Raw genomic sequence first — 144,179 nt, forward strand, 5'->3', positions numbered from 1 at the left:
CCCACCTTAAAGTTCCTCCCCTTATTTTACCCCTTTTTCTCACAATTTCTGTTTTCGCTTCCCTTTAGCTTACTCCTTCCCCTTCACCATAAATCGAATATGTCTATTGATACACACTATGTTCATCTTCCTCCTTTCTTTCTCTCAGATATAATAGGTTACCTTTGCCTCTTCATGAGATGTAGTACCACCACTTTACACTTTTTTATGATATAATTTCCTTTACACCTCTAGTTTCTAGGACAAATTATACATGTGTTCTTTAATATCTTTATGGCAGAAATATAGTTCTCAAGATTTCTTTTTACCTTTTTAGAAATTTCTTGAGTTCTTTATTTGAAGATCAAACCTTTTGTGTAGGTCTGGTTTTTTCATCAAGAATAGATGGAATCCATTTATTTCATTAAATGTCCCTCTTCTTCCCTGGAAAACAATGCTCATTTTTGCTGGGTAAGTTATTCTTGGCTGCATACTAAGTTCCTTAGCCTTTCGGAATATCATGTTCCAGGCCCTTTGTTCTTTTAATGTGGACGCTGCTAAATCCTGGGTTATCCTTATTGTGGCTCCTCCATATCTGATTTGCTTTTTTCTAGCAGCTTCCAGTATATTTTCCTTTGTCTGATGGATCTTGAATTTGGCCACTATATTTCTTGGCGTTTTGATTTTAGGGTCCCTTTCAGTAGGTGATCGATGAATTTTTTCAATATCTATTTTACCCTCTGTTTCCAGAATGTCTGGGCAGTTCTCTTTGATAATTTCCTCAAATATAGTGTCCAAGCTCTTTTTTTCCTCCCATTTTTCAGGGAGTCCGATTATTCTCAAATTGTCTCTCCTGGATCTGTTGTCCAGGTCTGTTGTCTTTCTCATAAGGTACTTGATATTCTTTTCAATTGTTTCATTTTTCTGGTTTTGCTTGACTATGTCTTCGTTTCTCCTTGAGTCACTGATTTCTACTTGTTCCAGTCTAATTTTCAATGATGTATTTTCTTCACTCACTTTTTTATATCTTTTTGTAATTGTCCAATTGTGCTTTTAAGTGAGTTTTTTTCTTCTATGGAATTTTTTTTCCTTTTCATCCATTTTATTTTTAGAGAGCTGTTTTCTTTTTCTAGCTCACTAATTTTGTTTCTCAATGATTTGTTTTTTTAATCCACTCTGTCTTTGAATGCATGGAATGACTTCTCCAGGCTATTTTGCCAACCTTCCCTTTCCTTTTCCCGTTTCTCTTCTAGCTCTCTTGTGAGAGCCTTTTTGATTTCCTTTATGAGATTTTTTTGTATTGATGAGCAGCTCATATCCCCCTTAGGGGATTCCTCTGGAGACAATCTGTTTTTAGTCTGCTCAGTGTTTGAAGTCTGCCCTCTCTCCATACAGAAGCTGTCAATGGTAAGAGCCCTTTTAAATTTTTTGTTCATTTTGTCAGAGCAGGACTCAAAGAAAACAAATTGACAAGAAAAACAATTGGTCTGTTTTTTGGGGGGATGGGGCTTGATGGTGTTAATGGGCTTCCTCTACAGAATTGGGGGGGGGCAGCAGGGAGCCACTAACAGGACAGAGATGGCTGCACTGAGTCTTGGCTCTGAGGTTCTGAGAACGCACTGAGTCACTCTGGGTGGGAGTGGGGGTGGCCAGGTTCCAAAAGACACTGGCTTTCTGGGGTTTTATTGTGCACCTCAGGTGTTTACACCCTCTCTGCTGCTCCTGGATTGCAGTCAAGACAGAGTATCCAAACCGGGGTAAAAGTCTTTTTTGCAGAAATGGCAGAGATTGTACCCCTCCCCGCTCCAGTCCGGGTTGTGTGAGCTGCCTGTCTCATTCTGGCTGCCTGCCCTCAGTCTGAGCCCAGTCTGTTCGTCCCCTCCCCAGAGCAAACACAGACCTTCTCTGGCGAATTTCAAGGATGTCTTCTGTTGGTGAGTATTTGTGGGTTTCTTTTCTGGTCAAGCATTAACTCTGAGGCTTGCCATGAAGTAAGTCCTGAGAGAAAACATGGAGCTCAAGCAGCTGTCTGCCTCCATGCTGCCATCGTGTCCAGAAGTCCATATGATGATTAATTTTGATGGAATTTTACTTGTCAAAAGTGAGATAATTGAGACCAATTCCAATGATCTTATGATGAAAAGAGACATCTATACCAAGAGAGAGGAGTGTGGGAACAGAATGTGGAACCCAACATAGAATTTTCAGCCTTGTTGTTGTTTGTTTGCATTTTGTTTTCTTCCTCATTCTTTTCCTTTTTGAACTGAATTTTCTTGTGCAACAAAATAATTGTATAAATATGTATACATATGTTGGATTTAACATATATTTTAATATATTTAGCATATGTTGGATTACTTGCCATCTTAGGGAGAGGATGGGAGGAAGTGGAGAGAAATTTGGAACACAAGGTTTGGCAAATTCAATGTTGAAAAAGTATCCATGCATATGTTTTGAAAATAGAAAAACTTTAATAAAAAAGAAATGATTTAGGATTGACCAGGATACAGAAAGCATTAAAAATATAAAATGGATAATTTTAATTACATTAAATTAAAAATGATTTGTATAAGCAAATCTAATACAACCATAATTAGAAGGAAAAATGAAAATTGGGAGAAAAAATGTTGCAAGAAGTATTTCTAATAAAGACTCATTTCTCAAATATATAGGACTTGTCAAATGTATAAGAATATAAAGTATTTCCCAACTGATAAATGATCAGAGAATATGAGCAGACAGTTTTCAGAGGAAGAAATCAAAGTTATATATTGTTCTATGAAAAAAAAATCCTCTAAATTGCTATTGATTACAGAACCCAAATTAAAACATTCTAATGTTCCACCTCATGCCTATCAGATTACATGAAGGAAAAAGAAAATGATAAATGTTTTTTTTAATAGTTTTTTATTGACAGAGCATATGCATGGGTAATTTTTTTTTATTCATTTTTCCAAATTATCCCCTCCCTCCCTCCACTCCCTCCCCCCGATGGCAGGTAATCCCATACATTTTACATGTGTTACAATATAACCTAGATACAATATATGTGTGTAAATACCTTTTTCTTGTTGCACATTAATTATTAGCTTCCGAAGGTATAAGTAACCTGGGTAGATAGACAGTAGTGCTAACAATTTACATTCGCTTCCCAGTGTCCCTTCTCTGGGTATAGTTATTTCTGTCCTTCATTGATCAACTGGAAGTGAGTTGGATCTTCTTTATGTTGAAGATTTCCACTTCCATCAGAATACATCCTCATACAGTATTGTTGTAGAAGTGTATGGTGATCTTCTGGTTCTGCTCATTTCACTCAGCAACAGTTGATTTAAGTCTCTCCAAGCCTCTCTGTATTCCTCCTGCTGGTCATTTCTTACAGAGCAATAATATTCCATAACCTTCATATACCACAATTTACCCAACCATTCCCCAATTGATGGACATCCATTCATCTTCCAGTTTCTAGCTACAACAAAAAAAGCTGCCACAAACATTTTGGCACATACAGGTCCCTTTCCACTCTTTAGTATTTCTTTGGGATATAATCCCAATAACAGCAATGCTGGATCAAAGGGTATGCACAGTTTGACCACTTTTTGGGCATAGTTCCAAATTGCTCTCCAGAATGGCTGGATTCTTTCACAACTCCACCAACAATGTATCAGTGTCCCAGTTTTCCAACATCCCCTCCAAAATTCATCATTATTTATTCCTGTCATTTTAGGCAATCTGACAGGTGTGTAGTGGTATCTCAGAGTTGTCTTAATTTGCATTTCTCTGATCAGTAGTAATTTGGAACACTTTTTCATATGAGTGGAAATAGTTTCAATTTCATCATCTGAGAATTGTCTGTTCATATCCCTTGACCATTTATCAATTGGAGAATGGTTTGGTTTCCTATAAATCAGGGTCAGTTCTCTATATAATTTGGAAATGAGACCTTTGTCAGAACCTTTACTTTTAAAAATATTTTCCCAATTTGTTACTTCCCTTCTAATCTTGTTTGCATTAGTATTGTTTGTACAGAAACTTTTTAGTTTGATGTAATCAAACTCTTCTATTTTGTGATCAATAATGATCTCTAATTCTCCTCTGGTCATAAATTCCTTCCTCCTCCACAGGTCTGAGAGGTAGACTATTCTTTGTTCCTCTAATCTATTTATGATCTCATTCTTTATGCCTAAACCATGGACCCATTTTGATCTTATCTTGGTATATGGTGTTAAGTGTGGGTCCATATCTAATTTCTGCCATACTAATTTCCAGTTTTCCCAACAGTTTCTTCCGAATAATGAATTTTTTTCCCTAATGTTGGTATCTTTGGGATTGTCAAAGATTAGATTGTTATGGATGTACCCTTTTTTGTCCTTTGTATCTAATCTGTTCCACTGATCTACCGTTCTATTTCTTAGCCAGTACCAAATGGTTTTGGTGACTGCTGCTATATAATATAGCTTTAGATCAGGTACACTTAGACCACCTTCCTCTGACTTTTTTTTCATTAGTTCCCTTGCAATTCTCGACCTTATATTCTTCCATATGAATTTTGTTGTTATTTTTTCTAGGTCATTAAAATAGTTTCTTGGGAGTCTGATTGGTATAGCACTAAATAAATAGATTAGTTTGGGGAGTATTGTCATCTTTATTATATTACGCTCGGCCTATCCAAGAGCACTGAATGTCTTTCCAATTATTTAAATCTGACTTTATTTTTGTGGCAAGTGTTTTGTAATTTTTCTCATATAATTCCTGACTATTCTTTGGTAGATGGATTCCCAAAAACTTTATACTCTCAACATTTGTTTGGAATGGAATTTCTCTTTGTATCTCTTGCTGTTGCATTTTGTTGGTGATATATAAGAATGCTGAGGATTTATGTGGATTTATTTTGTATCCTGCCACTTTGCTAAAATTCTGAATTATTTCTAATAGCTTTTTAGCAGAGTCTTTGGGGTTCTCTAAGTATACCATCATGTCATCTGCAAAGAGTGATAGTTTGATTTCCTCATTTCGTACTCTAATTCCTTGAATCTCTTTCTCGGCTCTTATTGCCGAGGCTAGCGTTTCTAGTACTATATTGAATAGTAATGGTGATAGTGGGCAACCTTGTTTCACTCCTGATCTTACTGGGAAACGTTGCAGTTTATTTCTATTGCATATTATGCTTACTGAAGGTCTTAAATATATGCTCCTGATTATTCTAAGGAATAATCCATTTATTCCTATACTCTCAAGAGTTTTTAGTAGGAATGGATGTTGGATTTTGTCAAATGCTTTTTCTGCATCTATTGAGATGATCATATGGTTTTTATTAATTTGATTATTAATATGGTCAATTATACTAATAGTCTTCCTAATATTAAACCAGCCCTGCATTCCTGGAATAAATCGTACTTGATCTTAGTGTATTATTCTGGGGATGATTTTCTGAAGTCTTTTTGCTAATATCTTATTTAAGATTTTAGCATCAATATTCATTAAGGAAATTGGTCTATAATTTTCTTTCTCAGTTTTCGATCGATCTGGTTTAGGTATCAGTATCATGTCTGTGTCATAAAAGGAGTTTGGTAGGACTCCTTCATCCCCTATTTTTTCAAATAGTTTATATAGCATTGGGGCTAATTGTTCTTTAAATGTTTGGTAGAATTCACATGTAAATCCATCTGGTCCAGGGGATTTTTTCCTGGGGAGTTGATTAATAGCTTGTTCTATTTCTTTTTCTGAAATGGGACTATTTAAGCAATTTATTTCCTCCTCTGTTAATCTAGGAAGCCTATATTTTTGGAGGAAGTCATCCACTTCACTTAAGTTATCAAATTTATTGGCATAAAGTTGGGCAAAGTAACTCCTTATTATTTTTCTAATTTCCTCTTCATTGGTGGAAAGATCCCCCTTTTCATTTGTAAGACTAACAATTTGATTTTCTTCTTTCTTTTTTCTGATCAGATTTACCAAAGGTTTATCTATTTTATTGGCTTTTTCATAAAACCAGCTCTTGGTTTTATTTATTAATTCAATAGTTTTTTTTTTTACTTTCAATATTATTGATTTCTCCTTTTAATTTTTGTATTTCAAGTTTAATTTTTGGTTGGGGGTTTTTAATTTGGTCTTTTTCTAGCCTTTTAAGTTGCAAGCCCAATTCGTTAATCTTCTCTTTCTCTATTTTCTTCAAATAAGCCTCTAAAGATATAAAATTTCCCCTTATTACTGCTTTAGCTACATCCCACAGATTTTGGTATGATGTCTCATCATTGTCATTATCTTGGGTGAAATTATTAATTGTTTCTATAATTTGCTCTTTCACCCAGTCATTCTTTAAGATGAGATTATTCAGTTTCCAATTACTTTTTGGTCTATTTATCCCTAACTTTTTACTGAATGTAACTTTTATTGCATTGTAGTCTGAGAAGAAGGCATTTATTATTTCTGCCTTCCTACATTTAATTTTGAGATCTTTATGTCCTAATATATGGTCTATTTTTGTATAGGATCCATGAACTGCTGAGAAGAAAGTATATTCCTTTCTATTGCCATTCAGTTTTCTCCAAGGGTCTATCATACCTAGTTTTTCTAATGTTCTATTTACTTTTTTAATTTCTTTCTTGTTTGTTTTGTGGTTTGTTTTGTCTAAATCTGAGAGTGCAAGGTTGAGATCTCCCACTATTATAGTTTTACTGTCTATTTCTTCTTGCAACTCTCTTAACTTTTCCTTTAGAAAGTTAGATGCTATACCACTTGGTGCATATATGTTTAGTATCGATATGGCTTCATTATTTATGCTACCTTTCAGCAGGATATAGTTTCCTTCCTTATCTCTTTTAATTAGATCAACTTCTGCTTTTGCTTGATCTGAGATAAGGATAGCTACCCCTGCTTTTTTGGCTTTACCTGAAGCATAATAGATTCTGCTCCAACCTTTTACCTTTACTCTATATGTATCTCCCTGCTTTAAGTGTGTTTCCTGTAAACAACATATTGTAGGGTTCTGATTTTTGATCCAGTCTGCTGTCCGTCTACGTTTGATGGGAGCGTTCATCCCATTCACATTTACAGTTAAAATTACTAATTCTGTATTTCCTGCCATCATATTATCCTCAGATTATGCTTTTTCCCTTGACCCCCCTGAACCCCTTCCCCAATATTTAATTTATATACCCCCCTTGTGACACACAGCCCTCCCTTTTTTTTAGTATCCCTCCCCCCTCCCTCCACGTCCCTTCCCTTATTCTCCTTTTCCTTTTCCCTTTTCCTTTCCCCCCTTTTAATGAGGTGAGAGAAAATTATCTGAAAATCAAATATGACAATTATTTACTCTTTGAGCCTCTTCTGATGAGAGTAAGATTTACACAATGATTCTCCCCCTCTCTAAATTCCCTCAGATATGGTGTATTTTCTATGCCCTTTACTGGGATGTAGTTTCTCTCTTTTTATCACACCCTCCCCTTTTTCTGATACTACCCCCTTCCCTTTACTACACCCCCTCCTTTTTTTTCTTTTATATCAGTAAAATCAAATTATCCATGCGTACTTTCTATATACCCACAACAGAGTTACAGTTCTCAAGGGTTCTGTGTACCTTTTTCTGTTTCTCTTCAGTCTTGTGGATGTAGATCAAACTTTTTGTTTAAGTCTGGTTTTTTTTTCTTAGAAACATATGGAATTCCTCTATTTCATTGAATGGCCATCTTCTTCCATGGAAAAAGATGATAAACTTAGCTGGGTAGTTTATTCTTGGTTGCAATCCTTGATCTTTTGCCTTTCGGAATATCAGGTTCCAGGCCCTTCTATCTTTTAATGTGGAGGCAGCCAGATCTTGTGTGACCCTTATTGTGGCACCTTGGTATTTAAATTGTTTTTTTTCTAGCTGCTTGCAGGATTTTTCTCCTTTGTGTGGTAATTCTGCAGCTTAGCCACAATATTCCATGGTGTTCTTTTTTTAGGGTCTATTTCAGAAGGAGTTCGATGAATTCTTTCAACATCTACTTTCCCCTCTGTTTCTATTATCTCTGGACAGTTCTCTTTAATGATTTCCTGTAAAATAGAATCTAGGCTCTTTTTTTGGTCATAGTTTTTGGGAAGTCCAATGATCCGCAGATTATCTCTCCTAGATCTATTTTCCAGGTCTATAGATTTTCCCAGTAAGTATTTGACATTGTTCTCCAACTTCTCATTTTTTTTTTTTTTGTTTTGTTTGACTGATTCTTGGGTTCTCTGTGAATCATTCATTTCTATTTGTTCCATCCTGACTTTTAAGAAGTTATTTTCTTCTTTCACAGTTTTTAGTTCTTTTTGTAAATGCCCAATTTTGTTTTTTAATTAATTATTTTGCTCTATTGAATTTTTTTCCATTTCCCTAATTTTTTTTGAGAATTATTTTCTTTTTCCAATTCAGAAATCTTATTTTCTTGGGACTTTTTTTATCTTCTCCAATTCAGAAATCCTATTTTTCTGTGATTTTTTAACCTTTTCTAATTCACTAATTTTGTTTCCCTGCATCTCCTGTGAATTATTTATTTTTTTCCAACTCCAATTTCAGGACGTTGTTATTCTCTATCATAGCTTCCCTTTCCTTTCCCCATTTTTCTTCAAACTCTCTTAACTTTTTAATAGTCTCTTCATGGAGAGAGTTATGTGATGGGGGGCAGGAATCGTTCCCCTTTAGGTTGTTATCTACTGACTCTCTGCTGTTAACTTCCTCGGGGTTGGATACCCGCCCTTTCTCTGTGTAGAGGGAACCTATGGTTTTTTTGGGCTTCTTGCTCATACTTAAAAAATCTTTTGGGGTCTGTCCCTGGGGTAGGACATTATTTATTTATTTCTTTACCAGCTTCCTCCCAGACCAGATGGATGCAGTGGCCCCTGGGCCTGAGCTAAGAGAGAGCTCTGGGAGAGAGTTCCCCACCCCCTCCCTGGAATTGCCTCAGAGGTGACCAGCACTGCTGTGCTTTGAGGGCTCTGTGTTTTAGTGGCTTCCCTGAGGTTGAGACTGAACAGCAAAGGCGACTCAAAGCCTAGCCTATGCGTCCTGGTGGGGCGTGGATGTCTGTAGCAGGTGACGTGAAAAGCCCCTGCACTCAAACTGGGAAGTGTCTGCCAGAAACCGCGGTCCCTAGTTCAAAGGTTCTGCTTCTCTGGGACTTCAGTTCCACAGCCTCCAGCCAGCCGAGCCAGGCACTATGAGTTACCACCCCGCCCACTCTTCAATCTCTTAACTACCGGGAGGCAAAAGCCTGGATTGCCTATGTCGGCCACACCCCTGGTGCCGAGATCTGCTGAGTCACCCTGGGATCAGGGAAGATCCAATCTACTTTTAAATTTTAAAGTGGCTTATATTTCTCCTTTGATCTGCTGGTTTATAAGCAGAGAAGAGCTAACAGCCTGTGCCAGATTCTTTTATGTCAGTGAATTCTCTGATCCCAGAGCCCTCCCCAGCGTGACCGGCGCAGTGTGCCACTACCCCACCGTCTGTGCTGGCCTCTCTTCTTCCTCCCCTGGGAGCTGACCTTTCCTGCTGAAACTCCAGATTCTCTTCATCTGGTAAGTCGTGCTTCCAGTCCTTGTGGATTCTATCAGTCCAACGCTATTTCTGAGGCTGATTAAATCTAGTTGGTTGTGAGGGAAGAAAGGAGCTTACACAGTGGCGTGTATCTTCTCCGCCATCTTGGCTCCGCCCCCGAAAATGATAAATGTTGAAAAAGATATGGAAAAACTGGGTCACTACTGCATTGTTGATGGAGTTGTAAACTGATTCAATCATTCTGGAGAGCAATTTGTAAACATGCCCAAATGTATATACCCTTTCATGTAATAATACCATTGCTAGGTCTATATCCCAAAGAGATATAAAAGGGTAAGGGGGAAAAACCCTATATATACAAAAATATTTATTGCAGCTCTTTTTTGTGATAAACAAGAATTGGACATTGAGGGGATATGTATCAATTAGAGAATGATTAAACAAGTTGTGGTTTGTGATTGCAATGTAATATTATTGTGCTATAAGAAATGGCAAGCAGAATCATTTCAAAACATCTGGAAAGATATACAGTAAATGATACAAAGTGAAGTGGGCAAAACTAGGATTGTACATAGTAAGAACAATATTTCATGATTCACTATGAATGACTTAGCTATACTAAGCAATGATTCAAGCCAATCCCAAATGACTACTGATGAAAAATGCTATCTGCCTTCAGAAAAAGAATTGATGTTGTCTGAAAATAGATTGAAACAGTATTACTTCAAATAAGTTTTAAAAGATATGATGTCCCCTTGAAATCTTTAACTGATCTTCAAATGGCATATTAGTTTTAGACCCATTATCCTTTTGGTTGTTCACTTCTAAATGCCATCAAATTCAAACACTTCCTTTTATAAGTAAGAAACTAAAGCCTAGAGAACCTAAATTTTATCTAAGTAGTCATTACAAGTATTTGAGTAGATAAGTGATATAAGAGGCCTTTTTCTACTCTTACAGTAATCTAGGAATGAGTTCAGACAAGGTCAGTAACATGTAATAATAAATCTCTATCTTAGCTTGGAACACCTTACTCCAGTCAATCTCTAAAGACTCCAATTTCCAAATCCCAGAAGTTCTGTCTTCTCTTGGTTTGTCCTACTCAGACTGTATTTTCCTATATTTTATTAATCATTCTAAATGTAATAAATGGCCATCTGTCCCAGAGCCAGGCAGTTACATATGCCTCTCAAGATTGCAGGGGGTAAACCTAAGAGTTGGGAAGGCTGTGGGCATCAAGGAATGTATTCTCTTTTTCCTTTGGTTGAAAACCCCACTGGCTATGTTCCCCACATTATAAGGGGGGTGTGACTACCCTCTTTTCCAGTTCCATTTAACCACTTAAAACTGGTTAGTATTTACAATGTAATGCTTATTTCAAATATATAGAAAAACAAAACAATATACAAACATTTTCTCTTACCCCTACCATTTTGTCCTTTATATCACTTGGGTTCTGAAAGAATAAGTTCAAAACTTATCTCAGGTCACACATAGCATTTGGTCCCATCAACTTCATGCCTCGATGCAATATGAATGACACCAGAGTTATTTCTTTGACCAAGGATCCCAAAAGTTACTCTCAACCTTTATGCTACACTCCTGTCCAATGACTAAGGCCTGTTTCTCAGTGTGAAATGGCCATAGAAGGGAGAAAATCCTAAATCTATTCCCTTTACAGCATGGTCTTTACAGAAAAAGAGGTGGCTAATGATAAAAAGTCTTTTAAAAATATTTCCAAAGCTAATCAGAGCTTTCCCTTCACCATGTACCAAAATATATGGAATGAGTTACAGAATGCCTACAGATAATCCACAGTATCTCCAAGACCCACTTCTTTTACATATTGTCATGATTCAATCAGATACAAGTTCCCTAACATCCTCCCTGTTGAAAGTTTGTATGAATCAAGAGGGCTAATGGGATCTATGCATACACTGTACCTCTATACATAAATAGCAAATACATTTGTTTTTGTAATTATTAGAATAAACTGGAAAGTTATCTCTGGAAATAATTCCAGGTTGTTTTTCAGTCCTGTTTTATCACTTCTGTCTCTTCCCCCAAATATCATCTCTAACTTTGAGGAGAACTAATACTAGGAACTGAGAACAAACTAGCATTGTGGAAAGAGAAAAGGAGATGTAGTCCAAAAAGCTGGGTTCTTACTCTGGCTAAATAAACTACTATCTTAGGAAAATCATTTAGCCTCTCTGGTCCTCAGTTTCCTTAACTGAAAAATAAAGGTATTAGATCATATAATTTTCAGGTCTCCTCAGATCCTAAAAGTTGGCCTTTTGGGAAAAGTCATCCTGGTAGCTGTGTAGAAAATAAACTAGTCTGGGAAGGTATCAGAGGCAGAAAAATTGGCAAGGGGATTATTACAGTAATCTAGGAATGAGTTCAGACAAGGTCAGTAACAATAGAAAGGAGGAGGAACACTTGGATCAAAGAGTCATTATGCAGAAGTGACAGGGAACAATCCTGTGATATAGGGACAAAGGAAAGGAATCAAATGAAAATAACTTTTAAAGAATAAGACTGCAAAATGGTTGGCATCTTGTGTTATGATCAGCAGTACTAGGAGGAAAGAAGGGCATGTCTTCCTTTACAATGTATATGAAGGGAAGGAATAATACATTGCTTTTTTGAGTTCCTATTATGCCAAGGAGGAGCCAATGAATCTTACATGTTTCCAACATCCACCTTCAAGCTATAAGTAAAAAGCTATGAGTAAAATTGCAGAAGTAAATGTGAGAAATTTATCTCCCTCCCTTTACTATTTAATATAAGCAAAAAGCCACAGTGATTGATGCCTGAGAAAAGCTTATAATAATGTGTATTTACAAGCTATTGAGTATGTAAAGCTAGGAAATTAAATAAGTAAAATTAATTTGGTCCATACATCCCTTAAGTTTCATGCCATCATAAATCACGGATTAGTTCACTATTATCTTTCTAGTTAGCCTACCCCTGAATTAATGGCCTCCAGTTGTGGATGTGTAAACAAGCATCTCAAGCCAAATTGTCCAAATGACCTACCAAATAAAAAATGGGGCAGAGGCTTATGCAAACATCTGGAAATAATTTGAGCAAAAGCAACTACCCTGCTGAAACATGGTTAAGTAAATACCTTGACTAATGGGAATTGCTACTGAATATTCTTGAGGGCCCTGTGTCCAGGGAATGAGCCCAGAAAAGAGTGTCCCTCTTTCTCTTACATTTTTGGAGCCAATCTTCTCTTCCTCTCCAGAAAAAGAACTATTCTTTCCATACCTGATAATTCACAAGAAGTACCATTCTGACTTTCATCCTCCTGTCAAATGTTTCTGTGTCCCTCTGAGAGCTGGTTCAATGACTATAACTGAAGTTTCTGTGGGCCTGTCAATATAGGGAAGAGTTATGTACTGTTAACTAAATATCAAGTCTGAATTTAGCCATCATCTAGTGCAACTCTCACATTTCATAAATAATAAAATTGATGCAAAAAAAATGTTTAAGGGATCGGCTAACATACATATAGCTAGTAAACATCAGAGGTGGAATTAGAATCCAGGATTTTCCTAAAATGAAGTTGAATGTGCTTTTCATTTCATCTTTTCTGTGACTGAAGGGCTATAGTGAAGAACTCACAATATCCTGATAGAGACCTTCTATATAGCTGTAATTGCATGGAACTTTCTCCTAACATTGATCTGAAATCTAACTTCCTATCATTTCCACTCAGTGATCTTCTTTTTTGTCCACTAATAACTTATATGTATATATAGTGTCACAAAAGTCAAGCATTTTAAGCTATTACAGCATAAAATTGCACTAAAATTTCTGGTCAAACTCTGTATACATACATGTGCATATTTGTGTATATACAGACACATTTTCCTTCTTTGCAATCCTTAAATTCCCCCTGACACAAGTTATTTTTATTTGTTTCTTATATTTAGGCAGTTTTTATTTGGGATAATCTTTAAGTTTTTGGAATTTTTTTTGCCAATTTCAACCAATCAATTAAAAAATGTTTATTAAGTATCTACTATGTATCAGGATATAAAAAAAAAAAGCAAAAAAACCCCAAAAAGGTGTTATGATCAAATAGGAGAGATAACATGCTAGTAAATATTTACAAAGGAAAAAATAAATAGGAAAATATTTGCAGAGTCTAGGTAACAAATAGGTGTAGAAACCTATCCAAAAGTGCATATGACTACCATATCCCTCTTCAGTATTCTTTTTTCTAAGATAAACATTATCAATTCTTTCTTTTAAATTTTTTATTAAAGTTTTTTTTTATTTTCAAAACAAATGCACGGGTAATTTTTCAACATTGACCCTTGCAAAACCTTGTGTTCCAAATTTTCTCCTTCTTTCCCCCACCCCCTTCCCTAGATGATTATAACATCATCAATTCTTATAACTAATACTCTTATAACATGGACTCCAATTCCTTCATCATCTTGGTTGATTTTTCTGGTCACTCTTGAGCTTATCACTGCCCTTCTCAAACTATGAAACTTGAGTGAATTTTTGGATAAAATATCTCCTTCTGAATAAGTAGCTCCATTGCTAGCTGCCATAGCTGATAAGCGTAGGAGATAAGGAAAAAAGAGAAATAATACCTTTTTGGGGGGTGAAGGGGATGGTTGCAGAGAGACAAGGAAGTGACCTTTTTTAAGTTACCTGTAAAATAAAACAAATTGGGGCATACATATATATTTGTTTTTTTACATATTCCAATATGAATCATGGTGGGAGAGAAAAATAAGAACAAAAGGGAAAAAACATGAGAAAAAAATAGAACCAAAAAAAGTGAATATTGCACGTGTTTATCTCTCTCTGAATGTGGACAGTGTTTTTCATCCAAAGTTTATTGGGATTCCTTTGGATCACTGAATTGCTGAGAACTAAATCTATCATAGTTGATCATCACACAATCCTGCTGTTGCTGCATGTTTTCCTGGTTCTGCTTATTTCACTCAGCATCCTTCCAACACTTCCCCAGTTGTTGCTTCCACAAAAAGAGTTGCTACAAAAAATGCTTATATGTGGGTCCTTTCCCTCTTTTATTATTTCTTTGGGATATAGACCCAGTGGAGGCACTGCTAGATCAAAGGATTTGCCCAGTTTTATAGACCATTAAGCATAGTTCCAAATTGCTTTCCAAAATGACTGAATAACAATTCCACCAACAATGCATTAAGTGTCCCAGTTTTCCCACATCTCCTTCAACACATCTTTTCTTGTCACTTTGGCCAGTCTGATAAGTGTGAGATAATACCTTGGTGTTATTTTAATTTGAATAGGAAATAATTTTTGCATTTATAGTGATAATAAAAATGGATAATAGCTACTCTGGCTTCTTAAAAAAAAGCTCTGGAAGTAATACTTGAGGAAGAGCATCATGAAGAATTAAAAGGAGTGGAGTGACAATAGTGATGATAGTTTCCTCTACCTTTTTCCTAACCTTTTTAGCTTATCTAAATTAGAGGCTTTTCTGAAATGAATTGGGTGAATTAAATAGTTATGTACATTTCATGTCTTACCCTTCAAGTAATTGATTTTGCGAAACCAAAAGATGATGGAGTAAAATGAAAAGCCTTTTTGAAGACCCCGAGAATAATACAATAATAGTATGGAAATATTTCCATTTTTGAAAAAACAAGGAAAATAGCTATAATCAGTAACAGACACCAATTTACTTCTAATTAAGAAAAAAAAAATAAGCCGTGTAACAAACCAACAGTTCTGACCTCTTTTGAATCATGTGCTATTAAAAATTATATTTAAAAAACTATATAACAATATCAAGAAAAATCATCTTGCCCATGTGGGAAAAAAAGTTTAGAATACATGATTTAAACTTCCAAATTTTATACTTTGTAATATACTCTGAAGAAAAAAATAGTTCAATGTAATCTTATAAAGTCAAAATTCTCCCTATATCTGTGTCACCATTTGTAAAATAAAAATTAGTTTCTGACAGGCTGCTGTACAGAAGCACCCTGAATAATAGCTGCCTTGGCCAAATTCATTTTGCAATAGCATCATTAACGGATAATTGTCAAAAGATCTACAATTCTTCTAGAATACTGCTCATCATTCTGCTTATTGCCCAAGACCAGCTTAGCCCTTTCAGGGGTCCTCACTCCAAACAACCCCACTATTAGAGATATCATGGTAAGATCTTAGAGATAGCCTGATATAGGAAATAGAATTCTAGAGAATGACTCAAACCTGGTTTGAATCATGTATCAACATTGTCTAGCTGTGACCATGGTCAAGTAACTTAACGTCTTTAAGTCATAGTTTTCTCATATGTTAAATGGAGAAAAGAATATCTACAGTATTTATATCATGGAATCATTGTAAGGATCAAATAAGATACTACATGTTTGAGGAGATTTAGCAAGATCTGAAGATTTATCCCTGGTGGGCACCCTAAACAAAAACAAATACTTTTATTGCTGCTGCACAAATGTATAATAAAGGCAGAATTTAGAAGGGGAAAAATGTATATAAATGAATTCCTGAATTTACTTGGATGGGGCTGAAGGGAGCCTTGTAACAGAAGTTCAATATAGTTTTTTGTGATTTTTTGGATTATTATTCTCAAAATAGTTTGATGGGACAGTCACTTAACTTTTTTCTCCTTCAGTTTCCTCAGCCATAAAACAGGAATAATAATGGCAGTGTTGTAGTGAGGATCCAATAAGATAATATTTAAAAAGTGCTTAACAGTATTTGGAAAATAGTAAGCACTATATAGATGCTTATATCCTTCTCTTTCCCTTCTCCCTACACAGGCTATAAGAGCTTCATTCTTCTCTTAGAGGGTATGTCTGCCCCCTAGCAAATGGCAATAAAGAGGTCAGTTAACATTAAAACTATTTCTATGTCTAGCAGGTATTAGGGAGATTTTTTTTTTTGACAGCATCAGGAATCTATACTTTATTTGATATTTGGTGGAAACTGATTTTTTTTTCAGTATTGAATAATTTTTTTTAATTTTTTATTATATATATATTTTTTATAATATTATCCCTTGTATTCATTTTTCCAAATTACCCCCCCTCCCTCTATTCCCTCCCCCCGATGACAGGCAATCCCATACATTTTACATGTGTTACAATATAGTCTAGGTACAATACATGTGTGTGAATATCATTTTCTTGTTGCACAATAAACATTAGATTCCAAAGGTACATGCAACCTGGGCAGACAGATATTAGTGCTAACAATTTACATTCACTTCCCAGTGTTTCTTCTCTGGGTGTAGCTACCTCTGTCCATCATTGATCAACTGGAAGTGAGTTGCATCTTCTTTATGTTGAAGATTTCCACTTCCATCAGAATACATCCTCATACAGTATTGTTGTTGAAGTGTACAGTGATCTTCTGGTTCTGCTCATTTCACTCAACATGAGTTGATTTAAGTCTCTCCAGGCCTCTCTGTATTCCTCCTGCTGGTCATTTCTTACAGAGCAATAATATTCCATAACCTTCATATACCACAATTTACCCAACCATTCTCCAACTGATGGACATCCATTCATCTTCCAGTTTCTAGCCACAACAAAAAGAGCTGCCACAAACATTTTGGCACATATATGTCTCTTTCCGCTCTTTAGTATTTCTTTGGGATATAATCCCAGTAGTAGCGCTGCTGGGTCAAAGGGTATGCACAGTTTGATAACTTTTTGGGCATAATTCCAGATTGCTCTCCAGAATGGCTGGATTCTTTCGCAACTCCACCAGCAATGTATTAGTGTCCCAATTTCCCCACATCCCCTCCAACATTTATCATTATTTGTTCCTGTCATCTTAGCCAATCTGACAGGTGTGTAGTGGTATCTCAGAGTGGTCTTAATTTGCATTTCTCTGATCAGTAGTGATTTGGAACACTCTTTCATGTGAGTGGATATAGTTTCAATTTCTTCCTCTGAGAATTGTCTGTTCATATCCCTTGACCATTTATCAATTGGAGAATGGTTCGGTTTCTTATAAATCATGGTCAGTTCTCTATATATTTTGGAAATGAGACCTTTGTCAGAACCTTTGTTTTTAAAAATATTTTCCCAATTTGTTACTTCCCTTCTAATCTTGTTTGCATTAGTAATATTTGTACAGAAACTTTTTAGTTTGATGTAATCAAAATCTTCTATTTTGTGATCAATAATGATCTCTAGTTCTCCTCTAGTAGGGAGATTTAAATTTCAGCAGAAATTACATAATATAGTAGCTGGCAAAAACACATTGCTTCACAAAGTGAACTATGATGACATCAATAGAGTATATTTACAGTTGGGGGAGATCAGGATAAGTTTCATGTACTAAATACTGCTTGAACTGAGTCTTGAAGGAAGAGAAGAATTCTATAAATCAGAAGTAAAAAAAGACTATATTCTCTGTTTGAGTGACAGTGAAAAGGCATGGTGATGGGAGATGGAGTATAAAATGTGAGCAATAAGTCAAGTCAATAAGAATTTCTTAAATACTCACTATATACTGATAATTGGATCAAGTGAGGACAGAGGTAGAAGGATCTTCCAGGATGAGAAGGTAGCTGAGGTGCAGTGATTAAGTCTGGAGAGTTAGTTCTGCAGCTAGAAAAACAAAGAAGAGAGAAAAGAATAGTTTGGCTTACAGAAGGGGAGTAATGTTCAAGTCTGTACCTATATGGGGGAGTATGTACAAATCTGAATTTATATATGGGGGAATAATGTACAAATCTGAATATTCATATATGTATATTGTGCCCAGATTGGAAAAAAATTTTAAATAATAAACAAGAAAGTTTGTATTTGATCTTAAAGACTAAAAGGAGATTGTGTAGTTTATTGAATTAGAAAATAATATGGTCAGAATATGGTAGCTCTATAGAAAATGGATTGGAGTGGGATTCAAGTTAGTAAAGAAGAGCATTGCAATGGAGACCTAGAACTAAGGTTATACCTATTTGAATATAGAGAAGGGGTGAAATATTAGAGATGTTATGGAAGTAAAAATTAGATTTAATGGATTGTGGGATGAGGGAAAGTAAGAAATCCAAGAAAACATAAAGGTTATGAACTTGAGAAACTTTATGAATATTAGAACCTTTGAGAGAAATAGGAGGCTCAGGAGGAAGTAGCATAAGTAGTATGACTAGATGATTAGTGTTATGGAGTAATAAGAGAAAAACTGGAGAATTGTGTTAACATATGAAAGAAGAATCACTCAAGGGAACTCAGAACATGAAATGTTAAGCCGTTTCAGAATTTTAAAATATATAATGGTGGTTGGAAATATACCTACAGAAACTTTCCTCAAGGTATTGAGTATTTCCTAATTATATCACTGTTCCTAAAGCACTAATTGTCTCTCATTAATTATTTTGCCTGGCATTGTGTTTCTCTATAACAAGCAAATAATATTTGATGCATTATAGTTTGTAAAGATTCTATATTCTATATTCTATTCAATAAGCATTTACATAACTACATTGTGGAAGGAACTATATTAGGTAATAAAGATATGTGTCCCTTCCTTCAAGGAGCATACATTCTATTGTACTGTACCAAATAGTGAGATAATGCCTTTAAAAATGTATGCTAATCATCTATAAATTTAAAGCTATTTGATTGTCTTGCAAAGTCTCCAATGCACAAATATGGTTCTTTTTATTCTGGCCATTGCTAAATAAATTATTACTTTCTTCTACAGGAGAGAGGAGTTAAAATGATTTGAAAATCACTTAAAACTTTATTTAGGATACTACCTTAACTTCAACAAGCTGTAAACAATAGTATACTGATGACAGAATACATTATTATCAATAAAAGTGTCACCACATTTTTCAAGTTTGAAATGCTCAGTACTGAGTTTAGATCATGGACAGATATCATGTCCTATAGTCTGGTTGCCCCAAAATCATTTTGTATTTGTTTTTGTTTTCTTTGGTTGCTAATTTCTAGGTAGAAGAAGTAACTTAATATCTAAATTCCAACTAAGTGACTACATAACTATACAGATCCTTATTATCTAGCCAGTTATTCATTTGATACACACACATACATATCTATAGCTATCCATCAATCCATCCATCCATCTATCTCTCTATCTATCTGTCTATCTCTCTACCTAAAACCATCTATAATAGATAGGCATTTGAGCAATATGAAGATAACTAAGATATAATCCCTTCTCTGAAGAACTTATTAATTATTGAGGACCGTGAATGTAATGGAAAGAAAATTTAGAGCAGGTCTCCTTATATTGTAATCACTTAAGATTATTATTTCCCTGACCTCCTCTGACGTGGAGAACAAAATTTGGTAGATCAGGTTTAAGGAAACTTTAGAGTATAAGGAGTGTCAGTCAAAGGTGTAAACTATAAATTATTAATATATGTAAATATGTAAGTGGAGGCTTATATACATTTTAGGAGTTCAGTTCTATAATACATCTTGAACCTGAGGTAGCTGTCCCAAGGAAGGCAGCAATGAAAGCTGAGGCTTTCCACCCAGGGAATTATACTACTATGATCCTTCGTTTATAAATTTCAGGCCCTGATTAATAATTTTTCCAGACCATAAAAAGGCAATATTTTTTTTTTATTTTCAACCTAGGTTCATCATTCTAATAGCTATGGACTCCAACAATAAGGTCTTTATAAACAGAAGTAAGGATATACAATATTGATATACTCATTCTCTCGTTCAACAATTTAAAAGTATTTATCAAGTAATAATAATATGTTAAATACGGGGGATTCAAGGGAAGAAGGGATAATTAAGCAATGATAGTACCAGCCCCAAAGGTCATTATTACAGAGGAGAGAGAAGGTTCACTACAAATATACAAATAAATTATAACTTTTTATTCCAAATAATCCTTAGCAAGGTAACAGTAGAAGTTCAACAAACACTTTTTCAGTAAATGAATATATGAACAAATGAAAGAAAGGAATATATAGAATATATCAAATAATGGTGATCTCTTTGTGTAGCTAATGGAAAGTCAGGACAAAGAATCCTTTGTGATTCATATAATCTTGGCAAAATTGCAGAGAAAGAAAATGAGCTGGGGTCAAACAAAGGCACAGCCCACTTCAGCAGCTAATACAACAGAATTGATAGTCTTCTAATAGTAAACTGAAACATATTTCTCTTCAATGGAGAACAATTCAAATTTACAAAATGGCTACTTTCCTCAAAGAAAGAATGTCTCACTACCCACTGCTACTACTGAAAGGTGAGAAATCAGCCTCAGATAATTGGTGGTAGCCTTACCTTTTTTCCTGCCTAATTTTATCTGGAGGTCATAGATTCGGAGCTGAGATAGAGCCAGAATTCTTTTTGAGTGAACTAAAAAACAGAGAGAAAAATCAAGGTTTTCTCTCTTTCTCTAGATTTGTTATTCCCCTTTAGAGTAGGTAGAGTTCTGTGTATTCAGTGTAGGAGCCATTGTAGGGACAGCACCACCTTTAATGAGTCATATTATGTAAATTCTGAAAAGGATATTTTTTAAAATCCAAATAATTTTAAATGGTTCTATCTGTTCTGAGCTAAAGATATTCCTCTGCCATTTCTAGGACCCATCTCAAACACTCACCAATTGTGTGACCTTGGAGAAGTCACAATCTCTCTGGGCTTCTTTTTTTTTTTCATCTGCATAATGAAGAGGTTGCATTAAATAGGTTTTTAGGCCTTTCTGGCTCTGAATAGATGACCTACAATCTGACTTCCATAGCACCTTCATATTATATGTAGCTTCAGGATACCAGAAAAAAAGGCTGGAGTTTATGCACAGTGGAATCTCTTTCTTATGGGCATAAGCTTTTATTTTTAAACCAATTCTATAAGAAGTTACCATTTTTTTTAAGGGTTACTTTGGATGAATTTAGAAAGCTTATGCTTCCCCCTGCTGGCATATAGCAGATATTTTGTCTTTCCTTCTGGAATCCAGATGCCTGCCATTATTAAGATTTGTTCTCATTTGTATTGTATAAGTGATTTCTTTCACTTTCAAAACTAGATTAAAATTGAATTTAATAGTTTGAGGATCATCACTTTGACCCTCACTTAACAAATCACAGGATATGAACAAATAATTCTCAAAAGAATAATGGCCAACTATGAACAACCATATTAAAAAATGCTCCAACATTAATATTAAGAAAAGTGCAAATCAAAATAATTTCACATTAAGAAAATTGGCATCTATGACAAAAAATTGCAATATTTAATGTTGGAGAGATTATGTAAATAAAGACCTAGTAAAGCTTTGCTGATGAACCTAAGAATTAGTTTAATCATTTTGGAAAGCAATTTGGAATTATTCAATAGGGAATAAACTATTCACACTCTTTGTCCCAGATATTACAGTGATAGACACATACCCCAAAGGACAAAATAAAACTTCCCATATATGTTAAGGTAGTTATAGTGACCATTTTTGTTATAGAAAAAAATTGGGAATTAAAGAAAAAAAGTAGGATCCCATCAATTGGAGTATGGCTAAACAAACCATAGTATATAAATTGTGATGACAAACACATTATAAACATATAGAAGATTGAAAAATACAAATGAATGCAAAATAAATTAAGTAGAGCCAGAAAATCATATACTGAACTGAATCAATGTAAATCAAAAGAACAATCATTTCAAAACAAAAATTATAGTTAAATGGTAAAGAACAAGAGAAATTAAAAGAGATCTCCCCTTGTTTCTTTGAATAGGTATGTTGGTGTTGAGGTTCAGAAGGAGAAGGGACTTCAAATGGTTGGGGTCATAAACAAGTGTTGCAAGATATCTCAAAAGAATTTTCAGGCTTGAACCCATTTCCAAATCAAGGGGCAAGGTTTAACTAAGATTATAACACCAATTGAGGTAGACTAAATTCCAAAATAATTTAGCAAAGAACCAAGAGAAAGAAGACAAATTTATTCAATCCATGTCAATGATAATTTTATGGCTTACAGCTAGATTTGAACGATGGTCTATTCATTGTCTCAGGAACTTGTTTTTCACCAAACAACAGATTAACTATCTGACAGTAATGTTTGTAGGACTTTTCTAAGGCTAAAAAGACTTTAGAATCATTGACAGACAGATTGTTTGATTAATAGCACTCTAAGGTCAGAGGATCTCAGGATCCCTAATAATTCTTCTCTAAAGTCTAAGGGAAGAAATATAATTATATTCTTAGGCTAGAAGATTTTTATAATCATTGAGGGACAGATTGTTAGAACAATAGCATTCTATGGTTGGGGGGACTTCGAGATCAATCTCTAAAGTCAGAAGACTTCAGAATCATTGACAAATTGTTAAAACAGAGGCACTCTAAGATCAGAGGACCTTAAAATAATTTCTATATTTCCCCATGGCCTGTCATTTTTCCCCTCTCAAGAAGTTTGAACACCAAATTCATTTGAGACAAAGGGATGGAGACCTCATCTTCTGGAGTGCTTCATGCTGATAAGGGGTATAGAGCTATCCCTGCTTAGTAGGGTCCAAACTGAGGAGAGACACATGTTTTTAAATGGTGGTAGCAGCATCCAGGAGGTGCTGAATGTAAGAATCAGGTATCAAATGATATTCAGTTGATGAAGTAGTTGGAATTCTATGTCTTGAAGTCAGGATGAAACAAATCTCACAAGTAGGTTAAAAATGCAGGTCCCAAACATAAGCAAATTTTTTTTTTTTTATTTATTTACTAGGGACAGTAACCAGGAACTCCACCCAGAGGAAGTCTTGGGGGAGTAGGTGAGGCTTTCATGTCTCACATCCAGATAGCTTTTCCTAGGGTAAATACCAAAGAACATTTTCAGGTGGTTCTGTTTAAAAGGCATTAAGCATTGAGTAGAGGATGACATGCAGAGTGGAGATAATTAATTTTAAATGGGTTTGTTCTTCTTTAGCAAAAACCTCTGAGCCTTTTCAGTCTTACAAGGAAAGGTTTTTACCCAATTAGTAAAGATGTCAACAAAAATCAAGAGCGGTTTGAAGTTCCTGAAAGGGGGCATGTGTAAAATCTATCTGCCAGTCCTACCCTGGGTGTGTAGGTCTCATCTGGATGGACTTCAGGATTGCGGGTGGGGGGGAGGGATAGAGAGTTTAAAAGCCCTTTCAAGATTTAGGATTCACAAGGGATTGGAAAATATCTTTTCCTCAAGTAAGTAGCTTGGTGTAGGCAAAAAGAAGCTTCCACTGGCCTCTGGGATTAAAAATTAAACTAAAGGTGTTTGAAATCACCCAGAGGGAAAAAGAATGTACCCCCTTTCTTTAGCAAGGGCTTGTTCTTGGGAGCTATGAAAGATTGTAGGAGTTGGGGAGGTGGGGAATTAAAGGTAACATGGTCAGGGCAAACAGGTAGCAGCACAGGCAACCGAATCTGTAAGCCTGTTTGCCTCAGCCTGGAGTGAATCTCTCTTCCCGTGCCCTTTACAAAACATAACAGAAACCTCTTTAGATGCATGGATGGCAAAAATTGTAGAATTTCCCCTGAATACTGAATGGGAAATCTATTTATTTATTTATTTCAAAAATGCCCTTGCTTTCCATATAGCCCCATGAGATGTAAAACATGAAAGGCATATTTGGAGTCAGTATAGATGTTCACTTTTGTTCCTTTCATCAATTCTAAAACTCAGTAAGGGCAAACATGCTCTGAACCCTGTGTGGGGGTTAGAACCTCCATAGGATGGCCTAGAGCGAGCTTAGAGGCTTCCTTAGAGGGGCTGTGGCAGCAAGTCTGAGGCAGGAGAGTCACCCCAAAGACATCAGGGGTCAAGTCTAAGGTCTCAAGGACTGAGTCAATACTCCTAGGACCTGGCCCCACTATTCATTGGCATACAGCATAAAAGCTTTAAGTAGGGCTGAGACTGGGGCAAGACATTGGTTTAGCTTTCAGGATCTTAAAAGCCTTGGCCTGATCAGGTCCTTATTCAATCATGTCAGAGCCTTGAACAGAATCAGAGGGACTTGGCAATAACTAAGGTTAGGTATTCAGATTCTATAAAAATCCAGCCATGCCTAGGAAAGTATGCAGCTGTTTCTTTGAGGAAGGTTCAGTCAGCAGTTAAGATTGCTTCCTCTCTGCTGTGAAAGAATAGGAAGTGGGAGTTAATTCGTGGCCCAAATACGTAACAGATTGATAGGCAAGGTGGGCAAAAGACAAAAGAAACTTCATAGCCCTTGGGGATCTAGAACTTTAAAGTTTTTATGGCTGAAGCCAGAGCAGCCACTGAGGTTACATACTGGATAGCCAGTGCCTGTCCAAATATGTGGGGACTGTCACAGAAACCTTGAGCTGCTTCCATGTTATGGACATGACTGTCTATATTAATTGATGGGGTTATATTCCCCTGGATTTGCCCCCTTCATAAGTAAAAAGCAATTGTGCGTCTTTATGCAATGATATACAAAAGAAAGCATCTTTAAGATCTAAGGTAGAAAACCATTGTGTCCTCCAGGATACTTGTACTAGGCTCACAGCTTCTACTGACCATTTGCTCCAATTATAGAAATTTGCTGTAAGAGAAAAAAACAGGGACATGATTATAATAGCATCAAAACAAATTCCTTCAGGCTTCAGCCTGAGAGCAAATGCATGACAGAATATAGCATCCTTAGATCTGTTTGACACACAATCATACGGTAACAATTCTACATCATAGCCAGACTCAGGAATAATCAAGTGGGAAACAAAGAAACAGAACTGGGAAACTGTTCAATCAGAAGGATTTGACCTTGAGCAGAGGTTAAAGTTGTCCTCCCAGCTTTTGCCCAGATAAGACTCCACCTATGACAGTTCATGTCAGAGCAACCCTGTGAGTAATTTATGGGATTTCTCTCCAGTGGTGGCCTACTGACTTAATAATCAGACAATCAAATTTAAAACTTAAAAGAATATCACTTACAGTCCCAAGAGATTTTATCTCTAATAGCAAATTCTACTATTTGCAGCTTAGGGATAGATACATTATTTTTAAATGTTTACCAGGACTTACACACATAGGAGATTTTGTTTAACATGTTTTATATATTTAAACTTATCCTAGTGCAAAGGATCATTCATTAAACAAGCTTATAGATTTTTAGTAAACACATTCATTGTTTAGGAATTATACAGCCTAAACAGGCTCATTTATCAGGCTGAAGACCTTGCTTACCACAATGGTTTCAAGAAAACTGGCAAGCTTTCAAATTAGGGCTAAGCTTGCTATTGCCCACCCCAACTATTCTTAGTGTTTTCTTGGGCTGTGCTGTTTGATACCTCCCCCTACTCTGTGAAAGGGGAAAAACAGTGCTGCATATTTCATACTTAGAGGTGAACTGATAAGGCTTTCATCACATTTCTCTTGTTTCACATACAGTAATTACCAATTTTAGGTTTAACATAATGAAAATAAATCCAAATAACTTAGTTAACAATTTTAGAATTTTCCTGAGTAATAGGCAAATAGTCTTAACTGTAATTTCTATTCCCTTAAATAAGTTTTCCTTTTGTTTTAGGAAGAAAACAAGAAAATGCTTAAAATTGAAATAGAACAGATTTTAAAATTGTGTTAACTTTAGTTAATGAGATTCCCTAAATTTTAATTAAATGTTCTAGAAAAACTGAATTGTCATTTTGTTATTTTCCAATTCACACAAAACATTTCTCTTTCCTGAGTCAGAAAAGGGTTAAAATACTTTGCTGAAGTTCCAAACATGCCAGCTATTCCATGCTTGGCATCCCAAGGAGCCTTTGCCCACTGGAATTCTGTTCCGGTGCCCTCTTCTCTTTAATTAATACCTTTTACTAACTAGACTTTAACCTTACTTCCAAGCCTCATAATAAACCTTTTATCAATCTAGGTTTTCAGGTCTATAAATTCCTATACAGAGAACTGCTTGCACCACCAGAAGGGAATTCCAGAACTCCCTACCCTTGTGCTGCCACTAGACCTCATTCAGACTTTATTTAACTCTCTGACTACCAAAAACCCTAATTTCATTTGGGTACCCCAAATCTAAACCTCATCATTTATGGTTCCCTGACTGGGAACCCTGAAAACTAGACATAATTTGGCAACCAAATGGAACCTCAACTTTTTGAGCTGTTGGTGCAGTATTCTTCCAGGAAGAATATCTATGCTCCTTTTTGTTTTTTTAATTTTATAATTATAACCTTTTTTTTTTTTTGACAGTACATATGCATGGGTAATTTTTTACAACATTATCCCTTGCATTCCCTTCTGTTCCGATTTTTCCCTTCCTTCCCTCCACCCCTCCCCTAGGTGGCAAACAGTCCCATATACATTAAATATGTTATAGTATATCCTAGATACAATATATGTGTGCAGAACCAAATTTCTTGTTGCTCAGGAAGAATTGGATTCGGAAGGTAAAGATAACCTGGGACGAAAAATAAAAATGCAAACAGTTTATACTGTTTACTATATACAGGATAAACAAAAGTCCTTGCAGCCAAAATGTAAATGTTCTGTTGTTTCTCAATTGTAATCCTTCTCTGGGAGGAGTTTTCTTTTCTGTAAATCCTTTTCTGTGAGCAGGTTTCTTGGGAGGCTTCTGGAGCCTCCAGCCAGAGCTAAGGTATTCCAAAGGTGTAAACTCCTTTTAAAGGTGTAACTCCTTTTAAAGGTGTGAACTAAAGGTGTGAATTCTGAGCTAGAGAATTGTTAAGTACCAGGCTAAATTAGACAACTGAGTTAGCACCTAGTAATCCTTACAATCAAGGAAAGATTAGCAAAAAGTTGATATTTACTTAGTTTTAGTTTTAGTTTTTTTGTTTTGTTTTGTTTTGTTTTGTTTTTCCTTTCAAAATGAGGTAAATTCCTGGAATTATCCCTAATGTTTCAGGAATTTTTCTTGCAATCTTAAAATAACATTGCCAAATTTCTTAATCATTGCTCTCAAAACTTTGAAAATCTGCTAAAACGTTACTTTAATTTTAATTAGCTAACCTTATTTCTGTAGTTCTCAGCTTAGGTAGAGCTGAGATTCACAGGAAAAAGTTAGGATTTTTTCCTTTTTAAGGTGGGAGTCAAGGATGTTAAGAGATCTTTCTCAGCATTCTAACTACAGCATAATTTTTTCTTGCCAGCTGCATTTTAAATCTTTCCAGGTAACAGAATCTAACAAACATGATACAACCATCCTGCACAGAGATGCAGATACAGACAAAAATGACATGGAAGAGGAATTCCTGGTCTTTGCCAAAAGCCATCTATAGCACTTCATCTCTTCTGGTCTCCCAGAGAGGGTGAAAAAGTGGCAAAGATTCCATAGGAACTTTGCCAAAAATTGCAAGAATTTCCAAGTCTGGGCATCCCCAGTCAAGGAAAATTTACTGAGATGGAGCTCACAGCAATCCAGTCAAGCCTTTTCCCACTGGCTTGGCGTGTCCTAGCTATAGATTTGAAGGAGAAACTAAAGGGGGGGCTTATCTTGACAAGGAGGGAATCAAGCCAGGGAAGGCCAGAATTTCCCCGTACAAAGTCACCAGATGTTGAGGTTCACAAAGGGAAGGGACCCCAAAAGATTGGGGTTATAGACCAGTGTCACAAGGTGTCTCAAAAGAATTTGCAGGCTTGAACCCATTTCAAAATGAAGGGGCAAAGTTTACTAAGATTGTAATACCAATAGAAGCAGACTAAGTTCCAAAAGAAATTAGCAAAAAAACAAGAGAAAGAAGACAAATTTTTCCAGTTCATGTCACTGATATGCTAATTTTATGGTTTACAGGTAGATTTGAGTGGTAGTCTATTCACTATTGTCTCAGGAACTTGGTTACCACTGACCAAACAGATTATCTATTTGACAGTCAGTAATGTTTGTAGGGTCTTTTCTAAGGCCAGAAGACTTTAGAATCATTGACAGATTGTTAGTATTCTAAGGTAAGAGGACCTTAGGATCCCTAATATATCTTATATAAAGTCTAAGAGAAAAAATTATTTTTACAATCATTGAGGGACAGATTGTTAGAACAATAGCACTAAGATCTGGGAGACCCTCCAGAATCTCAGTGGCCCTCAAAATTTTAAATAGGGGGCCAGTTCACTGTCCCTCAGACTGTTGGAGGGCCGGACTATAGTAAAAACAAAAGTAGCCCATTTGCCATAACCTCAAGGGCCTCATAAACATCCTCAGTGGGCCACATCTGGCCTTTGGGCAGGAGTTTGAGAACTCCTGCTCCAGATCATTGATTCTGAACTTTAGAATCATTGATAGATTATTAGAACAGAGGCACTCTAAGGAAGGCTAAGAGACCTTAAAACTATTGCCATATTTTCCTTAGAACCTGTACTCTATCATCAGCAGATATAAAATATTGCATGTACTATCATATTTCATAATGTATTGATCTGTTTTGCTGGGATTTTTTCTTTTCCTCCTCATTTTTCTTTCTTCCCCCTCCCTTATCCAGCTCTAATTCTTTGTTGGAGGGAATGGCTCTCCATAGGGAAGGGGAAGAGGGAAAAATCTAGGAAATGTAAAAACAAAAGATATCAATAATCTCCCTCTGGAAATTCTGTGGTTGTGGGTATTTAATAACTAGCAATGCTGGTATTGCTATATTATATGTTATAATTACATATTTATAAATGTTTTATTTTATAAATATAATCATAGTCACAAGTACTTCAGGCAATGACAATAGGTTTACTTTTTACTGTGACAATAGAATTACCCAATATTACTGTATTCCATAATACTTAAAGAGAGAATGTTTAAGTTTAAATTTAAATCCAAATATAAATGTCATTAATGAAAAGCAATACTATTAATTCTTTGCTAGTCTAGAATTTGTTGTGGATTTTGCCAAATATTTTAAGTTATGTAGGGAAAATTTTTCTCAAATCATTAATACTTCATTAACAAAAGAACCTGTTTTGTCCTAAAAGAGCATTTTAAATGTTCCTTTTCTTCTTTTAGTTTCCACTTTTAAATCTCGTTTTTACTTTGTCTTGTTCTCTCTATTGTTGTCCTCTATTTTCCTTTTCCTTCAGATTCAATGGGATAGGGAAAATTGAGAAAACTAGGAGTTCCTCCTCTGATAATCCTGTAAGTTAGTCAAACTTATTTAAGGGAGCAGACATATGATTCTAGCCCAGTATATTGCTTCTAAGAACATTACCAGTCTCTGGTCTCATCTTCCCTTCCTATTGGGGGGGGGAGAAGAAAAAAATGATGCTTATTTTTATCCTCTATGAGATAAATTTGGGCAGACACTCTAATAAAACAACATTCCCTCTCTACACACATACACATAAACACATATATGCATCTTTCTATACAAGGTGAAGGGAAATACTATATAAATAAATATCATTTCTTTACAACTTTGGTTTTTGTGAAGGAAAATGAATTTTTCACTGCTTCAAATGAATCCTAGAATTATTTTCACAAAATTAGCAGAGCTACTGTCCTCCTTGAGGGAACATAAAATATCTTGGCTTAAAAATAATGATAGTAATGTGCAAAATTAAGGGACTATGTGACCTGCCTGAGGTTAAACTAGTATATGAATTTGTTGTTGTTGAGTGTATTCAGTTGTGCTTAACTCTTTGTGACCCCATTTGAGGTTTTCTTAGGAAAGGTACTCAAATAGTTTGCTATTGCCTTTTCCAGCTCATTTTACAGATAAGGAACTGAAGCAAACATGTTAAGTTATTTGTCCTTAATTATACAGTGAATAAGAATCTGAGACCATATCTGACCTCAGAAAATGTCTTACTAATTCCAAGCTAAATTCTCTATCCACTATGTCAAGTAGGTATCTCCTAAGGGATCATGAATATAGAGATATGTAGAGGGTCACAGATAGTGGGGGAGCTCTGGGCGAGGTATAACAACCTCCAGCCCAGCCAGGGAACCTGCTGACATGTCTGGTTTGGCTCTCCACCTCCCCCAGGAAAGTCTGGGCCTTCCTGAGAAGTCTGGATGTGTGACAACCTGTGATGTAATTAAAGCAATTATACTAAGTATTAGAGACATCAGCACACAATAGCAAGTTGTTTATGTGTTCCTGCATGCACAATATATAGTTAGTACATGTGCACTGTGCTATAATTATATAAGGGTATCAGGGCATATAAGGCTAAGGGAATTTTGAATAAATGAACTCCTGTTTTGACCATCTTTGTGAGTTCCACCCCTTCATTACTCACCCATGAAGAGGATTCGGTCTGGCACTGAAATCTTCCAGTGAGCAGGAGTCGACAGAAGTGGAACATGACTGCAACACTATGGAAAGGACCATCCTTGTTTGTGACCCAGGTGAATTGTAGAGTGGGGCATGGCAATGAGGAACTGAGCAGTAATGGCATTTGAGGGAAACTCTCTCTATGTATGCTAAATTTCCCTAGTATGAAGACAGGAATAAATAGCAGAAAATGTGAATTGGCAACTAAACTCATAGAAGAGGGAAGAAGAATGTCAAGGAAATAGAAGTTGGTAGATAATGGCCACTACTCATATTAGTATTAAGTAATAAATTTAGACAGTGTGAACCTCAAAAAAGGAAAGAGGTTGTTAAAGGAAAATGGTAGAGATAGTCTGTAAGTGGCAATAAGAAGGAAAGATATTGACTCTCCAACAAAGACCAGTGAGTTAAAAGAGTTATCAAAGAAAGCACAGTCAGTACTGAACAGGGTGATTAGGAGTGCCATGTTTATCCAGAAGAAGCAAGATCTCGGTGAATTTCAGAATATGGAAGAAATGAGAGAAATGGTTTAAAATAAGGGAAAATTTGTTAATTTTTATAAATGTTTTATCCTAGATCCCTCTCCTTTTTAAAAGGTTAATTTTAAAAGTGTTAAACTACACATACTTCCATTTTATTAGAAGACTATGCATCACAGTTAATTGATGGAAATAGTTAGAAAAACAATTTAAATCTTGTTTCTGATATATATATATATATATATAATATATTGTTTATCTCAGTCTCAGGTCTCTGAGAATAATCATAGATTATAGTGAATATAAATGAAATGTTATAAAGCATGCATATACATAAAAGAATATCATTTTATTGAGTATTTTTTGCTAGCTTTACTAGCTTCTTACTAACATTGGCATTTTTCTCTTTCTTATAGCCCATATCCAAGACCTCCAATTATTTACACGGATTATTATCTGGGAACAGTAATTATAGAGAAAAAATTTTAATACATAGATAAGTGGTAATGAAAGTGGTACAACTTCTAAGGGAAATATAGGAGTAACCCTAAAGTCCCCTGACTTTTGAATGCTATTGTTCTAACAAAGTCTATCAGATAGTTCTACAAACATTGCTGACTGTCAGATAAATAATCTGCTGGTCAATAATAACCAAGTTTCAGAGACAATAGTGAATAGGTAACCCCTCAAACCTACCTGTAAGTCATAAAATAAGCAAATAAGTAACATGAAGCTCTGGTCTAATTTTGTCCTATAAATTTATCTTCTTTATCTTTGTTTTTTGCTAAATCTTTTTGGAACTTAGCCTGTTTCAATTAGCTTTACAATAAACTTTACTCTTGAGTTGGAGATGAGTTAAAGCCTGTAAATTCTTTTGAGATACTTCATGATACTGGTTTTCAACTCCAACCTTTTGTAGTCTCCTTTTGAACCTCGATATTAGCATAGGATTCTAACTTCTTCCCTCCTCATCAGCAATTATACAGTAAACTGTCAACATCCCTTCCTCAACTTGGTATTCTGAAATCAAACCTTTTTCAATGGTCTCTTCTCATTATTTCTCAGGTAAAACTCCCTTGTGTATCTGGCTTGCTTCAATGGATATTTTAGTTAATTATTATTTTTTTTAAATCTAGTCTTTGGCTTTTGTATTTGTAAAATATATGATTCTGTCAATGTGGTCCCTTCTTGATACAGGCAACTTTTCTATTATGTACCCAACCCTTCCAATGCTACCATCATGCAAACTCTTTTCTCATCTTATCTCATTCTTATCTACTGGCTCCTTCCTAGATGCTTAAAAATATTATCCTTTTTTTAATCCTTAAAATCTCCTTCCTTTTTGGGACTATCTCCACAAACTACTGTCCTCTCTTCCCATTTATAAATGATCTGTGAGATTTAACATGTAGGGGACTGCCTGCCATCTAGAAGAGGGGATGGAGGGAAGGAGAGGAAAATTCAGAACAGAAGTGAGTACAAGGGATAATGTTGTAAAAAATTACCTATCATATGTACTGTCAAAATATTATAATTATAAAATTAACTTTAAAAATGATATAAAAAAGAACTAAAAAAAATGATCTGTGAGAAAGCTGTCTATACTGACTGCATCCATTTTCTCTGCTATTACTCTCTTCTAAATCCTCTGAAATTTGGCTTCCAGGATCATCATCCAAATGAAACTATTTTCTTTAAACTTATCAGTGATCTATACACTTCAACAAAGATACTGTATGAAGATATTCTGATTGAAGTGGATATCTTCAACATAAAGAAGATCTAATTCAGTTCTAGTTGATCAATGATGGACAGAAACAGCTACACCCAAAGAAGGAACACTGAGAATTGAGTGTAAAATATTTGCACTATTGTCTTTCTACCCAGGCTACTTTTACCTTCAGAATCCAATTCTTACCGTGCAACAAGAAATTTGGTTTTACACACATATATTGTATCTAGGATATACCTGTCATCTAGGGGAGGGAGTAGAAGGAGGGAGGGGAAAATTTGGAAAAGTGAATACAAGGGATAATGTTGTAAAAAAAAATTACCCATGCATATGTACTGTCAAAAAATTATAATTACAAAATTAATAAAAAAATAAAAAGTAAAATTATCAGTGATCTTTTAAGTGAAAAAAATCTAATAACTTTTCCTCAATATTATTTTTTCTTGATCTCTCTATACTATCTGACGCTGTTGTTAACAGAAATCCAGTTTTTATCAGGTTCATGGAACTTTTCTAGCATGAGAGAAAACAATAGATCTTGCATTTCGCTAGCTTAGCCTTCAAGAACCTCAATCACAATAGCAGGGAAAATAATCAACATAATCATGCAAAAAACAAATACATTAAAAGTTATACAGTTATGTCAGTAGCTGCAGAAAAAGACCTCTACAAAATAAAATATTAATATTAAAATGTTTAATGAAAGGATAGATTTTAGAAGGTCCTTTATTATATGATCAAAAAGCATTTATCAAGAACTTGCTAGTGTATTTGTAGTTAAGGAAACACTGGTTCTTATAGCATTATTAGTCTTATGGATTTGGCATAGAAGAGAGAAAAAATGTAGTGGTATTAGAGTACATGGACACTAGACTATATGAAGATTTTGAAGGGATAAGAGAGGGGAAAATGGTTGGTCATATTGACTTCCATGTTACCAGGCTGTAGGTTGTTAGATCTAAGCATCACTATTACCCATCAAACATGGGGTTTATAGGACAATAAATTACTTGAGGCAAAATCATTCTTTTGTGAAGGAAATCTAGGCCATTTTTTTTTATTCAATTATAGCCTTTTATCTTTGATTGTGTTTTGCCCCAGACAAACTGAGACCTGGGAAAGACCTTTGGATCATTTCCAAGTCATCTTGACCTAGGTCTTACTACGGAATGAGTCTGGAGGAGACAGTGAGGCTGATGACTTTGCATAGCCCTACCTCACTTGAATCCAATTTACTTGTAAGTCAAGATGAACAACAAAAACAATGATATTTGGATAACTTTTTAAGGATAAAAGTTTCCTCTAATAGATATGTGGTGAGATATAAAGTTTTCTAAATTAAAATGCAAAAGGTACAAATAATGCTTCAAAACATTAAATTAGAGGAAACTCAAATATAATATTGAGGAACCACTTCACAGCCCTTAAACAATCAAAAAGAAGATGGAAATAGTCAATGTCATAGTAACTGTAGGAAAAGTTATTCTACTGTTAGTATTGTGAATTGAGCCAATTGCTCTGGAAAAAATAATTTGTAGTTCTAGTTACATGAGAAAATTCACTAATTTTTCATATCCCCTGATTCTGAGACCTGATGATTGCATTTGTACCTTTCCCCTCTCTCCCTCAGTTAATCGATCAACAATTATTTGCTATGATCCAAGCTTTATCTTCTGGGGTAGGGATGCAAATAAACCAGTATTTTGACCTTAAAAGTGGTAAGAGTTCAATAACTCTCAGGAATTAAGTGTTCACGCCTGGTGCTCCATTATGGGCCAGAACAAGGACACTTAAAAGGTGTTAAGTCAGTGGAATTGATAAGAGACAATGGTTGTTTAGCAGGGTGCCTATCAGTTCTCTAGTTCCGGACATGGACTTAGAACTTAATATAGCTCCACAAGATTCACACCTACGATGATGTAATTAGCTGATTTTTTTTTTTTCCTTTTCAGGTTAAGTTTTGGGCTGGGTACTCACTTTCCATAGGATCAGTGAGTGAAAAAAAGCCCTCCTCACAGGGCCATCTTAATGTAGAAAAGAATAGTCCAGAACTTATTTGTACTCACAAGTTGGAGGGAATTTAGCTCCTGATTTTCCCTTGTTAATTTTCCCTTTCCTAAAAACCCCATGTGCATTTAGCCTTGCTGTGGGCAGAATAATAAAACCTTTGCCTCTAAGTCTGGAAAAGATCTAAACCAACACATTTTCTGGAGACATCTAGAAACACAGGAGCAATCCCAACATACTTTTGGGGTCCAATTATCCAAAATCCCAAAAGTAAATCTGTTTTGTATATAGGAGTTGGAATGACTAAAGGTACTGAGCAGGTTCTTTAGATTTGATTGCTTTAATATTTGCATAGCATTTTACTTGGTTTAATTCATTTGATTCTTCATTTAACTGATAAGCGAGAAAGAGAGAGATTAAGTGATTTTTTCAGTCACAAAGCTAGAACTGAGATCTTTTCTATTCCTGCGTCACATTACTTTTGCCTGAAACATAAAAGTGCCTCACAGTTTCAGAGACTAAGAGCTGGAAGGGACTTAAGCAACCATCAAGTTTCTCATTTTACAGAGGATTAAAAACTAACGCAGGGAGGTTAGTTCACACGACTAAGGTCTGAGGCAGGATTTAAACTCTTTCTTCCAGACCCAATTCCATGTCTGGCACGTCATCTAATAGACTTAGTTTTCCGGACGTGAAAAACAAAAACCGCAGACTCCAAATCTTTAAATAACCTTGAAGACTCATTCACAGCAGAGTATTCGAAGTACTTCCGGGACAGGAGTAACAAATGATAGCGCATGCGTAAAAATAGCCAGTCCCGCCCTCGGGAAATAGGGATTTAATCAAGCCACTTCACCTTCCACTTCTTAAAAAAAGCAGAACACTTTTTTCCCCCTTCCCCCAGAGGGCGTATTCATAAAGACAAATCTAGCAGAGGTCAGGCTGGCGATTCGGCTAGACTCTTAAAGTGGCTTTCTGGCCACTTCACGGTCACAACCAAAACCAGAAAGGCAAACAAGGAACCTCTTATCGCACACGCGCAGGGTGCTAGTCCGCGAGTATCTCGTAAGGAGACGCTTCAGTTCTCGCGGGGTCTTCCTTGGGACTGCACTTCCGGTCGTCGTCCGGGAACCGCCCTCGGTCCCTGTCCTCTCCGATTTCTGTCACCGCCGCCTTGGCGGCGCCTTGGGAAGAAATGGCCGCGCCGGAGCAGATCCCGTTGTCACGGGGTTGTCAGGGTTCCTCTACGCCGCCTCTGCCGCGGGCCAACCGAACCCTCCTGGTGCGGCACTTGCCGGCCGAGCTGACTGCAGAGGAGAAGGAGCATCTCCTGAAGCATTTCGGTGCCCAGGCCGTGCGGGTCCTGTCTGACAAGGGCCGCTTGGTAAGTAAGGATTAGCACGGGTCGGCCCAGGGATCCCGCAGGGCCGATCCCAGTCTGGGGGCAGCACGATGGGAACAAGGACTTGGTTTGGGCAGGCTGAGACAAGCCGGGCGGCCCGCTGCCCTTGCCTTGTACTAAGATCTGGGGTTGGCAAGAAGCTTTGCGATCCTCGGGACTGATCTGAGGGTGGGGATAGGGCGACAAACAAAATGATCCTTGACTGGTCTCAATTTCCTCCTCTTTAAAAAGAGGTCCCACTCCACCTGCTTAAGTCCCTAGCCCCTGAGTTCTTTGTGAAGGCTCTAAAGAAAATATGCATTAATTAGCAAGTTAAGTAGGAGAGCCATTTGCCTCCCACATCCCAAAATTTAACCACTTTTTATTATTCTACACCTTCATCCTCCCCTTGTTAATCCTTGACTTTACTGTATTGAAATTTTTGAGGCCGATAACATTGATGAATGAAGTACAAATTGCATCGGTTTTGAGGGTCAGAGCTGTACATTTCACATATATTTTCTCGTGAATTTCACAACATTATTGGGAAGTAAATGAAATCCAGGTCTTACATCCAAGACCAGCTATGCTTGAACCTAAGTCTAGCTACCTGTATTGGAAGTCATAAGAATCTTGGCTTTGCCACATAGTGAACCTTAGGCAAGCCACTGTTTCCACCTGAGTTTTCTCAACAAATGAAGAGTTCTTGTAGATTTCATAAAATAATGAACTGTTCCTCATCGTTGCCTTTCTAAGAAAAGGTCCAAGGTATAATCAGGAGACTGTTAGCTGTTGATTTCATTTCTAACCTATTACATTCTTTTGGCAGAATTGAAAAACCTTTTTTTTTTTTTAATTAACTAATAGCTATTGGATAAATATATGGATGAGTTTGTAGAAATTCATTTGAAATTCATTAAAAGTAATTTTCTGCTACCTTAATGTAGATTACTAACATTTTCAGTAGATTAATGAGAAAACAAAGTTTCAGGAAGATGTGTATCATCTAGGTTTAAAAAAATTTTCTGTCAATAAATTTGTCTAAAAATGGTTTGGCGTGAGTCAGGTGGTCATTAGTTACCTGGTTACTGGAGGTTATGTGGCAGTTTTAGTTCTTAATTCAATTCCTGTTTTTCAGTTGAGAAAAAAATAGAGTTCACTAAAGTTAATTGGCTTGGCTAAAGTTAAATACATAGTAATAGCAGAGCTGGATTTTTATCCCATATCTTTTCTCATTTTACCTCCAAAGCTTTCTCTATTAGAAGATAATCCTTATGTGATTCTGTGACTTACATTCCAGGGCTGTTTTTCATAAAAGTAAGAAAAGAAATACAAATAGATTTAAAAATTCAACTGAAATACTTCAGTTGAAACTCATTAAAACCAATTAATTAATTAATTAAAATTAATATTAGTCTGATCCATGCTGTCTAAAAACACAAAACTTCATTTTGAGATAACCAAAACCAAAATCTCCGTTCATCTGGCTTAATAATTCAGTAACTTTTGATATTTGCTGCTTTTTACATTTTACTCTTTTAAACTATAATTTTTAGAATAGAATCTTCCACATGAAGAAAGGGCAAAGGGAAATATATTTAACAACATAAGGAATGATTTTCCTTACTAATGCAAACTGTTAATGCTTTATATTGGAAATTATAAAAGCTAAGAGGAACATTAAAATACTATGACTTTTTATTTCTTTTATATAGTTTAATGTGTGGTCTCAGATTTCCCAGCATTTGATTATTTTGTGACTTTTAACCTTAGTATGATTCTTGTTTTTGAGTATACTTTGGTGCTTATTCAGAGTTGTGCATATTATGATTATCTTACAGAAACACACTGCTTTTGCAACTTTCCCTAATGAAAAAGCCGCCATAAAGGTATGTGATATTCTTGGTAGTAAACATTTTATTTATAGTTATCGAATTTGAACTATTGGGCTAGGATCTGTTGACATATACTCTTGACCTTTCATTCAAATCTCTTTCATTCTTTCCTTGTTCCAACCTCTCTTAAGGCCATAGATGTGCTTGGAGGGCTTACCTTATGGTAAACATTTTCAAGTTGTTACTGCATTTGAAGAACAGATATTAAATTTTCAACAAATATTTAAATTTAAATATTTAAAAAGTTATTAGTCATTGCTTCTGGGCACTGAAGTTCCTGAACAAGAAAAAAAAAAAAACAAAACAAAACAAAATAAAAAAACCAAGTTGGGATATCCTTCAATGATTTTTCTTTATTTCAGAAGCCAAAGTGATCCCAATATAGTGTAGTAGGTAGTTATGCATGTGGTAGTTCATGTTGTCAAAAGTAGGTGGAATAGATTGAATGTAAGCCATAATTTGAATTAAAGTTGAGCCTAGTACTTGTAAAGTATGTGATACTTACTGTTGTGATATATGCCACTATTAACAGTAAATTATGTCCTAAGTATTTCACTAAGCATTATAAAAAGAAAAAATAGCAATAATCTACTTGTAGGGAGTTAGCAGTTTAGTTGAAAAGACACACTAAGGACATAGATAAGTTTAAGTAAAATGTATAAGGTGGTTTGAGCGGAAGATATTAACAACTGACAGCATTGGAAAGTACCTCATGTAGGAGGTACTTGAACTGAGCTTTGGGAATAAATTAGAGATTTTGAGAGACCAAGAGGAGGTAATAGTATTAATAGTAGTTATTGTATAAAGATTATGCTTCAAGTACTGCAATTTGAGGGTGAAAATACTAGGCAACTCACAAAGTTGCCCATAAAATATGTAAGTAATTCTGTCAAAGACATGTTAGTAAGACAAACTATTATAAAACTAGATTTAAATAACTGGTATTTTCAGTAATGATGAAAGAAATGTATATTTTTTTAGTTGTTGTAAGTTAAAATCTCTAATATGAATCAGATTTTTTTCCCCTCATCCCTCTTACTATTTTAAAGACTTTATTTATTTATTTATTTTTAAAGAATGACCACATACTTAGAATTTTGGTCTGTTTCAAAAATTGTGACTTGTGAACTTGAATGACAAAGTATTTGGATTTGAAAGCATTAATTAAAAATGTGTTGATAATAAGTGGATTTTAAATGTTTGCTGCATTTATCAAATTTAACTTTTTTGTTTTGTGTCATATGAAGGCTTTATCAAGACTTCATCAGCTAAAAGTTTTAGGTCACACTTTAGTTGTTGAATTTGCAAAAGAACAAGACCAAGCTTCTTCCTTCTGTCAAACTTCACATTCAGAGAAAAAGAAAAGGTATGTCATTATTAGATTTGTTATATTTTCTTTTCCCCTCACATTTTTAGAATTATTTTAGAACAGAAAATTAAGTTTTGGAGGAGAGGGAAATTGCTTAATAAAGCTTATAGATATTAAAACCAATAAGTAAAAAGAACTCATTTTTATGTAATATTACTTAAGTTCAAACATTTATTTGACAATACAGCACTGAAGAAGAGAATTTTCTCTCAATAACCTCTTTTTGGGGGTAGAGGAACCTTTTCTTAATGAAGGTTGGGGAGTATGTGTGTAAATGGTTTGAGGAAAGAAAAGTGGGTTTGGAATAGCTTCTGTGGAGGGTGCTATTATTGGGAATCATGAAGGAAGAATAAAAGGATTTGTCTATAGCAGGGAGGGTCTAGTTCAGAGTGAATACATATTTGGAGTAGACTGAGTAGTCCAAGCTATTGTGATTTCCTTCAATATTGGACTACCTGAAGAGAGAAAGACTTCTCCATTCTTATTTCTTAAAGGCATGTGTTTGTGGGGTAAGGGAATTGGGGGAAAAAAAAGACATAATGATTCTAGCATCCCAAATTGAAACTCTGAATGAATTTTTCCTATAAAAATATTCATTACAAATTATGATTATGGTCTTGAGTTGTCATTGAATTCTGATTTATTTTTATATATTGGCTTGGAAATCTAACAATGCTGACAGAAATTGCTTATTATAGGAAGTGCAACAGAACTCAAACAATGAAGATATAAACAATCTTTGTTTTTAAGTAGAGGGAACCATAAATAGGATAAAGTCTAACTTATTTTCCTAGAAATGAGGAAGGTGAAGACTGCTGCCTCCCTTAAAAATCCAGGTCTTCTCTACTACATTGAAAATAACAAAAGTATCTTTTGCACAGTACACTTTTGTTTGTTAGATTAATTAGCTTCACATGTCATGATTTAATATTGCAGATATTTTCTTGATAAGATGTTAAAAGTAAGACTAATTTTAATCTTTTATTTTCCAGGTCTGATGAACCTGTGGAAGAAGATAAAGAAAAAAAAGAGACAAGTTGTTTGACAATAGAAAATGGAATTGCACCAAATCATGGGTTAGTATTCTTTTTCACTTTTTTTTTCCCCCCTTCTCTTTTTTTATTGCTGGCAATTTTGTTCTTTTTATGTGATTTCATGAAAGTGAAGTAGTTTTGAAGTTAGAAATTGTTTTTCATTGCTTGTAAACATATAATGGGTATATCTGTAATAAATATCTTATTAAAAACACATTGATTTCCCTAATAATTGGAAAAATGTTAATTAAAAGATTTCTGTGGGGGCAGCTAGGTGGCCCACTGGATAGAGCACCAGCTCTGAAGTCAGGAGTACCTGAGTTCAAATCTGGCCTCAGACACTTAACACTTCCTAGCTGTGTGACCCTGGGCAAGTCACTTAACCCCAATTGCCTGGGGGGGGGGGAATTGTGTGATACCACCTCACATCTATCAAATTGGCAGAGTTGATATAAAATAAATATGACAAATGGTGGAGAGGATATAATGTGGAAAAATAGGTACATTAATAACTTCAGGTAAAGCTTTGACCTGGTCAGCTATTCAGTAAAACAATTTCCAATCACATCCCAAAAGCTATTAAATTGTCCATATACTTTGTCTCAGTGATATTGCTATTAGATCTATACTCCAGAGACTAAAAAAAAGAGGAAAAGGATTCGTGTACAAGGTTTTTTTAAATGGTTCTTTTTTTTTTTTTTTCTTTTTCTTTTTTCTTTCTTTCTTTGGACAAAGAATTGGAATCTGTGCAGTTGCCCATCAGTTGGGAATTAACTGAACAAGTTATGGTTTGTGCGAGTGATAAAATATTATTGTGCAGGGCAAAAAAATGAATTGCCTATGGTGGCTACAAACTACAGCTGTTCTCTTTGCCCTAGAACTGAAACCAGGAACTCTGCTTTCCAGCAAGTGTCCAAAGCCAACAAGACTCTGCCCCTCACTATTGTACTTATCAGTTGTATGTTAGTTCCTTCTCCCCATAACCACGGCCTGGGCCACTTCTGGTCAGTACAGCAGTGGTTGGTATCCCTCCATAGTGAAATTTCAGTATTCTCTTACTCAGCAGACAGACACCCCCCCCATTGTTTTCAAAATGAAAGTTTCTAAGACTAAGGCTGTCTTTCAGCCCAGTTGCTGGCAGAACATGTTTGTTGATTCTGCAGAGATGGCCTGGAGGTGTTCACTCAAGCCAAACCTCTGCCCCTGGGGTCCTGGGGTCTTTTCAGATTGTCTTAGGAGGACAACTGTTTTACCCCATGTTTATTTTTGCAACTCTGAGGTGATGTGCTCTATTTTTTTATTTTTTTTTTATTTTTTTTTTTTTTTTTGGTGTGTGTGAAGGAAATTTAATGAGTTGAAAGTTTTCTGAACACCATCTTGCCTGAGAAATATCTTTTTGGAGTAGCCTACATTATTGGCTTAAAAATAAGCTAAGCCTGTAAGATAATTTTATATAATATAACTTCATCATATTTTAATTTTTTGTAATAATAACTATGTAGTATTTTAATTTTCAAAGTCTTTAACAGCCTTGTAAAGTGGGTAATATTAATATCCTTAGCCACATGTTTTAACATTATATTCTAAAATGATGAGAACAAATCTCAAGTTTATCCCAAGTTAAGCATGCCTGCTTTCTTCGCTCTTCTGACATTGATTTATTTTTCTTTTCTTGTTATCAGTTTGATAGAGGCAATATCAGAAGAGTTGTTTTAATGGGTTTTTGTCTGATTATTAGTGATTTTGAACATTTTCAAATGGATGTTTAATTTTGAAAAATTGTTTTACCCTTTATTGAGGGAAAGTAAAATGTGATGAAAATTAATTTTTTTTTTCTTGTAGGTTAACTTTTCCTCTAAATTCGTGCCTCAAATATTTGTATCCGCCACCTTCAAGTACAATACTAGCCAACATAGCAAGTGCCTTGGCAAGTGTGCCTAAATTCTATGTACAGGTAAGTAGTAGAAATTTATACTTTTGAAAATTAATGCTAATTTTGCATGCTACATCCAGCCTTTTATGACATTGTGTAACTTAAATCTTTTAAAAACCCAAGGATCAAAGGACTCCAAGAATAGTGAGTTAGTAGTATCATATGGCATCCCAGAAAGCTTAATTCAATCTATGATGCATTGAAATACAGGTGTACTTGATTAGGGAAGTGGTATTCCTGCTGTACTTTGCCTTCATCAGACCATATCTGGAGATTTGATTCTAGCCACCACATTTTAAGAAGTCCATTGATAGCCTTAAGATCAGAGGGCAATCTTAAGATGGAAAATTTCAAGAGCATACCATAGTTTAATAAGTTGAGAACTAAGCAGCTTAGAAAAGCCTTAAAATTGTAGATACAGTGGCTATTTCCAGTTATGTAAAAGGGTTGTTGAGTGGTATAGACTTCTAAAAATGGCTTCAGAGGTAGAACTGAAAATAATGAGTAGAAGTTGTAAATAAGTCAATTTAGTTTTGAAATAAGGGAAAATAATTCTATACCTATTGGCACTGTCTAAAGATAAGATATACTGCCTTAGAGTTACTGAGTAGTCTTTCAGAAAGAATTTTTTTTTCCATCTTGTATTTATTCATATTCATTATTATATTTGAATTGCCATACATTTAGAATTAATTTAACTTTAATGTACCTCTTATTCCTTTATACTAGAAATAATTATTAAATAACCATTTATTAGTATTGGAGAAATCCAGGAATTTTTCTCTTTCTATTTCCTCTTCTAGATTAGGTCAACACTTAGTTTTCTGAGTGGAAGTGGACCCCTTTGTCTAGATTAGTCTAGGTGGAGGGGTAAATAGAATAAGTCTTTTTTCTAAGACATGATCAGTCATATTTCTCAGCCCCTCAAAGTCTTCCAAGGTCTTTTTTACTCACTGAAAAGAATAACTGACCTTATTTTATTATCTGCTAATCACAATTAAATAAAATCAATTTACCTAGAAATTCTCTTAGAAATTGTCACTTCCCACATTTAGAATAGCAGTAATGAAAACATTCCTTTTTGGCATAAATTCAAAAAGTAATGTCATCTACTGATTTTAATGTGCCTATTATTTTAATAATATTTAAAGCACTTTAGAAAACACTGAAAAGTACTTTTCATTCAGCAAATACTAAAAAGACATAGTCACATCTGCAGTTGAGTAATTTATATATTCTTAAAGTTAAGGCAAATTACTAAACATTCAATGAATATGTATAATTTTAGAAATACATAGAAAAAAATATTTTTAATATTGTCTATTTTCTGTCTATTTCAATGTAATTTTAGATACGTTTTAATTCCTGATCATTTAGGAAAGTGTTTTATGGGTTATTTTTGTTTTGTTTGTTTTCTAAGGTGCTTCATCTTATGAATAAAATGAATTTACCAACACCTTTTGGACCAATTGCTGCCCGACCTCCCATGGTGAGAATATATTTCTAGTTATAGTCTTAAATATGTTTATATTTACTATTGCAATTAGAGAAGGATCAATAGCTTCTTTTCTTCTGAGTGTTTCTTTTAAAATTAGATGATATTAATAGATGCCACTAAAAGAAAGACAGAAAAAGTGTGAGAAGAACAAAAGTAAATGAAGGGTAATTGCTAAATAGTGTGAAATAAAGAGGATAAAAAATAATACTAGTAGATTTAATTCAGCTATTGGTCACATCCCTCTTGCCCCAAGCACTCTTCATATTTAGTAAATGCTGTTGTATTTTATGTGAATTAAATGAGTTCATTATTCTCATTTTGAGATTGCTTTGTTATAGTTTTATTTTTAGAAAGTGTTAATGAGGACAATTGTTAAAATTCCATATTTCAGAGGTAAGGAAGTGAATGATTATATATCAAGTAAATTTGAAGTTAGGAGGAAGATACTTTAAATGTTATCTAATTTAATAGATAAGAAAACCTAGGCTTAGAGTAGTTAAATGGACTTGTTAATTCAGATAAAAAGGCTTAGGTCTAAGACTTTTAAGAATTTTGGAATTTTTTTTTCCTTAAAGTAATTCTTCTATAGACAAGTCTTGGCAACTTTTGTTTATTAAGCTATAAATAAAAGCAAATATTCCTAAAGAAAATATATACATTTATTCAGTAGAGAACACACTTCTAAGTTCCAAAGATTATGCTTACAGAACACAAACTGCCATTTTCTAATAATTCAGAAAATTGGGTTCAGTGGTAGATAAAGAATCATTCTGACTTTATTTAGAAAAATTTGTCATCTTAACTTGCATTGTGCTTCATTTTTTGACCCTGGCAACTTTCTTTTTATTTATTTATTTATTTGTTTATTTATTTTTTATTTTTATTTTTTTTTATTCATTTTTCCAAATTATCCCCTCCCTCCCTCCATTCCTTCCCCCCGATGACAGGTAATCCCATACATTTTATATGTGTTACAATATAACCTAGATACAATATATGTGTGTAAATACCATTTTTTGTTGCACATTAATTATTAGCTTCTGAAGGTATAAGTAACCTGGGTAGATAGACAGTAATGCTAACAATTTACATTCACTTCCCAGTGTTCCTTCTCTGGGTGTAGTTATTTCTGTCCATCATTGATCAACTGGAAGTGAGTTGGATCTTCTTTATGTTGAAGATTTCCACTTCCATCAGAATACATCCTCATACAGTATTGTTGTTGAAGTGTATAGTGATCTTCTCGTTCTGCTCATTTCACTCAGCATCAGTTCATGTAAGTCTCTCCAAGCCTCTCTGTATTCCTCCTGCTGACCCTGGCAACTTTCAAAGTCCTAATGAATTTTAGAATTAATGCAATCCTTAGTGATGAAAGAATAAGTACTGATACTGGTGCAAGTTTAAGTTAATGAAGATCACAGTATCTGGGAATTTAAAACCGGAGATGGCCAAAAAAAAAAAAAAAAAAAAATTCACAAACAAGGATATGTACCTCACAAAACATAAAAAAGTAACAGGAAATGAGCCTGTAAAAATCTTGTTATGAGATCTGATTTATATAAAAGTTGTTGGATATGAAATTGAAAAGAGCAATGATGGGGAAAATGGATTAGATTTAGAATGAGAGGATCTGCATTTGAATTAAAGCTCTGATAGCTCCCACATTATGTCATAATCTCCTTGGACCTTAGTTTCAAAACACTGATAGAATATCAAATAAAAGGTATTTAAGATACTACCCTCCACTCATTTTTTAAAGTATTTTTTAAGGATACTGAGGAGATATCAGCTAGCAATGTACAGGCTTACTTTATCTCTAAAACAATATGAGAATAATCTACACATATATAACCGCTCAATAAAAACAAGTTTGTGTAGTCAGTTTTACAGAGTGTATTTTTAGACAACCAATTCAAAGATTCCATGTCTTGTAATGTTTTGCATATTAATCTAAATTGGTTAGGCTTTTGGCTGCCATATATCTGTTAAGAATAGAGATTAAAAGTTTACTGGCTTATTATTTCCATTCTCCTTTACCCTTATAATTTTGATGATTATTCTGGAACAATTTGCTTCTCCTAAGAAATAATAATGATCAGAGTCAGTGTCTTTATATTTAATCATTTCCCATTTTTTCAAAATTTAACTACTTTGATTATGATCAATCTTTTATAATTTACACAGTAAACTATACACAGTATTATTTTTTCATCTTTATCCTTCTAATTGTGCATTGATTTTGCTCTTTTTGTTGGATTACTGCACACACTTCATTTAGAAACAACTCTTCAGTTAGTACTAATCAATTTTCTATCATAATATAAGCACTTTAACTTTTTGCATTTCAGTGGTTATCTCTAGGACTCTTAGATTAATTTTGATGGGAATAATAATAATTATAGGATCATATATTTAGAATAGGAAGGAATCTAAATGAGGTCAAGAAAGTTTATTTGCCGAAGATTGTACAAATAGTATGCCATATTTGGAACCCAGTTTTTCTTATTCTAAATCTAGCATTCTTTGCACATCATTGATGAGTAATCTAGAAACTTTTGATCTCTTTCACTGTGTCAGTAATCGATATTTCTTGTCATCTTTTGACACAATGAAATCTAACTTTGCCCAGTCCCTAAGCAGAACTTTTTACATATACTTTTCTTGAGCTTGCAATTTACCTGTGTCTCTGGTTTCATTTATAGTCAGAATGTCAGTATTGATGTACATCCTGTTTAGTGTAAATAATAGATCCCCTGAGATGGTTGCATGTTTTTGAATTCATGCTTTGAAGGTATCATTATATAAAATGTGGAAATTGTTTCTGCCATATGTAATGAATTCAAATAATGAGGCCATTATGAGGGATTCATTATTCAAATTAATTCAGGACTTAGTTGCTGTTTGTCTAGTAATATATTTACTGCTTGGTTGTTGAACAAAGTTTTCAGTTAGAAATCCAACAATTAATTGATCTTTATATATCACCTATATGCTCCTTTATGCATTTTGCTCCCTTTTCCACTACTTTGTTACTTTATTAATGAAGTAATTTGAATATTGACTTCCATAATCCTAAATAATTTCTTAGGGGCTGTTCTGATCAGAAAGAGGGCAAACGATTAGTGATTAGTGTCTTTGCACTTATCTAGTGATCCTTGTTAGAAGTAGGTCCTAGAGAAATTTATGTCTTTTTTAGTTAAATTTATAACTCATGTGTTACTACAGTAACATGTTTTGGATCTTTTGATTAGTATGAAGAATATATGCCAGTGCATGTGCCTCTTCCCCCTGTACCTCCTTTGCCACCGGAGGAGCCTCCTGTACCAGAAGAAGGTGAAGGATCTAATGGAGAAGAATCAGAATATGAAAGTGGTGATGATGAAGCCCGTGAGAGGTTTGTAATAAAAAATTTTAGGCGTGAGAAATTTGAAATAGTACTACCAGGAGCAGCTAAAGCTGGTATATTGCTTGAATCAAGGAGTTTTAAGCTGCAGTGGAGTGGCCATATTCAATCTGTCATCAATATAGTGATCCCTGGTAATGGAGATTTTTTTTGGCCTAAGGAGCTACAAACTAGTTTAAATTAGAAACAGAGCAAATCAAAACTCACGTGTCCCTCATTTAGGTTGGTCCTTTGAGTGTCTACTAGACTTGCAGCCTCAGTGAGAAATGGAAACTCAAGTTTCAAAAAAAAAAAAAAAAAAAAAAAAAAAAAAAAAATTGTAAAGGATAAACTTCTGGCAAAGCCTCGTTTTTCCTGTTAAAATAAATAGTGAAGTTGAGAGGGAGTAGTGTGTATTATAAATGGCTTAAGAACAGAATGTTTGGAACTTAAAACTCGGGTGCATGATTTGGAACCTGAGATTAGCATTCATTTCTAGCAGATAAAGTATCACACCTCCAGTTATCTGACTTCCTCCATTATTTTTGGAAATTTTTAAGTAGGAATGGAAAAAGCAAATGTGGAAGTAATCCAGGGTTGGGACTTAACAAAAGAATGGAACAAGAAGTTCAAGAATAAAAGACCCTAAGGATCAGCTAGTTAATGAAAATACACTTAAATCTTGGTCATTTAGATTTTGACATTTAAAAATATCAGAATTAAAAGTTGGGTTGTAATAAGATGAGGCAAACTTAGAAAAGCAACATCAAGAAATAGGAAAAGATATGCGAGTACTGAGCATTCTAGGCAAGTAAAAGATTTCAGGATTAGAGAGTAGCATAAAATTAGTGTTTGCTTGAATGATGTCCATTGTCGACTATATTTAGACAGTATTGAAGTAGGGTCAGAATAGATAAGGATCTGGGTGCTAGAAGTGGGACTAGGTTTGTAGTGACTGGATAGAAAAAATTAAAATAAAGTTTTATGGAGAGACTAATAATTATGAGAGCTTCAGACTTTAGTTATTAGGAAGCAGCAACAAAAGAATTGTTGACTTATTTCCTGAGTGAGTTTAATATTTGGCTTATGGTCTTTCTCTTTTCTCTAGCATCTGACCTTATAGAAGGGAATTTAAACATATAATCTCTAATGCCTTAATTTTGATTTGTTTTATTTTTACCTGGGCTACTTCAACTCTATACTCTTCTCTCTAGTATAGGCTTCATCCTTTGTGACTTGTCAACCTCGAGCCTTGGAAGGATTGATTATTCTCACCATCCTTTGTCTTCATTCCTATTCAAGTGCTATAGAACAAAGCTAAAGAAAATTATCAAGTTATGCTAACTGAATTGGCTATGAATTTATGTTACATCATCTCAGCAGTAAAAACTGTTCCTTTATGCCTTTATACCTCCCTAATTGATTCATTATCCCACTTTCCACAGAAGCTTTTCCAAACCTTTACATCCTTCAAAGCTTCCTCTACTCCCACTTATCTTAGCTTTGAGATTTGCCTCATTTTTCACTGGAAAAATTGAGACTATTCAGTTTTTCCCTGAGAGCTGTCATCTCATTTATTGTCTCAACTCTCTCCTCCATTTTGTGATTAAATTTGAGAAGGCCATCTATAACCAATGTTTCTACTTGGCTTTATTCTCATTCTTTTAGCTTTCTACCAATTGATTTTCAGCTTTACTTAATCCAAACTGCTCTTTCCAAAGTGATCATTAATAAATTATTCCCAAATCAAGCGGGATCTTCTCAGTTTTCATTCTTGACCTCTTTGCAGCTATTGACACTTTCAGTCACCTTCTTGACATTCTTTTCTCTCTTAAGTTTCTCTGACTATATCCTGATTTTCCTGCTTGTCCTTTGCTGAATGTCTATCCAGGTCAGATCTGTCAACAATGGTAGTTCCCAAGGGCCATGGCCCCTATTCTTTTTATCAGTACTGTTTTACTGGTTCATTATATTTGTCATTCATTAGCTTCCATGGATTCCAGTACCATGTGTTTTTTATTTTGTTCGTTTTTTGCTGATGATACTTAGACCCATTTGTTCTACTTTAATCTCTTCTAACATTTTAGATTGATATCTATTCTATATCTCAAACTATACATTTCATACACATCTTAAAATCAGAATGTTCAAAACTGAACTTCTCTTTCCCATTCTAAGCCATCTTGTCCCTGTGGAGACCCAATGTCTTCCCTATCACCTAGACTTATATCCTAGGTGTTACTCTTGCCTCATTTTTCATATTCAATCTGTTGCCAAATCCATTGATTTTACCTACGCTAGATTTCTCACATATATATCCCTTTCTCTGACATTGTTAAGACCTTGGTGTGGGTCTTCATTACCTTATTCCTAGATTACTGCAATAGTCTGCTGGTTGATCTCCCTATTCCAGTCTGTCTTCCATTTAGTTGTCAAATTGTTCTTCCGAAAATATAGTATCAACAATATTCTAATCAAAAAATTCCACTTCCTGCTTATCTCACCGCAAGGATCAAATATCAGTCTGTTTGCTGTGCAGAGCTCTTCAATAACAATTTCTTCTTAACCTTCTAGTCTTCTAACATTTTACTTACTTGCAAATACATTACAATTCAATGATAGTGGACTTTTTGCTTTTTGTTGAACATAATACTCCATCTTCTGACTTTGAACATTTTCATTGCTTTTTCCCCTTTATCTGAAATGTTCTCCTTCCTCATCTCCATCTCTTAGTTTCCCTGGCTTCCTTCAAGTTCCAATAAAAAACAAACAAACAAACAAACAAAAAAAAACAACACCTTTTCTACAAAGAGATTTTCCTGATCCCAACTAAAGCTTGTCTTCCCTCAGTTGATTATTTCCAGTTTTTGTGTGTGTGTGTGTGTGTGTGTGTGTGTGTGTGTGTGTATTTGTATTTGTATATAGTTGTTTTCAAGTTGTTTGTGGGCTCCTGGAGATCAGGAAATGCCTTTTACCTTTCTTCAGAACCTCTAGCATTTAATGCTGTGCCTAGCACATAAGGACTTAAATGGCTTTAGACTGATAGAAGTATTTGAGTGAAGTGTGCATTTTTTAATTGTGATTTTCTTAAAAAAAATTTTTCTTGAATGACCTTAGTAGATAAATCTTAGATAAGGAAGATATAACGTTTTCTAATTCAGGATGACAAAACTGATGGAATTAGCTAATTTTCAACACAAAAGACCAACAACTGCAAAGCAATTTATTTGAAGTGTGCATAATTTTTAATTGTGATTTTTCTTAAAAAATTTTTCTTGAATGATCTTCAGTGTTTTATGAATGATGACATGTAGATAAATCTTAGATAAGGAAGATATAATATTTTCTAATTTAGGATGACAAAACTGATGGAACTAGCTAATTTTCAACCCAAAAGACCAACAACTACAAAGCAACGGCGTGTAAGGAAAAGGCAAAAGATAAAGGACATGTTGAATATACCTGCATCTACTTCCCATAGGTAATTTAAAAGTTACTCACTTTTTTTTTAAGTAAGACTTGTGATTTCATTAGTTTTTAGATTACAAAATAACATTATGAAACACGAGTTATATATCCTAAGCTTGAAATTAATAGCCATGGTCTTCTTTAGGAAGATTGCATTAAAGATGGTTAAAATAAGTTGTGATGTGATACTCCAAACATTTTCATTGTGTTGTTAATAGAATTTGATTTAGAAATATGTGGGTTTCAAAAGTTGTATTTAATTTTTTTTTTTAATTCTTGAGGGTTTTTTTAAAGACATTAAAAGTAATATTTTCTTTTTTTCCTCCATACCTCCATTATTCTATCTTGATGTTGCATCATCACCTAAGACTTCTCATTTTGTTTACCTCTTAAGTAAACTCACCCCAAAAATATATTTAAATGTTTGGATTTTCCTTTAATTAAATTTTGCTCTGAATGATTAAGTAATAAAAAGATTTGGGATATACTTACTGATCAAAAAAAGTTTTGATATTGATATTCAAGAATATAACTTTATTTTACTTGATACTTAAATTTATCCTCTTGTATTTTATATTGCTGTCTTTGAAATTCTGCCACCATTTTTTATTCCCATTAAGTATGAATAATATAAGTGAAATTATTTCACCTTTGTGGTTGTCATTTCAAAATACCCAAAATAAGTTATTGTGCTCTTAATTAAAATAATACCAGAAATCCATCTGTAGAGAAACTTGGATTACATAATGTTACTTCACTAACTGGAAGAGTTGTTTTTCTCCACTTAGTGAGACTAATCTAGTGTTATTTTTTTATTAAACAGTAATTTACACCCTGCACTATTACCTTCAGATGTGTTTGAACAGCCACAGCCTGTAGAGCATAAAAAAATAGAATTCAACATATCTTCTGGGATACCTTCTGCATTTGTAAAAGATTTAGAGGGAGGACAAAATAATGGTAAGGAGATTTTACAGTTATTTTAAGTTAGTTATGAAAAATCAGGTTACATTTCTTTTTAACGTGTTTTATTTAGTAAAAGATAAAATATTGTATGTATGTGTATATGCATGCATATACATGTGTTTATAGATGTTTCTTAATGATTTATTGTACTTAAGTTGTATTTTATATATGTCTAAATTGTATTTTTTATTAAAATCACTGAATGATGGATGTGAAGGGTGTGTGTGTGTGTGTGTGTGTGTGTGTGTGTGTGTGTGTGTGTGTGTGTGTGTAGTAACTTTCTGCCACACCTGGAGATTGATTTGAATGCCAATATACTCAGGCTACTTAAAGGAAACATTTAGTCCTGGGCATATAGGTCACAGGTTCAAAATATTGTAGAATTAGAAGAAGTATTAGATATATTCTCATTCTATTTATAAAAAGCATAGAAGTTTAGAAATATAAAATGATTTATCAGGTTTATGTAAATTATTAGTACAGATCTAAAATTATAATTTAGCTTGATAACTGTAGGTACAATTTGCATATACTTTTCCTCTTAAAGCTTAGAATTTTTCTAAATTATTAATTTATATGAATAATGTTAATACTAAATACTTTAGATTTGTCTGCTCCTGGAGAGGCAACTAATGAAGGATTTGGAAAGATCTTTCCAACTCCGATTCTGAATGACAAAGAAGAGATTCAAGAAGACTCAGATGAGATACCAGCAGAATTTGTCTCTCGAAAAGAGTTGGAAAAAGGCAGAATTTCTAAAGAAGGTAATCATTTGGTCCACATAATTTTTTTTTATTTCAATGCTGAAAAAGCTATGCTGATGAAAGTGAACAATTGAACTCTTTGGTCTGAATCCCTGATGTTCTTATATTTGAATGGGGTATGTGTAATTATACTAGGAATACACTTTAAATAAAATTAACAAGTCATTGTGAAGACTCTACAATGTTGGTCTAAGCAAGGAGCTCTAGTAGTTGAACTGCTGAATCATTCCCTTAAAGCCATTTAAAATTTTTCATTTCTTGATCATTAAGTTTCTTTGAAAGAAATCAGAATTGTTAAGCAGTGTTTAGGACATAATAAACAGTTATTAAACTAATAAAAGAAATCATAATGGAAATGTCTACAATATTTGAGTAAACTTTCAAATACTTTTTGAAAAGTAGTTGACTTTCTAGTTATTTTAACTTTCATAAAACATTCCATTTAGTAGCATCCATTAATCCCTATTGGTTGAATTTGTCATAATTCTAGACAAATTAATAAACAGAAATTTAAGTGTTCCTTAATTAAAAATAAAACTTCACAATGTTTTCTGTCACTTACCCATTGTTAATATTTGCATAGCAATTACTATGTGCCAGATACTTTGCTTTTACAGTTATCTCATTTGATTTTCACCACAGCCATGAAAAAGTAGCTGCTAATTTATCCTCATTGTACATATGAGGAAACTGATTCAGAGAGTGTAAATGGTTTGTCCAGGAGGTAATAAGTGTCTGAGACTAGATTTGAGTTTAGGTTTTCCCGATTTCAGACCTGGCAACTCTATCCACATATACTTAATAGTTTCTGTGTATGCTGCAATCCCCAATTGAATATTGAAAGCTTAGTGTTATTTGGAATTAGTTGCTTAAGACTTGTGGAAATTGATTGAAACATTATACTTTTCTCTTTCTTTTTTATTCATTATTTCAAGAAATGGAAACACTTTCAGTTTTCAAAAGTTATGAACCCGGGGATCCAAATTGTAGGATTTATGTAAAGAACTTAGCAAAGCAAGTTGAAGAAAATGTAAGTAGAATTCCATAAATTGGTCTTCTAAAAAAATCTATTTTTGCCTACCTTGTGACTTTTCTTTTTTCCCCTTTTTTGATGAAATTCTAGGATCTTAAGTTTATTTTTGGAAGATATGTTGACTTTTCATCACAAACAGAACGAATCATGTAAGTTCTCTCAGTAAAGTTTTGCATCTCATTTATCCTCATTTCTTCCTTAATACTTTCCCTCTAAAACAAAATGAGTTAGTGAGGTCATGATTCCTTACCATCATAAGCATCATTAAATTTAAGATCTTTGATCCCAGCAACTTTCAAAATTAGTGGGATGGCTAATTAGAATCTAGCAGAACATTGTTTTTTAAATATAATTATTTTTGTTAGGAAATGTGATTCGTTAATTTTTGCAGCATGGCACATGGGGGATTTCCTTTAAAGTTTCAGATTTCAGACCTAAGCTTTTTGGTCTAGGGAAAATGACCTTTGGGTGAACAGTAGCCCCCTAATCCCCAATTAGTAAAAAGGCAGAAATAAGAAAGGAAGTAATGAGATACTTTTAGGGAGAAATTGTTAAGATTGAAGAATATTTGCTCTATTTTTCTAACTTAATCTATTTATATCATTTGCCCTGAAGCACACAAAGTATATCTTGTTTTAAGAGATCTATTCTAAAATCTGTTTTCATAATAGTTAATTCTTTTTCAAAAAAGAAAGATTATATTACTTGAGAAAAACATAATCCTTTCTAATAAAAAAAGAGAAAAATTAAAAGGAAAAAATTCACAAGTAAATATTATGCATAAAGTATGACAGTGTTAAAATTTAGTTTTATAGTTTCATTAGTTTCAAAAGACATTTTCTACCAGTAAAGGTTAGTTTTAAATGTTCCTTTGCTATCAAGGTATACATTGTGCCATCATTACTGTCCTTGAAACAATATTGAAAGCCAACTATCTTTATAGTGCTGTAAGCTTATGTATTACTTTCATTTGCCATGAATTTCACTTTTCAGGAAGAGTAAGAGATTCTAAATGTAGAATTTTATAATAAATATCTGTAGTGCTAAGTTTTTATGTCTTTGTACCAAGAATTGTAGCAGTTTAATTTGTTATATTTTCTGTATCTTATGCTAAAATTTAATATTATCATTTTGAACACTCAATTTCAAAAACAAAATTTGGGCATTGGTTCTGTAAGAGAACCAGCTTGTGATAGGAAGATTGCTTAACTAATGGACCTGTTTCTTCACTTGTTTTCATAAGACTAGTTGTCTCTAAAGTTTCGCTATTATTTTCTCTTAGAAAATTTAATATTCCTTCTTGCCTTGGGTGTCTTGCCTTGGGTGTTGGTTTTTTTTCCTGTCTTTGTTAGAGTATTTTAACCCCATGTACTTCAATAATGGGAAACTGCTAACATGAAACAAAAAATTTACCACATATGAATACCATTTTTAGTTACTATTTTTATAGCTTCTAAAGTTTCAAACATGCCTAATTAAAAAAAAAATCCAATAAAACTAGGTTAGCTATCTTTAAGGACCTTTTTTAGAACAGAGTGTAAATATGTGGTATTAAAAAATGAACTAATGGGGAGGCTGGATCATACAGCCACTGTTCCATGTATTTTAGTCGAACAATTTCAGTTGATGTTAATTTGAAACAAAACTATATTTTTCATATATTTTTCTAGGTTTGACATACGCTTGATGAAAGAAGGTCGCATGAAAGGCCAAGCTTTTATTGGCTTTCCAGATGAAAAGGCTGCAGCTAAAGCTTTAAAAGAAGCTAATGGATATGTGCTTTTTGGAAAACCCATGGTGGTCGTATCCTTTTTAAAAGTTGTCTTTTGATGTTTAGGCTATGTAGTTATATTTCTGGTAACTATAAAGATGAAAAAAGTAGTATGGCTGTTTTTTGTTTTTGTTTTTGTTTTTTTAAGTGATATCTGACTTATATAGGAAGGATAATGTCAGATCAATCATTTATTAGAAAATGGTTAGATTTATGGATGACCAGGCTATTAATGTAAGGAAATATAACCAGTAGATATCTTTTATTCCCTGAATGTGCTTGGTTATAGGACTAGTGTTGACTTCCACCATACAGCAGGATTCACTGGGAAGTAAAACAATATTTATTAGGGTCTTAATATGTGCCAGGTATTCTGCAAAGTGCTGGTAATACACGGAAAGATGTATTAGTCCCTGCTAGTACAGGATGTTTTAAAACTTCAAAGTTCTTTCCATTATGTTGTTCCTCATGACAGGATAAACTTGAAAGAATTTCAGGCCTTACTTCATTGAATTAGCATAATGTTTTCTTAGAGCAGGCCTAAATGTTGACCATATTTAAATATTGACCTTGAATTATTGTGTATAGCTCTTACATTTTCCTTCCCTTCCTTACTCTTTACATTTATGAAAGAAGACTTAAGTGAATACATATTCCTTAAAACTTTTGAGGAGAATTCTGCAGAAAGTGTTATGTGTATAGCTAGTTTAACTATTAAAACATCTACATATTAGACTAGGAAAGATTATAAATAGAAAATAAGGAACTATCATAATTTTACAAACTATTGTTTGTTAAGGCAATGCTTCCTAAGATTATGGGATTTAGAGTTAGGAGGGACCTTAGGTGTCTGTCATTTAGTCTAGGGATTAACATTTTTTGTGTGTCATGGACCTCTTTTCTGAATAATGTTTTTAAACACACATTATGTTAAAATCGACATATTAGACCAAATTGATAGACCTCAGATTAAGAATACCTAATCTAACCCATCATTTTATATTTCTTAATATGAGAAAATAGGTCCATGGAGGCCAAGTAACATTCAAGATTTGAACCCAGATTATCCTACTCTTCTTCAAACTAAATATCCCCACTCCCTTCAATTGATCCTCTTATAGCAAATGATACAAGGGATTTAAAAAAAAAAAAAGTGGAATGAGAGAGAATCACAACTAGAATGTGAAATAGATAAGATTTATAAGGAATAGTAGTAAGAAGCAATCTTACTCTAATACAGCATTGTTGTTGCTTCGATTTTATAAGAATTGGATGAAAGCCATTAATGGATATTCCAAGGAATTTAGAACTTAATATCAATATCATTGACCCTTCTAATAAAATGTAAGTCATTGTTCTCCAAAGTAATCCTTAATATATCATTAGCAATTTGCTCGATCTGCTAGACCAAAACAAGATCCTAAAGATGGAAAAAGGAAAAGATAGATAATTGCTGAAGGTAAGTATGAACTTTTATGTAATAAAAGGAAATTGTCATTCTTTAAAGGGGAAATAAGGAGAATATGCTTATTAGATTGGTAATTAAAATATCTCAAGTGTTTTAAGACCTTTTTTTTTGTTTGTTTGTTTTGTGGGGCGGGGAGCTAGAGGAACCATAGCTATTGATTTTGAAATAATAATTGTAGAATCATGTATGAAAACTTATGTTTGCAAGAGAAGGGATTACAAAACAAGTTTTCCAATGAACTCTTCCAAATTGTTTCTCTACATACTGACAACTTAAGATCTTGTATAGCAGCTGAAGAGAAAGCTAAGTTCACTGAGTTTAGTAATTAAAAACTTTGTGAAAAATAAAGTTATGTAAGTTATGTATGGAAAATAATTATGAACATTTCACAAAATGAAAGTTAGATATAATTTAGGGAGTTACATATCTTGCATATGTCAAACTTATACTGTATTTATAAATATTAGTGTTAGGCTGTATTTATAAAATGGTTTATAAAAGCCATATAAAAATTACCTGCTTGGTAATAGCATTGAGCATTTTTATTTAGGAAGTTTTTTTGAGTGGTTTTCTGCTTCGTCTTTCTGTGGGAAAATGTCAGGAGTAAAGACACTGAATTGAAATGTAGTCCTTTTATTTGTTTTTTAAAAACAAAGCAAAATATCAACCATACCTTTATGGATTAAAGAACGGACTAAATGATGGATCAAGATGACCAAAGCTTTCATCTGAAATGAAAAGTTGTAGTACTGTGTCATAGTCACTCAGTAAAATGTCATAGATATTTGTATTTCTTTACTTTCCCAATTTTGTTGTAATCAGAAGTTTTTCGAATATTCTAGAGTGACAGGCTTAATATTTTAATGCACAGAACATATTCATTTATGATAGAATATCAATTCTTTATAAATCTAATGCTGGAAAATAAGGAAAATTAAACTACATTCTGCTGTTCTTCTTTAGAAGCATTCCTGCGTAAATACTGCAGTAATACTGTCATGCAAAGTGTATCCTTTCTTGTTGTATCCTTTTTTGGGGCAGTACTTTTTTGTAGAAATTTTTATTTCTTTTTCTTTTTCTTTTTTTTTTTTTTCCCGTAATGTAGATTGGAGATTAACTTTGCATTCTAGAAATAATATGTTTGATGTAGGTTGAAGAAAATTTGATATTCCTTTTAGATACTAATGTTTAAATTTTTCTATAATTTAGATTTGTCTATAATATGCTTCATTTTAAGAAAATTCATTCCAGGGAAAGTTAGTGAATCAGGTCATCAAATTTACTACAGGGTAATGGTTGCTTTTTAACTCAGAATTTGATATCTTGGTTATATTTGTCTTCCTGAAAATTAATTTTTGCAATTTATGGACTTGGTTTTAAAAATACTTGGTTTGATTCATTTTATATTTTTATGTAGTGTAGTATAGGAAATATAGCAGTACTGCTTGAAAGGGAAAATTAAAATTTTAGACTTTAAAAGATGTAGGAGACTCAACAAGAATTTTATTTCTAAAGATTGTCTATTTCTTGTCTTTCTAAATGATGCAAATACCAAATGACAGTCTTGCTATTCACCACCTCACATCCAGGATATATATATATATTTTTTTTTAATTCCTTATTGAAGGTAGTAGCAAATAGTTCATTCCTTAATAGGACAGTAGACAATTGGAAACATCTTTTATGATGGATACATAGTTGAAAAAGAATATATTTAATTTCTTTATGTCGATTAATGGTGGTAGTAGCACAGTATGTCTGCTAAAGCATAGTGAGTAATAGCCTATTGGCTTCCTTACCACCTCAACATTTTAAAAGCTGCTTATATCGAAGGTGTGTATAATCTTTCTTGCACCTATAGTCTGGTGCAAAGTATACATTTTATTAAAATGCATATTAATTTGATTGGCACAGTGTATTGTACACAGTGCTTAATACATATTTACTGAGTAAAAACCAACTTTTCCCCATCCTCCACCTTTTGAAAGCATTCTAAATTTTTAACTGATAAACTTCCTAAATTCTAGAAACAATCTATATGTTAATTAATTAGTTGTCATTAACATTTGTGTACGTATAGGAAAAAAAGGCCAATAAAGTAAAGTGTGAATTCATGATAATTATATTGCTTCATGGGGACCTTAAAATATATTTAATTTTGGTTCTTTGATTCACAATTTTAGTTCACATAAGCTGTGATTACCTATACAAATCAAATTATACTGTCAAACTGACATGATTCACTAATTTTCTAAATACTGAAATTGTAGATTTCTAATGCATTTATATTATATAAAACTATGTTTCTATTAAAATAATTTTCATTTTTGATGGGCTTTTATGATGTTTTAGGTTCCTTTTGAATTCCATATCTTTCAAGCATTCTCCAGCTTTGAGAAGAAGAAACTTGACCATCTGGACTCTTGAATTGTGCGTAATAGCTTTTAGAATATATTTAAAAACTAAATGAAATGCATTTAAATCTTACTGGAAGATATACAGCAAATGTGTTTTAGTCAACTTTCAGTACTCCAATAAATTATTATTTTCTTTCCATTAATATGTCTTGATTTTTTGTGTTCAGAGAAAGGGATTAAGTGTATTTTATTGGAGTGAACTAGTCATGTATGGTCTGAATTTCAGATTAATTATGTGATGTACAGTTAAAAATCACTTTGAAATTCCAAACGTTTAAGTTTCAGTTTTTTTAAACTGAACTTGTTAATATTTATTATTATAGGGAAATTGCATTATATAAACTCTCTACCAATGCAGATTAGCCCCTCCTTTATAACATATAGCCATAGCGATTCCCTTGGGGTCCTAAGAAGCAGAATAATAAATGGTTTGTCCAATGTCACATGGCCATTTTGTGTCAGAATTAAGACCTGAATCTAGATCTTTCTGATTGTCAAGTCAGATCTCTTTTATTATAAATTTTGCCATTTTGTCATTTTTGTATGATAACTAAATGTTTAGGTACATATTTAAAGAAAAAAATAAACTCTTAGAGCTTTTCACAAACTCATTTCAGCTTGGGAATTTGAACACTTTCCCTAATAGAATGTTGAATTGCCCATCTGTGTTATTTAATTTTAACCAGATTTTACTACTATCTAAAATTTTCACACGTCAGTTTACCAGTTATCTTTTGAAAGTTGGAGGTGAAAGGTTAAAGAAAAAGCAAAAGGATAATTGTTGATATTTTACTGATTCCCAATCATGTATCAACTCTACCCCAATCTAACTTTTCATCTACCCTCAAGATGTTGAAGATATCATTGGAGGTATGCATACCACCAGATTGAATGGATCCATTCTATTTTTTTATGTTTATTTCCAGCTGCTAAATTACAACAGTTTATAAAAACTTACATTCTTCCTTAAACAATTTTTCTCTTTGCCTCAATTTTAGCATATATCCTTATTTCTTCTGATCCACCATGGGTTTCTTCTCTGCTACAAAATTACTTGATATATTTCTTTGGGATCCACAAGTTAAGAATGATTATTATATTTTAAGATAAAGTTTTATTGTTTTTAAGCATATATTCAATAAAAAGCAAAACAATCTTTGCTTGCAAGATATACAAAAAACAGGTAATGGTCTGAATTTGCCAGTCCTTGATTTTAGAAGAGTACTGTGTGAGGAACACCAAGGAGGCCAAATTGCTTAGATTATAGAGCTTCTAAAGATCAAACTAATGTATAATAACACTCTAAAGATAAATTTGAGCCAAGCCATGAACAGCTTTATATGTCAAACTTAAGATTTTTGATTCTAGAGGTCACTAGACTTTTTTGAGGAGTTGAGTAAAACTGTCAGATTTGTGTTTTTAGGATTATCTATCCTTTGGTAAATGGATTGAAAATGAATTACAAAGAAAAGACACTTGAGATAAGAAAACTAATTACTTAATAATTGCCTTAATTGAGATAAGTGATAAAAATGTGAACTTGAGAATTTGTACTATGTGTAGAGAGAAGGGGATCCATGTAAGAAATGTAGATAATGAAATGACAATATTTAACAATTCTGGAAATGAGATTTAAGTGATAAGTGACCCATTTTCAACCCTAGTGACTAGGATAATGGTTCCATTTACAGAAATAGGGAAGTTTAGAATAATGACAGATTTGGAGGAAAAGGTAAAGCATTCTGTTTTGTACATAATTGAGCTTGATTTATGTAGAGAAGAAATGAGTCAATCAGGAATGAAACTTAAGAGATTGAGCTTGGCTTTATAGATTTGAATCCATAGACTAAAAAGATCACCAAGTTAGGGAGGATAGAGAGAAAGAGCACCTAAGACAATCATGGGGGCACAGTGGTTAGAATGCTGTAAAGATGCAGATCCTCAAAGACTCAATCTCTGCCATATCATTCATACTTTTTCGTGGAAGTCCATATTATACAAAATGGGTGGACAAGTTCATAGATTCACCAATAGTGAAACAGTGTGCCCACATTCCCAGTGGTCCCACACACACAACCCTGCCTATCCTCACTATTGACCATTTTCATTTTTTTCACATGGCTATGATAGATTTGAATTTCTTTGAAAATCTTTCCTATCCTCAAATGTCTTCTCAGCTGTGGCCTTTTTTATTTGTTTGTTTGTTTATGGTGATCAATATATGATAAGTGAAAGCTACCAAATAAAAATAAAATTTCTGTATATAAAGGATTCATAACTTTTTTGAGTGTTATGGACAGCTTAGGAAGCCTTTCTCCAAATATTTTTAAATGAGTAAAATCCATAATATTACAAAGGAAACCAACTACATTGAACTACAATTATAAAAATAATATATGCTTCCTCCCCTAAAAAAATCAGGGATCCCAAGATAAAAAACCTGTGTATAGATTTCTACACAAAGGTTTTGCATAAGCAAGTCAGTGTAACAGTAAATAGGAAAAGTGTCAAGTGGGAAAATAATCACACAACACAATAAGTTCAGTTTTGAAGAGTTGGAGTAAAATAGTCTGAACCAGTGCACTGGAATCAGACAACTAAGCACTTAAGGCTAATTAGATATGGGACAATACTCTATTAGCATATGCTTGGAAAAATGACCCTTCTCTCTATTCTGTGCTGGCTCTATCTTTTGGTATATACAGGTAAACATGGGAGGGATTCGGGAGTGGAGTAAAACAAGACTGAGTCACTTTGGAGGAAAAGGGAGGGGGAGGGGGGAGCTTGTGGCAGTTTCATCCCATCTCCTTTACTACTGGTAAAAAAATAAAAGGTATAATTAAAATTGAGAAACTTTGTGGAATGGAACTATTCAACAAATATTAAAAACCTAGTAGATGCAGACCATTGTATTGCATATTAAACATGGATCATACCTTCCTCAACATTACATTCCAATAGGGGTCATAAAGTATATTCAGTTACCTATATGATTGTAAGATGAATACATCAGAAAGGTCCAAAATAAACCATACTAAGGTATTTTGGGAGTGGGGATAGATTTTTTTAAGAGATGTGTATACTGTTTAATTTCCAATGTAGTCAATCTTAGTTGTCCTATTGGGAAACTGAATTAATAGTACCTTTTATATATATATATATATATATATATGAAACTTTATAGACAGAACATATGCATGGGTAATTTTTCAACATTGACTCTTACAAAAACTTCTGTTCCAACTTTCCCCTTCCTTCCCTCCCTAGATGGCAGGTAGTCCCGTACATGTTAAACATGTTAAAGTATATGTTAAATACAATATATTTGTACATATTTATACAGTTCTCTTACTACTCAAGAAAAATCGGATTTAGAAAGAAAGTAAAAATAAACTAGGAAGAAAAACAAAAATGCAAGCAAACAATAACAGAAAGAGTGTAAATGCTATGTTGTGGTCCACACTCATTTCCCAGTGTTCTTTTACTGCGTGTTAGCTGGAGTTCCTGATCCTAGGAACAGAATATTATGAAGGGTGTAAGGTGTGTGGGGGGGGGCGGGGAATCGGTCTTTTTCCTGCAATAACCTATAAAGGTGCTGGATAAACTTGTGCCTAGTACACTTAATTTAACAAAACCTAATTTGTCATTATCGCTCTTCACAAAATAATTTTAAAGGTATGTTTGCTCTTTAGGAGTTTTGGTAGTACTAATCTTTATGAATGTAAATGAATTGCCATTGCTCATTAGAAAATATATGTGTGTCTTGGGAACTATGTCTAGTTAGAATAATGAATGAAGCATTTATTAAACTATTTATTAATTGTGCAAAGTACTGAATATATAAATAGAAAAAGGAGAAGTCACTACTGTTAAGGAAGCTCACATCCTAATTAGGGAGATCAACATGGAAGACTTCAGTTTCAAGTCAAATGTAAAAGTCTCATGATTTATAGAGTACTGTAGTAAAACAGGTGGTATTGTCTCGATGTTCATTTCCACTGATCAGTTCATGTCAGTTTTTGATGTTTGACCATTTGGTAATAAGATATAAAAATAATATATATATATGTATGTGTGTGTGTGTATATATATATATATATATATATATATATATATATAATTCTATTATATATATATATATAATAAATTCTTTGGTGATAAGAACTTGTATTTATTTTTGAGAAGTTGTAGCTACAGCACTTGGAGAAAACTGTTGCCATCTTTGAAAGAGCTGTTTTCCATAATGATAACTAATGATGGATTGGAAGCATTGCTATTACCAAGACTCTTGGCTCCAGAGTTCTGGGCTATCCTTATCAGAATCTGAGAAATATGTATGTGTATGTACCACTACATATATACACAGTAGCTATTACCTAGTGGCCCATAATTTAGATTCAGAATATCCCAGCATGTCAAATATTGAGCAAAATTCCTTCAGTGAAGGTTAACTTATTGCGTATGTAATATGTTTTAAAATTTGGAGGCTGACTCAGGTCAAGTAAGATAAAATTTCAGGTGAACAAAAGCAATAAAAGCTGCACTTCATTTTTCCCCCTTAGAAGCTTATGGCCAAATATTTAAGGGATGAGGTCTTTGAGTCTGAGAAAATTATTTTGAAAATAGTCAAGACATAAGAACAAGTTACTTCCATGAACCAGGACCAAAGCTGGTCATGCAAATCAACTTCTCTCCCATCTTTCCCTCACCTACCTTCCATTTCTTCCTTACTCCATTAACTATGAGGCCAAGAGATCACAAGTTATCTCCATTAACTATGAGGCCAAGAGATCTGAGAGCAGAGATAATAGATAATATATTCCGCCTGTCACTCTCTTCAAACTCTTGGAACCAAAAGAAATGAAAAGTGGTCAGAGTATGGAACCTGTCCAATAAAACAAAAAAGGAAAGTTGGAAAGAAAGGTTGTTATCTTGCTACCCTATCCACAAGAACTAGTCTAATTTGTGTTACTTAGATAGCTAATAGGCTTACTATAAGCCACCCAGTTCTCATGAGACCCCTGTCAGCTATAAAGAATATCATTCAGTAAATCCCATTTGCTTTTCTTTCCTTCTATTACCATAGAACCCAAATACCACAATGATGATGATTAGGAAAATTATTTGTTGCCAAATAGAGGAAATAAAAATATAATTTATTCAGCTGATATAAGGAAAATGTTATGAACCCAGAGAATTCAGTCTCAGTAAAATATGAAATAACCATTACTTTGAATCCTCTAATCTCTCTTTCCATACCCCTCTTTCACTATAGTTTTATTCTTCCCAGGTTGACATTGTCCTTGCAACTTCAAGATTTCTAATATACCTCATAGAGGCTTGTCCTAACTCTCAATATGCACAAAGCGTATCCCATCTAAAGAAGATTAAAAAAACAAAAATTATTCTTTAAAAAATGCCTTCAGATGGTCATTAGGAGAAATTAGCAACCAAATTGAACTCATTCACACTAAAGTAGTAATGTGATAAATAACTCCTTAAACCTTCCAGAATTCTTTGAATGTTTGAAAGGACTTGGTTCATGTGAATCTGCAATTAATGCAATTTTAAATATTACAACAATATGGGGTAGCTTCTGTTGTAAATTACTTTGTAGCAGGTTCTATTTGGTTTTCACTGATAAATTTTTCAGCAAAAATGCAGTGTCTATATGTTTTAGTTCTTTCTGTCTTTGCTTTGGACTAATCATGATTGTAATCCCCCTTTTTCTTTTACCTTTTTGGAAGCATAAAAGATTTTGCTCTACTCTAGTTTTTTAATTCTCTCTCTCTCTCTCTCTCTCTCTCTCTCTCTCTCTCTCTCTCTCTCTCTCTCTCTCTCTTTCTCATATATATATATATATATATATATATATATATATATATATATATATATATATATATATTCCTATTTCAAGTATGTTTAAAGCAAGTGACATACTGTTGAATTCTTTTTAATTTATTGCACTGTCTTCCATTTTATAAGTTTATCATTTTTACATTCATATAACTGTTCTGTATGTGTTTTCCACCTAATTATTCTCTTTTATTTTCTTAACTTTATCTGCTTTTGGTTCATTTTGCTTAAGTAAGTCTCTCTATTAACATTAACTTGCCCTCCTTCTCCCCCTTATGTTTTTTCCATAAATATCAAGCCTCAATAAAAACCAGTTAAGAACTCAGGAAAATGTTTTGTAGTTCTTAAAAAGGCTAGAGATGTTGCTTTTTATGGTATTCCACTGACATGAAGTTGAAAATAAGCAGAAAACACACATAGAGTCAAAAGTTAAAGATCAACATTTCCAAGATGCAAGACAGGAGCATATCGGAAAGAAGTGGACACAATCTAATCAGTCATCCTTATTTGTTACCATGTTATAAGTATGTATTTGTGGTTCCATCTACTGATTAAAAATGAGTTATTCTTTCACATAAATAATAATTTTATATCTATAATTTGTTTTATTGTCTTTGCAAATCTATAAGTGGCATTCCTTAGTTATAGAAGCAAAATAAATTTTAAAATGGGCAGTTTTGATCTGATACGATGTAATACTTTTAACTTTGCTAGCAGATCTAAATGTTACCTTATTTGAATACTTCCCAATAATATTTGCTAGTGTTTTCCAGTGTTTGAATATTCACTTTAAGCTACAGTTCTTTGTATATGTTACTCTGCTTAGTATTGCATTTTCAAAATAGCTTTAAAATATTGAATATCTCTGGTTATCAGTTTACTTTTTAAATGACTTTTTTTGAAACTACATTGATTTTCCCTTTTAATATTTTCTGTTATCAAATGTCTATATCAAGTGAAGATGATTTTTATGTTATTGAAATATGTTATCACAATATATTAATACTTATAATAAATCATTTATTATATATTTTTAAAGAAAACCTTTGAAACTTTATAAGCTTATCACACATGCAAAAATGATTCATTTTATTATGGCTACTCATTCTTATTTTAAAACACATGAATAAACTTGTGAAAAAAAGGAAAAATTATTTTGGAGAATTTTGATTTTTTTATTTCTCAAGACTTTAGTGTATCTGTCTAGAATTGGAAATAGTGTGTATGTGTGTACACGCACATGTATATTTGTATTCTTCCCTCTGACTAGATCAGGGGAAAATGAGTTTCAAGTGTCACCAGTCTTATTCCATCCTTTTTTATATAGACTTCTACTTGTGCACCAAATTGAGAAAGTTTCCCCTCCCCTTTCTCCTTCCTACACTGTTCCTAAATATGTTCATTTTTCCTTCCCTGCCCAATTTTTTTCAAGGTCATCAAAACATAACAAAACTATTCCCAGGCCATCTGTCTAATTAGATTCCCTCTATGATCCCAGATAATGGTAGATTTTTGAGGGGAATATATGTATCATCTCACATTAGAATATTAATTTTTATTCAGTCATTTCCAGTCATGTCCAGCTCTTCCATTTTGCATCTTCTTGTCAAAGACAATGGAATGGTTTACCATTTTTCATTTTATATATCTTTTAGCACATTTTAAAGATGAGGAAAGTGAGGTAAACACTTAAATGATTTGGCCAGGGTCACATGGTTGATGTCTTTGACTAAGGTATTATTAGGAGTTTTCATTTGGTCATGAAGTCATGCATGATCTTCTGTACCTTTTGTTCCAAGCTATTTTTTTTTTTTCAAATTTTTCTTCTATGGTTCTAATTTCCCATTTTCCCCTAAAGCCAACATATCCTAATAATTTTAGTTATTTTTTCTTTTTAGATTTCCTTGTAAATGTTTTTGAGTAATTTTTTTTTTCTTGAGTTTGTATCTTGAGCATCTTTTATCATAATACCTCTTTATAGCATTTTTTTCTTACATTCTTCCAGCTTATTTCCTGATTCTGAAGTTTAAATTAGGATCAGGCTCTGCAAAATTCTAAGGGTACATTTTAGGATACATCTACTTTTGAGATATTGAGTATTCCAGGATCTCAGACATAGCTTGAATTGAGGCTCTTCCAGCTTTCAGTGCTCCCAAAGTGTTCTGATCCAGTGTGAAATCTCATCACTGCCCTCCTGATTTGAGTACTATAAGTACCTGACCTGGATTTACCTATCCATCCCACTACTTTTATCTTGTACCTGATTGGAACTTCCAGTAGATTGGTGTTGGAGTCAGCCACAGTCAATCAGCTGGGAAAGCACTTCTAATTCAAAGTGATAGACCTGTAGGTTCCTTAATCTGGGTTTCCTGCCCTTGTTATTTGACTGCAGATTTCAGATTGAATTAGAAGCTGAAGCTGGAATGCTGTCAGAGCAAGACAGCCAATAATTGGTATAGGAATTTGTTTCTCAATACATATACTGAGTGTCCTTGGGTACTCCTCATCCTAGAATAACACCCCTAGGCAAGGATCCCCTCCTTAGTAAATAGTCTCCATTTGTAAAGTAGAACTGTCATAAGTAGCAGACCTACCAATTGTACCATATTATGAGTCTGGTTGGGATCTCACTATGGGGCATAGCTTCAGCCCTCTTTTAGTCTGTTCTTGAATATTGAATGACTTTGGCCAGATCTATTCTCTAATGTCTTCAGATCTCTGTCCCTATATGCTGACCTGGGTCGGAAAAATAGCTGTTTTTTTTCCCCTTTGATTTCTCTATCAATATTTGGTCTGGATTTCTCTATCATATTAGATCTTTGTGAAAGAGAAGAGTTGGTAGAGTTATGCTGTCAAAAAAAATGAAAAAAATATATTAGTAAAAAAGATCTCTGGTGGCTTCAGAGAAAAAAAAAAAAAAAAGATTCAACCAAATGAGGGTTTTGAAAAGAAGTAAAAGAGTGAAGACCCTGAATGTAGAAGACTTTTTTTAGGTATTTCAAGGGGAAGAGGAATATGAAATGATAGCTAGTAAGAAAGGTTTCTGAGGATAAGGAAAACCTGGACATGTAAGAAAAAGCCAGTAGATCCGAGATAAAATAAAGTGGGGGGAGTTTGTTGGGAAAGATAGAAGTGATGGAATAGAGAGGACACTTAGGGGATTTGAATTGACAAGTAGAAAAACCAACTCATCATTTGAGACCAGTGAAGACAATAGTAGGGGGATGATAACAATGTTAGATGAGGAGGAGGAGGAGAGGACAGAAGAGGGAGTGCTGGGGAACTGCCTCAGTTATTTTCAGTGAAGTATGAACCACTCAGCTAATAATGGCGGAAAGAAAGGGTGCTAGGAGGCAGGAGCAAAAGACAATTTGAAACATGCTATAGTGTGTGAGAATGGGAATTATGATTTGCCTAACGTAGACAGCTCAGTTAAGATTAACTAGCATTCATTTTTAATAGACCCAATCAACCTAGTTTCGTACTTTAGTTTCAATAGTTTAGGAGTAGGAGCCTAGGATATTAAATGGGTCCCAATTACTTGTTCAAAGTCAAGTGTAAGTTGTGAGCAGTTTTCATAACTTTTTCCATTCTGATTCCAAAAATTTCTAAAAGTGACATACTTGGTTATTTTATTTCTGTATGTGTGGGTATGGATGACAAGCAAGTTAAAGATCTTAACACAAAATGGCGAATTTTGCCTCAGATATTTCTGAAACCTGATAAGGGTAAACTTTTTAATGAAATATGTATATACCTATTCAAAAGAAACAAGAAAGATAAGAATGTTACAGAATAGAGATATGAAAAAGAGAAAATCTAGGAGACAAAGACATCTTGGATCATTAGATACAGAAACAATATTGTCATCAGACTATATTGAAGAACATTTAGAATGGAAGCAAAGAGGGAGGTTAGATTATAAACCTAACAATAGCCATGCCAGCAGTGATGGGAAATGTAAATTACCTAGACATGTTGGTAATGTTGGTAATTTGTGTAATAAAGGCAGATCTGCTAATCATTATTAACAATTTCCTCTTTCAAAAAATAGAAGTGACAAAAAAGGGATATTTTATTCTGTGTCTGCTCTTTTTCACCAACAGGGAGGACTTAGTTGCTTAAGCTGAAATGATGAAAACTTGGAGGGAAGTTGACTATATATTTTAGAGTTTGTGAGAAAAAAGGAAAACTGCTGAGTATGACATATATCCTTGAATTAAAACAACATATTTCAAAAGGCTCAGAGAAAGGAAAGGCATCTTGCCTATACATGCAGATACATATATAAATGCCTATATGCATATATATATATATATATGTTACATATATGTGATATATGTATATATATATATATATGTTACATATATGTGATATATGTATATATATATATATATATTAGGCAATCTAGATATTGCATAATTTCTGTATTTTTTTTAACACAACTTATCACTTGATTATATATAGTCCTCTGTTGTGTGGTGTGATTATGCTAATAGGTCACATTGATTGCATGTACATATAACCAAGGGAGATGATGGGGCAAAGTGGATAGATATTAGTCTTGGAATAAAGAAGACCTAAGTTCAAATGCAGTCTCTGATACGTTTCAGCTGCCTTGACAATGTTATCTAAGAATATAAATTGCCACTGTGGAAAGAATTTCCATACTACCTGTTCCCTACATCAATGAAATCACAAATGGCAAGATGGATGTGTGTCTCTCAACCATACACATGTATATATAATATACATACAGCTATATGCTATAGCTTATTGCCACAAGTATTTAAGTAGAAAGAAGATTATTGCACCCTTAAATAGATGATAATACTTTTCATGAAGAAATAGATGTTGAATTAAAACTTAAGTGATGGATAGTACTAAGGGAAGAGAGAAAAAATTCTAAGTCAGCAGTTTGATTTAGGTTTGTATTACTATATAGTGGGAAATAAAGGGATAAAGTAATGGTGATGTTTTGTTTTGCTTTCACTGACCTAGTAATTTATAAATTACCTTGGAAAATTCAATGATATTGAATAATACAGCTACACAATATAATCAGATAATATTGGAATTATATATGTATATGTATGTGTGTACATATATATGCAGGGGTGTGTTGATAAACGTTTAACAACCAGTTTATGGCTAAAAGAACAAATGACACATTTAAATTTGCTCTGCACGATTAACATTTTTTTCCACCACTTTTTAAAGTTTAATCAACAAAACAAAGAAATCAAGCCCTGATGTGTTACATTTGAGTATTTCCAAAGTGGAAATACTCATATCAAAATTTAATAATTAGGGACTGCTGATTAGATTGATTCTAGCAATGCTAGCAATATATTCTAGAATATATACCAGCTGAAAAGGTTTGCTTTTGCCTGATTTTCAACACAAGGAGTGACCTTGTTTTGTAGTTAGTAACTTAAAGAAAAATAAATAAAATGTCCTTAGATAAATAAATGTCAGATAAAATGTCCTTAGAATATGAAACATGTTGGTAATTACTTTCAAAATTATCTGTGATATATAAAAGAGAAATATCTGTTCTGAAATTAGAATGGAGAACTAGACAACAGTAAAACATATTTTCCTCCATCAGTTTTAGTTTGTAATGTTCTTATATCACTTAAAAATTTATGACTTCTGTAGGTTGTATATATATATATGTGTATATATGTATACATACATATCCATATTTAATTAGATATCCTAATTCATTTTTCATTATATTTTCCAAAGAGAATGGCTAGAATGCCTGAAGTCAATAAGATTCATCTTCCTGAGTTCAAATATCACCTCGGACTTAGTAGCTGGCTGACCCTTTTACTTCATTAGATAAGTCCCTTGAAGCTGCCTTTCTATTTGAATTTGTATGCCCAGTATTTATCTTGGTTTGAGATTGCTAGTAGGTGCTTAATAAATATTTATTGACTGAGAGACTTAAGACTTCTGTGATGTCCTAGAAGCAATGGTGGAGCCTATTGTTGAAATTTTCAATTTGAATCTTTATGTCTAAATAATCAGCATATGCTAGAAATTGCTGCTTGATTGTTTTGTTGATTTAGACTAGGAAACGTTAATGCAGATTAAGCTTAAAAGTGTGTCCTTAAAAGTGTGTCTTGTGTCTTGGTTTTTCAACTCTAAACAAGATGCTCACATGCCCAGAAAAATTTACTTTATGCTAGAGTATTCCATCTCAATTCCTTAAGTTCCTTAGTTCACTGTCTTTATGACCTATCCTCTAGAATGAAAGTCCAGATATTTGAGCCCTAAACTTTTTTCTCTTCATCATCTCCTTTGAAATCTAAACCATTTCTACTTTATTCTTTTTTGTATCACCTTTACTGAAGTCAAGTTCGAGCATTATCCATTAACCTATATGTGTGTGTATATATGTACATTTCATTCTGAACACTTCAATCACCTTTCAATTTCATGAATTAAGAGATATGAAGGGGCACAGGAAAATCTAATAACTGGAGTTGAGAAGATGGGAAGATGACTAGCTCTCATACTTGGAGAATTCCCTCTCCCTATGCCTAGAAAACATTGCCATCCCCCTCTCCACGTTTTTTCTTTACCTTCAAGGTTTAAGTTGTTACCTTTCCAATGAAGCTTTCCCTAAGATCTCCAATATCTAGGAGCAGCAGCCCTAGCTTGGAATACTTTCCTGCTTCCTCCCTTAGGGCTTGGAGACACAAAGCTAGCCATCTAGCCTACAATTCTATTTCCCACCTTGCTGTCTCAGGATTTTCATGGTGTGCTGGCTGGTTCCTGGGCTCGCTCTTGGCCCCTCTTACCTACAGCTCTCTGGGAAGTTGTAAATAGACATGGATATTTTTGAAAAGCTTTTCAATGACCTTTGACTTTCAAAGATCTCTTTTGTTTTTTTCAAAGAACTCTTAAATAAACAGAAGCCATATTCCCCTTCATATTCTTGAAAAGAAAAGAAAAGAAAAAGTCTGGGATTAGTCTGTAATCTCTTTGTGTGTCTCGCCTTTCTCCCCAATCTATCTCTCTTGTCTCTGTGTCTCTGTTTCTCTTTCAATATCTGTCTTTCTCTCTCTTTCCTCTCCGTGTTTTTATCTGTACCTGTTTCTGTCTCTTCAAATATTCTCATATGTATTTAGCTTGTACTTTCTCTCAGAAGGCTTTGCTTTTCAGCCATCTGACTGCTGACCTCCGTTTATTGCTTTAAATTACTGGTCCTTTAAGACATGGAGGAAGGGAAGGGATTCTTTTGGGCAGGCTGAAAAAAGCTGTTCATTTTTAGGTACTGGGCAGTCCCTACTACACAGCGGAGGAAGATAGGCTGAGTGACAAGCAATTGAAGACTGTTGTCTCCTGAATTAACAGGTGAGGCTGCGGACCCGAAGGATTCCCTGCTTTAAAGGAGAAATTGTTCCCGTTGTTTAAATGTCCAGTGTATATAGATTTTTTTTTGTTGAAATAAGTTATTCTGCATATGTAATTTGATGCAGTTCAGTGTTTTGAAATTGGTTTCAGGCTTGTTGACAGCTAAGTATTCTTGCTAAAGGCCAGGAGCACGAACAGAAAGAGCTGCCTACTTGTGTTTGTAAAGTCCCTGGCCAGGCTTAGGACCTCTGACCTTGCAGTGGGAAATACGTGCCGGGAATCGAGTCTTTATAACTCTGCATACAATGGATCACCGTGATGTTGCAATATTTTCTTCCAGTTCTTTAGGAAGTAACGTGCTTAATTTATAATTTAATAAAACAAAATCTAATTCCAAATTTTTTTCTATAGGAACAGCTAGGTGGTGCAATAGTTAATATAAAGTTTCTAGCCAGGAATTGCGAAGACAGACTGGTGTAGATGATAAGCTTTTCTGTTGGAGTTTCTGTTATATTTGTTTAGGAGCTTTTCCATGGCATTGAAGGTTTATATAACTTTTTTTTTCTTTTTTTTTTTTTTTTTTTTGGTGGTGGTGGTGGTAAGAGGGATCTCCATGTTCCCAGAGTGGATGGAGTGCTGGGCTTAAATGAGCAGATCTTTTCAACTGTTTGAACTTTTTTTTTTTTTTTTTTTTTTTTTTTTTTTTTTTTTTTTTTTTTTCTCATTGGTAAAATGGAATTAATAAGATTTGCAGTACCTACCTCACTTCACAAGATTGTTGTAGGACTCAAATGAAATAATATTATGTGAAGCATTTTTCCAACTTTAAAAGCACTCTGTGTATAAAATATCAAAAAGTTATCATAAAGTAGAATAGGACATGCATGTTGTATCCTGTGATTAGTTTGAAAGCTCCTTAAGGACAGGGGGCATTTCCATTTTATATTCTGTCACATTGCCTAGCATAGTACCTGGAGCAAAGCAAATAGTAATAAATATTTGTTGATGAGTAGTTTGATGATCTAATTTGAAAGTAAACTCCTCCAGGATAGGTTTTGTTTCAGTTTTTGTCTTCATACTCTGAACATCTAGCAGTGTGTCTAGCACATAGTAAGAGCTCAATTAACACTTGTTGAATTGAAGAGAGTTTGGCATATTTGAGCAAGTGCTAGTCTTGGAACCCTGAACACCAGAATTCATATCCTGCCTCTGGCACTATTATTTGTGTGACTTTGGGCAAATTACCATTTGTAAAATGAGAGGGTTTGATTAGACTTTCAATTCAAGCTATAATCCTAATGAAATGCACTGCTTCTTTTTTTAAATGTATACAGGAAAATCTATCAATTAAGGAAGAAGGGATGGTAAGAAGCATTGCCTAATTAAGGAAGTCTATAGAGAGCAGCAATTAAGTTTATTGGTTCTCTATTCATTGGTTTTGATTTTTTAAAAAATCATTTTGTCCAGCATTCACCTAGACAAAAGGTAGAATTGGACAGCCTATCACTTTCCAGCCCAGTGATGAGTAATTCATTGGTAAAACAAAAATGTTTTTGTGATTGACTCTCACTTAAAACAGAGTCAGGCTGGGGAATGGAAGAAGTTATTCTTCTAAAGGTATATTCCTGGGCCAGAGGGGTGTGATTGACTCTCACTTAAAACAGAGCCAGGCTGGGGAATGGAAGAAGTTATTCTTCTAAATGTATATTCCTGGGGCAGAGGGGTAGGAATAGGGGTGTACGATGTCAAATTTCTCAGAAGCATATTGTGTTATCTCATTGATTTTTTTCTTTGCTCTTCTAAGAAAGGATCATTTTTCTTCTTTTATTAGCTTTGAAGAAAACTAGAACTGATTTACTAAGGAAGATGAGGGAAAAGGTTGAATTAATACCATTTATTATGTTAAGCATCCCTGAATTCTTTTAAAACTATTTCAATATCATTGGTTTTCTTTGTAACCTTATGTATTTTATGCATGAATAAATTCTCTCTCTCTCTCACACACACACATACACACACATTCACACACAAAAACCACACATATAGATCAACCTTTAATTGACACTGGAGTCTTCCTTTAATGTTGTTTATTTATAGTAATAAGTAGCTTATGTTAGCTTATTTGAGTCTCACAATTTATGATGTTGATGCTATTATCATCCTCATTTTAGAGAAGAAACTGAGGCATATAGATAGTAAATACCTGCGGAAAGATTTGAATTTAGATCTGTTTCCAAGTTGAATTGTGCATTGTGTTGTCTAGCTTGACTTAGATATGATATTTTTTTTTCTATTTCAGTAACTGAATACCTTTCAAATTGCTCTAACAAAGTCCTAGGTGACCAGAATTTTGCTCTATAATGAACGAATATTAGATTCTTAAGGTTAGAATATTATATTTTCTGGAAATATGTTTAAAAGGATTATGCATATTTACCATGTCAGATTGCTTGCTATTTTGAATAAAAAGAGCATAAGGGAAGGAGGAAGAAAAATTTAGAACACAAAGTTTTACAAAACTGAATATTGAAAACTTTATGTATATTTGGAAAAATAAAATTCTATTTAAAAAAGGATGTTATATTTTCTTTTCTCCATTTCCTACTCCTGCCTTCTTCCAAGTCTAGCAACATGAAACACAAAATGCTGTCTTCAGTATATTAACAAATTATATATATATATATATGTGTGTGTGTGTGTGTGTGTGTGTGTGTGTGTGTGTGTGTGTGTGTGTATATATCCCAACTCTTATAATTTATTTTTAAATGATTTTATTACTCTCATTAAAATAAAAACAATGTTTTTTGTAAAACTATTAAAATATTTCTTATATTATTTCATTTTATCTCATCCTTTTACATTTCTAGTTTTACATATGGTATAAAAGGTAAATAATACATCGGAATAATAACAAGGACATATCATTAAGAAATAAATATACAGAGGTGAATATTTTTACTGTTCAGGGTATATGTACAAAATAAGTTGACTTATTTACTCTCTGATTTAGCTCACTCTGCTAAATACCCAAAGTGGTAATCATGGTGAAGGACTCTTTCTTCATATTGCTTGAAATATAATTGGCACATGTCACTTAACAAATCTTTATTGACAGATTGTCTTATAGGAGAGTAGAATCAAGTCTATCTTCTTAAAGTTTCTGATGAAATGTATTTAGTATTTTATTTTCCCCTAGTTATAGGTAAAAACAATTTTTTTACATTTTTTTCTAGAAATTTTATTTTTTTTTAATTTTGCATTTTTAATAATAACCTTTTATTTAAAAAATAAATACACAGATAATTTTCAACACTCACCCTTGTGATCCAAATTTTCTCCCTCAGTACCCCCAAACCCCTCCTCTAGACAGCAAGCAATCCAATATAGATTAAACGTGTAATTCTTCTAAACATATTTCCACATTTTGTATGCTGAACAAAAAAAAAGAAAGAAAAAGAAAATCAGATCAAAATGAAAAAAAAATGAGAAAAAAGCAAGAAAACAACCACAAAAAGGTGAAAATACTATGTTGTGATCCACATTCAGTCCCCACAGTCCTCTCTCTGGGTGCAGGTGGCTCTCTTCATCACAACTCTGTTGAAATTGACCTGAATCACCTCACTGTTGAAAAGAGCCTTGTCCATCAAAGTTGAATGTCATATAATTTTGTTTCTACTCACTTCAATTAGCATCAATCCTCCAGGTCTTTGTAAAATCATCCTGCTGATTGTTTCTTATAGAACAATAATATTCCTCAACATTCACATACCATAACTTATTTAGTCATTCTCCAACTGATGAGCATCTACTCAATTTCCAGTTCCTTGCCTTAACATTTGTTTTTAAAATTTTGAGTTCCAGAGTCTTTCTTTTCTTCCCTCCTAATTCCTCTAATCACACTGAAAAGGCAAGAAATTCAATATAGGTTAAATATGTGTAGTTATGCAAAACATTTTTATAATAGTTATGTTATGAAAGAAAACATACACCTAAAAAACCAAAAAAAAAAAAAAAATCAACAACAACAAAAAAAAAAAAAAAAACAAAATCTAGGTCCTTCAGTGTGTTGGGCAAATTTAGAAATTTATAAGTTGATTGTGACCCATGCATGTGCACAAATACCCACATATAGCACCTGGAAGTATTATAGGAAACTATAAAGTGAAGATCATGTTTTATTAGACAACTATAAGAAGTCATTTGATATAAAAATAAATGGTTCTCTAATATTTAAAAATATTTACGAATCTTTATATTTGTTTATTGTATGAGGGAAAGTTAAAGATGTGGTTTCACTAGAAAATATCTTTAATTTATGATGAGAAGGTGATTGGATAATAGACACTTTATGATTATTTAGGGATCTTGATCTTGGTATTATCTGTTCAATAATTCCATCAGCAAATAAATTAGTTCTTGAAGATATTTTGCAAAAGTATTACGCCAAAAAAAAAACATATTACGCCAATGATTTTTGCTTTTCCAAATTTCTTTGATAATGAAAATTGGAAGAGTATGTGGAGATGAGTGGCTATAGTAGGCAACTATAGTAAAAGAATGATTCACTTCGAAAATGTTTACATTTCACTTTGAGCAATGGACATGAATTGAGACCCTAAACTAGGCTCCTAAGCTCCCTAAGCTAGTAATGAAAAAGACTATTTCCATATTGGAAAATAAATTTCTTTGCCTAAAGGAATACCTCTGGCTGAAAACTTGTTAAACAATGTCTATGTAATGTTTCCGTTGTACCTCTATGTAATCTTGTAATTAAATGAGGTTAGGGTTATCTTGGTAAATAAAATCTAAAACATAAACAAATCAAATATTGTGTATTTTTTTCAAAGTATACTTCAACCTGTACCAATTCTTTCTCTGGATTTTTCATCATAAGTCCTTCAGAGTTATCTTGAATAATGCATTGTATTGCTGAGAAATGCTAGGTCATTCACAGCTGATCATATTACAATACTGCTGTTATTTTCTAAATAGTACATTCACTTTTAATCAGCTCATGGAAAGTTTTCCTGTTTTTTTCTGAGAGCGTTCTGCTCATCATTTCTTATAGCACACAGTATCAACAGTATTCCATCATAATCATATACCTCAGTTTATTCAATCATTCTCCAATGATGAGCATCCACTTAATTTTCAATTTTTGCTCCCAGATAAGAGGGACTACAGATATTTTTGTATATATGAGTCCTTTTCCTTTTTGTTTTATTTTTAAAATCTCTTTTGGTATATAGACCTAGTCATGGTATTGATTGTAACGTGCTCTCCTGGCGGTTACAATTACTAGCTTAATAACTGGTAGCGCACTCAAGAACAACCACGTGTAATCTTAAAAGCCTTTATTATAACTACTCACATAATGCCCTAACTGATGCCCTGACTTGTTGGTTCCCAAGTGAACACCTGGTCAGAAGACCCATGTGTTCACTACCAAAACCCTTACCTCTTTTGGCTATCCATCTTGGCTTGGCCACCCAGGCTGGGGAGCCAGGGTGAAGAGCGCCAGATTAAAGAGGACCGCCTGCTGCCTGCAGTGGGCTTACATAGGGCCTGTGAGGTCACACACACAGCCAATCAGCGAGAGAGTCACCCATTACGAAGCTATCTCAATATGGCCAGGATCCCGCCCAAGGGCAGTCCTAATATCCACAGAAATTACTTCCGGGCCTCAATCTCCCGATGCACTGTGGCACCCATTTAAAGGCCCCTTACAAATGATCAAAGATCAAAAGAGTATGCATATTTTTATAGCTCCTGGGGAATAGTTCCAAATTGCTCTATTAAATGGTTGAATCAGTTCACAACTCTAACAAGACTATATTATTGTCTCCTTCCCTCCCCCTCCCCCACATTCCCTTCAATTTATGTCATTTTCCTTTTCTGTCCTTTTAGCCAATCTAATAGTTTTGAGGTAGTACTTCAAATTGTTTTAATTTGCATTTCTCCAATCAATAGTGAGCATTTTCCAAAAATGTTGACTATTTCACGTGAAAACTCCTTCATATCTTTTGATCATTTATCAATTGGGGAATGGCTTTTATTATAATTTTATTGTTTTCTTTATGTTTAAGAAATGAAGCCTTTATCACAGAAACTTGTATTAATTTTTCCCCACAGTTACTAATTTCCTCATTTTTTTTATCATCCTCCTCCCCCCCTTATTCCCCTTTCTTTCTATTGCTGGCATGCTAGTATGCTAATGCTCCTCCTCACTTAGGGACTGCAACCTGGATATGATTATGGGTAAGTCTGTTGAACTTTACAACTGAGTCCTACCTCAGTGTTAGCAAAGAGACCCCTGAAATTTCCTTCTGATCAGTTGTTTAATCCCCTTACTGTCTGTGGGCTGAAAGCTCTGGAAGCAGTTTCTGCTGCTGTCGATTCAGTGGCTCCTAATGAATACCCCTGGTTTGATGAGGCAGTGGGGAGGATAGAGATCGTTTGGAGCTGGGATAGACTGTGTTGATGCAATCTGCTCTGCTCTGGACTTTGTTCTATTCTCACCCTAGTGAGAGTAACGTAACCTTTCAAGATGTCTCTAGCATCTGTGCACTGAAAACTCTGGAAACTGCTACTACTATACTGATTCAGTTGCTCTGGGAACTATTCCTGATCTGCAACAGTCGGATTGGTACTGGGGCAACCTGTGTTAAATTGTGTTCCACCCTAATCCAGGTTCAACAGAATCCAATATTGCAGTTTATAAGAAAAGTGGGAAGGGATTTCAGAAGAGCAAACTAAAGATTATGAGACACATTTATTTAATTTAGGACTACTGCTTTTGAGTGGGGCATATTACAGGAGCCAAATGGTTTAGAACAGTAAGCATTCTGAACAGAGATTTCTTTTTACTTAAACTTTATTTTAGGACCTTGTAAGAACTTATAGTGTTCTGTATATTCTCTGTATATGTGTGTTCATGGCAATAAGTTATGTATTCATTTATGTGTGTGAGAGTGGCCAGAGTTGTAGCAGCCATTCACCAGCCACATCCTAATGTTAATATGTAAGGAGGGTTTCGATCTTCATTTGTTCATGGTACTTGTGTGTTTCTCCTTAGACAGCCTGAAGACTCTATTCTTTTGGGGACTCGCCACATTGGTGTCTAGATCTATTAATATGTAAGGAGGGTTTCGATCTTCATTTGTTTTTCGTGATATTTATGTGCTTTTCCTTAGACACTCTGGAGACTGTATTCTTGGGGGTTCACTACATTGATGTCTGGATCTGGAGCAAACAGTGGATTGGTTTGAGGGGCAGCTAAGAACCCAAACTCAAGCAATCCTCTGTTTTCAGATTCCCAGGTTCCCATGTGGTAGGAGTTACCAGTATATGTCAACAGTATATGTCAACTATGTTCTATGTGTTTGGTAATACATAACTAAGTTTGAAATGCCTTAGCATTTGCCCCCAGAGATTTTAGATCTTAGAGACAAGAAGTTGAATTTGATGACTTACTTATACACTTGCACTGTGACCCTGGAAAAGTTATTTAACTTCTAACAAACTCATTTTTCTAATCTTTAAAATGAGGATAATAAGAGTACTTGTCTCACACAATTGTGAGGATCAAATGAAATAATATATATTTTGCCAGTCTTAAAGGATATAAATGTCATCTCTCATCATTATCAATACAGTTTTATTAGAATGAAATTTCAAATTCTTTAAGGGTACTGAATTTTACTGGTTCCAACTCACCTCCCAAGTTGGAATCCTTTGCCACTCTACTCAATTTTTCTTTCATTAAAAAAAAAAAAAGAGTTCCCCTTTTCTTTTCATCAACATAGCATTTTGTGATTGAATTTGTGCCTGCATTTGGAGTCAAAAGAACCTGGTATGAATTTTGACTCTGCCATTTTTGGACTCTGTTATCTTGGGCAAGTCACTTAAACTCTGGCATTTCAGTATCCTCATCTAAAATCATCAGACCCACCAGCTGGACTGTCTTTATCTTCCTTATTTAAGGATACATTAGAGAGTGACACTCCTTTCTTAAAAAGTCCATGACAGTTAAAAGTGAGAGAGATCCTTGATTAATAGGAAGATGATAAATATTGTGGTGCAGGTCCTACCCCTTACTGCTCTCATTTCATCTAGAAACTAGGGGTTTGGACATAAATGGCCTTTAATGTCCCTTTTTTTCTATTCTAGATAAGGAGATAATAGCTTAATGGTTTCAAAAACGTATTGTGGTTTATCAGACATTGAAGAATGAAAATATTAAAGAGGCCTACCTGCTAGCCTCCTTGTTCTTCCTCCTTTCTCTTAAACAAGTAGATTTTAGAGATTTCTGCACATTTAGAAATATTTAGAAGTGCATATGCTACTTTAGGGAAAAAATTGTGTAGAGGTTGGAAGATGGAGTAGTGAAGATGGATAGAGCATTGGACTTGGAGTTTCTGAGATCTAAGTTCAAAGTCTGCCTCTAACACCAGCTATGTAATACTGAACAATTCACTTAAGCTTTCTCTGCTCTTTCCTCATCTGTAAATAGGGATGATAATGACATCTATCTCACAGGACTATTATGAAGATCAAATAATAATTGTAAAGTGTTTTGCACTATATAAATCCTTTGCATCTAGCAAATCTTTTACTCAGTAGCGAGGATTAGAAAAAAAAAGAACAAGAAAAGAATGTATGACCAGATTGTTAAAAGAGTAAAATAAAACACTAATTTTATAAGTAAAACAATTATAATGAACTTTCTAGGGTACCCAGATCATGCTACACATGTTACATGTGATTTATACTCTTCACTTGTTGATCCATCAACATTGGACTGGTTTTAGCCCTATGGTAGTTCAGAACCTCCCAACTCAAGCAATTTCCCCATCATTAGACTCTCATTGATAGGTGCATAGTTTTAAAAATTAGGTTTGAAATGCCTTAACATTTCATATACTCCGGAGGTTATGGGTCTTGAAGACAAGAAGATCTGAGTATGATGACTTATTCAGACACTTCTTATGATCCTAGATAAGTGTGGTTCTCTGCTCTTTTAATCTTTCCAAATGCAACTGGAACCATTCAATACCAAACCCAAATAATTTGGGAGGTCATGTAGGAAGGTGGAAAAAACCTTGAATTTGAAGTCAGAAAACTTAGATTTAAATCTTAATTTTGCTTCTTGATAGGAGTGTGATTTCTGGTAAATTACTTAAATACTCAGGATTTCAATTTCCTCACCTGTTAAATAAAAAAAAAATTGTACCCAATGGTCACCAAGGATACCTTATTATCATAATATAATTTCCTTTAAATGATAAGATGGTAATATCCTACTCCAGTTATTACTTTAAAAAGTGTCATTAAGTTAAGTACTTTTCTCTCAACAATTATATAAAATATGTAGAATATTATCAGTGGTCTCAAATTGAGAAAACTTGGAATTAGATAGATGGTAATTTGACTAAGGACCAGATAATTATTAGTAATGAACCCATAGCTTTGATTTTCCTATGGTGTATGTATGTCTAGGAGTGAAAATATTTGGGACAAAGATTATGGATGTCCTAATTATATTTTTTAAAAAGCAGTCTTTTTGGAATAGTTGGATCAATTCATAGTTCCATCAAACAGTGTTTTATGTTCCTATCTTTAGACAACCGTTTCATCACTCATTGTTTCCATAATTTGTCTCTTGGTCAGTTAGTTGGATGTGACATGAAACCTGAGATTCATTTTGATTTGTTTGTCTTATTAGTTATATGGGAAAATCTTTTATGTGCATATTAATAGTTTGCAATTTGTCATTGTAGAATTATCCATTAATATCTATCCAACCACTTATCCACTTATATGACGAAACTTTTAGACAGTTCTTCATGAAATCCTACAACAAGCAATATTTTACAGGTAGAGATTGAATAAGATGGCCATATGGCTTTTAAGATTTGTTCTAAGAAAATTAAAAGAAACTATTTATATAGATATCTGTGTTAGAATTTTTAAATTAGAAAGAGTATGATCTTTTCATTCAATTCATATATGTTCAATTCTGGGAAAATATCAGATTTGGATCAAAAACATTAAATAAGAGTAAATTTTTGGCAAAAAAAAATACAAGATTGAATAGTTTACATACTAAAGCATTTATTAATTAGTATGTAATATTCTCAATTGACATTAACTGTTATTTTTCTTTTGTGAATGAAAGATCTTAAAAATAAGGTCTGATCCAAATTAAATAACAGATGGATTAATATTGTCAGCATAAATTAAAGTTCCAGATGCTTGGTATATCTAATATTCTCTGAAAAAGAAAACATTAAGTCCTAAAAGGTTATTTGTGGTTATGGTCCTGGGAAATTTTACAGACTATTTTCACCTGTTGAATTTTGCCTTACTTGTAATCTTTTTCAGAATACAAATAAGTCTGTGTTCCAAGAACTATCCATTCAAATTAATATTTGCTAGTTTGTTTTTTATAGGAGTATAAATAGTTGCTGAAAAGAGTACTATCTACTTCAAAGCAAAATGAGGCTCTTGCTGTTGCTTTCAGTCCTTGGGGTCTGCTGGGCACAGTATGATCCCCATACTGTACCTGGTCGAACATCTATTGTCCACTTATTTGAATGGCGCTGGGATGACATTGCTCTCGAATGTGAGCGTTACCTAGCTCCCAATGGCTTCGGGGGTGTTCAGGTATGTGCACTTCAAAATTTATTTGATGTTCATGTTCTAGGCACAAAAATAACTTTAATTTATACTTGTAAGTACAACGAAAAGAGAATAAAATGAAGGGGTTGTCCCAAAAGATCTTGAGGTAATCCTGCAGTTGTAACAAGTAGGCTGTGCAGTGTATAGAGTCTGGGACCTGAAATCATGAAGTCCTGAGTTCAAATACATCTCAGACACTAAGTGTGTGATTATGGGCAAATTCTTTAACCTCTGTGTGCCTCAGTCCCTCATCTGTAGAATGGGGATAATAACAGTGGCTTTTATTATATTACCTACTTCCTGTGATTGTTGTGATAATAAGAGTTAATATTTGTGAAGTGATTTGCAAACTTTATAAAGTATTTATAAATGTTATCTATCATTATTAATTACCATCTTAACAAACAGAGGCAAATTCACTGGTAGTTGTTCTGTCATGTCTGACTCTTTATGACCCCAATTTTTTTTGGGGGGAATACAAAGATATTGGAGTAGTTTACTATTTCCTTTTTTAGCTCTTTTTACTGAGGCAGAGTTAAGTGACTTGACCAGGTTCATGTAGCTTATAAGTGTCTGAGGCCACATTTTAACTCAGGGAAGTGAGTTTTCCTGACTTCAAGTCCAATGCTTTATCTACTATGCCAACTAACTACCCTAAAAGCACTGGACCAAGTGTTAAAGGATCTGAGTTTAAATCTTTATTTTGCTGCTTACTGCCTTTGTAAGGTTGGTCCAAGTCAGTTTGAAGCTTTATGTTTTAGATTTCTTATCTGTGGGTAATTGTATACTATGGCTTTTCTAAATCTATGATTACAAGTTAATGAATATAAAAGGACTTTTCAAGACAGTTATAGTGCAAAAAAAAAAAAAAAAAAGGATTTCTATCTAAATAAACTCTTGTTTAAATCTAATACTATATGATAATTCATTATGTCAGTGGATTTTGAAACATTTATAAAGATAGCACAAAATATGATCTATGTGTTACTAACCCTTTACTCTTCCTAAAATGTAGATCTCACCTCCAAATGAGAATGTAGTGATCAATAACCCTTCAAGACCTTGGTGGGAAAGATACCAGCCAGTTAGCTACAAGATATGCACACGGTCTGGAAATGAAGATGAATTTAGAGACATGGTGAAGAGATGCAACAATGTTGGAGTAAGTGGATAACCACTTTAAGTGGTTCTTTAAGTCAAGGGTTTTTATTCTCGGGCCCACAAATACCCAAGAGGTCTCTTGATTAATTTCAGTGGGTCCATGAACTTGGATATCATAAAATTGCACCAAACTGTAACTGAAATTTAGAATTTCCTTTGGTTCTTTAAAATGTCATTCAGAGAAAGGGTCATTGGTTTCATTATTTAAAGGATCAGTAATCAACATAAAGAACCCCTATTCCATGGTTCAAGAGATTACATTGTTAACTTTCCCTTTCCCACGCATGCTCCCTCCATCTAAATTGTGAATATTGTGATGGTATTTTGATGTCCCTGTGATCTCATGCTATTGGAGATTTCCTCCATCAGAACAGATTTGTAACTTTTCCACCCAGTAAAAACTAATTCTCTGTCTATCTCTGTCTCTGTCTCTCTCTGTCTCTGTCCCTGTTTCTCTCTCATTTCTTCTCTTTTTCTGTCTCTGTCTTTCTTCTCTCTCTGTCCTCCCTCTCTCTCTGTCTCTCCATCTCTCTGTCTCTCTTTCTTCTCTCTCTGTCTCTGTCTCTCCTTTCTCTCCTATCTCTGTCTCTGTCTCTTTTTCTTCCTCCTCCTTCTCTTCCTCCTCCTCCTCCTCTCTCTCTCTCCTCTCTCTCTTTCTCTTTCTAATTCAGTTAGTAGCTATCATTTTTTGGAATTCATTTATTTACCAGAGAGAATGTAGTAGATTTGGCCTGTGCTTTCCTGAGAGAAAAATGTTAATTAAACTTAAAAAAATGAATAATTTCAAAGACTACCTCTGTTCTAAACTAAAACTAGATTTTGCTCATCATTGAACTTCAGTCCTTGAAGTTTAATTCACTGCACTCATTATTCACCAGAAGTCATAATCTAACTCTTGGTGATTAACTTGTATTTCATGTACAGAAGAGATAGCAAAGGGGTTATATTATAAGTTTTTTTACTTTGAAAGCTTTTGCTCTCATAACCAATTTGTTGATAGACATTTTGATAGGCTATTATTATATTTTATATTTATATTACATATATACATATTTAAAATATTTTAAAGAGCCTCTTAGAGGCTCTCTCCAATGGACAGCAAATATGCTTAAGCACTCATAATCAATTTAGTCAGTTTAGCTAAACTGATTAAATGAAATAACTGACTTTTAAAAAAATTATCCAAAATGGATAGATTGGTTGTGTGTGGTTATAAGGATATTCTCACCCAAGACAAACAAAAGATGTTTAATCTGTTCTCTTGGAAAATAGTTCTGGGGAAAAAAAGTAGTAACTTTTGAAAAGGTGATTATTAGCTCCTTGAAATTAGAGTTGTTTGGTTTTCTGTTTGCATTTCCAGTGCCTTGCCTTGAAGTGTACCCTGCAGGAATATTTGTTATGTTATAACTGGAAGGAAGAAGAATATATTAAGTTAGGTTCATTGCCTAAATAAATGTTCAAGATTCTGCTGCTAAAAGAAATCATGGGTCCTGTCAAGCGTTATAGTACCTGTCATCTCCTTGACAGCTGGTGGCTCACAGAGCTGGACCTGGAGTCAGAGAGACTTATATCAAAGTCTGGCTTCAGACAATTACTAGATGTATAACCTTGGACTAATCACTTACTCTTGTTTGCCTCAGTTTTCTCATCTGTAATATGGGACTGATAATAACATCTACCTCCTTGGTTTGTTGTGAGAATCCAATGAGAGAATAAATTGTATAGGGCTTAGCTCAATGCTTGGGACATAATAACTGCTATATAATTGTTAGCTTGGTATATTATTATTATCCTATTAGTTTTATTTAGTTGTATATCTCCTGTTTGTTTCATTCTTCTGAGTTCAATGTGGGTCTTTTACAAGAGACAACATAATATAATAGACTTACAATCAGATTTGTTCTTAAACCCTGATTGTTATCTTCTAACCAGATGATGGTGGGCAGATCACTTATCCTGCTGGGATTTAGTTTCCTTGTCTATAAAATAAAGATAATACTGTTTACCCTGTCTTGTTTGAAAGGATCAAATAGTACTAATTGTTAGGCCTAATACAAATACAAATTGTTACTCTTGTGAGTGCATAATGTAGGGAGATTGTGACATCCCTCTTTTCCCCTTTGTTATAATAAAATAAAATAAAAAAATAGCTAAGCAAAACCATCTGACACAGTGGTTCTGGTGGAATGCCCAAAGCACCCTTCATAGGTTAAAATTCGTCATTCAATTCCTCAGTCTCTAGCTTTGCTTCAGAAGTGACAATTTTGTTTGTACCTTTATAGTCATTGTAAATATTCTCTTCTTATTTCTGTTTACTTTACCCTTGAATAATTCACACCCTATTTATATACAATTAGTGACCATTGGTTTTAGGACTAGTCTGGATTATTTAATGTGCAGAAACTAAAGACAGAATTTCATGGCTTAATTATATGAGATTAGGAAGATAGATTTATAAATTAAGTGAAATAGAATTGTCAAATTGCATTAACATTCATTATAATTCATTAAATAATGAAGAGAAGTAGCTAGTATCCTGAAGTAGAAGGAGTGCAGTACATTGACTCAAAAAATGAGAGCTCAAGTCCTTTCAGTGGCTTTCTGTCTGTCAAGTTTCAAACACCAACCTTGGTTTTTGCAGGTGCGCATTTATGTTGATGCTGTAGTTAATCATATGTGTGGGAATGGTGTGAGTTCTGGAACAAGTAGCACCTGTGGAAGTTACTTCAATCCTGGATCAAGAGACTTTCCTGATGTTCCATATTCTGCCTGGGATTTTAATGATGGTAAATGTAAAAGCTACAGTGGGGATGTTGAAAACTACAATGACATTTATCAGGTAAATTTTTCATGGTAATTAACCACATATGATTTATCTGAACCCCATTTTTGTTACCAGCCCTATCTTATTTACATAATCCATGTTCCCAGCTATCCTTTTCTTTTCTGTGGTTTATGTACATAGATATCAATGTCCTCTTCTCCTGGATTCCATTGTGTTAATCTCTTATTTGGTCTTCCTGCTTCCCATCTCTCTAGTATTTAATCCATATTCTATATAGCTCCCAAATTGATATTTCTAAATCACAAGTCTGACCATGTCACTCATTCAAGTCATCTCTGTGGCTCCCTATTACTTACTGATCAAATACAAATCTTTCTTTTGGCCTTTAAAGCCCTTTCCCTTTTGCTCCAGTTTATCATTACAAACTGATTGCATATTCCTCACCCTCACCTACTCTATGTTCCAGCCATACTGACCTGTTTGCTATACCCTGTATATGACATTTTCTTTCCAATCACTGCCTTTGTCTGAGATGCTCTCTTTCTTAATTCCACATCTTGAAGTTTCTAGTTGCCTTCCAAATTTAGCTCAGGCATTATCTCTTATACAAGTTATTATCTGGTCCCTCCAGTTTTTAGTGTTTTCAAACCCACTCCCTTCCTCCAATAAATTTTCATGTACTTTTATATGTACATTTTTTGTTTACCCCAGTAGAATATTAATTCCTTGAGGACTATTGTGTTTTGGTAACACAATACCTCACATATAGAAATTCATAAAAAATATTTATTGGATGGAACTGTATCCAAAGGGCTATCAAACTGTGCATAGCCTTTGATCCAGCAGTGTCTTTACTGGGTCTGCATCCCAAAGAGATCATAGAAGAGGGAAAGGGACTCACATATGCAAAAATGTTTGCAGCAGTTCTTTTTATAATGGCGAGGAAGTGAAAAATAAATGAATGCTCATCAGTTGGAGAATGGCTGAATAAGTTATGGAATATAAATGTTATGGAATATTATTCTTCTATAAGAAATGATGAGCAGGATGATATCAGAAAGACCTGGAGAGACTTACATGAACTGATATTAAGTGAAGTGAGTAAAATCAAGACAATACAGCAACAAGATTATGTGATAATTAACTCTGATAGATGTGGCTATGTTCAAAAATGAGGTGATTCAGACAGTTCCAATGATCTTGTGTTGCAGAGAGTATTCTACATCCAGAAAGAGGATTATAGGGACTGAATGTGGATCACAACATAGCATTTTCATCTTTTTTATTGTTGTTTACTTGCTTTTTTTCTTTCTCGTTTTTTTTCTTTTTGATTTTTCTTATGCATCATGATAAATATGGAAATATGTTTAGAAGAATTACACACATTAAATCTATATTGAATTGATTGATGTCTAGGGGAGGGGATGAGGGGAACGAGGGAGAAAAATTTGGAACACAAGATTTGGCAAGGATGAATGTTGAAAACTATCTTTACATATAATTTGAAAATAAAAAGCTAAAAAAATATTTATTGGGGGCAGCTAGGTGGCACAGTAAATAGAGCACTGCCCTGGAGTTGGGAGGACCTGAGATCAGAGTCAGCCTCAGACATTTACTAGTTATGTGACCCTGGACCAGTCACTTAACCCCAATTGTCTCAAAGAAAGCAAAGAAAGAATTGGACTTCATAGTATAAAGAACTCCCTAGAAGAATTGCAACCCTCTGTGTTTTGGAGGAATTCCCTAAAGGACACAAGTTATACAACTTACTCAGAGGTAGGATTTGAACATAGTCTTTTTTTTTTTTTCCCCTTCTGATTTCAAGCCCAGATCACTATCCACAATACCAAGCTGCCTCCAGGTCCACATGAAATTATAGGATCATAAGATCTAGAATTGAAAGGAACTACTTTGACCATGTAATTCAACCTTCTTATATTATAAATGAGACAAATAAGGCCCAGGGAGGAGAAATAGCTTGCCCAAGAGCATACAAATGGTAAGCATTAGAAGCAGAATTTGAACCTAGTTCTTCTGATCTGGAGTCAGGATTCTTTTCTCTATCACACTAAAGAAAACTAATTTTAAGGTTATTCTAGCCAAACATGCTTACATTGTGCCTCAGGTGTTTAAAATGAGCACTTCCAAATCTGGAAGCAAAAGATGTTGCTGCCCATGTATCACATCTATCATCGTTTGTACAGGTTAGAGATTGTCGTTTGGTTGGGCTTCTTGATCTTGCCCTGGAGAAAGATTATGTGCGTTCCAAGATTGCTGAGTATATGAACCACCTGATTGACATTGGTGTAGCAGGATTCAGAATTGATGCTTCCAAACATATGTGGCCTGGAGACATGAAGGCATTTCTGGATAAGCTGAAGAACTTAAACACAAGCTGGTTCCCTGAAGGAGCCAGACCATTCATTTACCAGGAGGTATAATATAAAATGTGTGTAAAAGCTGGGAACAGAAGTTGAGTGACAGCATATACATGCAATAATTTTATTTATTGTGAAAAAATGATAATTTTTATTAAATATGTGTTTTCTATAGGCTGTCTCAATTATGAACTAATCTTTATTATAAAGTCCTAGATTGGGTCAGCATTTTCACAGGGTAAAATATTAATTGCCTAGATAATTTGATGCTTTTAAATAGCATCCCTACAGAATGAAAAAATTCAAATCATCTCTTAAAATAAAATTAATTTGAATGTTTTAATAGCATGGAGCACTAGAATTGTTGGCATAAAATGCTAATGTGATGATTAAATTTTTGGAGTTTCTATGCTAAATCATATTCTTTTTCTTATTTCTAACAGGTAATTGATCTAGGTGGTGAGGCAATTAAAAGCAGTGACTACTTTGGAAATGGTCGGGTTACAGAATTCAAATATGGTGCAAAACTGGGCACAGTTCTACGCAAGTGGAATGGAGAAAAGATGGCTTATTTAAAGTAAATGAAAAGGGGGGGTTCACCCTTGCACTACTATTCAATGAATTTTTCTTGAATGTGTAACAAAGTTTTAGGCGTTTATTTGTATGTTCACACTATTAATTAGGATAATTCTACATTGATATCAATTAAGGCATTTTTATTACAAATAGATGTCAGTTCAAAAAGATGTACTTTCGGAACCCTAAGACAGAATCACTAGGTTTTAATTCAGTCATGATAAGATGAAACTCTATTTGGCTGCTTATTATTATTATGATGTACTAAAATCACATGAATATGAGCATTTAAAAATCACTGTAGTACAAAAATAACGTGTTGGAGGCTTAGAAGTGACATTAATATAGATTCTTCAGTATTCTTTTCTTATACAAAGTCTCACACAGAGTACATAAATACTACATGAGCATCTAATATATATATATATATATATATATATAGAGAGAGAGAGAGAGAGAGAGAGAGAGAGAGAGAGAGAGAAGAGAGAGAGAGAGAGAGAGAAAGAGAGAGAGAGAGAGAGAGAGAAGAGAGAGAGAGAGAGAGAGAGAGAGAGAGAGAGAGAGAGAGAAGAGAGAGAGAGAGAGAGGAGAGAGAGAGAAAGAGAGAGAGAGAGAGAGAGAGAGAGAGAGAACCCAAGGGTTCAATTATCTCTGGAATATTAGAGCTGAAAGAAACCTGAGGAATCAAACTCATTTTATTGATATGGAAATTAATAGCGAGAGTGATAAGGTTACTCATTGGAGGTTAAATTGTTAGCAAATGGTTAATTCAGAATTTGATCCCACTTCTTCTGATTCTCAGTTCAGTTCTCTTTGTAGTATACTATGGATATTCTGGATTAAGTTTCCTGTTTATTTAAAGAGTGCCCTACAGGGAGATAAGACCAGGAGAGCCTGCCTATGATTCTTAATTAAAACACTCCTATTTTTTTGTCAGAAACTGGGAGAAGGTTGGGCCTTCATGCTTCAAACAGAGCACTTGTCTTTGTGGATAATCATGACAATCAGAGGGTCATGGAGCTGGAGGAGCTTCCATTCTCACTTTCTGGACTCCAGGTAGTTGGTAGAGTTCTCATCCTTTTTTCTCTAAATTTTTTCCAATTCTCCAAAAATTTTCTCCAAATTGTTCTTCTTTCATTGATGACCATGTTTTATAACTTCCAGATTGTACAAAATGGGAGTTGGATTTATGCTTGCTCATCCTTATGGATTTACACGAGTGAGTCAAGCTTCAGGTGGCCAAGATATTTTGTAAATGGAAAGGTATTTTAAATTTCAACATTTAGAAAATGACTACTACATAAATAATCTTGTAATGGAAAAGTTATTGGAAAGATTTGTTGATTACAAAAGAAATAAAATCATTGATACTCATGTCTATGTTTGACAAATTAAGGATATTAATGATTGGGTTGGACCACCCAATGAAAATGGAATGATTAAGCGAGTAACTATCAATCCAGATACTACTTGTGGCAATGATGGGTTTGTGAACATCGATGGCGTCAAATAAGGTAGGAAAGCAAAGTTGTACTAGCCTGATAATATTCTTTAACAACTAATATATAAATATCCCAAAATTTTTAATGCAGCATTAATCTTTAATATTTAAACTCCACTAAGACTTTATGTCTCTAATGCAACTGTTTACATAACCACAGAGACACACAAACATATATTCTCACAAAGAAGAGGAAAGAATACTAAAATTAATACATTTATTAATATTTTGTATATTTTGCTTACAGGAACATGTTATTTTCCGTAATGTAGTTGATGGCCAACCTTTTACAAATTGGTGGGATAATGGAAGTAACCAGGTAGCTTTTGGTAGAGGGAATAGAGGATTCATCATATTTAACAATGATGACTGGTAAGTAGCAGTGAATTTTTTAAAAGTTCTTTTAAATATATTCTTGACTGATCTGATGCTTTTATTGATATTCTAAAGGATACTATTCTAGGGTTAGATAGGTGCTGCCAAGTAAAGAAAGGAAAAAGAAGGAAAGATGATAGAAAGGGAGAGAGAAAAAAATTCTCTAAATCAAGTCTTCTTGAAGAACATGCTTAAGTCATTTTTTAAAAATGCAGTTGGACTTAAGAGACTTGCCCAGGATCCCACAGCTAGTGAGTGCTGTGTCTGAGATCAATTTAAACTCAGCTCTTCCTGAATCCAGAGCTGGTGCTATATCCACTATGTCATCTAGTTGTCCCTCAGATTATTTTTAACTTGGAGGAATTCCTCTTTTAGCCTTTCTATATAATTCACATATTTGAAAACAACAAACGGAGTGTTATTAAGAAAGATCTCACTATCCATCTTCAAAATTCTGCTTTGTTGCTCTTTGTTCTTGAAATCTATCAAAAGAACTCCCATGATTTTAACAGGTTTTAGCTTCATATTTGTTCTTAAATTTTTGAAATTATCTAGCTTATATTAGCTTTATTGATCCCTATTGTTTTTATATCATAGTCATTTTTTAATATTCCCATCCTGTAGGGCCATCACTCATATCAACAACAACCACCACAAAAATCACAATACATAACTAAGGAAAAAAAAAACTGCATCAATGACCAGTACAAGTGAATGTATTGAATTGTAGATGCAGCATTATATACAGTGGTTCCTCACTTCTCTACATAGACATGGGAAATGTGTTCTTTTCATTGATGACCATGCTTTATAACTTCTAGATTGTACAATTGTACAATGCGTTATTTCCCAGACCTAGACTGCTTGTTAAAGTTGTTCATAGTGTGTCTTGCTTTTAGAGTATTTACATGATTATAATAATTGTATTTATAATAATTACAATAAATATATAGTTTATTATTTCCTCATTCTATATAACTTCACTGGGTTTCTCCTGTTTTTCAAAATTCCTCGTACATGTCATTTCTTATGGCATTTTCCCCAGTGTATGTGAATTTACTTTGTTTTCAGTTTTTTTGCTACCACAAAAGTGCTTCCATGAATATTTTGACATATATGAAATATTTCTTTTTGGTTTTTGACCTTTTTTTGATCCATTTTTTTAAAAAACTGAGTAAGTTTGGCTAAATAATTAAAAAAAAACCCTTCCAGTTCTAATTTATTATTATCAGTGGAAAAACTATTTATAATGCTGACAAGAAATCCAAGATCCTTGTGATATTCCAGTTGTGCTCTTTTAGGAAGATAACAAGTTTGTTGAACAGGTAGCAAATATTGAGGGAACAAGGATGCATTTTTGTCATCATCATCATCGTCATCATCATCATTATCATCATCATCATCATCATCATCATCATCATCATCATCCTGCTAATAGTAACTTTGATAACTGACATATCACATACATTATCTTATTAGAATAGAGGAAAAGGGAGGGAATCAAAAGAAATGAATGTAGGAATAGCTTTTACAAATTATACAAAATAAGGAGAGACAAAAAAGGAAATGGTAATGATTAGTATAGTAGTTGTGATAATACCAGGTAGAGTTGAAAAGTTCTATATTTTAGTTAATTTTTAAATTTTGGGAAATATATCCCAAGTAAAAAAGATCTTCTAATTTCTCACACTCTTGTTAAGAGTGAATAAGTTGTCAGCACCAATTTACAAAGGGCATATAAAGTTTTTGTGATCTTGTGGCTAACTGGTTATACCTTAGCATTTTAGATCCTTTAACGGACCTATATTAATGAACCTGCCATATTGACAACTGAGTTTTCCACCTTCAACACTTAGTCTTTTAGTCTGCTTATTGAAATGACAGAAGGATAAATTCAACCAAGTGTACTATTGCCTTGTCAAAAATTGTAGCTTTTTGTCTTTCATATTAATACATGGCCAGCGACATCAAAGTACAATTTCACCGGGTAACTTTAGAGCTCAATCATTGAAGCACCAAAGACTTGTTTTTTTAGCCATTCAATCCAAAATATTTTTTACTTCCTCAAGAAAAAGGCTAAAAATGATCAAATTTAAATTATAGATCCTTCTTGAATGGAAGGAACAAGTTCATAGATTTGAAATGTTCCCATTTATCAAAAAGATCATAATGAAAATCTTTTATAGATACACATTTTGTGAAGTTTCCACTCTTGTTCAAATCTTCATCTTCAAAAATTCACCACCAGCTAAGAAATCCTGTCCTATCGTTAAATTTTTTGGTCCATTTGAAGACTGTCCAAATTCATTTATAGGACATATTAATAATAATCATCTAGGGTAGCCACATTTGTTTGTTTTTAGAAACACATTTCTCATTATTGTTTTATAATGGTAGTTTGTCTTTTGTTTTACAGGGAATTATCAGTAACTCTACAAACTGGTCTTCCTGCTGGAACCTACTGTGATGTCATTTCTGGAGATAAAATTGATAACAAGTGTACAGGAATTAAAATCTATGTTTCTGGTGATGGTCGTGCTCACTTCAATATTAAGAACACTGCTGAAGATCCATTTATTGCCATCCATGTGGATTCTAAACTGAATTACTAGCATTTCCAGAAACAATAAATAAAAATAAATACCATATTGGTCAATACTCTCTTCTTAGATACAAAATTATATTAATTTTTTTTAAAAATTCTCTACTGTATGATGTAAAAATATTATCAAAGTAAACCTAACATCTTGACATTTAAAACATATTTTAATGTAATAATTAGAATGTAATGATTATTTCCTCTATCAGAGTCAATTAAAAGTGACATGGAAAGAATAGCAAAACTACTTGTGTGTTTATTATGAATCCTGTGTTATTGTTTGCATTTCAAAAACATAGGATTTTATTTTGTTTTATTTCATGTACTTCATTAGTGGGGCAAAATACATCAGATTTATTCCTATTTTCACTAGAAAGGAACATTATTACAATAATCAACAGGCAGAATGGTTCTTTTGATGAAACAGTATATAGGCATCTCAAATAGAATTGTAAAGGTTATCTAATCCAAATAAATCCTTACTCAATGTGAATTTTTCCCAAGTATTCTTTCAGCTTCTGCTTATTTCTTTCAGTAATATTTTAGATGTCATTCCATATTTGACTCATGTAAATTTAATAACTATCTCTTCATGTCTATATCTAACTCAATAATAATAGCTCATATTATTTAATGCTTTAAGATTTGCAAAAGACACTATAATTTTTATCCTTACAAGAGCCTTTTGACTTAGTATTATTATCTCCATTTTATAGATAAGGAAACTGATACAAAGAGAGATAAAATGACTTGTCCAGTCACCCAATTAGTAATTTTGTAAAGTCAAATTGGAATTCATTCCTTCTTGATTTTAAGTCCAGAACTCTACCCATAGTCCCACCCAATTGCCTCATACATACAGAGAATAGTCAAAAATATCACAAAATATATTCCTCAAATGTGACATCTCAATTGAAGGATGGCTGAATGAGTGGTGATATATGAATATGATGGAATATAAGAAGTGAGCTATAAGAAATAATAGATGACTTCAAAAAGATGTAGAAAGACATGAATTGACAGACATCCTTTAGTTTCCAAGTTTTTGCTATAACCACAAAAAACTACTTTAACTATTTTTATAGCTAAAGGATCTTTTCTTCTTCTTCTTCTTTTTTTTTTTTTTTTTTTTTTTTTGATACAGGTCTAGAAATGATATAACTGGATCAAAGGACATGGACTATTTAGAAGCTTTTGTATTTATTTCCAAATTTATTTATAGAATGATTATGCTCATTCACAGGTTTACCAATAATACATCAATATATCTGTTTTCCCATAGCTCCTCAAGCATTTATTATAATTTTCTTTTTTTGTCATCTTTGCTACTCTGATGGGTATGAGGTAGAATCTTAGAATTCTTTCAATTTTCATTTTCTAATTTGGGAGCAATTTGAATTTTTCCATATAATTATAGCTAGTATCTTTTCTATTGAGACATGTCTTCATATCTTCAGATATAATATATGTCTTCAATATATTCAATTGAATAATGATTGTTTTTCTTTGATTTGAATCAATTTCTTGTATATATCAGAAAAGAGACCTTTATCAGAGTATGTTGCTGCAAAGATTTTCCCCAGTTGTTTCCTTTTTAATTTTTGCTATATTTAGGTTTGTTTGTGAATATATATATATAAAATATATATATGTAAATATATATATGCATTTATATACATGTAAACTTATTCAATCTTCTCTATTCCTTATTTGGTCATGAACTCATGTGAAAGAAACAAAGATCAAGAATCTCCTGAAAAATCAGCAAGAGAAATGGCAATGAAGGGGACCTAGCCATGCCATATTTCAAAAACTAAAAAGTAGCAGTTATTAAAATGATTTGATATTTGATAATTTGTGATTTTCTCATATCAATTTTTGTCCCTAATTAAATGATTAGCCTTTTGCTGAGAAGTTAAAAGTTGTTTTTCCTCATTTACACAGAGATTACAGATTTTTGTCTAAGGACAGGAACCAGTCCCTTGGTGCAACTGTCAGGTAGATTACAGGTGGTTTGTGGGTATATTTAAGACAAAGATTTGTCATGGGGCAGAGTTACTTAATGAACCACGTTGATAAATATATGATCTTTTGTGATATTAAGGGGAAAAATGCCACTGGGAATACTTCAACAAAAATAGAATTATTGTAAATAACAAAAATTCACAGAAAATTTTTGTCATTGTCTATGTGGCTTGACTAAATGTACCTCTTTGATTTGAGGGAAATTCTAAGAAATTAGTGAACCTATAATAAAAATCTAGATTTCAGAGGGACTGTAGGGACCAACTCTTTTCTCATTTCACAGATGAATAAACCAAGAACTAAAGAGATAAAGGTAACTTCCACGTTCACTCAGAGAATGGAAAACATGACTAAAATTGTATTCTCACTTCCATGTTCTGTCCATTGTACCACCTTGTCTTTCTTGGTTTAGATTGAACCTCAGGTTTGTTTTTTGTTTTTGTTGCTTTTTGCTTTTCTATTTTATAGGAACAACAAAATTTCTAAGTATAACAAATGACATTTCCATTTTGGCATAAAAAAGGAGGTGGAAGGAAAAAATTTATAGAAAAACAACTTAAGAGCTCGAATTAAAAAGAAATAAAACAATAACTTCTATTTTTAACTGAAAGAAAAAGTGGTTTGAAGATAAGACCTTTAAAGGTCTTTCATCAGAAATTGAACAGATGGGCAAATACACAATCTGTTTGTTTTATTTGCCCTTTACCCTCGAATGTAAACTTTAGGAGAAAAACAAAAAGATTGAATATGGCACAGGACCACTGATACAATTTGTTTTTAAGTAGAAATGGATTTATAGAAGAGCTTCAGATACAAAGTGCACTAGACTCAGATTGGGATGAGAAGTGGAATTGCCCCTCTTCCTCCCCCCCCCACCTAAGAATTGCAAATTCATCATATGCAATGTACTTTATATTATTTGACATTTTTAGGGACATTTTATGTTTCACATTCTCATTTCCTGCTACTTTAGTTTAATGGCCTTGACTTTTGGTACGGTATTATGCTACACATAAGAAAGCCATCTGTCATTCCTTCCCTTACTACGCACACAGCCCATGTTTTGAAATCTCTAAGAGATATTGGATATTAGAACTAGACAGGAATTTTTTTTATTAATAGCTTTTTATTTTCAAAATGCTTGTAAAGAGTTTCCAACATTCACCCTTGCAAAATCTTGTGTTTCAAATTTTTCTCCTTCCTTTCCTCCCATTCTTTTCCCCTAATAACAAGTAATCTAATAAATAACAAATAATCTAATAAACATGCTCAATTCTTCTATACATATTTTTTACATTTCTCATGCTGCACAAGGAAAATCAAACCAAAAAGAGAACATGAGAAAGAAAAAAACAAACAATAAAAAGATGAAAATACTATGTTGTGATCCATACTCAGTCCCTACAGTCTTCTCTCTGTATACAGAGGCTCTCTCCATCACAGGTTTATTGGAATTGGCACGAATCACCTGATTGTTGAAAAGAATCCAGTCCATCAGAGATGATCATCATATAATCTTGTTGTTGCTGTATACAGTGATCTCTTGGTTCTACTCAATTCACTTAGCATTAGTTCATGTAACTCTCTCCAGGCTTCTCTAAAATTAGCCTGTTGTTCATTTCTTATAGCATAATAGTTTTCCATAACAGTTATATAACATAACTTATATCCCCAACTGATGGGTATCAACTCAACTGGAAGGGAATTTGAAATAGATCTATTAGCTTAAATTTCCATAGAGCCCCCCTAGAGAAAGTTCCTCTTTTTTCTCTTCTCCTCTATTCCCACCTCACTCATACAAAGGATTAGATTAAAAAACACTGGAATAGAAATCAAAAAAGCTGTTTTTGTGAGATTAATAAAGATCAGTGCTTAAATACCTTCACTGCAACATGTTGCATAGGGGAATATTCCCTTTTTCATCTCATGAAAATGATGCAATTGATAATAGCTATAGATTGTCATTCTCTATATATGAAGATATATATATATATATAATTATATATATATATATATATATATATATATATATATTTAATTCTTATTTGTATTCTATTTTAAGAATTACAAAAGATTTTCTTAACTACTGGGTAGAATGTCCAGGTATTTTTATCTCCACTTTACAGATGAGCAAACAAAAACAAAGAGATTCACTGATTTGTTTATGATCATATAGGTAGCAAACAATAGAACTTGGACTGGAACCCAAGTCCCCTACTTCTGTGAAGAGGTTTTTTTTTTTTTTTTTTTTTTTTTTTGTGTGTGTGTGTGTGTGTGTGTGTTTGCTTTTTTTTTTTTTTTTTTGAGAGTCAATTGGGGCTAAGTGACTTGTCCAGGATTACACAACTAGTAAGTATAAAGTGTCTGAAGTAAGATTTGAATTCAGATCTCCTGACTCCAGAGCCAGTACCCTATCTACTCACCATCTAACTTCTCCCTCTCAAGTGTTTTTCCTATTGTAGCATGTCTTCCACCCATCCTTATATCTGTAATGAATACCCCCCTATACAATAGAAAGTTACGTGCATAAATTATTAAAATCCTGGCAGCAAGAAGTTTCATAATGAGCTAGAAATAGAAAGAACTCAAGGGATCAGTTAGTCATACCCCAACCCCTTATATGATAAAAACTGACAAGAAATGATATGATCTTTTTCTGAGCATGAAGTGGTTGAAAGCGATAGACCTGCGTTTCAAATTTATATCCTCTTACTTCAAATCCAGCACCTTTTCCATGGTATTTTTTCCTGAATACAGTCAAAGATATGGTAGTAAATGGTTAATAACTGGTTCTTGCGATGGGGAAAGAGTATGTATAATATACTTTTAAGTTTAATCTACATTCTCAACATTTTCCACCATTTCCTTAAGTCTACACAAATTTACACAATAATAAATCAAATTCTGATGTTATAGTATTTGCTGATTTTAGTTGTAAATATTGGTATTGAAATTTTAATAATCAGCTCTTGTGAGCCAGTTCAAGATGGCTTCAACACATCCCTCAAGAGTATATAATAGCTTATATGATTTTCTGTTTTTAGTGAGCTAATATCCAATTAACCAAATAGCATATGTTCCTTTGCTCTACTCCCTGCATTGATATGTCTTCTCCAATCAATATTGAAATTTATTAATGCTATATTCTAACAGTGACTATACCAGGACCTCAAGCATCAAAAAGCATTAATCACAAATTATCAGTAACAGTATATTACAATTAGGCGAGATATATTGCTCTTCCTTCTTTCAGTACCTTCCATTAAAAAAAATTGGATAATAAGGTGGTAAGCTCCTTTCTCTCATTTCTGAGTTTTTCTCTAAATCTGTTCTCATGTCTACAATTTATAGGATTATTTCTTCTGAGAGCTTTAGACCTAGTTACATGCTGCTGTCATGTGTTCTATGGCTGATCTTATTATAGGTGTTGTGTCAAGTGTGTGAAGATTAACCAAGTATGGATGATGTAATGAATATTTATAGGTTATCAAGCATGACCAGAGCACTACCAATGTCAAACATTTAAAAGAAGCATGGAAACAATTTCTGACCTCAAATAGCAATAGTCTAGTTTTGAGACATGAAAAATACTTAGTGCTGTGGTCATTTTTGGTGTGGGCACTTTTTTCTCTCAGTGCGGATTGCAATTCTTTTTTATATTTTTATCCTTGATGGGTTTTTAAAAAATATTTTCCTTCTTTAAATCCTTAATCTATATGATATAGATTAGAAATTATCTGTATTTTGAAAAGTAACATGGAGTGGAAGGGAAAGAATTGAAGAGTAAGTAAAACAAAAAAGAAAAAAAAAAGGAAAGAAAATTGAGTCTTTCAGGATTTTAGCTGTTTAAGATAATTTTAAAATATGGTTACCAAAAGAGATCTGCTTCTTTCATTCTATTTCTGACTTCCCTTCCTTCTTCACTTTGTAGTAATTTGGAGAGTGCAGCCACAACAAGTTCTCAACAATTTGACCAAGAATTTCCCAAATAGGAATACTGGGAATGGAGAGTCTCGCTGGGTACTTTATAGGCATATATAAGTTTTCAGTTCTACTGGCTTCAAAATCTTGGATCTTTAAGATGCTGTTATTTTATGTGATAACCTACTAAACATAGTTAAAGAAATATCATTTAGGGAATGAATTACTGACCAGAAAGAGTTGTGTATCACTCATCAGTCATCAATTGGTTAGTCAACAAGCATTTAAGTACCTACTATGTTCCATGCACTACACTAGGTAGTAGAGGGAAAATGAGATACTAAACAGTCCCTCCAACTAATACACTTGTTAATCTCAAGACAGTGAAAGATCTATAGGTCAAATTGAGGAACAAAGGGTGTAAGTTGCAAAGGAACATATTTAGACTTTATATAAAGAAAAAAAACTTAATCAGCTATCCCAATAAAGAAATATTAATTGGATTGACCATATTCACATACTATCACATAAGTGGCAGACTTTCCTTGGTAGTAAAAAGATGGGCAGATGAAGACATTTTCCCCCCAATAGCCATTAAGTCAGTTGAAGCAGACACTGGAGTGTTTAGATTTTCATTAGACATCAAAGATACCAAGATTATCCACTGCATCCTAAGCCATCACCAATCACCTTAACTTTGTCTTGTTATTGGACTATAATGAAGCTGGAGATTTCATGCAACTCTGACTGATTTAAATCCAATTTATTCATTCATCAAAAAATAACAGCCACACCATTTTACCATTATTACATATCACTAAGTTCTGTGGCAACAAACAAATGATAAAGCAGCAGCTATGAATACATTGAGAGCTGTAGTCACAACCTGCACATAGGCAATCCAGGTGATAGGATTGTCTTCTCACTGGAAGCAGCAGTAGGATTTGGCAGCTCCCTGGGTGTCTGAGCAAGCTTTTAAGGATTGCAATTATCAGTTCCTTGTGTGAAACCACCTGCTGGTGGCTAGAAAAGGTGCCTTAAAAATCATCTGCTTTACTCAATCCTGCACAGCAACAGGTGGGGATCCTACCTTATGGTGGAAAAAAAGTACAATTTCTCCAGGCATGAGTTCCCTCTCCATTGGTACATTGAATTTGTGCATGGTTATGGATAACACTAAATCCAATATACCTGAAAGATGAAAAGCTCTGGTCGCAAGAGAACTCAGTAGGTATGGCATCCAAATAGCAGTCCTGAATGAAATAAGACTGGCAAATGAAAGCTAAGTTAGAGCCTGATACATGTTTTTCTAAAGTAGCCTCGAGAAGCATAATGCCATGAAGCTGGTATAGATTTTGTAATCAAACTTAATCTAGTTAACAACTTTGTATGCCTACCAAAAAGAGTGAATGACAGACTCATGAATATGAGATTGCCCTTTGCAGGAAAACACCACATAACTATCATTACTGTGCATGTTCTCGTCATGACAAATCCTGATAAGATCAAAGAAAAAATTTATGAGGAGAAGTAGAGGTCAATACACAATGTTTATAGATCTGACAAGGCCTTTGATATTGTCAGCTGTGAGGGCTTAGTATCAAAATTTGGTTTCCTGGAGAAGTTGATCAGTATTGTATATTAATTTCATGACAGCATGTTTGCCCATGTTCTGAAAAATGGACAATACTCTTGAACCTTCCCAGTCACCAATAGAGTTAAGTACAGTTGTGTGCTTACTCCCATGCTTTTTATGATGTTTTCAGCAATGTTGTCAGATGCCTTCAGTGAGGATGAGCATAGCATTAGATCACCTACTACATTGACAATAAATTATTTATCTTGACAAGGATACAGGCCAAGATTAAACTGGAGGGAATGTTGGGTCCAGATGATTCTGCACTCAATGAAACCTTTGAAACTGAGATGCAACAATGTGTGGGCGGAGTCTCTTATGATTATTCTAATTGTAGCCTAATAACACCAAGAAAACACTCATTCTTCATCCATATGTGGAATCATGTTAACAGCAAATGGAAAAATTAAATGATGTGCATAAATTTACTTATCTCGGCAGATACTTTCTAAGGATGTACACAAAAGTGATGAGGTTGATGTATACATTGCCAGAGCTATCTCAGTGTTTGAGATGGTCTCTCTCATACCAAAATGAAGGTCTATAGAGTCAGTGTTGACCTCATTTTATTCTTATGAAACCATCAGTGCCTGATGTCATTTCCATTTGAATTGTCTCACAAAGATTCTGAAGCTCACCTGGCAGGATAAGGGTCCAGACATTAAGTTCCTTTCCAGAGCTATATTGCCAAGCATTCAAATGCCATGGTACATGGTAACTCAGATAGACAGGTCACATTATCAGAATGCTAAACACATATTTGTCTAAAATGTATTTATTTATTTATGGAGAACTTTGGAATTGATTGATTGGCATGGGACATCCTGGCAAAAGACCACCCAGCATGACATACTGCATCAAACAAAGTTCTATGCTCTCTAAGTGAAACAATTACAAGAGCGTAAATAGATAGATGCAAAAATTTAGAGACATCTCCACTTCAAATGTTCATATGAACTATTTGTGTCCCACCTGTGGTAGAACCTTATGATCTCTATTGATCTGATCAACCAAAATCACACACGCTGTACCTTGACTCCAATATACTGATGTCATTTTGATCCTCTTTCAGGATGGAGGACAACAATCCACTAACCAATCAACCACCCAGCTAGAGGATAAAGTAATAGAGAGGGAGTCAAAGAAATCAAAATTAGAATTTTGCTATGGGCATTAGGCTGCAAGCCCTAGGCAAGTAAATCATTTAGCATTCTGAGTTTTCTCATCTTTGAAGTCCAGATAACATCAACCATTGCCTAATATTATTGGCTGGATCTAATGATATAATATATGCAGTGCCTTATTGTAAACCTTTACATGCTTTATATAATAGTTTTTGTGTTTATTATTGTTATTATTACAAAACTTTTTATGCATTATTTCATTTGATCCTCAAAGTAAGTGTTATTATCTACATTCTACAAATGAGGAAACAGATTCAGAAATATGAAGTGACATATCTGAGGTAGCAAAGTTTGTAAGTTGTAGAATAAACTTGAGCCTACATCTTTTTACTCCAGACTCCATTAACTTTTTGGTTTACAATGAGTATCATTTTAAATCAGTAGTGCAGATAATGGCTATTTTGAATTGAGAGGAAGGCAAGATCATTGAGTTAGTTTGGGGAGATTTCGAGGAGGGGAACAGACAAAAACTAGAACTTGAAATATGGAGAGGACAGAATTCCTCCAAAAGGGAAATGCTTGAGCAAAGATACAATGGTTAGAAAAATTCAAATCATGCTTTCAGATCAATGAATAAACTAATTGCGTTATATATAGGGCTTGTGCAGTAGCATAGTAACAGATCATAGAGTAACTCATGAAATCAAAGACTTAAAAGTAGAAGGGGCATTTGAGGTCTTAGAGCCCAATTTTCTGTGTTTACAAAGAAATTTAGTGATTTTTTGTTAAAGACTATGCATAGATGAAAGAGAAGGAATTCTCCAAGAGCCTCCAAAACTGTGAATCATAACATCCAAAGGAGTTGCAAAGCAGCATTTACTGACACAAGTGTTGCTTGTGGATCAGTTATGAAATAAATTGGAGGCAGAAGGAAGGGAGAGAGGTCAGACAACGCAGTTGCCTCTCAGTGGAGAAATCAGAGAACAACAACTTCTTCTCAGTCTCCTTGTATCATCATCATCATCCTCTCACATGAAGAGATCCACTCTACAAGTCTGAGTTAAATCTCCAGTAACCACTGGCAGATGGCTCCCATATCGCAACAACTTTCTGGGGGTCATAGAAAGGTTTTGGAAAGAGGAAGCCGATTGGAGATGAACACCTAGGGGGGCCATTATTTTATCAAGTGTTGCTATCATTTTTGTTAACATAGAAGTTCTTTATCTATGACAGATATCCACTTATAGTGCAACTTCAACCTTTTATAGTCATGTCTTGTTATATATATACATTTTCATTTTGGGGAAGGTCTGGACCAGCCATTCTTGATTCTCTGGACTTAGTCATATGCCCCTGCCATGGCTACTTTCTTTTTCTTCTCTGTTTATCTTTAATTTTCTCTTTTATATATTGTCTCTGCTTTAGAATTTAAGGTCCCTGAAGGCAGAAACTGATTTTTTCCCTTGTACTTGGCCCCTAGTATTTAGCATAATGCAAGGCACATACACATGTCCATTTATTTTTAGTGTTCATCACACTCTTTTATAACTGTTTTCTTTCCTAATTAATTCCTCTGCTAATGACACTTTCCCAAGCTCCAAATAAATATGATGTTTTTTCTTTGTATATCAGTAGCATACCTGCCAATCTTTTAAGCTCTTTAGATTTGCATGAACTTATATTTGTCAATTATTCTTTCTAGATTTGGATAATCATGGCTTGAAATGATAGATTTTGACTGACAGCCTGGTTCCAGGCTGCTATTTTTATACCAAAAGTCATAGAAATAAGGAAACTCTTCCCTCGATTGAACCATCTGTCAAATGACATCTCAGGCACACTCTAAAATTAAACTAAGTCCCACAATATGCCAGAAAGCCATGTTGTCATAATGGTACTGGATTTTGTAGGAGAAATACAACATTGCTTTAATTTTAAAAGAATATTAAAACAGTATTTAAAAAATAAACAATTGAAACAAAAAAAAAATTCATCTGATAAGCTGCCAGATACAATAAACTAAATTTTGAATTTAAATTCTCCCTTCCCCTGCCCCCTTAAAGAAGTAAAATTAGGATCATTATTTAAAGAACATTTCCAATCTTTAAGGTATTAAGTATAATTTATTAGAAAGGACCTGGAATTAGGAAAGACCTGAGAATAAAGACTGACCTTACATTTTCCACGCCTATGACTAAAGGCAAATCACTTTATTTCTTTGATCCTCATTAATATCTAGCATGAGGCATTGCTTTGGTTCAACATTGCTCCCTAAGGAAAAGTTATTTTAAAGAGTGAGGAACAGCAAAATAAAAAGAAGGATTGGGCAAAATCTACTAACACAGTGACATAGAATTCTTTTCTTATTTTTAACTCTGCCCACCTTCATTCCCCCCAAATTAAAAATATCAACAACAGCACTTTTCATCTTCACTTTTTAGGGAGCTCAGATTCAGTATTTCACAAATAATATTTCACAAACAATTTCATGAGGGACACCAAGAATAAATGAGGAACAATGAGAGTATGGCACAAGAATCAGAAAGCAAAATTCATAATAGATCAGAAAAACAGCAAAACAATAAAGATGGCAAAGCAAATCTTTTTGAAAAGGAAAATTACAAGTAATAATAGGTTGGAGGAAAGAGAAAAGGGGAAATTTAGAACTAATTGCTTAGTTGAATTGGGAAAGCAAAAGAATAAAAGACCTAGAGAAATGGATAACCAAATAAATTAATGAGAGAAAAGGAATTAATAATTTAAGTAAAATCAAAATATTTAGAAAAGGGAAGACAAGGTCAGGAGAGGTAGAAAGAGAATCTGCATAGAGAGAATAGAACCTATGTTTGAGCAAATCAAGCTCAAAGAAATGAACAGACTTAAATAAAATAGGAAAAGGATTTAAAAATCCAAAGAAACAGATGGAAAAGAACAAGTCTTAAAATTTAACTTTAAATATAGATTCTTTATACAATCAAATATATGAAAAAGAATTTAAGAGGTAACCCCTTTCAAGACAAAGCTTTTTAAAGGTACTTTCTGAGGGATTATGTGCTTTTTAAGGTTAATTTTGATTATGTAAATTGTATTCTGCTTTTTGAAGGTCTTGTATATAGATGGCATCTTCACATAAGACTCTGTTTTACTGGGGATAACCCAAACTGGCTGGAAAAATTCATGCTTTGGATGTCAGAATCACGTTGGAAAAAATCTTGATAGAACAAAGCAATGGCAGGAACTTGACAGTATAGATAATAGATAGAGAGACAAATAGATTGAAAGAATATTTATTAGACACTTGCTATGTGCCAGGCACTGTGCTAAGTACTGAGAATTAAATAAAGGCAAAGGATGCTAGTACCTGTTTTCAAGAAGCTTATATTCTAATGAGAAAAGATAGCACATAAAAGGAGCTAAAAATGAGGGAGAAAGAAGGGCCCATCTTGTGGGGGCATGGAAAAGTCCTAGAACATTAGGAGTGGAATCTGAAGGGAAGTGAACAGGGATGGCTTGGACTCTTTATAAAATAGTGATACATGCAAGATCTCACCAATCAGAGGAAAGGACAAAGAGCTGGAGGAATCTTCAGAGTTATAAGGTTGTTGGATGGAAGTGCAAGAAACCAGAAAGTCAAGTACAAGCATTGTTATTGTTCAGCTCAGTCCAACTCCTTGTGACCCTGTGAGCTATAGCATACCAATACTATGCATGGGGTTTTCTTGACAGAGAAACTGGAGTGGTTTGCTATTTCCTCTTTTAGTAGATTAAGGTAAACAGAGATTTAGTGACTTGCCTGAATTACATAGCTTGTAAGTATGTTAGGCTGGATTTGAACAGGTTTTTCTGACTTCAAATCTAGCACTTTATTCACTGAGACAATTACCTACTTTCATATGCAGATATAGAAATTGATATTTAATAGTTATAAATATGTCCTACAATTGGATCAATTACATAATTCTAGGTTGGCTAACTGAACTGTAAGTTACATGGGGAAATCTGGTCAAGATGTCTGACTGCCCAGCTCTCTCATGCATCCTTTAAAAAACTAAATAACTTGATATTCATATCAAATCAAATGTAACAGAGGAGCAAATCTTTGCTTAAGAGAGAACAATTATTAGATAAGAAATTAACAAAAATTGATAGGAAATTAAATTTGTGATGCTGATATATCTTGCTTCTTATGGGCGAATGTATTCACTTTGTATGTTGTCTGATGAATTTGAATCTCTATACATTCATTTGAAAGGATATTCATAGGGATTTTTCCTTAAATTGATAAAAAATAATTTATCTAAGATCACTAGCAAGTGTGATTTATAATAAGGATAAGCTAAGTAAGTAAGTAAAATCAGATGTAAAACAAATATGCGTACTGTCACCAATATTATTCAATATTATACTGACAGTCCAATCAATAGCAGTAAGAAAAGAAAAAGGAAATACAAGTAATCAGAATAAGGAATGATGTAATAGAATTATCTCTTTTCTGCAGATAATATGATGATATACTTGGAAAATCCCAAAGATTCAATATTAGGAAAATAGGTGGATAGAAAACAAACCCCCAAACATCATCAGCATTACTGTGTATCACAAACAGAACTCTGTAAGAAGAGATAGCAAGAGATAACACTATTTAAGGAAACTTTAGACAATACAAATCACCTGAGAATACATTTGTCCACAAAAACAAACAGAAACCTCAGGTACTATATAAAAGAAATTATTTTTAAAAAAAATTTAATATGAATAAAATCAGATTCAAATAATAAATATTAATTGTCCATGGGTTGGCATTCCCATTTTAATTAAAAAGGACAAATTTGCATAAACTAATTTGAATATTTAATACCATTTCAATAAAATTATAATTTTTTACTGAATTAGGAAAAAAGGAAAAAATTTGGAAGAATTTTTATATTTTTTCACTTGTTTATTATTCAATTGGATAAATGGATATTTTTTGCTCTTTACTATGAGTGATGGTCTTTGTATAACTGACATTTAGTGAAAAGGGAATCAAGTCTTTGCATGTAGTTTGGATCAATTATTCCTAATTAAAGGATAATAATCATAAGTGACTTGTACTTAAAAATTATTTCTCTAAGACTAGAATTTGGTAAACTCTATTGTAGGCTAAATCTGGCCCACTGCCCATTTTTATTCAATCAGTGAACTAAGTTTTATTACATTTTATGACATATAAACTATTAGGTTGAAGGAAGTTACCAAAACAGAGTAGATTAAATTTGGTCCTCAAGTTGTTGCCTATATTAAACTAGCATTGTTTAGAATAATAGCTATAATTTTATTCTTTATTTATTCTCTGAAGACAGGCAAAATTAATGACCCCAATCTCTTGCTTTTTGATGGACTGAAACTGAAGTATACATCTTCTCCTTCTTTAGAAGTAATTTTAAGAACACAAACTCTTTGCCTTCTGTCTTTATGTCTGTAGTGCCTGACCTATAATATGTGTTCAATAAATGTTTGCTTGCTTGATAGGTTGAATGGTTGATCCAAATAATTTATTTTTCTGACATTAAAATATGTCCATTTTTACATAATATTATTTAAAATGATTCTATTAGGCCAATTAAAATTAATTACTCATAAAAAAATAGCTAACAATAGCACTTAAAATATACCAATCACTGTCCTAAGCACTTAGCAAGTATTATCTCATTAGCTCCTTACAACAACCCTGGGAGATATTCCTATTTTTCAGATGAGGAAAATGAGGCAAACAGAAGTTAAGTGACTTGTCCAGGATTATACAAGTAGTAGAAGTCTGAGATTGGACTTTTTAAAATCTCTCTTATTTTATTTTTCCTAGTTACATTAAACATCTAACCTTCACTAAAAAGCTTTTGATTTCCAAATATTCTCCCTTTTTCCCTTCGCTAATTTCTACTCAAGAAGGCAAGTAATTTGATATAGATTATTCATGTTAAATCATGCAAAACATGTTTCCATATTGTCCCTATTGCAAAACAAAACAAAACAAAACAAAAAAAAAAAACAGATTAAAAAACAAAAAAAAAGGCAAAAGCCTCCTCCCAAAAATAAAGGAAAAAAATTACTTTGATTTGCATTCAGACTCCATCAATTCTTTCTCTGGAGGTCCACAGGATCTTTTATCTTTTTGGTTTTTGTTTTAATTAATAGTGGGGTTTTTTGAATAACAGATAAAGATATTTTTCTTTTTTTTTTTTTTTTAATTTTATTTTATAATTATAACATTTTTTGACAGTACATATGCATGGGTAATTTTTTACAACATTATCCCTTGCACTTACTTCTATTCAGATTTTTTCCCTTCCTCCCCCAACCCCCTCCCCCAGATGGCAAGCAGTCTTATATATGTTAAATATATTACAGTATAATTTAGATACAATATACGTGTGTAGAACCGAATTTTTTGTTGCACATGAAGAATTGGATTCAGAAGGTAAAAATAACAGTTTACATTCATTTCCCAGTGTTCCTTTTCTGGATGTAGCTGGTTCTGTACATCATTAATCAAGGATTAGCTCTTCTCTATGTTGAAGAAATCCACTTCCATCAGCATAAATCCTCGTACATTATCATTGTTGAAGTGTATAATGATCTTCTGGTTCTGCTTGTTTCACTCAGCATCAGTTGATGTAAGTCTCTCCAAGCCTCTCTGTATTTCTCCTGTTGGTCATTTCTTATAGAACAATAATATTCCATAACATTCATATACCATAGTTTACCCAACCATTCTCCAATTGATGGACATCCATTCATCTTCCAGCTTCTAGCCACTATGAAAAGGGCTGCCACAAACATTTTGGCACATACAGGACCCTTTCCCTTCTCTAGTAGTTCCTTGGGGTATAAGCCCAGTAGTAGTATGGCTGGGTCAAGGGTATGCACATTTTGATAACTTTTTGGGCATAGTTCCAGATTGCTCTCCAGAATGGTTGGATTCTTTCACAACTCCACCAACAATGCATCAGTGTCCCAGTTTTCCCACAGCCCCTCCAACATTCATCGTTGTTTGTTCCTGTCATCTTAGCCAATCTGACAGGTGTGTAATGATACCTCAGAGTTGTCTTAATTTGCATTTCTCTGATCAATAGTGATTTGGAACACTCTTTCATATGAGTGGAAATAGTTTTAATTTCATCATCTGAAAATTGTCTGTTCATATCCTTTGACCATTTATCAATTGGAGAATGGCTTGATTTCTTATAAATTAAAGTCAATTCTCTGTATATTTTGGAGATGAGGCCTTTATCAGAACCTTTAACTGTAAAAATTTTTTCCCAATTTGTTACTTCCCTTCTAATCTTGTTTGCATTAGTTTTGTTTGTGCAGAAACTTTTTAATTTGGTGTAATCAAAATGTTCTATTTTGTGATCAATAATGGTCTCTAGTTCTCCCTTGGACACAAACTCCTTCCTCCTCCACAAGTCTGAGAGGTAAACCATCCCTTGTTCCTCCAATTTATTTATGATTTTGTTCTTTATGCCTAAATCTTGGACCCATTTTGATCTAATCTTAGTATGTGGTGTTAAATGTGGGTCCATGCCTAGTTTCTGCCATACTAATTTCCAGTTTTCCCAGCAGTTTTTGTCAAATAATGAATTCTTATCCCAAAATTTGGGATCTTTGGGTTTGTCAAAGATTAGATTGCTATTTTTATTCACTGTCTTGTCCTGTGAACCTAACCTATGCCACTGATCAACTAGTCTATTTCTTAGCCAATACCAAATAGTTTTGGTGACTGTTGCTTTATAATATAGCTTTAAATCAGGTACACTTAGACCACCTTCCTCTGACTTTTTTTTCATTAGTTCCCTTGCAATTCTCGACCTTTTATTCTTCCATATGAATTTTGTTGTTATTTTTTCTAGGTCATTAAAATAGTTTCTTGGGAGTCTGATTGGTATAGCACTAAATAAATAGATTAGTTTGGGGAGTATTGTCATCTTTATTATATTCGCTCGGCCTATCCAAGAACATTGAATGTCTTTCCAATTATTTAAATCTGACTTTATTTTTGTGGCAAGTGTTTTGTAATTTTGCTCATATAATTCCTGACTCTCCTTTGGTAGATATATTCCCAAATATTTGATACTATGGACTGTTATTTTGAATGGAATTTCTCTTTGTATCTCTTGCTGTTGGATTGTGTTGGTAATGTATAAAAATCCTGAGGATTTATGTGGATTTATTTTGTATCCTGCGACTTTGCTAAAATTCTGAATTATTTCTAATAGCTTTTTAGCAGAGTCTTTGGGGTTCTCTAAGTATACCATCATGTCATCTGTGAAAAGTGACAATTTGATTTCTTCATTTCCTACTCTAATTCCTTGGATCTCTTTCTCGGCTTTTATTGCCAAGGCTAGAGTTTCTAGTACTATATTGAATAGTAATGGTGATAGTGGGCAACCTTGTTTCACTCCTGATCTTACAGGGAAAGGTTCTAGTTTATCACCATTACATATGATGTTTACTGAAGGTTTTAAATATATGCTCCTTATTATTTTAAGGAATAGTCCATTTATTCCTATACTCTCAAGCGTTTTTAGTAGGAATGGATGTTAGATTTTATCAAATGCCTTTTCTGCATCTATTGAGATGATCATATGGTTTTTATTAATTTGATTATTAATATGGTCAATTATACTAATAGTTTTCCTAATATTAAACCAGCCCTGCATTCCTGGTATAAATCCCACTTGGTCATAGTGTATTATCCTGGGGATGATTTTCTGAAGTCTATTTGCTAATATCTTATTTAATATTTTAGCATCAATATTCATTAAGGAAATTGGTCTATAGTTTTCTTTCTCAGTTTTCGATCTACCTGGTTTAGGTATCAGTACCATGTCTGTGTCATAGAAGGAATTTGGTAGGACTCCTTCAATCCCTATTTTTTCAAATAGTTTACATAGCATTGGAGTTAGTTGTTCTTTAAATGTTTGGTAGAATTCACCTGTAAATCCATCTGGTCCTGGGGACTTTTTCTTAGGAAGTTGGTTAATAGCTTGGTCTATTTCTTTTTCTGAGATGGGACTATTTAGACTACTTACTTCTTCCTCTGTTAATCTGGGCAAGCTATATTTTTGAAGGTATTCTTCCATTTCATTTAAGTTATCACATTTATCGGCATAAAGTTGAGCAAAGTAGCTCCTAACTATTGTTCTAATTTCCTCTTCATTAGTGGTGAGTTCACCCTTTTCATTTTCAAGACTATCAATTTGCTTTTTCTCTTTCCTTTTTTTAATCAGGTTTACTAAGGGTTTGTCTATTTTGTTGTTTTTTTCATAAAACCAACTCTTAGTTTTATTAATTAATTCAATAGTTTTTTTACTTTCAATTTTATTAATCTCACCTTTTATTTTTTGAATTTCAAGTTTTGTGTTTGTCTGGGGGTTTTTAATTTGTTCCTTTTCTAGCAATTTTAGTTGTAAACCCAATTCGTTGGCCCTCTCTTTCTCTATTTTATGCAAGTAGGCCTGTAGAGATATAAAACTTCCCCTAATTACTGCTTTGGCTGTATCCCACACATTTTGGTATGATGTCTCATTATTGTCATTCTCTTGGGTGAAGTTATTAATTATGTCTATGATTTGCTGTTTTACCCAATCATTCTTTAGTATAAGATTATTTAGTTTCCAATTATTTTTTGGTCTATTTTCCCCTGGCTTTTTATTAAATGTTATTTTGATTGCATTATGGTCTGAAAAGGATGCATTTACTATTTCTGCCTTACTGCATTTGATTTTGAGGTTTTTATGCCCTAGTATATGATCAATTTTTGTATAGGTTCCATGAACTGCTGAGAAGAAAGTATATTCCTTTCTGTCTCCATTTAGCTTTCGCCAAAGATCTATCATATCAAACTTTTCTAGTATTCTATTTACCTCTTTGACTTCTTTCTTATTTATTTTGTGGTTTGATTTATCTAATTCTGATAGTACAAGGTTGAGATCTCCCGCTATTATAGTTTTGCTATCTATTTCCTCTTGCAGCTCTCTTAATTTCTCTTTTAAGAATTTAGATGCTGCACCACTTGGTGCATACATGTTTAATATTGATACTGCTTCACTATTGATGCTTCCCTTTAGCAGGATATAATGCCCTTCCTTATCTCTTTTAATTAGATCAATTTTTGTAATTGATCTGAGATGAGGATGGCTACTCCTGCTTTTTTGGTTTTGCCTGAAGCATAATAGATTCTGCTCCACCCTTTTACTTTTAGTTTGAATGTCTCATCCTGTTTCAGGTGTGTTTCCTGTAAACAACATATAGTAGGATTCTGACTTTTAATCCAGTCTGCTAACTGCTTCCTCTTTATGAGGCAGTTTGCCCCATTCACATTTATGGTTAGAAGGACTAATTCTATATTGCTTGCCATCCTATTAACCCCTGCTTATGCTTTTCCCCTTTCCTTCCCTTTTACCCTCCTATCCAGTATTAAACTGGTAAACAAAACTTGCTTTTCACAGCCCTCCCTTTTTAGGATCCCTCCCCCACCTTAAAGATCCTCCCCTTATTTTACCCCTTTTCCTCGAAATTACTGTATTCCCTTCCTCTTAGCTTACTCCTTCCCTTTCACTTTTCAATGAAGTGGAAGAAGTTTCACCATAAATCGAATATGTCTATTGATACACGCTATGTTCATCTCCCTCCTTTCTTTCTCTCAAATATAATAGGTTACCTTTGCCTCTTCATGAGATGTAGTACCACCACTTTATACTTTTTTATGATATAATCTCCTTTCCACCTCTAGTTTCTAAGACAAATTGTACATATGTTCTTTAAATATTTTTTTGACAGAAGTATAGTTCTCAAGATTTCTTTTTAACTTTTTTAGAAGTCTCTTGAGTTCTGTATTTGAAGATCAAACCTTTTATGTAGGTTTGGTTTTTTCATCAAAAATAGATGGAATTCATTTATTTTGTTAAATGTCCATCTTCTTCCCTGGAAAACGATGCTCATTCTTGCTGGGTAAGTTATTCTTGGCTGCATACCAAGTTCCTTAGCCTTTCGGAATATCATGTTCAAGGCCCTGCGTTCTTTTAATGTGGACGCTGCTAGATCCTGTGTTATCCTTATTGTGGATCCTCCATAACTGAATTGTTTTTTTCTAGCAGCTTCCAATATCTTTTCCTTTGTCTGATGGTTCTTGAACTTGGCCACTATATTTCTTGGCGTTTTGATTTTAGGGTCCCTTTCAGTAGGTGATCGATGAATTTTTTCAATGTCTATTTTACCCTCTGTTTCCAAAATATCTGGGCAGTTCTCTTTGATAATTTCCTCGAAAATGGTGTCCAAGCTCTTTTTTTCCTCCCATTTTTCAGGGAGTCCTATTATTCTCAAATTGTCTCTCCTGGATCTGTTTTCCAGGTCTGTTGTCTTTCTGGTAAGATACTTGACAGTCTTTTCAATTGTTTCATTTCTCTGGTTTTGCTTGACTCCCTCTTGGTTTCTCCTTGAGTCATTCATTTCTACTTGTTCCAGTCTAATTTTTAATGATGTATTTTCTTCACTCACTTTTTTTATATCTCTTTGTAATTGTCCAATTGAGTTTTTATCTTCTATGGAATTTTTTTCCATTTTATCCATTTTATTTTTTAGAGAGCTGATTTCTTTTTCCAGCTCTCTAATCCTGTTTTCCTTGGAGTTGTTTACCTTTTCCAGCTCACTAATCTGTTTTCCTTGGAGTTTTTACCTTTTCCAGCTCACTAATTTTGTTTCTCATGATTTGATTTCTTTATCCATTCTGTCTTTGAATGCATAGGATGACTTCTCCAGGCTCTCTTGCCAAGCTTCCCTTTCCTTTTCCCATTTCTCTTCCAGCTCTCTTGTGAGAGCCTTTTTGATTTCCTCTATGAGGTTCTTTTGTATTGATGAGCAGCTTATATCCCTCCCAGGGGATACATCTGGGGACAGTCTGTTCCTAGTCTCCTCAGCATTTGAAGTCTGCTCCCTCTCCACACAGAAGCTGTCAATGGTTAGAGCCCTTTTGAATTTTTTGTTCATTTTGTCAGAGTAGGAATCAAAGAAAACAAACTGACAAGAGAAACAATTGGTCTGTTTTGCGGGGGATAGGGCTGGATGTTATTAATGGGCTTCCTCTACAGACTGGGGGTAGGGCAGCAGAGAGCCACTAACAGAACAGCAATGACTGTACTGAGTCTGTGCTCTGAGGCTCTGAGAACGCACCGAGTCAGTCCAGGTGGGGGTTGGGGGTGGCCGGGGTCTGAGAGACGCTGGCTTTCTGGGGTTTTAATCTTCACCTCTGGTGTTTACACCCTCTCCACTGCTCCTGGCTTGCTGCCAAGACGGAGCATCCACACTGGGGCAAAAGCCCTTTCACAGAAACGGCAGAGATCACACCCCTCCCCCTCTGGTCTGAGCTGTGTGAGCTGCCTGTCTTGCTCTGGCTGTCTGCCCTCAGTCTGTGCCCAGTCTGATTGACCCTCCCCCGAACAAACACAGACCTTTTCTGGAGACTTTCAAGGATGTCTTCTCTTAGTGATAATTTGTGGATTTCTTTCTGGGTCAAGCATTAAGTCAGAGGCTTGTCATGAAGTAAGTTCTGAGAGAAAATGAGGAGCTCAAGCAGCTGTCTGCCTCCACGCCGCCATCTTGGCCGGAAGTTCCTAAAGATATTTTCAACATTCAATTGTCTTGGATCATAGCATTGCTGAGAACTAAATCTAATATAATTGGTCATCATACAAAGTTGTTGTTACTGTATACAATGTTTTATTGCTTCTATTCCCTTTACTCAGCCTCAGTTCATATAAGTCTTTCTAGGGTTTTCTAAAATCTGCTTGCTCATCATTTCTTATACAGAAACACTATTTTATTACATTCATATACCATAATTTATTCAGCCATTCTCCAATTGAGGAGCATCCCCTCAATTTCTTATTCTATGCCACCAAAATAGATCTGCTTTAAATATTTTTTACAAGTTGGTGTTTTCCCCTTTTAAAATGATTTCTTTGGGATAGCAGTGGTATACATATACCACTGGTATATGTAGTACCAATGGTATATATAGTAGTGGTATATGTAGATCAAAGAATCTAGATACTTAGAATCAAAGAATGCATAGTTTTATAGCTCTTTGGGTATAGTTCCAAATTGTTCTCCAGAATAGTTGGATAGTTTCACAACTCCACCAACAATGTATTGGAGTTCAAAGCATAGAAAATATACCAATCAAATTTTTGGTAAAGTAAAGAATTTGTGTAAAATGGGTAATCTTCATTATATTAAATTAAAAATTAAAAAGGTTTTGTATAAACACATACAATGCAACAAAGATTAGAAAGAAAGCAGAAAATTTGGAAGAAAAAATATAAAAATTGTAAATTGTCTCTGATAAAAGCCTCATTTCTCAAGTATATATATATATATATATATATATATGTATATATATATATGTATATATATATATGTATATACATATATATGTGTGTGTATTTGTATATATGTATATACATATATATGTGTGTATATATATGCATATATATATATACACATACATACACATACTTCCCTAATCTTATTATAGTATCCACCCTTTATGTCTCAATCATGTACCTGTTTTAATTTTATCTTGGTATAGAGTGTAAAATTCTAGTCTATACTCAATTTCTGCCAGCTTTCTGATTTTCCCAGCAATTTTTCTCTCTCAGTAGTGAGTTATTGTTCCTAAAGCTTGGATCTTTGGGTTTATCAAATATTAGATTAATATGGTAATTTACTACAGTGTTGTGTACTTACATCTGTTCAACTGATCCACCACTCTTTAGTCAGCACCAGATTGTTTTGATGATTGCCATTTTATACTGTTTGAGATGTCGAACTGCTAGGTTATCTTTTTCATATTCCTTCCCTTGTCCTTACATTGATTCCCTTGCTATATTTGATCTTTTGTTCTTCCAAATGCATTTTATTTATTTAATCTAGCTATACAAAATATTTTTGGTCTTTTGGCATGGTGCTGAATACATTTATTTAAATAGGGTTATCATTTTTTTATTATATTAGTTTAGCCTAATCATAGTCTAATATGTTATAGGATAAAATAACCATATTTCTCTAATTATTTAGATGTGATTGTATGAAAAGTGTTTGGTAAATATTTTCATACAGTTCTTTGATATGTCTTGGCAGTAGATGGCCAAATATTTTATATTGTCTGCAGTTATTTTAAGTGGATTTTTTCTTTCTATTTCTTTCTATTGTGCTTAGATGGTAATATATAGAAATTCTAATAATTTTGTGCATTTATTTCATATCCTAAAACTTTGCTGAAGTTAGTCATTTCAATTAATTTCTTAGTTAATCCTCTAAGCATATCATCATATTATCTGCAAAAGTTACAGTTTTGTTTTCTCATTGTATTTTAATTCCTTCAAGTAATTTTTCTTCTCTTATTACTATAACTAGTATTTTAGTACATATTAAATAATAGTGATGATGAGCTTTTGGGCTTCACTTTCCATTGTTTTAAGAAAATATTCCCATTGAAGGTACTGCTTGCTGATAGTTTTTGATAGATATTACTTATCATTTTCAGGAAGGCTTCATTTATTCTTATACTTTCTGGTGTTTTTAATAGGAATGAGATACTTATATGATTAAAAAAGTTCCCATTGTCAATTATACTGATTGTTTTACTAATATTCAACTAGCTCTGCAATCATAATATAAATTCCATCTTGTCATAGTGTATAATTTTTGTCATGTATTGCTGTGATGTCCTCCACTAGTATGGCTGTGATGTCCTCCACTAGTATGGCTGTGATGTCCTCCACTAGTATGGCTATTCTATTTTCTCTTGTAACTCATTTATTTTTCCTTTGAGTATTTTGCTGGTGCACCATTTAGTGCATACTTGTTTGGTAATGATATTGTCTTTCATATATTTGTGTTTACATATATGTATATATGTACATATATACATGTACATACATACATATGTATATATACATAGATATGTATATCTATGTATATATATTATTTTTACCCAAAGTGTACTTTTGCTACTTATCACTTTTAATTAATCCAGTCTTTGGACTAATATTTGCTTTGTCTGAGATCATGGTTGTTCTCCCTGCTTTTTAAAAAAAATATTACTCAACAACAGGTTTCCTGGTAAGACAGACCCTTTCTGTCAACCTCCAAAGTTCTCTTAGGATGACAAATTGTTTTATCCTGACCTTTTCTTGATTCTGATGCTCCAGAAATAGATTTGAGGAATTATTTTAAAGTTATCTGGAGGGGAATTTGGGAGAGAACAGTTCATGCCTTTTCTCTACAATCTTGATTCTCTCCAATGCTTTTTCCCAAAGCTGGATTTGAACTTGTCTTCCTGACTCCTGGGCAAGTACCCTATCTATTACTTAGCTGTTTCCATAAAACAAATTTGGAAGTATAGTTTGTTTCATTAAATTGTAAATTTATCACCTTAGTTTTTAAAGAAGTGGAAGGAAAATTGCAATTTTGAGTAAAATATATAATGCTTATATTAATAAAATTAAGTTTAGAATTGTAGTTTTATAGGAATTATGGTTTTTATATTTTTGTTATTCAGTAGTATCCAAACCCCTTTTGAGGTTTTATTAGCAAAGATAATGAAATGGTTTGCTATTTTCTTTTCCAAGTTATTTTACACATGAGGAACTGAGGCAATCAGGGTAAGTGACCTGACCAGATTAAGTTAGTGAATGTCTGAGGATGGATTTGAGCTCAGGAAGATGAATCTTCCTGATTTAAGGTTCAGCACTTCTATCCACTGTGCCATTAAGCTGCCCCATAGCTTTTATGGGATGTCCTAACTTGATCTTTCCAGTAAGATGTGTTTAGAACCTCAAATGGCAATCATTTTTAAAACTGTTTAAAAAGTTATTATGTTTCAGAAAGGTCTGGAGAAACTCACATGAAGTGATGCTGAGTGAAATGAGCAGGATCAGAACATTATTATATACTTCAATAACAATACTACATGATGATCAATTCTGATGGACATGGCCATCTTCAACAATGAGATGAACCAAATCAGTTCCAAAAGAGCAGTAATGAACTGAATCAGCTACACCCAGAGAAAGAATGCTGGGAGATGATTATGAACCATTACATAGAATTCCCAATACCCCTATTTTTGTCAGCCTGCATTTCGGATTTACTTCACAGGCTAATTGTACACTATTTCAAAGTCTGAACAGCAAAATAATTATTTGGACGTGTGTGTGTGTGTGTGTGTGTGTGTGTGTGTATGATTTAGAACATAGGGTGGTCATGACCTTGAAACATAAATCCATCAATATGGGAGGCATTACACATAATTACATAGATTATGTAAACACATAGTAACATAGTAACATAATACATACTAGAAGTATGTAACAAATAATAGGATCAAATAATCATAAATTGAGAATTTATAAATGTCTATAAGTCCATTGTCCATTAGTCTCATCTTGTGTTAGGAAATCCAATGATTCCTGCTGGTTTTAAAGTTCTTTAACGGTCTTTTTATTAGCCATGCTCTTTCAGTGTCAGATGTTTCTTAGATTTTCTCCTTTGTTTTGAGGTCTTTCTCTTTTTTTCTGTCTCTCTCCAGGTGCTTGTTGCCACTCATCTGTTTCCTTCTTCATCTGTTTCCTTCAGAATCTAAGATATATAAGATATATATAAATCTAAGATATATATATATATATATATATATATATATATATATATATATATATACACTATATATAGTATTTAACTTATACTTTAATATACTTAATATATATTGGTCAACCTGCCATCTGGGGGAAGGGGTAGGGGGAAGGAGGAGAAAAGTTGGAACAAAAGGTTTTGCAATCGTCGATGCTGAAAAATTACCTATGTAAATAAAAAGATAATAAAAATAAATAGTTATCATGAAGCAGGATACCATATATTTATGGATTTTTGTTTCATATTAGAAGGTCATTCCTTTCCTTTAAATTGTGTTGGCATTTTCTCCTATTGAAATATCTATCTATCTATCTATCTATTTTTCCCTCTTCTGTTATGTAAGGCATAAATTGGCAAACTTGCTGAAGCTTTCTCTGAGAACACATTGCTAGAATCTATCCTAGTAGGGACTTGCACATAATATGAATTTAGTAAATACTGGTTGAGTTGAATGAATGTAATTTAGGTAAGGTATGGTTCTGAGCTAGGTCTTATACTTTCTTAGATGGATGACTGAAAAACATTTAAGCAATTATTATGTGCAAAAAACTGGGAAAACACTGGACTGAATAAATAAATAATAAATAAATAAGCAAAACTGGACAATCTTAAAGAGTTCTTGTGTAAATAAGAGTAGAGAGTGAGAGATGATATATATGGAAGGTTTTGGCTGCAAATCAAATGGCAAAGCTTTGTGTTCTTTAAGCTTCAGTACCAAAACCAAAGATTCATCTTCTTTAATGTCATTTCAGTTGCTAAAATCATACATCCTTCTGATATTGAACCATTTAAAACTGCTAAGTAGAGCAGTAACTAAAGCACTCAGCCAGAAGTCGGAAGACCTGATTACTAGCCTGATACTTATCAGATGTATGACCCTAACTAAGTCACTTAACATGCTTGCCTCAGTTTCCTGAGCTATAAAATGGGATAATAGCCCCTACTGCAGAGGCTTTGGGTAAAAATTAAGTGAGATCATATTTGTAAAATGCCTAGCACAATGCTTGGCACATAATTGCTCTTTTATAAATGATAGCTGTTAATAATATTTTGAACAGTTTGGGACATCTAGATTATATAATGGTTAGAAAACCAGGTCAATGTTCTGGAAGCTCTATGTTCAAGTCCAGTTTAAGGTACTTTTTTGGTCTTAATTTCCTTGTCTGTAAAATTGGGATAAAAATAGCACTTACTTCCCAGGGTTGCTGTGAGTATCAAATGATATAATAAATTATAAAATACTTTGCATACTGCCTGGAATGTAATATAACATTAATGTTCAGTATCATCATCATCTTCATTATTATCGTCCTCCTCCTCCTCATCATCATGGTCATTATTTTGAATTGTTTGAAACAATTAGATAGCACAATGGTTAGAGTGACAGGTAAGGATTCAGAAAGACCTGAGTTTAAATTCAGTCCCAGACACTCACTGGCTATGTGATTCTGCATAAATCACAACCTCCATTGGTTTCAGTTTCCACAACTATAAAATGGAAACAATAATAGCAGCTACTTTGCAAGGTTAGCAGCCAGATGATAATAGTGAATCCAGTACTGAGCCTTGAAATACAAGTATCTGAGTTCAAATCCAGCCTTAGACATTTGCTGGCTATGTGATCATATATATATATATACATACTAATTATTATTATTTGAAAATGTCAATGTCCTTGGTGACAAGAATTTTCTTTCCTAAGTCATGGGTAGCTGTAATAAGTATGGGGTCAATTGGAAAGTTTCATTTTCCCAAAGATTGGTCTCATGGCTGATACCTCTGAGGTCTAAGCTAGAAGCAAGGCTCTTGTTGGAGGCTGGGTTGAGAATAGTTATTGCTATTCTAAGCACTCAGGTATATCTGCTCATTAGTTAGTCAGTAATTGATATTTCTGCTGGTGGGGCTACAACCACAAATGGTTGCTTTTCTACTTAAAGCAGTGGACAAAGTTCCTAGGATTCACAAGCTCTAGGTCCTATGATATATTTATAGGTGTCTGTTGAGGAGGTGACAATGCTTTGAACTGCCTTCTGTGTCTCCATTTGAACCCCATGGTATTTCAGCTAGTTTGATTTGTCTGCTCTGTTGGTGACAATTGTCAGTTGTATATTTATTTTGTTTAGATTCTTAACATATTATCCTAGTGGACCATGCAAGGTAATGTCAAAATGAAAATATAATTTCCATCTAGGATCCACTACTTAAAGAGTCTATTAGAGAAACCAAGAAATGTTTTCTCCATTCCTAATATGCTGTTGAAAGTGCTTTTCTAAAATTATATGTATAATATACACATAATATATATTATATGAGAGAGAGAGAGAGAGAAAGAGAGAGAGAGAGAGAGAGAAAGAGAGAGAGAGAGAGACATAGAGACACAGAGACACAGAAAGACAGAGAGACAGAGAGACAGAGAGAGACTTGGAGAATAAGACCAGAAAGCAAGAGTGATCATCAGAAAGAGACAGAGAAAAGCTTAATTAATAATGAATCTTCTTCAATACTTTCATGTTTCTAAAGTTTGTGGTCCTGTGACCATTGGAAAGGCCACAGAAAGAAAATTATGTTACATTCTAATTTGAAGAATTGAATTTAAACTCATGGGCTAAAATTTAATCAGTATCATGTAGTAGAATTTAGAATAAAGACTCAAGAGAGCTTTTGAACTCAATTTAAGACAATGAATTATTTTTTTTTTGCTTCCCATTTGAAAGGTTTTATGGAAATAGAAATTGTATTGTCCATGACATCATAAGATGATTTTTTTTAAAGTGTTAGTCAATAATCTACTTTCAGTGTTAATTGAGAAGCTTATTGGTAATCCAGCTCCCAAAAGGATGAAAGAGTTCAATTTTCAAAGAATGACAGAAGTTTAAATGTGATAAAAATGAAGCTCTTGGAACCTGTCAAAATGAAAACGAGAAATCATCAGGTACAGCAATGTTGAAGGAAATTACCAGTGTAATGGGCTGTGCAATTACATATAAAGGGATTTAAACATACCTTCAAGGACTGTTCTGTCAGTGTGATAGATCTCAGAATGATCAGGAGAGTGAAAAGAAATGTTCACTTACCTCAGATAGACTGACATGTAAAATCACAGAATGTGTTCTTGGAAGCTTTCAAGCCTCAGGATATTTGTGGGCACCTACAGAAATAACATTATTTACAACCTGGTCCTGAATCAATTCTTAACCATATAATTTTAATTTGTGTCACCACCAGAATAACTAGCTTATGGGAGCACAGAAGAGAGATGGAAGTAATAGGGTTGTATGATGTACATGATGTATTTAACTCTTTTGAACACAATTTTTCAAATGTCTTGATAGTCTAGAAATCCTTTAGGGGAGAATTATTGACATAATTTCTTTATAGAAAACATTCATGTTATTTCAGTAAGATTCTATAATCAATAGGCAATATAAAGAGAATTGGTTATGAAATAATAGATTTATAGATTGAGAGCCAAAGAAAATCCAGTCTAAACCCTTCATTAAAGAGGTGGAAACAGGCCCAGGGACACACATATATATGTGTGTGTATACACACAGATATTTTATATATACATGCTCACACAATGTACACATGCATATGAACATATGTAAATATATATGTATATAAATACACACATGTCACATATATTAAATAAATACACATTAGTTTGATGTGTAAGTGAGAAAAAGGATTCATATAGATGTGGCGTTTGAGAGAAAGGATGAGAGGAAAAGAATTCTAATAATATGAGTTAGCCAGCATAAAGGAACATAAATAGATGTGTGAAGAATAACAAGTAGTCCAGTTAGACTGTATCATGAAGGATGTGGAGAGCATTAATGTGTTAGAGGACTAGAAAGGTAGAAAGTGTATAGGGTATGAAGAGTTTAAATGACAGTATAATTAATATTTGACTTTGAGGATGAATTAGAGATTTAAGGTAGGAAGTTATTGCAGATGTAGAAGAAAGGTGAGGAGGGTTTGAACTTGGGTAAAGTTATGTGAAATAACCTGTTTTATATCTTTTTCTTTTTTTCTTTATTTTTGAACACAATTGGGTTAAATTACTTGCCGAAGATCATATAATTAGTAAGTATCTGAGGTCAAATTAACATCCTGATGATCGATAAACAGGCTAGTCAGCAGACCTTGGCTTTTCAGAAGGCCCTACCAAGATTATGAGCTTAGAGTTTATGGGTTTGGGTTGATGAGAGGATGTCAAAACATCTACATCGATATAAGGGCAGGTCACAGTCCAGCAACTACCATCACTCATTGGCCAGGTGTTCATAATGATCTCCCCATGTTGAGCATTAGAGGAATGACAAGGGACTAAAGGGCAACAAAAAAAAAGCTAGGGGAGCTTTCCATGTAGTTGAGTTACCTTTAGCACACTGGACTTGGTCACCATAACAAGGAACAACAAAGATGGAGATCTTCTCATAGCTTCCAATGATTAATCAAGTGAATTTACAATCTGCAGTCCATAGCTCTGAGGCCTAATACCAGAATTTATAATCACCATGTCTATGAAATCATCAAACTGATTAAGACAGAATGGAATAAAATAGGAGTCCAATAAATAGGAGTCCAATTAATCATCTATAACAGAAATGTGGGATGAATGATCATAAAGAGTTTTACATGACAGCAAAATTGCAAATATAGATGTTTGGGAGCATGGTGATATAGATGATATAGGTGATATAGAACTGCAAATATAGATGATTGGGAGCATCAGTAATAATAGGGAAACTTGGAAGATGAATGGAAGCTTTCTTTTTAGTGCATTTCAAAATAAGTGGGAATGAGTGCAGCACTGAGGCTGTTCATCTGTTTTCTTTTACTCTTGCTATGTGAGTGATCCATTTTTTGAGGGGGGGGTCATAATCTTCTTGGATATTTTTTTAATACTGCCTCTTAAAATTAAGTCATTGTTGTTAATATGCTGCTTATTTATAACTATCAGATACCTTTCCATTGTCCTTTGACTAACCCCACAATATTTTTTCTTCAGAGATTATGGTGTTTTCTGATTCATGGACAATGAGCATCTCTCTTAAAATATTAGTGTGCTCAGGTGCAAAAGAATACAGCCAAAGATATTTTAGAGAAAGATATGTATGAAGGGGTATCAGTGAAAGGATGAGCTCCATATTCAGACCATACCTTCTAACTGGTGGTCTCTCCCCTGGCTTAAGTTTCTTCTTCAATGGGAACTTCTTGGTGATCTTTTTTTTTTTTTTTCCAAATCAGATCAAGAAGAGAAAAAAAATGAGAAAAAAATGCAAATAAATAACAACAAAAATAGTGAAACCACTATGTTGTGATTCACATTCAATCTACACAGTTCTCTTTCTGAATGTAGATGTCTCTCTCTATCAAAAGTCTATTGGAATTGGGCTGAATCATTGTTGAAAAGAATTGATCATCACATAATCTTGTTGTTGCCATGTACAGTGATCTCTTGGTTCTACTCATTTCACTTAGCATCATTTCATGTAAATTTTTGCAGGTATTTCTGAAATCATCCTGCTGATTGTTTCTTATCGAACATTAATCTTCCATTATATTCATATTCCATAACTTGTTCAGCCATTCTCTAACTGATAGGCATCCACTCAGTTTCCAGTTCCTTGCCACTATAAAAAGGGCTGCTACAAGCACCATAATCAATTTTATATGACATTGTACTGATAGTTAATTTCAAATTTATTTTTTAGCCAAAATAGGTCAAAATTCAATAAATTTCTGAATTGTGTGATTTCAGAAGAAATACTTTTTGTTTTATGAAAATCATCAATATTATGGCATACAAATGTGGATGTAGGATAATGATTGAAATTAAAATCTAGGTAAGTTAATTATAAATTGTCCAAGATTGTACACATAGTAAAGATGAGGGATGAGATTTGAACATAGGTCTTATGAATCCAGAACCAGTACTCCTCCTCCTACCATTTATAGCCTTTTCCTTGAAGGAAATTATAATTCCATAAGAAAGATATTATTTGTATAGAAATAAGCAAGGCACAAAATAGAGTATGATAAGGAGGAGAGTATGGCATAAGAAATACTTGAATTTAAAAAGTACTGGGTTTGTTTTATTCCTACCTTTGAAACTTAAAAGCTATTTGATCATGGGAAAGCCAATTAACTTTGTTAAGGATTAATCAGCTCTCAAAGATTATAAATTGTGAAAAAATTGTGATCAGAATTGGTGGGGAATTTCAACACCAATGAAATGATTAGTCCTTGACATAATTGGCATAGTGATGTAAATACAAACAGAGGTTCACAGTTCTTTGAAAGATCCAAGGACCTTTCAAACCTAGATCAGTTCTTGTAGAAGGATAAGAGAAAGATTCACCTATAGGGCATATTTCATATGGACCTGGAAGAAAGAAAAAAATTTTTATAGATAAATAATCAGGATATGGAAGATTAGGTGTAAATGGCAACATCCATCACCATGTATTTGCTAAGCATTGTACTAGGAGCTAGGGATATAAAGACAAAGAATAAAGCAATCCTTTTTCTAAAAGAACTTGTATTCTAGTGGGGAAGACTTTATATTATATTTACATTTATTTTTGTATATTGTGTGTTACAAATGCATTGATATATATTTGTTCTTATTACATGAAGTATATAAAATATTTATTATAAATATGTTAATTTACATAAGAAGTGTGTGTAGAATAAATATAAATGAAATAAGAAAAAGAAATTCAAGATAGTTAAATACCAGTCAGGTTGGGATGGGGGACATCAGCAATGGGACAATCACAAAAAGCTTTTAATAGATGTGTGTTTGTGATTTGTTTTAAAGAATTCTATGAAGTAAGGTCAAGAGGGAGAACATTCCAGCCACAGAGGAAGCCAGTGACTAGAAATAGAGGATTATGTATGAATAATAGAGAGAAGGCCAATTTGTTTGAATCAAAGAAAGCAAAAGTGAGCATCATTTCCAATGGAGCTGGAAAGAGAGAATGGGGCCATATTATGAAGGGTTTTAAAAACTAAACAGAGAAGCTTATCCTAGAGACAGGTTATCACCGAGTTGATTGAGTAGTGCAATAGGATGGCTAATTCTTAGCTTGAGGAAAAATCACATTGGCAGTAATGTGTAGGGTGGATTAGAATAGGGAGAAATTTGAATCAAGGAGGCCAGTTAATACACTCTTGCAATAATCTAAACAAGAGGTCATGAGAGTCAACTACATTTCTCAAATATCCCTTTCTCTATCACCAGAGAGGTTTAAAGAGTAAGACCTGAAATATCCCTTAGAGTAGGTACTTGTTAAACTCATGCTCAGTCAGGTTAGTGGACTTTTCCATAGATTTATGGATATTTAGGTGACAGCTGGGATCTGAGTTCATATCCTCTCACTTTAAATCTAGTGGTTTTTTGTTTTTGTTGTTGTTGTTGTTGTTTTGTTTTGTTTTGTTTTTTCATTACTCTTGCTATAAAATCAGAGGTAGAGAGATCAATTAACAGTCTACTTCAGCATGACAAAAGAAGATAGGATGAGGAAGACACTGGCTTAATAGACCAATTATGTAATGTTTAGCACACTTTATATAGATTATTGGAATTAAATATAGGTTTAAATTTTACCTTTTGTAGTTCATGAAATGGCTTGTCTATTCCCATCCTGTAGAAGGTCACAGAGAGTGGGGAACCCTAGGTGAGGTATTAGATCCTTTATTTCAGTGGAATTCTCTGTCTGGTTTGGCTCCCCTATAATCCTTGGGGGCATCTCAATCTTCCTGGGAAGTCAGGCATCTTGGCAACCTGTCCTGTAATTAAAGCAGAGTTATACTAAAGTGGCAAGGAAACATTTGCACACAATAGCAAATTGTTTACATGGTCCTGCATGCCTAGTATCCTATAGTTAGCACATGTGCAGTAAGCTATACTTATATAAGTGTATTAGGGTATAAAAGGCTGATAAAATTTTGAGTAAACAGGCTCCTGTTTGACCATCTTCGTGAATTCCATCCCTTCACTTGTCACCCATGATCAGGATTCGGGATAGTACTGAAATCCTCTAGTGAGCAGGTCCGGACAATATTCTTCTTACTCTGGGAACTATGGTGAGATTGTATGGTTAAGAAGTTTCTATATTGTTCAGAGCTTTACACGTGAACAGGTCAGGTAGGTCCTTTTTTTATTCTGTCTCTGGTATATCATGACACATCACCCAGAATTTCTGATGTGTCTGCAATTAGAATGAGTTTCCCTGGCAATCACTGTGATTGATTTTTCAAACTAAAGATGAATTTTGATCAATATATATATATATATATATAGCCTTTTAAAGATCTTTTCAATGAATTGTAAATAACAAAGAAAGCAAAGGAGATGTATTGGAACAGTTAGTCTGTGCAGAGAGCCTAATGGCTACCTTTTTCTACTAGGAACTATGGGGAAAAATTCACAGATGAAGAAATGTCAGATTCACATATGAAGTAATGTTCACTTGGGAATATAATGATTCTGCATTTTATTTTTAGAAAATAAAAAGTGTTTGATATACTTAGTATATATTTACCTAAGAGTGACCTTTCCAGTTAATTCTATACAGAAATCTAATGCAAAACATGTAAAGACAACTAGAAAATTAATATTTCTTTAATCAGACACTTATTTACATGTTGTGTATTATCAAGTGATACAACACAAATTTTGTGAAAAAAAAAAATTACAGGCCCAGTTTAGGCTATTGAACATCTAAGTGGAAGCTGTACATGAAAAATGAATAAGTATTTATATTCTTGGCTTAACTTCTATGTTCCTAGAATTACACAGATATTTTACCATCCTGGAGAAATTTCATGGAATGATTTTGAGCTTAAGTACTTTGGTCTGAAAATAGTGCTGGGTTTTGCAGTGGAAACTCCCTCATTCCCCTACCACCTCAGTGACACGCATCATAAACTCTCTGGTAAACATCGGGCTGGTTTTTGATGGGCCATGTATATGGAGAGAGATATCACTTGTAATGAGTGATGTGACTAATAAATGTCAGCAGATACAGGCCATGACTTGCATCAATGGGAGTGAAAACAGTGAAAAATGTTGCTTGATATGTCATTACAGTGCAGATATCCATTGAGTTGTGCAACATATATATTTATCGGTGGAATATATAAATTGAATTTTTGTAAATGGAATTATTTTAAATGATTTAAATATATCCCCAAAATTTCATTCCATAATTATATTTTAATCATCGAGCTTTCTTTTTTAAAAAGGGAAAATGGTATATATGTCCCAGGAATATGTTTATATTATTTTCATTTTTATTATGAACTTCATAAACAACAATAAATTGATTTTGATAAAGAATAGAAAAGATAATGCAATCAAATCTTTCTATAATGTAGTTAAATGCATATGAATTTTTTTTTTTTTTTAATTTTTTATTTTATTTTATAATTATAACATTTTTTTGACAGTACATATGCATGGGTAATTTTTTACAACATTATCCCTTGCACTTACTTCTATTCAGATTTTTTCCCTTCCTCCCCCAACCCCCTCCCCCTGATGGCAAGCAGTCTTATATATGTTAAATATATTACAGTATAATTTAGATACAATATATGTGTGTAGAACCGAATTTTTTGTTGCACAGGAAGAATTGGATTCAGAAGGTAAAAATAACAGTTTACATTCATTTCCCAGTCCTTTTCTGGATGTAGCTGGTTCTGTCCATCATTAATCAATTGGAATTGGATTAGCTCTTCTCTATGTTGAAGAAATCCACTTCCATCAGCATACATCCTCGTACAGTATCATTGTTGAAGTGTATAATGATCTTCTGGTTCTGCTCGTTTCACTCAGCATCAGTTGATGTAAGTCTCTCCAAGCCTCTCTGTATTTCTCCTGTTGGTCATTTCTTATAGAACAGTAATATTCCATAACATTCATATACCATAGTTTACCCAACCATTCTCCAATTGATGGACATCCATTCATCTTCCAGCTTCTAGCCACTATGAAAAGGGCTGCCACAAACATTTTGGCACATACAGGACCCTTTCCCTTCTCTAGTAGTTCCTTGGGGTATAAGCCCAGTAGTAGTATGGCTGGGTCAAAGGGTATGCACATTTTGATAACTTTTTGGGCATAATTCCAGATTGCTCTCCAGAATGGTTGGATTCTTTCACAACTCCACCAACAATGCATCAGTGTCCCAGTTTTCCCACAGCCCCTCCAACATTCATCGTTATTTGTTCCTGTCATTTTAGCCAATCTGACAGGTGTGTAATGATACCTCAGAGTTGTCTTAATTTGCATTTCTCTGATCAATAGTGATTTGGAACACTCTTTCATATGAGTGGAAATAGTTTTAATTTCATCATCTGAAAATTGTCTGTTCATATCCTTTGACCATTTATCAATTGGAGAATGGCTTGATTTCTTATAAATTAAAGTCAATTCTCTGTATATTTTGGAGATGAGGCCTTTATCAGAACCTTTAACTGTAAAAATTTTTTCCCAATTTGTTACTTCCCTTCTAATCTTTTTTGCATTAGTTTTGTTTGTGCAGAAACTTTTTAATTTGGTGTAATCAAAATGTTCTATTTTGTGATCAATAATGGTCTCTAGTTCTCCCTTGGACACAAACTCCTTCCTCCTCCACAAGTCTGAGAGGTAAACCATCCCATGTTCCTCCAATTTATTTATGATTTCGTTCTTTATGCCTAAATCTTGGACCCATTTTGATCTAATCTTAGTATGTGGTGTTAAATGTGGGTCCATGCCTAGTTTCTGCCATACTAATTTCCAGTTTTCCCAGCAGTTTTTGTCAAATAATGAATTCTTATCCCAAAATTGGGGATCTTTGGGTTTGTCAAAGATTAGATTGCTATTTTTATTCACTATCTTGTCCTGTGAACCTAACCTATGCCACTGATCAACTAGTCTATTTCTTAGCCAATACCAAATGGTTTTGGTGACTGTTGCTTTATAATATAGCTTTAAATCAGGTACACTTAGACCACCTTCCTCTGACTTTTTTTTCATTAGTTCCCTTGCAATTCTCGACCTTTTATTCTTCCATATGAATTTTGTTGTTATTTTTTCTAGGTCATTAAAATAGTTTCTTGGGAGTCTGATTGGTATAGCACTAAATAAATAGATTAGTTTGGGGAGTATTGTCATCTTTATTATATTCGCTCGGCCTATCCAAGAACATTGAATGTCTTTCCAATTATTTAAATCTGACTTTATTTTTGTGGCAAGTGTTTTGTAATTTTGCTCATATAATTCCTGACTCTCCTTTGGTAGATATATTCCCAAATATTTGATACTATCGACTGTTATTTTGAATGGAATTTCTCTTTGTATCTCTTGCTGTTGGATTGTGTTGGTAATGTATAAAAATCCTGAGGATTTATGTGGATTTATTTTGTATCCTGCGACTTTGCTAAAATTCTGAATTATTTCTAATAGCTTTTTAGCAGAGTCTTTGGGGTTCTCTAAGTATACCATCATGTCATCTGCGAAAAGTGACAATTTGATTTCTTCATTTCCTATTCTAATTCCTTGGATCTCTTTCTCGGCTCTTATTGCCAAGGCTAGAGTTTCTAGTACTATATTGAATAGTAATGGTGATAGTGGGCAACCTTGTTTCACTCCTGATCTTACAGGGAAAGGTTCTAGTTTATCACCATTACATATGATGTTTACTGAAGGTTTTAAATATATGCTCCTTATTATTTTAAGGAATAGTCCATTTATTCCTATACTCTCAAGCGTTTTTAGTAGGAATGGATGTTGGATTTTATCAAATGCCTTTTCTGCATCTATTGAGATGATCATATGGTTTTTATTAATTTGATTATTAATATGGTCAATTATACTAATAGTTTTCCTAATATTAAACCATCCCTGCATTCCTGGTATAAATCCCACTTGGTCATAGTGTATTATCCTGGGGATGATTTTCTGAAGTCTATTTGCTAATATCTTATTTAAGATTTTAGCATCAATATTCATTAAGGAAATTGGTCTATAGTTTTCTTTCTCAGTTTTCGATCTACCTGGTTTAGGTATCAGTACCATGTCTGTGTCATAGAAGGAATTTGGTAGGACTCCTTCAATCCCTATTTTTTCAAATAGTTTACATAGCATTGGAGTTAGTTGTTCTTTAAATGTTTGGTAGAATTCACCTGTAAATCCATCTGGTCCTGGGGACTTTTTCTTAGGAAGTTGGTTAATAGCTTGGTCTATTTCTTTTTCTGAGATGGGACTATTTAAACTACTTACTTCTTCCTCTGTTAATCTGGGCAAGCTATATTTTTGAAGGTATTCTTCCATTTCATTTAAGTTATCGAATTTATCGGCATAAAGTTGAGCAAAGTAGCTCCTAACTATTGTTCTAATTTCCTCTTCATTAGTGGTGAGTTCACCCTTTTCATTTTCAAGACTATCAATTTGCTTTTTCTCTTTCCTTTTTTTAATCAGGTTTACTAAGGGTTTGTCTATTTTGTTGGTTTTTTCATAAAACCAACTCTTAGTTTTATTAATTAATTCAATAGTTTTTTTACTTTCAATTTTATTAATCTCACCTTTTATTTTTTGAATTTCAAGTTTTGTGTTTGTCTGGGGGTTTTTAATTTGTTCCTTTTCTAGCAATTTTAGTTGTAAACCCAATTTGTTGGCCCTCTCTTTCTCTATTTTATGCAGGTAGGCCTGTAGAGATATAAAACTTCCCCTAATTACTGCTTTGGCTGTATCCCACACATTTTGGTATGATGTCTCATTATTGTCATTTTCTTGGGTGAAGTTATTAATTATGTCTATGATTTGCTGTTTTACCCAATCATTCTTTAGTATAAGATTATTTAGTTTCCAATTATTTTTTGGTCTATTTTCCCCTGGCTTTTTATTAAATGTTATTTTGATTGCATTATGGTCTGAAAAGGATGCATTTACTATTTCTGCCTTACTGCATTTGATTTTGAGGTTTTTATGCCCTAGTATATGATCAATTTTTGTATAGGTTCCATGAACTGCTGAGAAGAAAGTATATTCCTTTCTGTCTCCATTTAGCTTTCGCCAAAGATCTATCATATCAAACTTTTCTAGTATTCTATTTACCTCTTTGACTTCTTTCTTATTTATTTTGTGGTTTGATTTATCTAATTCTGAGAGTGCAAGGTTGAGATCTCCCGCTATTATAGTTTTGCTATCTATTTCCTCTTGCAGCTCTCTTAATTTCTCTTTTAAGAATTTAGATGCTGCACCACTTGGTGCATACATGTTTAATATTGATACTGCTTCACTATTGATGCTTCCCTTTAGCAGGATATAATGCCCTTCCTTATCTCTTTTAATTAGATCAATTTTTGTTTTTGCTTGATCTGAGATGAGGATGGCTACTCCTGCTTTTTTGGTTTTGCCTGAAGCATAATAGATTCTGCTCCACCCTTTTACTTTTAGTTTGAATGTCTCATCCTGTTTCAGGTGTGTTTCCTGTAAACAACATATAGTAGGATTCTGACTTTTAATCCAGTCTGCTAACTGCTTCCTCTTTATGAGGCAGTTTGCCCCATTCACATTTATGGTTAGAAGGACTAATTCTATATTGCTTGCCATCCTATTAACCCCTGCTTATGCTTTTCCCCTTTCCTTCCCTTTTACCCTCCTATCCAGTATTAAACTGGTAAACACCACTTGCTTTTTACAGCCCTCCCTTTTTAGGATCCCTCCCCCACCTTAAAGATCCTCCCCTTATTTTACCCCTTTTCCTCGAAATTACTGTATTCCCTTCCCCTTAGCTTACTCCTTCCCTTTCACTTTTCAATGAAGTGGAAGAAGTTTCACCATAAATCGAATATGTCTATTGATACACGCTATGTTCATCTCCCTCCTTTCTTTCTCTCAGATATAATAGGTTACCTTTGCCTCTTCATGAGATGTAGTACCACCACTTTGTACTTTTTTATGATATAATCTCCTTTCCACCTCTATTTTCTAAGACAAATTGTACATATGTTCTTTACATATTTTTTTGACAGAAGTATAGTTCTCAAGATTTCTTTTTACCTTTTTTAGAAGTCTCTTGAGTTCTGTATTTGAAGATCAAACCTCTTATGTAGGTCTGGTTTTTTCATCAAAAATAGATGGAATTCATTTATTTCGTTAAATGTCCATCTTCTTCCCTGGAAAACGATGCTCATTCTTGCTGGGTAAGTTATTCTTGGCTGCATACCAAGTTCCTTAGCCTTTCGGAATATCATGTTCCAGGCCCTGCGTTCTTTTAATGTGGACGCTGCTAGATCCTGGGTTATCCTTATTGTGGATCCTCCATATCTGAATTGTTTTTTTCTAGCAGCTTCCAATATCTTTTCCTTTGTCTGATGGTTCTTGAACTTGGCCACTATATTTCTTGGCGTTTTGATTTTAGGGTCCCTTTCAGTAGGTGATCGATGAATTTTCTCAATGTCTATTTTACCCTCTGTTTCCAAAACGTCTGGGCAGTTCTCTTTGATAATTTCCTCGAAAATGGTGTCCAAGCTCTTTTTTTCCTCCCATTTTTCAGGGAGTCCGATTATTCTCAAATTGTCTCTCCTGGATCTGTTTTCCAGGTCTGTTGTCTTTCTGGTAAGGTACTTGACAGTCTTTTCAATTGTTTCATTTCTCTGGTTTTGCTTGACTCCCTCTTGGTTTCTCCTTGAGTCATTCATTTCTACTTGTTCCAGTCTAATTTTCAATGATGTATTTTCTTCACTCACTTTTTTTATATCTCTTTGTAATTGTCCAATTGAGTTTTTATCTTCTATGGAATTTTTTTCCATTTTATCCATTTTATTTTTTAGAGAGCTGATTTCTTTTTCCAGCTCACTAATCCTGTTTTCCTTGGAGTTGTTTACCTTTTCCAGCTCACTAATCTTGTTTCTCAATGATTTGATTTCTTTATCCATTCTGTCTTTGAATGCATGGGATGACTTCTCCAGGCTCTCTTGCAAAGCTTCCCTTTCCTTTTCCCATTTCTCTTCCAGCTCTCTTGTGAGAGCCTTTTTGATTTCCTCTATGAGGTTCTTTTGTATTGAGGAGCAGCTTATATCCCTCCCAGGGGATACATCTGGGGACAGTCTGTTCCTAGTCTCCTCAGCATTTGAAGTCTGCTCCCTCTCCACACAAAAGCTGTCAATGGTTAGAGCCCTTTTGAATTTTTTATTCATTTTGTCAGAATCAAAGAAAACAAACTGACAAGAGAAGCAATTGGTCTGTTTTGCGGGGGATAGGGCTGGATGTTATTAATGGGCTTCCTCTACAGACTGGGGATAGGGCAGCAGAGAGCCACTAACAGAACAGCAATGACTGTACTGAGTCTGCGCTCTGAGGCTCCGAGAACGCACCGAGTCAGTCCAGGTGGGGGTTGGGGGTGGCCGGGCTCTGAGAGACGCTGGCTTTCTGGGGTTTTAATCTTCACCTCCGGTGTTTACACCCTCTCCGTGGCTCCTGGCTTGCTGCCAAGACGGAGCATCCACACTGGGGCAAAAGCCCTTTCGCAGAAACTGCAGAGATCACACCCCTCCCCCTCTGGTCTGAGCTGTGTGAGCTGCCTGTCTTGCTCTGGCTGTCTGCCCTCAGTCTGCGCCCAGTCTGATTGACCCTCCCCCGAACAAACACAGACCTTTTCTGGCGACTTTCAAGGATGTCTTCTCTTGGTGATAATTTGTGGATTTCTTTCTGGGTCAAGCATTAAGTCTGAGGCTTGTCATGAAGTAAGTTCTGAGAGAAAGCGAGGAGCTCAAGCAGCTGTCTGCCTCCACGCCGCCATCTTAGCCGGAAGTCCCCCAATGCATATGAATTTTAAGAGAATTCATATAACAGAATTTTTCCCTTCCTGTATCTGTTCACATTTGAACTTCTTTCTTCTGCCTTGTGTATTAAAAAAAAAATCATTGATACTATTTTTGTATTAGTTTTATTATCTCTCAACTCTTTCCCTTTGTCTAATTCTCACCATTCCTTCCCCAATGTCAAGCCTCGAAAAATAAAAACATGGTCAAGCAAAACAAGTCATCACAGTGATTATATCTGTGAAATGAATATCTCTGTTTGCACCTCTAGTCTGTTTTGTCTCTTCCAGAAAGGGAAAAGCATATTTCATCTTTATTCTTTCAGGGTCTAATTTGTGACTGCATTGATTAGACCTCTGAGGTCTTTCAGGGTTGTTTTCATATGCATTAGTGTGGCCAACATGTAAATTATTTTCCAAACATATATTATTTCAAATCGTTCCAATAAATTTGGAAATTTCTAATTTAGCCCAATAGAGGTTTGTTAAGTATCTGCTATGACAGGTAAGGGGTGCAGTAGATAAGAATGTCAGGCCTGAAGTCAAGAAGACTCATCTTCCTGAGTTTAAATCTGTTCTCAGACACATACTAACTGTGTGACTGGGAAAGTCACTTAATCCTGTTTGTCTCGGTTTTCTCATCTGTAAAATAAGCTGGAAAAGGAAATGGCAGATTACCTTAGTATCTGACCCAGTGGGGTCATGAAGAGTTGGACATGACCAAAATGACTAAATAACAATAGCAACAACAAAACAGTTGCTATGTGCAATGCTTGCTAAGGAAATAAAAACATATTTAGGAATATTGTTCCTAAAGATCTTATGTATTGGGAAGTGCAACATGTAGGTATATAAATGTGTACATGGTCATTTGATAGGAGGAAAAACATTAACAATAGGCCATCAATCAAATCAATAACAGCATTCATTAAGTGTCTTGGTTACATAAGTCCATATAGTAGTCAAAGCTTTGATTTTTCCAATAGCAATCTATGGCTATAAGAGCTGGAATATAAGGAAAACTGAGTGCTGCAGTATGAACACTTTAGAATTGTGGTCCTAGAGAAGACTTAAAAGACTTTACAGCAAGGATATCAAATCAGCCAATATTTAAAGAGATTAATTCTGATTTCTCATTGGAAGGACCTTTGGCAGCACCATGAGAAGCAAGATTCATTAAAAAAAAATCCTAATGTTGGGAAGATAGAAGGCAAAAAGAGAAAGGAATGACAGAGGATGAGATGGATGGAAATAATGAACATGAGCTTGGACAGCTTTTGGGAAGTAATATAGGAGAGAAGAGCCTGATATGATATAGTTTATGGTATAATGAATTGTTGTACATAACAGAATGGCAGATCAACAACAACACTATGCCAGAATTGCACCAGTTGTTGGGATTGCAAATAAATTCAGAAACTGTTCTCAAGGAGTTTGAAGCCTAATGGGCTTCATTTGATGCAAGGTAATTAAGCTGAAGACAAATAGGAATTCTATGAAGCAGAGTTAAGAAGATGGAATATTTCAGAGCATAGAGAAAGGAGATGGAATTCCAAGACCCAGGAATAGAGTGCATGAAGGGGAAAGTAATTTGTGATACATAAATTGGAACTAGATTGTGCAAGGCTTTAAATACTAAGATTAGGAGTTTGTTGTTTATCTTAGAAATAGTAGGAAACTGTTGAAATTTCCTGAATAGAGGAGAGACATAGTCAAACTGTATAAAAATACCATAAGTATTCATCCTGTAGTTTGACAATCACTTATTATTCATCTACAATGTGTGAAACACCATAGTGAGAAACTGTTTAACCACTTTATAATATATGAATAAATTGTTCATATATAAGAAATATAACTATAGATAATAATCAATGAATTGTTGGTACACTAAATACATTTTGTAGGAGTTTAGAGGTAAAAAAAAATCATTGTGAATTCTAATGGATAATAAGGTTTTATTGAAGCAGTAGGACTTGAATTGGACCTTGAAGAATAGGCAGAAGGTATTCAATAGGTTCTTAAAACAGAAAGATAATTTTGATGTATAGCCTATGTTCTTTGAGTTGTTTGTTCCATTGTCATCATTGTGCATTGTTCCATACACATTCTCTCACCTAGTGACCTGGGAAACCAAACAATGTATGTTTGTGAGATAGCTGGTTTGGATAGACTATTCAATCTGTGGCCCTGGAATAGAATGAAGTTAACCGATAGAAATCAGACCAGCGGTGTTAACTTTAGCATTATGTTTTACACAAATAAACTAACTTCATTTACATCCTCATAAACACACTAGAGATCAGGAAGAATTCTTCATGTGATCCTAAAAATATTCTCCAGAAAGAATTTACAGAGATGTTATTAAATTTCCAGATGACATGAAGTTAAGAGGGACAACTCAAATGCTGAATGACAAGTTCCAAAAAGATCATGGGTTAGAACAGTTTTCCAAATAGATAGGGACTATTTCCAAAGAAGGTTCATAGGAAGGATGAACCAGTTAGACAAACAAGGCACTCATATTTTTAGGGGGGCCTACATTTTAAAAAAATGGACAGTATGGGTCACTTCACAGAATTTTTACTAAAAAGGGTAGTGTCATCAATTCTGAGGAAATGTTAATGCTCAGCATGTAGAGAAATGTATTCTTAGTCTCTTTTGTTTTGCCTAAAAATAATGATATTAAGTTAAGCTTCTGTTGGTCTTTGGGACTCTTTATTTGGAATCGACCTACATAAGTGGGAAGGAACCATGAAAGAATTAAGAAACAATATTAAGAATAAGAATGAATTTGAGTCCCCAGCACATACATTTTAGATGGTTATGTCTATATGCCTTATTATCTTCAGAATAATCTTCCCAAACAACATAAAAATTTACTATACTTAAATTGCTTTTTGATTTAAGGCAGATTATAAGAATTATGTAACTCTATTATACAATTACAGTCCATATTCTTTGAGTTCTTTGTTCCCTCATAATAACTGTGAATTGATCCATACACACTTTCTCATCTAGTGTCCTGAGAAACCAAACAATGTGTGTTTGTGAGATGGCTGGATTGGGTAGAGCATTCAATCTGTGGTCTTGGAATAAAATGAAGTTTCCTTACACTTTAGAAATCAGACCAGCAATGTTGACCTTAGCACCATGTTTTACACGAATGAACTAACCTCCTTCATCTACTCAAGACACTCTAAGAGACCAGGAAGAATGCTTTTTGTGATTTAAAAAATGTCCTCCAGAAAGAATTTTCAGAAGTGCTGTTAAATTTCTAGATGACATGAAGCTAAGAGGGATAACTCAAATGCTGAATGACAGAAACAAATTCCAAAAAGATCACATTGGGTTATAACAGTTTTCCAGATAGATCAGGGCTATTTCCAAAGTAGATTCATAGGAAGAGATGAACCAGTTAGACAGACAAGGCAATCATATTTTTAGTGACGTTTAAATTAAAAAACAAAAACAAAAACAAAAACAAAACAAAACCTGGAGAGTGTGGGTCACTTCACAGAATATTTTATTAAAAAGGGTAATGTCATCAAAACCGAGGAAATATTAATGCTCAGCATGTGGAGAAATATATTCTTGGTCTTCTTTTGTTATGTCTAAAATTATTGATATTAAGTTGAACTTTTGTTGATCTTTGGTACACTTTATTTGGAATTGGCCTACACAAGTAGGAAGGAAAGAGAAACCATACAAGGACTAAGGGATAACATTAAGAGTAAGAATGAGTTTAACATTTCACAGCACATTCATTTTTAGATAGTCATGTCTATATGCATTATTGTCTTCAGAATAATCCTCCCAAGCAACAACATAAAAGTTTACTGTACTTAAATTGTCTTTTGATTACTGTATAAGAAGGACTTAGATTTTTGGATTAGAGCCATCATTTATGTCTTTAAAAAGCAAATGTGAATATAAAACATTTTAGTATAAAGGCTGGTTTAACTGTGTACCATTTCCATTTACTGGTGTAATCAACGAAATGGAGCACTCTGTTTATGAGCTCAAACTGAAATAAACACCAATGATTTCAGGAGAGAAAAACAAAATCAAGCCAAAGTTAACTACTCCTATTAATTCATTATATGATTGCCATGATTTTCATTCTTTCACAGTAAGCAACTAAAATCCAAATGAAATAAACTTTCAGGAAGATTGTACTATGTCAATTGAATTGCTTCCTTCAGCACAAAAAAATTTCAGCATTCTGTGAATTATATTACAAGAAAACAAGGTTGGGATGGATAGCTGATTCTAGCCTAATTTAGTATAGGGAAAGGGAGAGAGAAGGAAATAAAAGGAGAAAGACAGAGACAGAGACAGAGACAGAGACAGAGAGACAGAGAGAGACAGAGACACAGAGAGAGATACAGAGAGAGGTAAAGAGAAGAGAGGTGAAGGAGAGAAGGACAGAGGAAAGAAAGGAAGGGAAATGAGAAGAGAGAGAGAGAAAGGAAAGGAAACAAAAGAAAAAGACCCAGAGTGAAAAATAGAAACAGAGAATATTGAACTTGTAGATATAAATACTTCTATAATTTTGGGTTCTTCATGGTCATGCCTGAGAGGAGCTACAGCAAGAGCCTACTATCCTGTAAAGTCTTTCAGTATTATCTTTGGATAACCTAGCCATTATATAATTCTTTGGATTCAAAGATCCAGGAAACAAATAAAAAATATGAAATATTTAAAGGCAGATCCCTTCCTAAGCCATAGAAAGAATGATGAAGAAAGAAGCAGTGGTGAAGATTTTAGTAGGTCTGCAAAAACTTTACTTCTAGATTAAAACGTTTGAAAGTTGTAATTAACTAGAAGGATAGGTTACAAGTTCTTCTTAAAGAGGTAAAGGAATTGGTAGAATTGCTTTTATTGTTTATCGAAATACAATAAGAACATCATTTTATGTAATACTTGATCATTTCATCTTCTATTACATATGATGAGCATTTGCAAAAAAAAGACAACTAGAAAGATAATTGCAGTTTATATGCCAGCATATGTTATAAGGGGAAGATGAATTAGAGAATTTCATTGAAAATTTTGATGAGATCTTACAAATTAAGTCTCTCTCTCTCTCTCTCTCTCTCTCTCTCTCTCTCTCTCTCTCTCTCTCTCTCTCTCTCTCTCTCTTCCTCTCTCTCTCTTTCTCTCTCTCTCTCTTTCTTTCTCTCTCTCTCTATGTATATATATATATATATATATATAATATACATATATATATATATACACATATATATATATATGCTGCAGCATTCAGTGACTTCAATTTAAAAGTAGACATAGAGGAAGACAATGAAAAATGGGTTGAAAAATATGGTTTATGAATAAGACATGAAAAAGTCTAAAGGTTGATTAACTATATTGAAAGTTATAATTGCATATTACAGATCCTTTCAATTCATTTATATCTATCAAGCATTTGTTAAACATATACTATATACAAGGTTTTATGCTATATACTAAAATTATAAAAAAAAAAAAAAGAGAGAGAAAAAACACCTAGCAAATAAATCCCAAATATTTCCTGCAGAAGAAAATATAACATATAAATAGATAAATATAAAGCATATTCAAAAATAAATACAAAGCAACTCTGGAGAGTAGAGCAATTAGCCACTGCAAGGAGATGTCTCTAAGAGATAACACTTGAAATAAAGGCACCTGAGTTTCCAAGAGGCCAAGGGAATAAAGAGAATTCTAGATAAGAGGAAAGCATGTACAGACTAAAAGTCACAAGACATAAGTCAATTGGCAAGAAATTAGCATAACAGAAAATACTTCTAAGTGTGAAAAGATAGTATGGAGCCAGATTGTGAAGGGCTATAAATGTGTAACACTTATCTTAGTATTCCCTAGAGGCAATAGGCAGTTACTAAAACCACTTGAAATGGAGGATGTGACATAGAAAGACTAGTGCTTTAGGAATTTCATTTCAATTCACTCAGTCAACCAATAAACATTTATTAAGTGACCACTAATTTCCAGACACTAGATGAAGTGTTGAGTATACAAAATAAGGCAAAAAATAATCTCTGTTTTCTGGGAGTTTACAATCTCATGGGGAAATGATTTGTAAAGAAGTTTGTAGAAAACAAGCTATATACAGAATAGATCAGAAATAATTAAAAGAGGGAAAACACTGGAATTAAGGGAAATTGGGAAAAACCTCCTGTAGAAGGTGGGATTTAAGTTTAGAGTTAGGAAGACAGGGACTTAGGAAGACTTAGAAGACAGGGATTTAGGAAGACTTAGGAAGCAATTGGAATAGTGGAGAGCAAATAGAAAGGGAAGACAGTTAAAGGGAGAAGATGAAACAAAAAGAAATCATTATATTTCAGTAGAGAAATGATGAAAATTTATGCTTGGAAGTAAATGTGTTAATATAAAGAAAGAGATAGATGCAAGAAATGTCAGAGAAATAGAATTGACAAAATTTGACAATTGATTCCATATGGGCAGTGAAGGAGAACAAAGAGTTGAGGTTTTTTCAGTGTCCTGGAAGATTAGAACAAAGATGGTGCTTGCACAATACAATCTTTTGAAGGAAGATGTTATAAGGTCATGAGTATTAGAGGAATAGGACAGAGACTGAACCTGTGATGTCTGGGCATAGTAAGTACTTAAATATGCCTTTACTGTTTCCATTGGCTGGCTTATTGATTTCCTTAATACCAGGAACTTTAAGATGAGGAAATTCCCTCTGGCCATGCATATTTATAACTTTTTTTAAGTACTAGTCTTAAAGAATTAATTAGATCATTGAAAAGTTAAATGACTATTCCAAGATAACAGCAATAGATAGCAAAAGTGGGACTTGAATCTAGGTCATCCTACTTTTCAAAAACAGAATGACTATATCTGAATTCTTACAATAGCAGTTCATGAGGTACTGCATGAGAAAGTAGAAATATTACTCACCAAATTTTTAAAAATGAGAAAAGCAGTTGAAATAGATCATGTATGTAGAAGAGGTATGTATGTTTTGAAGGAATGTAATTTTTAGGACATCATGAGATGGATTCTCAAAATTTCAGAAAAGGGAGAAACATCAGTCAACTAAAATAAATCATATCTTACCATTACGGAACAAAGAAAAATGAAAAAAAAATTCTGATGCCAATGCTTATTTTGGTATCTCTACAAAATTGTTATAATTTCTGTGTATGTTGAAATTATTCTTCATGAAGGTATAGAAAAGGAATTGCACATTTGGATATTTTATAGTAAGCTACTTCAATCCAATACTGATCTTACACCTGAAGCCACTTTAACTTACTTATATCTTCCAGTGCTTGTACTTTATCGATGTAATTTTCTGAAAATGAGAGTCACCTTCACCTCATGATAATGTGGCAATGAATAATTTTTATTTATTCATTTCATTAAAAATAAAGTATACCCCTGCTGAATTGGACAAAAATAAGCATTAAGATATCTTTGTTACCTGCTAAATTTTTTTACATACATTTTTATGTAAATGTGAACAAATAGATGGAGCCACTGTGGTCCTCAACTACTAACAAAAATAATAACTAAGGACAGAAAGAAGTTAAAATTTAAAGGAAAATATAATTTTTCTTTTTGGGGAAGCAAATAAAGGATTTTGGTTATAATTGGTTTAATCATTTATTCAAAATTGCCTGGTCATCATAATTTTCAGAGATCATAATAAATGTAACAAAAAAGATCACAATGAAACCTGTATATCAACATCTGCCACACAGGATGAAATAGAGAAATGTAAATAATTTGATAACTGTCAATATATTCTTGAGGGGAGCTAGATGGTAAGGTGGATAGAGCACTGGCCCTGACATCAGGAGGATCTGTGTGTGTGTGTGTGCGTGTGCATGTATGTGTGTATGTGTGTATATATAATATATATGTATATACACACATACATACACACACGTGCACACACACACACACACATATATATACATACAATTAAAAGAATATATGACACTAAAATTCTGTATGAAATGATAGCAACTACAATCTTATTTACTTTAACAAATTGTTCTCTCTGAAAACTGAAAAATTCTCAGAATAAAACTACAGAATCTGACTTAATAGTATGGTACTAAGACAGTGGATGGGGGAGTTGGCATTGAAGTCAGGGAAACTTGGGTTAAAATCCTAATTCTGATACATACAACCTATGTGACCCTGAGCAAATTATTTATCCTCTCAGTGTTCCAAAACAACTATTTAAGATAAAAAGCAACAGAATGGGATATTCACAGGATCAAACCATCCTGGAAAAAAGTAAAGTATTCAATAAGGCTCCAGGACTCTGGGTCCTGATATATGATCTCTCCTCTTAATTACTGCCCATT

At 33.8% G+C, this 144,179-nt stretch overlaps 1 protein-coding gene and 1 pseudogene across 2 annotated transcripts; both read left to right on the plus strand.

Annotated features, from left to right (window-relative positions):
* Positions 1–35,989: 35,989 nt before the first annotated feature.
* Positions 35,990–59,428, plus strand: RNPC3 (RNA binding region (RNP1, RRM) containing 3). 2 transcript variants are annotated; one of them, XM_074262825.1, is made up of 15 exons: positions 35,990–36,290; positions 38,129–38,176; positions 39,430–39,548; positions 40,544–40,627; positions 42,428–42,539; positions 43,939–44,007; positions 47,268–47,410; positions 50,754–50,879; positions 51,690–51,826; positions 52,438–52,596; positions 53,532–53,626; positions 53,720–53,778; positions 55,300–55,432; positions 56,787–56,859; positions 59,221–59,428. In XM_074262825.1, the coding sequence occupies exons 1-14, from the start codon at positions 36,102–36,104 to the stop codon at positions 56,844–56,846; spliced, it is 1,533 nt and encodes a 510-aa protein (XP_074118926.1). In that variant the 5' UTR covers positions 35,990–36,101; the 3' UTR covers positions 56,847–56,859; positions 59,221–59,428. The 2 variants fall into 2 exon arrangements, with proteins under 2 accessions (XP_074118926.1, XP_074118927.1); XM_074262826.1 differs by lacking the exon at positions 59,221–59,428 and adding an exon at positions 57,832–57,962.
* Positions 59,188–94,802, plus strand: LOC141539711 (pancreatic alpha-amylase-like; annotated as a pseudogene).
* Positions 94,803–144,179: the final 49,377 nt, after the last annotated feature.

Source organism: Sminthopsis crassicaudata, chromosome 4 (assembly GCF_048593235.1).
Source record: "Sminthopsis crassicaudata isolate SCR6 chromosome 4, ASM4859323v1, whole genome shotgun sequence".
NCBI lineage: Eukaryota > Metazoa > Chordata > Mammalia > Dasyuromorphia > Dasyuridae > Sminthopsis > Sminthopsis crassicaudata.

Excerpts from the sequence above, each read along its gene's own strand:
- RNPC3 (XM_074262825.1), top strand. The coding sequence starts at position 36,102 with ATGGCCGCGCCGGAGCAGATCCCGTTGTCACGGGGTTGTCAGGGTTCC. Across the intron at positions 36,291-38,128 it reads TGTCTGACAAGGGCCGCTTG|AAACACACTGCTTTTGCAAC; the intron begins GTAAGTAAGGAT and ends ATTATCTTACAG. Across the intron at positions 53,779-55,299 it reads TCACAAACAGAACGAATCAT|GTTTGACATACGCTTGATGA; the intron begins GTAAGTTCTCTC and ends ATATTTTTCTAG.